We start from the raw sequence: 142,073 nt of genomic DNA, 5'->3' as shown, positions 1-142,073 counted from the left end.
CAAACCCGGGCGGGACATTAAGCACTAGGCGACAATGATGTCAAAGAATCGTAACCTCCTATCAGGGAATAACTGTCATACGTCAGGGAATATTCCAATGTTCTGTTATCATCTGCGAATAGAACTTTCTTTCAACCAATGAGGGGGCACCATGTGTCCTCCATCACCCAACAGGTTCTGACACGATATTCTCTAACAGCGATCAAACTCTAAAGGTACGCATTGTCATATAAAAAGGGAGGTCATCTCCCTTAAACAGGTATGTGCATATTCGCACTCATCTTCTACATTTCTTTTTCCTTCATATACTATTCTTCTGGGAAAAAAATACCTTTGATTCTGACTTGAGAATCAAAGGGCCTGCGCCGGGGACTTTTTCCCTAGTTTCTGATCTCTAACTTTCCGTGTACTTATCTAAGTGTGCGCAGAGCCTAAGTACCACCAGTTTCTTCATCGTCGTCCTTCAATTCCACATGGAGGTTCGTTTTCCTATGCATATACGCTAGGTGTGCCCAAGTCACCTCTCCATCAATACCGACATCTTAGCCGATCTTCGTCTGACTCAAATTCTGGACAAGATCAATGTATAAGATTGTAAATGAGTCCATCTTTGTGGTATTCAAGTTTATTTGATAAGATTATCGAATGAACCAAACCGCTAAAATAAATCGATACTCAAGCTTGGCGTTGTTTAATTTTTATGAAGTTGAGCTTATTTCAAACTTAGCTAAAGTTTGATTCATTTAGATATTATATCAAACTCTCAATTCATTATTATTTGAAATTTTTATATTTTAATCTTATTTAATTGGTTATTGAGCTTAATAATATAAATTTATTTTTTCATTTTAAAAATTTCTTTCTTTGTTTAGTATGTTATGTGTTGATAAAATTTTTATTGATAAATATTATTCACCATCCTTATCATTATCATGAATATTAATGACTTAAACATATATGTATTTAAATCTATTCATTTAGTTCAACAAATTTATTTAAATAATTAATTTTATATAAATTAAATGAATATAAATAATTCTTATCAAATTAAACATCAATTTATTTTTAACATTCGGTTCATTTAGAATCCAATGGAAAAAAAAATAAGGATGTAATGAATAAAGTGGAAGTCAATATCACAGGTCAAGAAGGTTAATAGGTTGAAAGTTAGAGTTGAATAGTTAAGTTTATCCGATGAAATCATGCCAGCGACATGTTAGCAAATAAGTCAAAATAAAACAAATATACAATCGGCATGAAGACGACACATTGATGGGGTTGAACGAGTAAATGTACTCAGCAAACTAGGCAAGACTGGGATGCAAAAGAAGTTAAATTATAGAGGGAGTTAGATAAATCATTATCCATTATTTCACATAAATGTAATTTTTATCATTTCACATAGTTCTGTATATTAAACATAAATATAAACATAAAAAATATAAATTATATTCATTTCGTATTTGACTCTATTAATTTCATTCCCTCCCAATGTCGCCAAGAGAACTATTTTTTAGTACCAGAAGAAAAAAAAAAAGCCATAATCGATTCATTGACCTACTCAACAGAAGTAAAGAATCAAACTTTTTCAAAAGCTGAGGCATCGCTTTTGAATGATTCGGCTGCTAAATACTATATATATAATTATATTATATTATATTATATTATATTATATTATATTATATATACACGGCTATTGAGATGGACCTCCTAAGTTGGATTAAAATCGAGGAAGTCAACTGATATAATAGTCAAAGAATATAATAGTCAAAGAAGCAGTTTCAGCATTATGGGTCAATGCATTGAGTCAACACTCTCCAGCGTAGAGTCCTTTTCATAACTTAGGCTACCATGATCAACTATTTTAACTGAGCCATTTAACAAAATGGACCTATAATCCGATCAGACAAAGGGAACACTTGGTCTGATCGAACTCAGTGGCTAAACAAATAGATCGAGTGATAGACAAGTCCCCAACAACACTATAAATCTGATCGACTTGTCCTTACAAGTGATTGCCGATCGGGTAACAGGAGGAACTCAATCGGCTTCACATGTAAGCATATGGTGGGCCCCTCAACCTAACGACCTCTAATTCCTTTTTGACGTCTTGTGCCACGGAGAACAAAGAATATTCTGCATGCAAGCTGTACATTAGAAGTTTTCTCTCTGCAAAACGTAGAGATTGCGGATTCATTTTGAAAAAAAAAAAAAGTCAAAGCATCTTTATGATCTATCATTTTTTAGAAATACTTTGAGATTCATACATAGATAAATAGTAATACTATAAAAGGGGATCTCCATTTACAAGCGAATGTACACAATGCTACGCAGTTTTACACTCATAACTACGATTCATCTTACTGTTCATCTACTCGACATGATCACTGACTTGAATGTCGGAAGATCTACGTCGAGGACCCCTTCTCAAGCCCGGACACTAACACTTCTTTTGACACGCACAACGACTCAGAGTCACATGTTGCTAAATCAAAATCTTTAAGCAATCAAGATCAGAGTCGCCTTCCCAACCAACCATCTTCTTTACTTTCGGACAGGATCACATTTGACACTGTCTGTGGGAACTTCACATACATCCGAGATATGAAAATGGACGAAACTAGATGACTCACCATAATAACTTTGTTGCATGAAGATTTAGAACTATTAATAGTTGTCAGAGCGGCTAGATTAGCACAACAACAACAAGCAACGACTAAGTACCCGCTTCCTAATGACTCAGTTGTATCTATAATCGGCCTGCAGGCTAAGCACGAGACCCAAGTGGAAGGCTCGATCGGATTCCAATAGATTCATCCCACTGGCACCTGTGCAGCCGACAAGCCTTCCGCCCGTACCTCCATCGCCGATTGCATATCATCGATCATTATTTCGAATGCCGCTGGATGGCATGGGCCGAGCGAAAAGGCCTCAGGGATCATCTTCTGAAAATGCACCTGCCCATAACCTAAGGAAAGATAAAGCTTCGATGGCCAGCGACTCTCCCAAGAGGACAAGCATGTCGTTCTCCTAAGAAATCTTAGATGATAAATTGCCAAGTCATTTCCAACCCCTGTCGATCGAAGAATATAGAGGAATAACCGACTTGGAGGACGACATGCTTAAATTCGAAAATGCAACTATTCTCCATCAATACACGAATGAACACAAATACCGAGTGTTCCTCGCCACCCTATCTGGCTCAGCACAAAGATGGTTGAACCGGCTCCCGACCAAGTCCATCTTTTGCTTTAAGGATTTCTGCAAGGCATTCCTTCATCACTTCTCTAGTAGTCGCCGTTATCATAAGACGATGTTGAGCTTGTTTTCTTTCGAACAAGGGCCTAAGGAGACTATGAGGACATATATTAAAAAATTCAATTAAGTGACCATGAACATCCCCTCGGCCACCCCAGAGATTCTAGTGAGTGTCTTTTCTCAAAGGCTTACAAATGATAATTTCTTTCGATCCTTCATTAAGAAGCCTCCGAAGGACTTTGATCATTTGCTCGAACGAGCCACCAAGTACATCAACGTGGAAGAAACTCAGTCTATTCGAAAGAAATAGGTTGCTCATTCTGCTCTCGCCTCCGCTCCCAAGCGACGAGCACTCCCTCCTGCTTTGTCGCCTAAAGGGCCCCGATCGGGCCACCCATCACATCACCATGAGCCGAGGTTATATGCGATCCAACATGTAGAAGTCGAGCGAATACACTTCCCCGAGCCTTGACAATAGACTCCTGTGTTTTGCACCTACTACCCTTCGGGAACATAACACTGAAATTGCTATCATTATAATCAGGAAATGTGCTGAGTGGTCAAACAAGGGTTTAACTGACAATCCATTCCAGCCAATCATCAACGTCATCAACGACTGACTAAACCCCAGTGCAGAGTTCGACAAAAGCTGATTGAAATCAGCAAAGGCCCCAATTAAGAAATAACCAAGCCCCGACTCAAGCCTCTGCAAAACAACCCCGCCAGTTGACTTGGGAAAAAGAAAATCGTAGCAATGTAACCCGAGTGGCATTCGTATGATTACAAGAGGCCCGACCGATGATGATTCCAATCGAGCACGGAAGTCACACACTCACCAACTAGAGATTCGCGCGGTCAGATGAAGAGAAGGCACAGTGGATCATAAATCAATTTTAGCCCCAAAAATTTAGAAGGATGGAAATACCCCATGATGATGCCCTAATTATTAATGCTGTGATAGTTAACTATAATATTCATCACACTATTGTTAATATAGATAACTCGATCAACATCATTTTTTTAGAAGATGCTCGAGCAACATCAGATAGACATAGGGATGGCAATTTTCCCCGCGGGTTTGGGGCCCCGCGGGGAAAACCCGAAATGGGGATGGGGATCCCCGATTTTTCGAGGATGGGGCGGGTTTGGGGCGGGTATGGGAATACTATCCCCATCCCGAACCCGCCCCGAATATTATTATTATTAATATTAATAAATAATAATATGATTTTTTTAAAAATATTAATAATAGTGTTAATATTAATATTAAAAATTTTGAAAATATTATTAATAATAATATTATTGATATTGATATTAATATTAATATTATCATTAATAATTATTATTAAATAATAATAATAATAATATAAATTAATTTAGAAATGGGGCGGGGATGGGGAATCCTTGAACCCGAAAAAATGAAAACGGGGCGGGGATGGGAATGGCAAACCCGCCTCCGCCCCGCCCCGCCCCGTTGCCATCCCTAGATAGACAAAAGCTAACTTCAGCCAATGACAACGCTTTTGTACGAGTTCATTGATAACGAGGTACAGTTGATCGGACAAGTCCAATTGGTCATCTCCTTTGGAAAGGAGCCCCTCATGAGGACCCGTCGCTCAAACCTCATCGCAGTGGACGCACCTTCGGCTTATAATGTAACTTTGGGCCGACCGGCGCTAAACGAATTTCGACCTGTCGTCTCCACCTTCTGGCAAAAGATAAAATTCCTAGTCGATGACTAATCGGCAAGGTAAAAGGAGATCAACCAGTGGCACACAAATGCTATGTGGAAGTGGTAAAGACTAAAGCTCGTGCTGCTTGAAAAACTCAACGAGTAGAGGTTAACGCCATTCAAGAAGCTCCCCTGACCCTAGTTTATGAAAAAAAAAAGAAAAAAAAAAAGAGGAAGTACATATTCACCCCGACCGACCGAAGGCCATCATATAAATTGCAGCCGATTTGAGCCCTGACAACAAAACAGAGTTGATTGCCTGTTTGACGCACAATAATGACATCTAAGCTTGGGCGCCCCATGATCTCACACGTATCTCACTGACAGTAATGGAGCATGCATTTCATGTCTGCCAGAACGCTCGAGCGATTAAATAGAGAAAGAGAGATTTTGAAGCCTTATAGAACCAAATTATCCCAGCGAAGGTACACAAGCTACTTGAAGTTGGGCATATCTGTGAAGTACAATTCCCGAACTGGTTAGCAAATATGATGTCGATGTCCTAGCCCAAAAACAAGTAGCGAGTATGCATTGATTTTAGAGATATAAACAAGGCATATCCAAAGGATTACTACTCTATGTCACACATCGATCAGGTGGTCAACTCAACAGCTAGCTGCGTGGTGATATACATACTGGATGCATATCAGGGCTACATCAAGTCCCTTTGGCTAAAGAGGACCAAGAAAAAGTCAGTCGTAAGGGTGACAATGCAGCAAGGACAAGGGCTGAAGGAAGCGACTTCGACGCATACGTGAAGAATGACATTGGGACGTGCCGCAGGCTTGGGTGCATTCGAAAGACGAGAACCAAAGGAAATAGGTTTCAAGCCAAGAGGTCAAGATTGCAACGAAGAGTTAAGTGAGTCGTAAGGGTGAGGGTCCGAGTGCTGAGAGACTGTACTCGAGGTACCAGTCGACTGATGGAAATGGAAGTCGACTGGTACAGTCGATTAGGAGCGAACAGAATGCTTCTATTCGCTCGACCAGTGTGGAGCAGTCGATTGGTACTTTCACCAGTCGACTGGTAGGCGGGATTTTCCAACCCGTGGCCTATATAACCAAGGCTTCGAAGCTTGGTTAAGGTTGACGAAATTAGTGGTAGTTAACCCTAATTAGTAGTCACCAAGTGCTCAAGAGTTCGTTGTAATCCAAGAGGTCTTGGTGAGTTGTGGTGAAATTTCTCCACTCATAAGGAGGCTTGAGCTAGCTGGAGTTTGCCGAGAACTAATCCACCGACGGATTGAGGGATTGTCCACCTTACGGACAGCCGTCGAGTAGAAGTCATAATCTTCGAACCAAGTTACATCGACGTATATTGATTTGCTTTGTCTTTCTTTGTCTTTAGCTTTTGTATTCGTATTTAGTATTGTATTTACACTTGCGCACTAACGAATACGTAGGAAGCAATCGATTTGGGGGCGCAGTCTATCCAACCCCCTTTCTAAACGACCATATACAAGATTCCCAACAGGAGCTTCCCGAGTCCTGATCTGCTCGGATTCTTAGTTAACAGCTCAACAACTATCGTTTTATTTCGAAATAAATAATTATCGGTTGAGACTACATCTAGAGGTATTTAAAAAGTTAAAAGCTGGATTCCAAGGGGTAGAGTTACAGAAATTTCCCTGATCCAAAAATCAGTATATGGACTGTAAGTATTCCGTGATAGTTTTGATGTAATGAACCAAGTCAAATTAGCTGATGTTGTATTTTGATGTATTGAATCTAAGTGTGCAGGAACTTAGGAGCACAAGAAGACAAGCGAAAGACACAACTAGCGAGAAGAATGAACGACTGACAAATCTACTTCGGAACCAACTAACAAGTGAAAGTTTCACAAAGAAGCATTTGAAGCCAAGCTCGCAATGAGAGATCTACTTCGGAACCAACTGACAAATCTACAACTAAAGGAAGGTGAAACAGTTCCTCAACTGCACACCAAGCTAAAGGAGCTATCCACCAAACACACAAATTTCAAAGAAAAGATAACTAATTGAGATTTGCTAAGATATACGCTTAACGCTTCCCCTAGAACACCTGAATGGTCAACCCTAAAAGATGCATATTATATCTCTTGGGACTTGTAAATAAATAATTTAGAGAAATAATTTTCTACATTTAAAATACATGAAACTAAATGTGCATATCAAAAGAAATCCAAACAGAATATAGTCTTAAAGGAAAAAATGGATGAACCAGAGTCCGAAACATTTCACGACAATAACGAAACAACATTTATGGTAAAAAAGTTTAAAAAATTCTTTAAAGCTAATAAATTCAATCAAGTGCAGACCAAAAGAAGAAAAAGGAGAATGAGATGTCATTACTGCAATGAAGACTGGCACAATAAAGACAACTACCCAAAACTGAAAAACAAAGATAAGGATAAGGACAAAAGACTAACTCTAAAGAAGCACAAGAACCTAAAAGTGATATGGGACAAAATGTCAGAGTCAGAAATTAAAGCCTACGTCGAACTTGCGTTGATAGCAACTCACAAAGAAGATGAAGCAAGCTCAACCAAAATTAGCATCAATGAAGAGAGAGTAATGTTAGAAGAAAGCATCACTACATGGAAAACATCAAATAACGAGATCGACAAGATAAGTCAAGTATGATCTCTACCTCCTGATAAATTATTTAAATTTTAAAAAATACTATCGAAAAATTCTAGTAAATTAGAAATTGAAAATGAAAAATTTTAAAAGGAAAATAAGGAATTAAAAATAACCTTAACAATATCTTGACGATTAGAAGATTTCGATAAGATAAAAAAATAAAAAAAAAATCGAAGAATTATGCATATTCAACAAATTAAAAATTATCAAGGACTTGACATTTCTAATTATAAAATTGTCACTAAAATATATTTCAAAAAAAATTCTAATTAATCTAATAGGTAAGAATATATTGAATTCGAAAATCATGCTTAAATTAAAAATTATTTTACATGCTTTATTTTTATTTGAATTCAAAAATTTTATTTAAAATTGCCTAAAATTTTTTTCGTATGATTTCTCTTCGAAATTAATTTGATATTAATTTTTCCAAGAAAGAGAATTTCATTACTTAAAAATTTTAAAAATTTTTAACCATTGAATTAGTTTTTAAGAATTTTTTAACAAAAATTACATTTTTTAATTTAAAAGTATTTTACAATATTATTTTTATAAACTTTATTTTTCTGTAAAAATTTATCATGTTTTCTGTCTAAAAAATGTTTTCAAGTTTTTTTAATCATTATTGAAATTTCTATGAATTATTTATCCAAATGTTAATTTTTAATATTAAAAATTTTGAAGAATAAATTTTTAAAAATTATTCTTTCGGTAAAAATACTTGCTTTATTACATTTTCAGAAAGATTTTTACGATTTTTTAAGCTTAGAATCTATTTTTCAGAAAATATAACCTTATGTAGAAAATAATTTATTATTACTTAAGTCAATTTCATTTTTTCTGAAAATTTTATCTTAACTTTAGATATGTCAACTTAACTACTATAAGAATTTTCAAAATTTTTAAAGACTTAACAATAAATTTAAAATTATTTTTTCTAAAACTACTTTATAAATAGTAAAAGTTCAGATTTTTTAATTTTAAAGTCCATTTTTAATATTCATCATTTTTTACCCTTAGAGTATAATTCAAATTTATTTTTAAATTATTTTCCGACATTTCCTCTATTTTTAATGTAATTAAAAAGGAAGAGTTAGAAATTAAGTCAAGAAAAGGGCAATTGTTTTTATTTTTTAAATGTTATTAATTGAATATTAAGTATAGTTATTTCACTATTATTTTTTTTTGGTTACACTAACTTAATTTGAATTGATTACATCAAAAATAAGGAGATTGTAAGTACCTTATGATAGTTTTGATGTAATCAACCAAGTCAAGGAAGATCATGTTATCTTTTAATGTCTTATGTCTAAATGTGCAAGAACTTAAGAGCTCAAGAAAACAAGCGAAAAAGACAACTAACGAGAAAAACTACATGATAGAGAGTCGACGAGCTCGGTGCGTCCGAGGGAAGAGGCGCTGCGAAAGGGTACCCTGACAGACGAAAAGGAAGCGAGCGACATTTTTGAGGGACAAGAAGCCGAAACAGAAGGTTACTCAAGAAAGTCAGAAAATGAGTTCGGATGAGCCATATTCTAGATGGTCAAAATCACCCAAGCGAACAGAGCGAGAGCAGAAGACCTGGACAGAAAGTCAACATAGAGTTAACTCTAGTCCGAACGCACGAAGCTATTCCGAGCGCTCGGACCAATTTAGTCCGGCCAGGGCGCCTCGACTTCGCAACATTGTGGATCAACATCAGCAAAGGTCCGGGCGCCCGGAGTGGATCCAGGCACCCGGGGTAGGATAAAGTTTTATACCAACTCCATCGCGTGCGAGACAATAAGAGTTACCACGCTAGGGGCGCCCGGAGAGGGTTCGAGCGCCCGGATCGTGCCACATCAGCAAACAATCATTTTCAACCAATGGGCTATAAATAGAACCCTGATATTCTCCTTTTCGAACAATACACTTTGTACTTCAATTCTCTTTCTATTTTTCATTTATCAGCTTGATTTCCGTGTACGAGACTTCTCTGCCTCCAACGTTTAGTTCGAGAAGGAGATCTTCATAGTGAGCTCATTTTTTTTGAAATAGCAATCCTTTGATTGCCAACCAAGTAAATTGATTGTCTCGTACTTCTCTTTTATTCTGCAATATCTCTAAAGTATAATTATTTTAAAGCCCGATCAAATTGAGAATGGTGTTTTATTTTCTTTTTTTACATAGCAATTTATCCCCTCTTACCATCCGCAAGGGACCAACATGGACAAGTTAACCAAGTTAGCTTGTTCCCTGAGCCCCTGGTATCTAGATAAGTCGGTCGAGCAAACGTTATTGGTAGCTTATATTGAGCGACAAGCTGAAAAAGAAATACAAAGTAATTAGCGGGTGCCTTTGATTTCTCTCCTGTAACAAGGAATTTTATTGGCCAATCGGGAGCAAGCGCAGATGATAAGAAAAAGATTCAGTCGGTTCACATTGGTGGAAGATCATTTATACAAGAGAGCCTTCTATCGTCCGCGGCTAAAGTGCGTCGGATCAGACGATGTACAATATATTCTACAAGAAGTACATTAAGATTTATCTGAAAGTCATTCAGACGATCAATCATTTGCTCGGAAGATTTTACTAGCCGAATATTTTTGGCCTACTTTACAAGCAAGCTCGGCTCAGCTTGTGACAACTTATTTATCATGTAAGAAACACTAAAAGATTCTGCACTTGCCCACAGAACTATTGAAGACCTTTATTGTCTCCTACCCGTTCGACTAGTCGGTATGGATATTATAAGGGTTTTTCCAATGGCGTCCAGTCAACAAAAGTTACTCCTAGTAGCGGTGGATTATTTTTTTCAAATGGGTGGAAGTCGAGACACTAGCTAAGACAACCGTGTGTTAATTCGGCATTCCTTATAAGTTGGTCTAGAACAATGGAAGGCAATTCCAAGTGCGGAAAATCCAAGGATTGTGCTCAAGTTATAACATCCTGCAATCTTTTGCTTACGTGGCTTATTCCCAAAGCAACGGCCAAGCAGAGGTCACTAACAACGAAATCATCAAGAGGCTCAAAACCAAACTCGATCATATTGGGGGAAGTTGGATTGATAAGTTGCCTAGTGGGTGGAATAGCGTTCGATCGGAGGCAACTATACGACGAGGATAATTCTAGTCAACACCTTATAAAGCTTGATCTTGTGGACGAAATCAAAGACAAAGTAGCCGCTAGGTTAATGACATATCGACAGTAAATGAAGCAAAGTTATAATCGAAGGATCATCTCTAAATGTTTTTAGGTCGACGATTTACTCTGGAAGCAAATAAAGTCAGTCGACGATTTTCAACAAATTGGAGCCACAATGGGAAAGGTCATACAAGGTAGTATGAAAGCCCAACTCAGGTTCTTATTATCTACAAAACTCGGAAGAAAAAACTTGGATCGATCCTGAAGTGCAAATTATCTACAGTCCTTTCGAACCTGATAGTACGCCTGTATTAAATTAATGTAGATTGTAGAAATTTATACTCAATGAATGCAGGCAAGTTCAAGTCAAAAAGATCAAGTCCCAAACTTTTGCGTCGTTCGGTCAAGTTATTAGTGAACTTGCTCTCACAACCAAATCTCATACTCTCGTACCGTTCGGATGAGTCATAAGTGAGCTTGCTCTCACGACGAATTCCAAACTCTCGCATCACGCGGCTGAATTATAAGTGAGCTTGCTCTCACAACTAAGCCTCAAACTCTTGTACTAATCGACCGAATTATAAATGAGATCGATTGGTCGAGTTATTAATAAACTTGCTCTCACGATTAAGCACCAAAAACTCGCGTCGTTCGGCCAAATTATAAATGAGCTTGCTCTCATGACCAAGTCCTAGACTCTCGATCCGTTCGATCGAGTTATAAGTGAAATTGCTTAACGATTAAATCCCATACTCTCACATTGTTCAATCAAGCTATAGGTGAGTTTACTCTCAAGATCAAATCCCAAACTCTTGTGTCGATCGGCCGAGTTATAAGTGAATCTTCTTTTACTACCAAATCCCAGACTCTCGTGTCATTCAGTTGAGTTATAAGTGAGCTTACTCTCATAACCAAATCCTAGACTCTCGTGTCGATCGACCGAGTTATAAGTGAGCTTGCTCTCACGACCAACTCTAGACTCTCGAGACATATGGTCGAGTTATAAGTGAACTTACTCTCACGACTAAATACTAGACTCTCGCAACATTCGACCAAGTTATAAGTAAGATTGCTCTCACAACCAAATGTCATAATCTCATGACATTTGACCACGTTGCAAAGACACTCGTCCATGTGCCTAAATGTTGCACACTTACAACTCTAAAGTAGCAGTAGTTATTTAGGGGCTCTTTAAGCCTTTTAATCGTGGAGTTACCCGAGTGGATGTTCACTTAAATATCGCTCTAATAAACTAGAAGATGTAAGTCTAAGGAAAGCAAGAGACATGACAAAATACTAAGGCATAAAAGCATTGAAAGTCTAAAAGCAAAGGGAAGTATTTACAACCACATAGTTGTTAAGTTCTTACAAAGTCACAGAAAATTTTTACAGAATAAATTATGCAAAGTCTAGAAAGGCGTCCTCTGGAATACTTTCCATGATCTTTTGAAACTGAATGGAATTCTTAAGAATATTGGTTGTCAAGTAGCCCCCCTCTCATAGTTGTCCTCTGGAATACTTTCCATGATCTTTTGAAACTGAATGGAATTCTTAAGAATATTGGTTGTCAAGTAGCCCCCCTCTCATAGTTGTTAAGCCTCCTCTGCTCCGTGCCAAACATTTTGATGGTCTGATCGATGAGCATTTGATTGAAGTCCTTTGAGCGTAGATACTCCACTCTAAAGGCCTCTAGCCGATCGGGGTCCCCCTCCTTACAACTAGCCAGCTCGGCCTTTGACGCCTCCAGCTCGGCCTTAAGCGTCCCCGGCTCGACATCTTTTGTATTAAGAGCATGTTGTTTCTCCTCGAGTTGAAGGTCCTTGACTGGCCTGTTCGGAAAGGAGTGTGGCCTCTGCATCTTCTAGCTTCTTGGTAAAGGCCCGAGCCTCTTTGTTCTTGATGTCTAAATCATCTATGACCCTAAACTTCTGAGAATTACCAGACGAGAGGTATGACTCAAAGGTTTACGCTTGTTTTTGAAGCCTCTCAAGTTGGATAGTCTAGTCATGATTTCTTTTTGTCCACGGTGAGGGTCCGCTCGACCCCCAACAGTATCTCGGATTGACTTTCCAAATCTTTCTTTAATTGTGCCACTTCTATTGATAGGCATTCAATTGAACCTTGGGATGTGTTCGCTCCCCTTACTGAGTTGTGCAGAGTTTAGTGTTCATAGCGCAACTTGGCTAATTTTTGGCATATAGTCGGGTCATCCACCCAAAACTATCAAAGTAAACAAAAGAGTTAATTGAAATATACGAGAAAGGAGAATGTGCAAGTGTAAAGTTTACCCCAGTGATGTCTTGGCTAAATAGATCGATTAACTCCTCGGGTGAGCTTGCCGTCGCTCGGGCTCAGAAATCTACCCAAGTTTAAGCCAGGAGGCCTTGGATATTTATTATGTGCTCTGAAGCAAGCAACTCAATCGAATGGATGCAAAGCCATTCATGAGAGGGTAACCTAAGGGTAGCCTTGACCAGTGGAGGTTTACCCTATTCGTCTGGTTATGAGCTGAATTAGGATATGGTCTTTGACTTGGACAGAGCAAATGACTCTATCATCGAAAGAAGTGGGGCTGGTTCAGTCGGAGACGACAGTAGAAAATAGACAGGTTGTGCTGGTATAGCTCCGATTAGCAGTTCAGAAAGTGAGGGTGTCCGCTTGGACAAGCTGAAGTATATCGACCGGCTACAACTTCAGGAGCAACCGAGGTTGAGCTCTCCCCTCGCTCAAAAGGTGCTCGTGTGCTCCCCTCGCTTAGAAGGTGCACCTGCGACCGAGGCTTCGACAGAGGCCGGTGGTAAAGAGGTGGTCAATCGGATAAGTTGTTAACACACTTCGGGAGCTAGAGAGGGGGTGAATAGCTCGTCTTGCTTCGTCAATGATGATTTGTAGTGGAAAACATGAAGCGAAGCTCCACCAATGTTAACATAAGAATTTACTTGGTATTCACCTGAAGAAGAGGTAACTAATTCAAGTATCCACACCCAAGCACACTCTCCACTATGTAAACACTCCTTCTCAGAACAATTCAAAGGTGGAAAACCTCGTACAACTCAAGAACAAGAAATACAACTGAAAACAAGGAAATAAACGTAAATACAAAATCAAAAACGACTTAACACTTTGAACCTTGAATCCCTTGAGCTTTTCTTGCTTTGAATGTCTTTTGAAGGTGGAAAATGAATCAACACTTTGTCTCTCAAACCTTCCAAGAACTGGTGATCAAAGCGAAGAGGAGAGATCGTCGTTACTATGGGCGTCAACCCTTATTCTAGGGCTCTCGAGTGCCTTAATCGCTTAAAATTCTCTTAAGCGATTACCACGTAAGTAACCTGCTCAAAACGACTATATTTTCAAACTTTAAGAGATTACCATAATAGCTTAAGTAGGGCATAATCAATTACGCTCCTTTCTGTTTGATCGCTAAACGATCGTAAGCGATTATCCCAATCTCTTAAGCCATCCTAAATCGATTAGTCTGATCGATTCAGCTCTCTGTGCTTTAACACAAAACCACTTATAATCAATCAACTGATCGATTACGAAGCACTATGCATAACGAAGAAATCACGCCTAATCGATTAGCTGATCAATTGATAACACACATCATCGCGAAGGCACTTAATCAATTAGCATAGTTCAATCGATCAACTGATCAATTAAGTTTCAGCTGAATTGATCAATTGATCGATTCACCGTGCCTTTTCGTGATGACACACAATCGATCCACTGATTGATTAGTCTAAACCCTAAATCAAATCAAGGATTACCTTGTCCAATATCCGGTTAACTGTGACCTGTTGAGACTTCTCATTACCTATCATCCAGTCAAACGTGACCTGCTTGGACTTCTCCACCACGTGTTCAATCAATTTTTTGACACACTTGAACTTTTCTCCTCGTGCCAAGTGTCTGATCAACCTTTACACACTTGGACTTACATTCTCGTGCCAAGTGTCTGATCTTTCATGACCCACTTAGACTTCCGCTCACTAAATGTCCGGTCAATCCTTTGACTCACCTAGATTTCTATTGTCTAACTTCACTCACTAGGACTTTCCTCAACTAGCTTCAATCACTAAGACATTCCAACCTGTCTTCATTCATTAAGATTTTCATCTGTCTAGCTTTACTCACAAAGATTTTTCAACTGCTTGGCTTCACTCACCAAGGCTTTCCCATCCAACTTCACTAATTAGAATTTCCATCTGCATAACTTCACTCACTATGACTTTCCAACTACCTGACTTCACTCACCAGGACTTTTCACTACTTAACTTCACTCACCAGAACTTTCCAACACCAAGTGTCTGATCAAACACTAATCCACTTGGATTTTCTTCTTCTGTTAGCCCTCATGTTAATCTTGTGTTGTCTAACCTCCAGTTAGAACTTCGTAGTTAAGTATCCAATCAACCTTGACCTACTTGACTCTTCTACATATCAAACTGGTCAACTCTTGATCAGAGGAAAATTACACCAACAATCTCCCCAAACAGACAATTGCACCAACAATCTCCGAAACACATATTGTGAATATCCCGTCAGTCGTGATCTATTTGACTACTTCCTCACATATTGTCAAATATTGAAACTCAAGCTTAGGACAACTCGAACTTAGTCAACCTGGTTAACCTTGACCTAAGGAAATTGTACCAACACAAGCGTGGTCGATCAGCATCTTTTACGATGTTGACGACGGAGCAAGGATTCGACGAAGGTTGTGGACTCGGAGGGAACAACTACTGACAACAAGGAACGTCGTGGAGGTGGCAACTCCTCGGTGTTAGTGGTTGCATCGCTCCCGACAGCTCGGCTCATTTCCTCTTCATCAATCGGATCCTCGGATGGGCCGATCAGCAACAACCCATGGCTTTCTAACTCAGCCTCCCTCGAGCGTCCATCTCTTCGTCCGCTAACTTTGTGGAGTCAATCAGCAAGGCATTCTACATGATTTTAGTTGCACAACAAAAAAAAGAAATCAGTTAGATACAACAACAATAGAAGGATAACTTCTCACCAAAGCTGTTGGGCAGTCTGGTCTCGAAGGAACTTGATCCAAATATATACAACACTCCCTCAGTCAGCAACTTAAAAATATGGTACTTCAGACTGGCTAGCTGAGCGGGAGTCATGAGGTAGACCGGCTCCCATTGTACTTGCTTAACTTGGGAGGGTTGAGCAATTTCAATTGTCGCCCGATCGAGAAGGTTACTGGATGGGCTGGTGAAAGGAAGTACTGAGACTTTCATCCTTTATTAGATAAGGGCATTTTATCAAAAAATACTGCACCCACTTAAGCTTGAAAGGTGAAGATGTCCAGCTTGAATTTCTTCATATAGTATAACTAGTAGAAGATTCGGGGGTGCAAGGGGACTTGGTATAGACAGAGAAGTACGATGAATCTGCATGGCAACCTAATAGACTTAGGCACTAATTGTTGTAAAAGAATAAAAAAACAAGAGCAAATTTCGAAGAAAAATAGTGTAAGGGAAAATGAAGGTCGACTAGGAACTGATCCGTGAAAAAGACCAAAAAGTCTACCAGAAAAAGATGAGGATTGTCGTAACTAGAAGGGATGATGATTCAATAAGTAGGAGGAATGTGGTAGAAGAGACGCATCTTGTTCATCTCCTCGCTGCTAAAATCAGAGACGATGGAGGTGTCCCAGAGCCCATGGACAGCGACAGAAAGGGAGGACGCCATGAAAAGAGGACAAAGAAGATCGAAAGTGTGGGAGAAATGGAACTTACAAAGAGAACAAGGAGTTTGAATAATAGTCGACAATAGCAAGCAGAAACCAGAGAAAATGAGTGGAATGCAAAAACGATGAAGTGGCATTGAAACATAAACCTTAAAAACCCTACTAAAGATCCTTGAGAGCCATTCGATCAAGGCATAGAAAGGAGATTTAATCTGGACTATAAAAATTTGAACCAACAACAGTCACATCAAATCTCAACAAACGTCTATCATATCAAATATTCTTTCCATCGGCGTTTGGCATGTGGCAGCCAAATACCGACAGCATTTATGAGGGATGAGAGGCAATAAACAGATTTATGATGAAAATGTATGCTCATCATGTTCAACATCAATGAAGGTGTGCCCTGTTTTCAAGGTATTAGAGTGACATCAGCACAAGCTGAGTGGAAATATAATGAATGAGCATCCTATCAGGAAACAGGAAATTTGAGAAACATTAACAACTAAGTATAACATTAGTATTGAGTCGAGTGACATTAAACAGAATGAACGCTTAATCGAAGGACAAAGAACACAAACAACATAATTGTCCAATCAATCAACCTTATAGCCTCTTTCGACTAAATTTGAAGAGGAGACTTGTGAAACGGCGATTGAGGTAAGACCCCTCGTGTCGGATCAAAGCCAAGAAGGCTGACTAACATGGCAGTGAAAGTCAAAAAGTATCAGCATTCTAGGCTAGCGCATACGATTATCTGAAACCCTTTGGCCGATCAGATCATGGTTAAAGTTCTGAACCGATTTGGTACTCTCCAGAGTAAAGTCCTCTACATCATTCAGCCTACCATTATCAATTATTCCGATCAAGCCATCTAGTCGAACGGACCTATAATTTAATCAGACAAATATAACACTTGGTCTGATCAACCTCAATGGCTAAACAGATAAGTCGGGTGAGGGACGAGCCCCCGATAGCACTATAAATCCAATCAGCTTGCCCTTACAAGTGATTGTCAATCAGGTCACAGGAGAAATTCAATCAGCTTGACATGTAAGCATATGTTGGACCCCTCAACCCAACGGTCTCATATTTCTTTTTGTTGTCTTGTGTCATAGAGGACAGAAAATATTCTGCATGCAAGCTATATATTAGAAACTTCATCTCTGCCAATGCAAAAATTATGAGTCCATTTTAAGAAAGTTATCAGAGCATCTTTATAGGCTCTTTTTTTAGAAACACTTTGAGATTAGTGCACAGACAAATAATAACATAATAAAAGGGGTCTCCATCTACAGACGAAGGTACAAAATGTTGGTGCAATCGACCTCCAAGGTTTTAATGTCAGACAAATATGTTTAAGTATAAAGTTTGATCTAGGAAAGTCCTAGTTGTAGACTAGGCAAGGGAAATCTCGATATATCGTGAAAACCAAGTGAATAGGTCTGGAGGACCTGATCCCTAGATAGCCGAATACTAAAGCAAGGAAAATTTCGGTATATCGTGGAAGCCAAATGGATATGTTTGGAAGACCTGATTCCTGGGTAGTCGAATACTGAGTCTTGGTGAGTGAAACCAGGTGGAGAAAATCTTAGAGGGTGGCAATCATAGGTAATGAGAAATCTTGGAGGAGTGAACTACAAGCAAGGTTGATCGGATGGTTTCCGGTGGACCGCGCACGATCGACCGGACCAACAGATCTCGGTAAATCTAGGTTTAAGTTTACCATTATATTCTGCATTAGTATTGCAGTTGACTAATATAATATTACAGGAAAGATCTTAGTGGATCAGGCGATCAGACACTGAGCAGGCAAAGTCCAAACATGTCTGGAGGACCATGTTTGGCAGGTAAGTTGAGGTAAACAACTGGAGGAGCGACAATGAGGTCGAATTCCTGAAGGGAACAACCTAAGGTCGCTGATCCGATTGAAGAAAATGGAAAGGTTTCCAAGTTAAAATCAAGACAGTTCTACTGTCTAATATTACTCATGCATTATATATTACTATGCTAACCTTTGTATTGCAGAGATACTTTGTTTAACTCTGTGTTGCAAGTTTGGCTGGATCGATCGACCGAATGTAGGGATCGATCGACCGAACCAGGATGACTCGACACAGGTCAGCAACAATCAAAAGCAAAAGGAAGCTACTCTGATCGATCGACCAAACCAGAGGATCGATCGAACGAACGATCAATATTAAAGGCTCAATAAATGCAAATCACAGCAAATCTCAACGAACATGGAAAGAGTCTGTTCGGTCGACCAAACAAAAAGATCAGTCGACCGAACCCTTAATGATTAATTAATACCGAAGATCAAATCAGCATTGGATCTCAGCCAGGAAGGAAGCTAGTTCGGTCAACCGAACCCAAGAATCGGCCGACCAAACATCGACAATCTTATAAAAAGAAGCTCAAGGTCTAAGGCTGAACAATACTTACTGATTATCTCAAAGCTCTCCTCTGTGCAAGCTGATCGTGCTACAAGTCATCTAAGACTCTTGAAGCTACTCCATTAGAAAGTACCGACCGAGCTTCAAATTATATATTTTGTAGATATATCATTTCTTAGCTTACATTGTATTATTTCATTTGTAAGATAGTAGGTTATTACTATCTTACTCATTTGTACGATCTGCTTCTTTCCGAGGATTTCGGAAAGAAGGATTATAATGAATTGCCTATCGATGCGGTCAAAGATCGCGATCCTTGGAGTAAGAGTCAACCTAGACTCCGAACCAAGTAACCGAATCGAGTCATTTACTTTTCGCTGCTTACTCTACTTGTTTTTAAATACAAAAAGAAAAGTTTTTAAAAGCGCGATATTCAGCCCCCCCCCCCTCTATCGCACTCATCTGATCCAACACAGAATGCTACACAGTTTTACACATTCATAACTATTGTTCATCTTATTATTTTTCTACTCGACTCAATCACTGACTTGAACGTCGAAGGACCTACGCCGAGACCCCTTCCCTAGCTCGATCACTAATGCTCTTTTTGACACACAAGATAGTTCGAAGTCACTTTTTGCTGAATCAGAATCTTCAAGCAATCAACATCAGAGCCACCTTCCTAGCCAACTGTCTTCTCCGCTTTCAAACAAGATCAATATATATTCTCCTTTGCTACTTTAGATGATGTTGTTATAAACTTACAGATAATTTGACTCATCACAATTACAATTTTATGTTATTATCATAGTAATCCCATCTAAAAGCGATGAGTCACCATATAACCGGAAGGGGAAGAGGGCAATGAGCTATCTTCTAGGTGTTGGTGCAACATCCCTCAGGTCAAGGTTGACCTGGGTAACCAAGCTGAGTCTTGGTTTGAGTTTAGATGTTTGACAATAAGAAATTGATTGAAGAAGAGTCAAGTAGGTCAAGGTTGACCGGATACTTGACAGGGAAGTCCTGGTGAGTGAAGCCAGGCAGAAGGAAAACCCTAGTGAGTGAAGCTAGGTGAAAGTCCTGGTGAGTGAAGCTAGGTGAAAGTCCTGGTGAGTGAAACCAGGTGAAAACCCTAGTGAGTAAGCTAGGTGAAAGTCCTGGTGAGTGAAGCTAGGTGAAAGTCCTGGTGAGTGAAACCAGGTGAAAACCCTAGTGAGTAAAGCTAGGTGAAAGTCCTGGTGAGTGAAACCAGGTGAAAACCCTAGTGAGTGAAGCTAAGTGAAAGTCCTGGTGAGTGAAGCCAGGCAGAAGGAAAACTCTAGTGAGTGAAGCTAGGTGAAAGTCCCGTGAGTGAAGCCGGTGAAAGCCCTAGTGAGTGAAGCTAGTGAAAGTCCCGGTGAGGAAGCCGTGAAAGCCCTAGTGAGTGAAGCTAGCGGATGAAAACCCCTAGTGAGTGAAGCTAGGTGAAAGTCCCGTGAGTGAAGCCGGGCAGGGAAAATCCAGATGGATCAAGGATGATCGGACATCCGGTGTTGGGAAGTCCAAGTAGGTCAAGGGAGTGACCGATACTTGGCATGGATAGAAAAGTCTAAGTGGGTCAAAGGGATTGACCGACACTTGGTGAAGTCCTAGCAGGTCAAAGGAGTGACCGGATGCTAGGCGATGATGTACCAACAGTCAAGGTTGACCGGATGTTGGTTTGAGAGGCTTGGAACTTGGTTTGGGCAAAACCAAGTGTTGGATCGATCGCTGGGATCGCCGGATCGATCGGTGGATCGATCCAGCTCTTCTGAAGCAGAGAGCTTCTAGATCGATCCGTGGATCGATCCAGATGTTCCAATCGATCGGTGGATCGATTGAGACGCGGCTGCGATAAGCGCCGGATCGATCCGTGGATCGATCCAGCGCTTTCGAGCATAAGCGCTGGATCGATCCGTGATCGATCCAAAGCCTCCCGATCGATTGAAACATTCGAATCGATCGGGATCCGAGGGTTGATAGCCGCAGGCGCTCATTTTCTTCGCATCTCTTCTCCGATTCACTCCAGATTTCTCGCCAGCTCCTCCACAGCACTCACAAAGCTCAGATCGCCAGTTCTTGAAGGATCTTGGAAGTTTTCCAAGTCAAGAGGCGGATCAAAGCCAAGAAGAGAAGCTAGGGTTAGGGTTTATACTCATTTTAAGCTTGTAAGCTTGTATTTCTTGTATCCTTTCCCTCTCTTCTTGTATTGAGTCTTGTAGGGCTTCTCCGCCCTTGGTAGTTACCATAAAGGAGAGTTTTATTTAGTGGAGGGTGTGTGTGTTGGTGTTGATCCTTGAATTAGTCACCTCTTGTGAGGTGGATACCAAGTAAACCAACCGTGTTAGCGATGTGTGATTGTTTCTTTGTATTTCCGCTGCACATCTTTGAAGGAACAAGCAACGAGCGAACGCGGCGAGCTATTCCCCCCCCCCCCCCCCCCTCTAGCTACTTTTGGTCCTAACACTAGGTTGACTGAATCACCATACTTCCAAAAGAAAGCCAAGAACTAGGAGTCGAAGGTACCAGAAAGTCTCCTGTCAATGGTGCCTGCAAGACTGCTAAAAGACAAGATAAGATAGACGGACAATTATAGGGAATTGGGATTGCCCCAACCTTCCACTCCGAAGCTCAAGTCAGATCTTCGGCAAAGTATGTAAAGCAGATAAACAATACCAAGCCCCCAAGAACAAACCAAAGGTGCTGTCATGAAACCAGAGGCTGCATAAAGCAGGAGGATCGAAACATAACAATAGCTCATAAGCCAAAACACAACAGTGGCTCAAAGGCTGAAACACAACAACAACTAGTGCTCCAAAAAAATCACAACGGCTTGCAGACTAAAATACAACAACAACTCAAAGACAAGACGACTAGAAGGTCAAGACACAACAACAGTTAGGGCTCTAGAAACAGGATCGACCACAAAGGCTGAGGAACCGAATGAACTGCAAAGGTGGAGTACAACGAAAGGGCACAACAAAAAAGACTCAGTGCCCCAAGGGCCCAATTGGCAACAAAAGTTCAAGTATTATTGATGGCTTTTGGCATATTTATTTCCTTTTTATTATTTTAATAATCCAAATATCCAACTCTTTCATCCAACAAATCTTAGAGGTAGCAACCCAATCCTATGAAAATTTTCTACCGAATATTTAAAAAAAACTAAGAAGGGCAAATGAATCCTAAAGAACAACCCAACATGATAAGTTTTTTAAACACCTTCAATATAATATGCTCAAGATGAGATTTGAATCCTTATTACCTAAAAAATCCATTCCACCTCTCACCATAATGGCAAAAGGCGAATACGCTCGCCCCCAGCGCCACCATCAAACCGTCCCAGACCCAACACGAAGGAGATAAATCACGAACGACTACTAACCTTTGGATTAGTGACTAGCACATATGGAAAGTATTTACCTCAACTTTGCCGAGATTCGACCCCAAATCTCATGATGACAACCATAGCATCATAGCTACGAGGCATTAATTTTCTTATTCTATAAGGTACTAAAGTTGTACCTAATTACTTCAACATAACAGTTCAATTTTAATGCAACCTACAACCGTCTCCAAGCTAGAGCCCACGAGTGAGTTTTGGATAAAAGGACAGGAAATAAAACAATCATGGATAATTTCTGGTAAAGCAATTAAGCAAAATCATTACTAATGAATCTCAACATTTAAAAAAAAATGGCTTTTGTATGTGAAATAGAGGTACAAAATATCAATTTATTCATCTAAAGAGCATATTCCACTAAATTTTCGTCAAGAATATTTGCAGAAATGCAGATAGATGAACTGCAAACACACCTTATCATTCCAGTGCATGATGAAACTAGAGTTTGGATAGACACTCAATGGACAATGTTAGAGATGACTCGGAGGCTAATTGAAGTTCGCAATGCCAGCACAATTTCTCCCTAAAATGAGATAAAGAATACTTGTGCTCCAATTAGCATGATCTGTAATTCTAGTTTTAGCTCAGACTGATTGGTTCATTGTGCAGGGAAAACATTTTCTTTTCCTGTGATAGTAGGTAAATCACTGTGATGACTCTTCTGAGTATCTGCTTCCTGTGCATCTAGATAAGATGGCACATCTGCGTTCTTTGTACCAAGACTGGAACTTCGATCAATAGAAACTGAGAGTTCTTTGAGGTGGTCTGGATGCTGATCAGAATCTAGGTCTTTTCTTGTTGGTTTTGGCAGTGCAGAATCCAGATTATTGTCTTGGACTACTTCAAGGCCGCCCTTGCATGGCGTATGACCTTTTGGGGAACAAAAATCCTTGTCAATGGAGCTCATTTCCAAGTGTGCTTTTGATGTGACAATTGAGTTGTTGGATCCCAGATGCATAGGTAGCTGTTCAGGAGATGAAGTTTCTCTTGATGGATTTTGAAATGGAGCAGAGGTTTGAAATTTGGAACAATCCTGAGGGATAGCCTTATTTATTAGCTGAATCTTGCCTGGTTTTAATTTGTTCGCTACTTCAACCTTACGTACTCCAGTAGTGGATTTGAAAGTACTGGGTTGTTGGCGAGTCTGAGATGTTTTAGCATTGAAGGTTATGGATTTATTCTGAGAATTCAAAACAAAGTAAAATAAGGTCCTATAGAAGTAGTTGAAAGAACCATATGCAGTTGGGGGTTTTATAGGCTTACCGCATCAAAATAACCAATTTTTGGAGTTGGCACTTTCAGACCTGATGGCTTGAAGCATTTGGCACCAATGTTTGTGTTAGTGCAGCTCTCTTGATGATTCACTTTTGATAGCTCAGACTGTTTGCATCTTTCTTGAGAACGTCCAAGATCTTCAGAAATGGCACCTGACTTGAGACCAGACAAATAAACTTCATCATTTTCAGCACCTTCTAAAGAAGGGGGTGAACTGCCTTCAATAGAATTGGCAACTGATTTAAAGCCGAAAATAGTTGAAGTAGAAGATCCAGAAGCAACACTGTCAAATGAGGAACTTGGAGAAGCAGTTAAAGATAGATTGACTTTGGACTTCGAAGAAATCGCAGCACTCTTTTTTTCCCTGCAAACAATTTTAGCTCCACTTGGCCTTATAGATGTTTTACTAGAGATAGGTCCAGCGGAACGATTGATGGTTCTAGAACTTTTCATCCTTGTTAAATCTTGGGAAGATTTCTTTGCTTTATCTCCTGAATTATTGACCAAATTCAATGAAGGTTTTAGAGATTGGGAGGATCTTAAGTTAACATTGGAAGGTCCTGCATTTATTTTTTTCAATGACGTCAAAGATTCCTGATTAATTGTGTTCCCTGCAAAAGTCAAAACACAGATGAAATGAGCTTGCAATCAGAATTTACGAGTTTACACACTGAATGCCATTTGACTCGATTGGTTGAGAATGCCTGAAGATCCAGAAAGGATACCTGCAATATCTCTTGTGGTACCGTTTCTTTTCTGACTATTTCCTGGAACACAAGTTGTCTTAGTTGGTGGAGTTGCTTTAGGCAGAACTCTTGGAGGCTTCAATAACATCTTTGAATTAGATTTACCACTGGATGCCTTGGGTAAAGCAAGAAATGCAAGATTTACTCAGAATATGCTTGAACTATAGTCAAATATCAAAGTGACTGGACTATTAAAAAACATTTGTGAAATGAACTAGAATGCACGTACGTACCAAAACAACAGTTGCCTCTTTAGATTTATTCTCGTAATCATGTTCAGTGAGGCCTGGAGACTTCTTCTGAGATGACTCAAGTTATGGGTAAATTTATCTACATCGATGATTCAAGGGAGATACCTATTTAAAGGCAGAAACGTACCTTGCTATTAGATATGGATTCAACTTTCGCCAATGCTGCAAAAGAATATGGTTGTGCATTACTTAGGAACAGTGACAACACAAACATTGACACTGTACTATGATTGACCTTGTGCATACAAAGCTGACGTTTCTATAGCAATTACCGACAATTACAGAAAAAATAAACCAAGCATCTGAGTAACAATTACCTGGATTTATTTTCTTGCTCGGTTTTATCGATCTGGAAGCTTTGTCGTCGCTACCAAAAGATTTTTGGATGGAGGCTCTTACATTGTCGAATAAATCTACCTCAAGGTTTTCTAAAGTCCAGCAATCATTATCTAAAGTTGAAGTTGACTCTGATGACTTTCTTACATCTTCCAAAATCATAGGTAGTGAACGAGATTCAGTTTTCTTGAATGTGCTATTCACAATGGCCAGCTCTTCGTGATTCAGAACTCCTGTGAACAACAAATAAAATAAAATTAGCTTACAGAATTTATTCAAAGATCAAGAAGGTTTGAAGCAAGATGACTGTACCTTCACTGGTAAAAAAAGCACTATCCCAAGCTAAACTTTTGCGCAAATTATATTTGCCAGGTTTTGTTTGATTTTGCTCAGGAGACTCTGAAAGTTTGAGCACTTCGTCTACTTGTTTGATGAATTTTTCTTGGCAAACATCTTTATCAGAATTTTTAATTACTGATTCAAGATAATTGTTCCCTGAATTGTTTTGAGAAAAGCCTGGAAAATTATAACAGGTACTACAACATGATTGATAAATACATCATTAAATCACAAGTTAGCTATAGTGATCAGCTATAGATTGTTCAAACTATTAAACTAGCACAACGAGTTACATGAGAACTGAAGAAACAATCAAAATAGATGTGGATGCAGTGTAATTATAAAGAACAAGTTTAACATAGCCATAGAGGAAAATGGTGTAAAAATTACAAAATGTTTATGGGAGTTAATGTTAATCTCAAAGGCGAGTAAGTTAGAGATTTAAGGTAAAATAAAACATTGAACTCCAAAGCACAGGTTGTACTTTATAAAAGCACATTCAGGTTAATTATATTTTTTGAAAAAAAAAAACTTAAGTACGTATTTTCACAGTTGTTATTTGTGCAAAGACAGACACAAATATGGAGCAATGAGCTACTCTGAACTGTTAAATGACTTTTGGTTTTGATATAAGGAAATCAAGATTCTATCCTTTTCACGGACCAGCTCTATGACAATCTATAAGCTAATGAAAAATTTACGCTGTTTTTGATATTTAAAGGGATCTATGGCTTGTTGATAGTAACTAAGAATGATCTTCCATCCAGAGAATTACCTAGGCAAAATATTTAATTCATAGAGAGAGTAAGAAAATATCCCCACCCAATCCGCACCCAATCCGTCCCAAGAACCACCCAGGAAACGATGAGTCATAACAACAAACACAAGATCGGCAAGACGAATGGAATGACTGGGAAACATACAACAATCCGATCAAAATTCACATCATGGCCAGCTTAAAAGGAAAAAAAAAAATCGCATCTTCAATAAGTAAAATCATAAATAGATGCAGGATCAATAAAACTAGCCCGTACTAATCAAGATCTCAACTCTCAACTGCAAAAACATAGCAAAATTCTCCAGCCCCGACAGATACTTTGGCTCACCATTTAAGAGAGCGAATGGAGGCATGAATAAGAAAATTAAATTACTGTCGACTAATAGCTGCTTTGAAAGCGAAGAAGATCTTAAAGCGCTATCACAATCCAGCACATCGATGTATAAACTATTGGGTGCGACCTAAACCTGGCGAGATTGGATCGATCAAGGCGCCGCAAGGTGAGGGAGCCAGGAAATCGTCCTCCTGCGTGACGTCGATCAGCGAGAGCTTCTCCATGCTCGATAATCGGCGAGATCGAACGAAGAGGAAGAGGAAAGGCTGCAAAGAGAGAGAGAGGGAGAGAGAGGGGAAATCGGATGAGATCAAATTTGAAATAATTGTTAAAATGTAAATGTTTATTTGGGCATCTGCGCACCGCTTAACGTTACCACGAGTCAAGAAATCGAAGCGGGCGATTTGAATTTGGAGTGCATAAAGATACCTCCTGTGAGCTTACCTCCCTTTTTGTAAGTATAACGCCTCGCCGGCTCGCCCATAAATAAAGTGGAAATTTATTTTACTTTGTAATTTATTTTTTTTATTTCATCTTCTATATTTGAAAACATTATATTTTTAACCTCAAAAAAATTTATAGAATAAAAATAGTAATTTCTCGTCGTATATGTAATTGCCCTAACCTGGTGGCTGGTGCGGGGTAATAGGTCGGATGTATTTCTCATAATTAGGGTTCAATTCATACATAGTTACACTTATATAGTTACGCTAATAAAAAAGAATTAGTGAAATATTATAATACACCTAAGGTGATTAAAATATTAGTAAAACTGGTAAGTCGCATCACCCTATTTATTGAATTTAATTGATGGAGTTGAAATATTTATATATCTAGTATATATAAAATAAAAAAGATACATTAGATAGTTTGATTAATCAAATAGAATGAAGTTAGAAATTTATTGTTTATTTAAATAAAATTTATATAAAGTTGCCCGAGTTAAGGGTATGGTGTTGATATTATTTAAATATTTGTTTAATTTGTTTAGTTAGTTTTTTAAAAAATTATTTTTAATATCCATATTCGAATAAAAGATTTAATAGGTTATTATTTTTATTATTATGTGATCCTGTCCGAAAGTCGGGGAGGTGGATGTTAGGATCGTGGCGCTCCTGCTGACGTCCGAGGGACTCCGCACATGTCTGTAACACAAGCAGCATCAGTGTCGATCCAGGGAAGGGATCCCGGCGATGGCTCTCCGACGTTCAAGTCAGCCTCCGGCGAATCAAGAAGCAACAAAAACTGTAGCGCAACTATAAAGATCACGATAAAAGCATACCTTCGCCAATGTCTGGTCCCCTTTATATAGAGTTCCTGTAGCATGTGTGCACGCTTCTTAAAGCGGCCACGTAATTCCAAACTTTTTCTGAAGAGACATATCAGTAAAGTGTCCCTGACATAGTACCTTAATGGGTCGAGCATATCTCTAAAGTGACAGTGGAAGCTTCCGTCGTACGATCCTCTGTTTGACCACGCCGTCCGTCGACGGCACTCACTCCCAAAAAGATGTTGAAGGATATCCCGTTGTCTGTTCCTCATCCGAACGGAATAGCCGCTCGACTAAGAGTTTCCTATCCAAGTGTCGCCCATTCCTGGGCTGAGTGGGATAGCCGCTCGGCTAGAGTCTCCGTTGTCTGGCTAACGAAACTACTTCTTGCCCGAACGAGGTAATTGCTCGGTCGATACTTCCACTATCTGGTTGCTGCATGTGTATCTTGACTAAGCGGGATAGCCGCTCGGCTATAGTAGTGTTGTCCACGTGTAGTCTGCTCTATGACTTTACTCCGCTGATCTGATCATTGGTGTAAGGCCGAGCGGGATAGCCGCTCGGCCTGCTTTTGCATACAATTGGCGTTTATTCCTGTCTTGAGCGTCTTAGCTCAGCTGGTGGCCGAGCTAGTGATGATGTCGGATCGGGCCTTTCATATCTTGGTTGGGCGAACCACTCTCTCGCCCAGCCTGTGATAGGAGGTGTTGACCGCCTTGACTTTGACCTCTATTGTGGCAAAGACCTTTCCTAAGGTGGGCCACTCTTTATCACCGCATCACATGTCTCCCTTTCAAGTCTAGTCAAAAGAGGTCGTGGTCCGACTGACTGGACTATTGTGTGAGCAGATTCCATCCCGATCGGTCTTCCTTTCCGTACGGCCTGATCAGGCTAGGCCTGATGCATGCCGATCGACCTTTTGAAGGTGGTCGCTCGGTCATAAGCATGCTCCTTTGATGTGATCGGACAAGCAAAGGCCTACACTTGTAGACTTTTTCCTCCGTCTGTCTTGGGCGAACGGAGGTTGGCCTGACGTCACCCCCAATTCCTCGAGAAGTGTGCATATCCCTTTCCATTAAGGCGAAGTAGGTTCTTATGCCGACCTTAATTGTTGGCCCGTGGTAGCATGCCACGTGTCACGCACGCAGCCGCGCGCACGCCTGACGTGATAGGTATTGATGCCGACGTTTGGTGGTTTAAATTCAACGATCGGATCTTCGCCTAGGTTTTCACAACCTAGATTGGACGGCTCTGCTCGACCGAGCCCGGGGTATATGAGCTCAATACCTCACCGCCTTCTCTATACTTTTGCTGTCGCATTCCCAACCTTCGTGCTCCTGCGCCTTGTGCTCTCCGGCAATCCTGTGCATGTTGTCCATCGATAATCCTTTGTTCTCTTCCTTCGACGGCCTTCTGCGTGTCTTCCTCGACCATTTCTCCTTTCCCGCTCTGACGATCCTCATCCCATAAGCTTCCTTCCCTCCTTATTCCTGGTGACCTTCCAGTGGTCTTTTCGCTCTTTCGGTCGCATTTCTTCGGCTGTTTTTGCTTTCTATTGCAATAGCGAGCTCTTCGCAATCGTCGGTCGCCGTTCTCGAACTCTAGTACATCACTATGGAGTCTCGGTTTGATGCGGGCGACGCCGAGACTCTAAGAAATACTTTTGAACTCCCTCCCGAGTACGAGATCGTTCTATCCTCTCTGTTCGATCGACCCAATAATCCCTCGACCGAGACCATCTGTCTGTTCAGAGACCATTTTATCACCGGTCTGTGATTCCCACCCATCCTTTCATTATCGCCGTTTGTAAATACTTCCTCATCTCCCTCCCGTAACTTGTACCGAACTCTTTCCGTCCGTTGTGCGGCGTCACGGTCTTGTTTCGGCTGCACGGCATCCCTCTCACTCCTCGGGTATTCCATTACTTCTATTATCCTAAGCAATCTGAGTCGGGGACCTTCCTTTTCCAGTCTCGGGTCGACCTGGTTTTCTTTGACAAAATGTTGATTTCTAACAAGTACTGGAAAGAATACTTCTTTTTCATGCATCTCCCCGAGCGGCCAGAATTCGCGACCTGTTGGCAACTTAAAGTGGCGCCTCAGCCCGACCTGAAGTGATATAAGAGCCGATCGGATTATCTCCATGCGGTTTCTATGTTGATTGATCAGAAGTACTACATCCACAAGCTACTACTTAAGGGTGTTCTCTATATCTTCGAACTCAGCTCGATCCGCACCTGGTTGCCGACCAGCCTAGGTATGCCACCTCTTTATCCTTTCTCTTTGATGCTAACTGATTTTTCTTTTTCTTCTGCAATTGGAATCATGATGCGAGCACGGGTGTCCGATAAAGCGAAGCTTTCGGACGCCACGATCGAGACAGTGGTCGCCGAAGAGTTGGCAAGCCGAGGTCGACAACCAGTCGACTCTCATGAAGACCCACTCGGGCTGAGCGAGGAGGCGCTCGCAGAAGTAGGCAAAGGTGCGGCCAGCCATGCGCTGAGCGGAGGGGACAGCCCTAGCTCCCAGCCTCAGTCGGAGCAGCGCCAAATCATTCCTGGCGAGGAGCCCTCTGGATTGGCTTCCTCCGACGTGTCGCTGACCCGGCGCAAGAGGCGCTGAGCGGAGTCATCTCCACTCTCTGCTACCTCGGGGGCGCAATTGATCGAGAGGGTCGAAACCTTGACTCTGGTCATACTCCCTGAACTGTGGAGGCTTCCTCGTCCGACTGGACACCTTCCTTGGCTAAGCTACCGCCAGGTGTCATGGCTGCATCGCCTGTCGCCTTCATACCATCACCACCAAAGCCCGTAGCAGTCCATCAGTCCGAGATCCTGCCGGCTTCTGGCACAGCGGCCTCATTCTACTTGGCTTCAAGCGGCCGACGCTTTGTCACAGCGATTCTCCACTTGCCAACGGAGGACTACAGCGAGCCGAACACCCAATCCCAGACCCCTGAGCACCAGATCTTCATTTCGGGGGCAGCTCGCCGAAGTCTGGCAGGACACCCGGGCCCGTGCGCTGATGCTTCCTCCAGGCGCCTTGGCCAACAACCATACCCAAATGCCCACCGAGGTAAGTTCCTTACTGTAAATTCATGGCTTACCTCCATTCGACCCTAACCTTCTTTTGTTTACCTGTAGTACTAGGTGTAGAGCTTGGTCATATGTCATAGGCTGGCCTATTTGGAGGATGAGTTCAGGAAACTCAAGATCTCGAGCGGCGCCTCTTCCTCCCAAAGGCCATCCCTCTCCGAGGTCGAGAAGCTGAAGGCCGATCTGGAGAAAAGTAACAAGCTCTTGGAAACTGAGCGGAAAAAGTCTGCCGACCAGGAGGTGATGCTAGCTCAATACAAAAAACAAGTCGCCACCTTCAATAAAAAGATAGAGTCGACCATCGCTCGGAAGCAACGGACCATCAATGACCTCGAGCTAAAGAATTAGGAGGCCAGGAAGCTTGCCCAGAAGCTCAAGGAAGACGAAGATTTCATGATGACCGAGCGGAGCAGCCGCTTGCTCGAAGAAAAATCCCTCCGGGACCAAATAACCGCCGCTAAGGACAAGCTGGAGGGCTCTCGGGCGGCCCTACGCATCTACCAGGATGTCGAAGGGAGCAAATTTGAAACCATGAAGCAAGCCTACCTCCATTCAAACGCGTTCTGCGACAGGTTCACTGATCGAGCCCTTCGCCTCTTTGATTTGGCTATCAAAGGGACGATCAACCAGCTTCACGAGGGGGGCATTTGCCGACCGCTGTGATGGGTAAAGTCATAAGTCGGGATAAGCTTACAGTTGCTCTGCCCGACGACATGTTAGACTACTTAGAGTGAGGCTGAGAGCTTGATCTTTGTAATCCTTCTTTTGTAAGCTTTTCCAAGTCTTAATGCATGCTCCGCCGTTCGGTGTGACTTTTCTTATTGTTTTCTCATTCCGTTCTTCCTCTAACCGTATTGTAGCCTCATAATTCTTTCGTTCGGCCGTGATTTTTATGCGCATCCACTCGATTCGCCTTTCTTTTCAAGTTGCTGGGCCTGAAGTATTCTGGGGCATTCCCTTAAACGGGCCCTTTATTTGCCCTTTTGGGAACTTTTGGGCAACCCTTATCTGCAGTCAGCCGTTCGACCGCCTACGTAGTCTTGGGCCTGTCGTTGCCACTTGTCTAGTTGATGAAGCTTCGGATACGATGTCGACGCTCGGCGGTTGGAAGCAGGCTCGCGTTTAACGTTCTCGCTCAATGATTTAGCGAAAACCTACGTTTAACATCGCCGCTCGACGATTTGAAACTGACCCGCGTTTAACGTCGCCGCTCGGCAATTGGTGGAGACAAGGGTTTAGGCTCGTCGCTCGACCGTTGGTGGAGACGAGGGTTTAAGATCATCGTTCGACCGTTGGTAAAGACGAAGGTTTAAGGTTGCCTCTCGACCGTTGGTGGAGACGAGGGTAGGGGTGTCAAAAATGAACCCAACCCGACGACCCGACGACCCAACCCAAGTCGACCCGAAAAAATCAAGTTCGGGTTGAGCGTTTTCAGGTTCAGGTCGGGTTGGAGGGTTGGAGAGTAAAAAAGTTTCGGGTTGGGTCGGGTCGGGTTCGGGTTGACCCGAGTTGACTTAAATATAGGGTTTTGTGATTTTTTTAGGTTAAATCAAATTTTATTTTAAAAATTTAGATGTTTTTATATATATTAATATCATGTTTGTATGATAATGATGGAGTATTGAGATAAAAGTGAAGAATTATAGGGAAAATAGCCCAAAAAAATCATTTTGAATCGAATTTTCGGGTTATATGGGTCGGGTTCGGGTTGATCGGGTTGGTCGGGTTCGGGTTCGGGTTGAGGTTTTTTGGGTTGAACTCGGGTTCGGGTTCGGGTTCGGGTTGGGTTAAAAAAAAAAAAAACTCAACCCGATCCAACCCACCCGAATTGACACCCCTAGACGAGGGTTTAAGGTCGTCGTTCGACCGTTGTGGGAGACAAGGGTTTAAAGTTGTCGCTCGACCGTTGGTGGAGACGAGGGTTTAAGGTTGCCGCTCGACCGTTGTGGGAGACGAGGGTTTAAGGTCGTCGCTCGACCGTTGTGGGAGACAAGCGTTTAACGTCGTCACTTGATGATTTGTTTATATTTGCACCCGGGTTTAAGATCGTCGTTCGACCGTTGATGAAGACGCACTTAAAAGAGGTCTTTGCTCTTTTTATTCAAATTTTTTCCTTGCACTCGGCAAACACACAATAGCCACAAAATACATGATTCACTTGCGCACCTCTCATCCAACCCTGTAGGGTTACAGATGGTTCGCGGTCCAGGGCCTCTTGAGCTGTCTCCCCTCTTCGTCCTCCAAATAATAGGCGCTCGAACGGAGATTCTGCACGACCTTGAATGGTGCTGCCCATGGTGCCTCAAGCTTGGCGACATCGCCGATCGACTTCACTTTCTTCTAGATGAGGTCCCCGACCTGAAAGGATCTAGGGATCACCCGCCGATTATAATTATGCTTCATGCATTGTCGGTAGGCTGTTAGCTAAACAGCAGCTTTTGCCCTTGTTTCGTCCACCAAGTCAAGCTCCATCATCTTTCGCTCGACGCTCCTATCGTCGTCTGCACTCGATCGAATTCTACCCCGACCTCCACCGGGACGACTACTTCGCCGTTGTACACTAATTGAAATGGAGTTACGTCGGTCACCTTTTTAGGAGTCATGCAAAGCACCCACAGCACGCTAAGGAGCTCATCAACCTAGCTGCCTCCCATGTGGTCGAGCTGAGCATGCAAGACTATGAGGATTTCCCGATTGGTGACTTCCGCTTGCTCGTTGCCCTGGGGGTAAGCTACTGAGGTGAAGGACAGCTGGATGTCATAGCCTTTGCACCATTCTTTGAGCTCCCGACCAGCGAACTGCCTCCCATTGTCAGACATGAGTCGGCGTGGGATCCTGAACCGACAGACGATGTTCTGCCAAATAAATTTGGTGACCATCCACTCGGTGATTCTTGCAAGTGGCTCAACCTCTACCCATTTTGAGAATTAGTCCAACAACACCAGCAGAAACTTCCGCTGACTAATTGTTATAGGGAAAGGCCCCACGATATCTATGCCCCATTGGTCGAATGAGCACGATACCATGGACCTTTTTATTTCCTCAGTCGGTCGGTGCGGCATGTTGTGATACTTCTGGCAAGATAGGCAAGTCGCCACCATCTGAGCGGTGTCCTCCTAGAGGGTCGGCCATAAGTATCCAGCTAGAAGTATTTTCTGAGCCAACGCGCGACCGCCCGAGTGACCCCCGCAGTACCTTGGTGTACCTCCTTCAGGATGTAATTGACGCCTTCTGGTCCGACGCACTTGAGTAGAGGTCGAGCGAAGACCTTCTTATAGAGCTGGTCGTCGATCAGCGTGAAGCCGTGAACCAATCGGCTCTCTTCTTTATCAAGCGAGCGTCCTCCGGATCGATAGGTACCATCCCTGAACGCAAGAACTCTGTTAGGCCCGTACTCCAGTCGTTTAGAAAGGTGATTCTCTCTGTAACGACCCGACCCCTCGGCCCCTTGACGGTCCCTTGGGCGGCCCAACTGGCGACCCGTTATGCCGTCGACCGATGACCCTCGGCCGTGTCGTTACTCACTAGGTCTTCCCACCTCTGTCAGTGGATTTTTACCTTCCCCAGGATTCGAACTCTAGACCTCCAGACTAAGTACTAGAGTTTATGAATTCTGATCGTAATTGTGATTCGATCGTAATTAATTATGATATTTTTATGGGTTCACGGTCCTTATCAAGTTATAATTTAGGTTAGAACGAACGATCAGAAGTCACCGGAAGTGAGCAAATGTCCAGGTTGTCGGATGCTGAGCAGGGGACCTTCGGCCGCCCGCTCCAACTCAAGCTATAACATGTTGGAGATGATAAACATATGAAGGAATCATAACTAATTACAGTCGGATCGTAATTCTGATATGACAGTAATTAAAAATGAATTCTGATACGACTGTAATTAAAAATGAATTATCCGTGGTTTTTTTTTATATATAAGAAGATCTGGACTCCGGGAAGATTAGTGGCGGCGGCAGCGGCGGCCAGCTATTTAACCAAGAAGCTCTCGGATTTTCGTTTGGTAACTGCAGCAAGGTGGAAGAACAACCGCATGCATTAAACTAAAAGCCAGCAAGAACTCACAGGCCTAAAGCAAAACAAGCTGGAAACCTTCGTCTTAATTACTCTACGTCCGTTTCTTCTTCTTCTTCTTGGTTGCATCTCCATCTCTGTGTTCTCTTCTATCAAGGCTCGCTCTGTTTTCTTACGAATCATTTCATCTGAATCGAATACCAGAGCAATATGACTGCTCCAGGTAATATAAATGGCACGATATATTCTCCCTACACAGCATAATGCCTTGGTGGTGATCGATCACAGTTTCTTGTTTTTACAGAGAAAGCAGAGGACGATGATTTGAGGACGATAGAACTCTTGAGAGGGAGGCTGCAAGCAGAAAGAAGGGCCACAAGGACCGCAAAGGAGGAAGCTAATAAACTGGCCGAAATTGTCTGCTTCTTTTCCTTTCAACATCGATCATTTTCTAATTTAGATTCATTTCTATTGTGTTCTCTCTTTTTTTTTTTGGAAAACAAATCAATGTTGGGTTTTAACTTAGTAGAAGAAAGAGTTGGAAAGCAAGCTGACTGAGGAAACACGTTGCTGGATGAGAGCTGAAAAGAGTCTGAAATATGCTTTAAAGAAGCTTGAAGAATCACTCGAGAATACATCATAAGAATAAATACATTCGGAAACAATCTTAATATTTTTCTAGGACAAGAAGAATAAATAAATTTATGTACTTTTCATTAAAACTAGAGTGCAATCCAAGCCAAAGCACCAAATCTTTCCCTGCAAGTGCAACAAATCACCAACTTGCTTGCTTCTCCTTTAGTTTGGTGCGTTCTCAATCTCATGTGAGTCCGGGGAACTGCTGAAAGAAACATAAAGTGGCATTGATTGTATTGACAGTTTCTTGATACAAAGTAAATAGGCAGAAGCCACCAAAGTTTGGCATTTGGCGTATGAATATTGCACTCGATCGCTGGCCTGATAGAAACAATTCATCCAATGCGAACACAAAAGAGACAAAAACATTATTATAAGGAAAATCAAAAGGCACCGAGCCTGTGACTGTGAGCCAAGGATCGCAAGTGACACAAGCTCAGAAATGAGAATAGATAGCGAGCACGCATAGATTGCATGTGATGATGAGGTCCCATTTCATTTCTCCATTCACGTGAACTCGCTTTACAAAAGATAACAAGCTCGATCACAGCCCTGATTTCCTCTGTAGAATGTTCTGCTGCCTGCCATATATGATAATTGGATTTGGCTCCCCTTGGGCCGGTTAATCTTTCATGCTTCAGGTCTGTGCAGTTTCGCAAACATGCATGTGCAGACTGAAGTTTTTCTCCCCCTTTTTCTTAGTAATTGCCACAATCCGATACTGTAAAATGAATGACTCAGTGATTGCTAGCAGTATTGAATGGCTCCCAAAGTACTGGTGCAGTGCAGGGTGGGCACCAAGTAAAGTAAGTTGCATCTGCTCATGGACGCAATCATTAAAGACAACCAACCAACTGTAAAGATATTACTTACAGCAGTTGTTCTCTCATTGACTGTCAGTGCTCGGTTTCATGATGCTTCGACCACAATTTCCCCCCAAAAAAGATCTGCAGTGCAGTGCAGATATGCAGAGGTTTAATGAGGAACTAGAGCCATTCCAATGGCCAAAGTTGCCTTTGGATTCCTTTCTTAACAATATTGTAACCGAGTCCTACGAGGGAAAGAAGACCTTAATTACTCGCAGTGGTAAGTATATCTTGAGGTTCTCCATGCACCCAGATTCAAAATCTAGAGAGCGCGAGAAATTCACCTAACGTATTTGAACCACTAGGATCGTTAGATCATTGTGTTAGAATCGTTGGACCATTATGTGGACTGTCATTTGTACTTCTTAGAATTGAAACAAGATGACTAGTAAAAAACTCATCTGGAATTGAAACAGTCACTTGAAAGATGAGTCGGATAGTAAAATTTAGAAGGTAGGACTTGCAGATGTCTCACGTGCCTTTTCTACTTGAATTATTGAAGGGATTTAAGTGTATTGTTTTCTGTTGTTAGGGTTTGTTTATTAATGGAACCGGTTTAATTTGGAAAATTTTGAAAAGGGAAGAAGTAAACAAACCTTACTTGAACCGGTTTGCTTAAGCGGTTCGATCACGCCGTAAATTAAAACCTCCATCTTAATTCAAATTAAAAAGACACTCGATCGCACGCACAGTACAAGTAACAGCACGCTTCTTTCCTTTTCTTGCTACATTTCCTTCGTCAGATCTCCAATTTTTTTCCTTGCTTTCGATCGCCATGCCCAATTAGATCCGTTTCTGCGTGATCTTTGTTTGGCATTCTGCAAATCCTGCCGAATCAGAACGGAATCGAAGGAGACGAAGCGACGACGAGAAGTACAATCTCATCTCCATCTCTTCAGTCTTCACTTTGGTGAGTGCAGCGGCCTGCTTCGCCGTTCCTTGATCGATCGCGCCTTTCCACTCATTTCCTTCTTCTGCTTCGATGTTGTTCTGCGACGATTCGTATCAAAAAAAAAAAAAAAAAAGTTGAGCTTTTGATGTGTTGTTTTGTGCGTGCGAAATGGAAGTCTTTTGTGGAGCTTCTTGATTGCCCATCTCTCGGCCGCTGGGTGGTCTCTTTCATCACCTTATTCGATCTTCTTGGTACCAATTCTCCTGACCTTGAGATTTCTTCAATCTTACCGCCTCCTCGCGCTTGTGTGACCGCAATCTGTATTGATCAATGCTGTATCGTGTTTGGTGCTTCTTCTCATTGAAGTAAACAACCGATTTTCTTTTTTTGTTTTTTTCTAAGGGGAAGAATTTAATCTATCGTCTTTAAGCTTCTGGTGGGACTTGCTGATCTGTGGATCTTAGGCTTGTGTTCGAAGTAATTGTTAACTTCAGTTGTTTCTCGGAATCAGGGTTTTGTTTATGAAGCGATGTTGAGAATGTGGTTGAGCAAAATGCATAGTATTGTTTCCGAATGAATCTAAGAGTGTAAATGATTTGTTCTGTAGGTGGCATAGCTGGTTATTGAGTAATGGATAGCTCGCAAAAGAAGGGGATGATTCCCGTCTCACCCTCCCATACTCCAAGATCCACTGAGAAAATTGGGAGAGATCTCCGGTCGGCTGAGGGGAATGGGAATGCCAGTGGCAAGTTTGACAAGGAAAAGGGGGTAAATGTTCAAGTCATACTTAGATGCAGGTAGGGTCAAATATACTGTGCCCTTCTACTCATGTAAGTGTTATTAGTTTTGTCTTCTCCTCCATTGATTCAGATCGTTTTGCAGACCTTTAAGTGAGGAGGAGATGAGGATGAACACTCCCATAGTCATATCCTGCAATGAGTACCGAAGAGAAGTTGCAGCTGTTCAGAATATTGCTAACAAACAAATAGACAGGACATTTGTGTTTGATAAGGTTCTCTTTTCAAGCTATGTATGCAATACAATTTCTGATTCTTCCTTCTCTAGGTATATTATTTATCATTAGAGTGCATTCTATAATCAAATGTAGGTCTTCGGCCCGGCATCCAAGCAAAAGGATTTGTTTGACCAAGCTATTTCCCCAATAGTTAATGAAGTGCTTGAGGGCTACAATTGTACAATTTTTGCTTACGGGCAAACTGGTACAGGTAAAACGTACACCATGGAAGGAGGAAGCAAGGCAAAGGTGGGTTTTTTTTCCTCTCCAGATGTAGCTTGAGCTAGCAGATCCATTTGTTTATGACTAGTTGACTGTTGTAGAATGGCGAGTTCCCAAGTGATGCCGGAGTTATCCCTAGAGCAGTTCGGCAGATATTCAACATACTTGAAGCTCAGTGTGCTGAATACAGCATGAAAGTGACATTTCTTGAACTATACAATGAGGAGATAACTGATCTTTTGACGTTAGATGACTCTAAATTTTCTGATGACAAATCCAAGAAGCCTATTGCTCTCATGGAAGATGGGAAGGGAGGTGTCTTTGTTAGAGGGCTAGAAGAAGAGGTGGTGTATACCGCTAGTGAAATCTACAAAATTTTAGATAAAGGATCAACAAAAAGGCGTACTGCAGAAACTCTACTCAACAAGCAAAGCAGTAGATCTCACTCAATATTTTCCATCACAATTCACATTAAGGAATACACTCATGAAGGAGAAGAGATGATTAAATGTGGAAAGCTTAATCTTGTGGATCTTGCTGGTTCAGAGAATATTTCCAGATCTGGTGCCAGAGACGTGAGTAATACACTTCGTTTTTTTTTAGTTCTCCGTAAGTAATAGACATATTGACTAACTGCCTTTCAGTATATGTTAAATTATTGACAAATCCTCTCTTCATTTCCATATCATAATTTTGTTTCATTCATATTGATGGTGGGTGGATTAGCAAATTCACTTCCTCTTCTGAAGTTTTCTTTTTGAATCTTTTGTTATGCATAATTAACTGAATTTTTGGCTAGTGTTGACCATAAAAAAACGTACTATTACAGGGTAGAGCAAGGGAGGCAGGAGAGATAAATAAAAGTTTGCTCACCCTTGGTCGTGTTATTAATGCTCTTGTTGAACACTCTGGTCATATTCCTTACAGGTGAAATCAAATTAGTTTCAACTAAATTTACTTTCTCCGTACATATCCCATAACGATCAAATGAATCACCCTTACTGTATTTCTTGGTTTCAGAGACAGCAAATTAACAAGATTGCTAAGAGACTCTCTGGGAGGCAAGACAAAAACCTGCATCATTGCCACCATATCGCCTTCCATCCATTGTTTGGAAGAGACACTCAGTACCTTAGACTATGCACACAGGGCAAAAAATATAAAGAACAGACCTGAGGTATTTTAGTTTATTTGTGAATATTAGGCCAATCGATCTTCATAAGTAATAACTTAGCGCCTGTTATTTTTTTTATTACAGGTTAACCAAAAAATGTTGAAATCTGCTGTGATCAAGGACTTGTACACAGAAATTGACCGTCTTAAACAAGGTTTCATTTATTCTCTAGTAATCCTAGCATCTTGGAGTCACTGCTCTTTCAGTTTTGCTATTTATATATAACACTCCCCTGAATCGTGATATGTAAGATTCAATTAAAAATAATAAAGTAAGCTAAAAGGAATATGTAGTTTACTTGAAACAAATTTCTCATCCCAAGACTCGTCACTAACTCTCAAGTCATTTGGCCTTTTAATATATGTCAATTTTTATCAGATTTCTAACTCTTATTTATTTACTTATCTAAGTGCAGAAATTTAATACTTGCATCAGCTAGGCTTAAAATATGCTGGTAGAGTGAGACCAAATTCTTTCCAAAAAAAAAAAATGATTTGTATGTGGATTAACAAGGATCTGTATGTGGATAAAAAGGGTTAAAATGTAAAGTCAACTAGTTGATAGTATGCGGATTATTAAATAAATTATTTAGTTGATGCAGCAACATGTAAATTTGTTGACCTTTTCTGTTGCATCATTATTGTCCAACAGAGGTATTTGCTGCAAGAGAGAAGAACGGCATTTACATCCCAAAGGATCGATTCTTGCTGGAAGAAGCTGAGAAGAAGGTTGTATTTTGACTATGGATATACAATCTATCTTCTTTTAAGCCTAAATTCTCCATTTTAGGCCTAATTTAAAAGACGACATAATTAAATATTTTTCAGAAATTTCTATGGATAAAAGCAAGGTTTATTTGTTTTGATTTTAGTTTTTTTATTTACCTATTTAAAGTTGTCGCATTAGATTAATAATGTGACTTAAATATATAATTTGGAGTTGGATGAGGTTTATGTGATCTCCCAAACTCAAAATGGTTACATCTAATTCATCTTAACATTTTTGTACGGATGCAAATCTGTTAACATTATGTGCTGAATTATTTGTCCTGCAGGCCATGGCCGAGAAAATAGAGCATTTGGAGCTTGATTTAGATTTAAAAGACAAGGTTAATAGTTATATCTTCGATAACATTACCTCTTCTCATAGTCTTCAATAGATTCTTTAATTTGGTCTGATATGTTTTAATCAGAAACTAGTTGGGCTTCAAGAACTTTATAATAGTCAGCAATTGCTCAATGCAGAATTAAGTGAGAACCTTAAGCAAACTCAGGTGAGGTACTTTCTAATCTTTGCAACAAATGGCTTCAATTTCTGGTTAGCTGTTAATTTTTAGCTTCTCGTTTTCTGCAGAAAAAACTGGAAGAAACTGAGCATTCACTGTTCGACATAGAAGAAAGATATAGACAGGCAACTTCAAAGATAAAAGAAAAGGAATTTTTTATCTCAAATCTTCTCCAATCAGGTGAGGATAGTATGCCTTCTGGATATCAATAACTGAAACAGGTGGACTCTTTTACTAAGAGTTTAGTTGTACTTTATGATGTTAGGCTAAAGTACCAGAAATCCTTGTCATATGAATTAATGTTTTTCATCTGAGTATGTGTTGTCAACAGCTTGACAAGGTAATGTGACATCAATGACAATCTGTAGTTATCGAGTGAATACCTTGGTCTGACAGCAACAATTTGCTTATGTTCATATAAGCAAAGCTAGAAGGTCTCATTTCCAACAGTAGTAAATAATTTAGATATATCTTCCTACAGAAAAATTACTCGTTGAGCGTGCACATGAACTTCGGTCAGAGCTAGAAAGTGCGACTGTGGATATCTCTGGATTATTTTCTAAAATAGGTTCGTTCTGTTTCTTTTTTATTTTTATTATTCATCTGGAGTGGAACTGAAATGCTATTCAGCGTTCATGGTCTGTGAAATTGGTTGTAGAGAGGAAAGATAAGATAGAAGATGGAAATAGGATACTCGTCCAGAAATTTCAGTCGCAATTGACCCAGCAGCTGGAGATTTTGCATAAAACTGTCTCAGTTTCCGTGATGCAGCAGGAGACCCAACTTAAAGGAGTGGGAGAAGACATGCAAATATTTGTCTCTATAAAGGCTGAGGTATCTACAATCTTGATGCTTTAGTTTTTTTTTCCACAAAAAAAAAAAAGAAGTAATATATGATAATTTGGTGTTGTTGGGTATGTTAATCTTATAGTTAAGACTTAAGAAAGCATGTAACAGGCCACCAAGGGAGTCCGAGGTCATGTTGAAAGGCTGAAGGCCCTGTACGGTTCTGGAATCAAAGCTTTGGATGAATTGTCTGGTGAACTTGACAAAAATTCGCTCTCAACATTTGGAATATTAAATTCTCAAGTGCAAATGCACTCTTCTACCCTTGAGGACGTAAGGCTTTTACTATGTGGTTATGATTGTTCAAGTGTGTTCCGCCTTATTATTCGGTTGTTTTGCAGTGCTTCAAAGGCATTTCTTTGGAGGCTGATCAGCTCCTTCATGAACTGCAAGTGAGCCTCTCCGAACAAGAGGATAAGTTAGTGGTATTTGCACAACAGCAGCGTGAGGTAGTTTGCTTTAACCAATAAGAGAGTTAGTGAAGCAATTCTTGGAATTCAATTTTTGATTGATCCCTTTTTCTTGTGAAACAAAAGGCCCATCTCAGAGCTGTGGAGGCAACAAGGGCTATTTCAAGAATTGCATCGAACTTTTTTGACACCCTTGATATTCATGCTTCATCACTGACTAAGATTTTTAATGAATCACAAACTATGCAAGACAAGCAACTCTTGGAGCTTGAGAAGAAATTTGAGGTCTGTGATCCCGTTCTTTCATTATTTGATCGATTGAAGTGAACAGATTTCTTTTTCCTGTACTTGCTTACTAGCTTTTCTTACAGGAATGCGCTGCTAATGAGGAAAAACAAATGCTTGAAAAAGTAGCAGAGATGCTTGCAAGCTCAAGTGCCCGAAAGACAATGCTGGTATGGAACACCATTTTCATTAAAGAAAAAAAAAATGTGTGCTGTCCTTGTTTGAAACTTTTGAACCTAATTGTAATACAATTAGCTCATGAAACCACTTGAACGAATTAACCATTCAATTCCTGTAAATTAGCATAAGACTCTCAACAGAGTCTAATATTAGTAGTGAGATCTCTATTAAAATTTAGTCTGGCGGCAATCTTCATTGATTTAACTTCTGACTATGTTGTTCAGGTTCAAGCAGCAGTTGATAATCTTCGTGGAAGTGCTGCGCAGAGAACAAGTTGTCTCGAAGAGGAAATGTCGACTGCTCATAATTCTTCTTCATCGGTGAAAGAACAATGGAAAACTCATATGGAAGACACTGAAGCTCATTATGTGGAGGACATTGCGGCTATTGAAACTGGAAAGCTTGAATTAGATGATGGTTTTAGGAACTGGTAATAAATTGAAATATATTTCTATTTTGGCATTAATTACTATCATCTAAATCAAATTAGCGACATGACATTCATGTTGGTTATCAAAGCATGGAGAAGGCAAAATTGAGTTCAAAGCAATGGAAATTGGCTCAAAGTTCTTTGCTAAACCTTGATAAAGGAAACATGACATCACTAGATTCTATACTCAGGTAATTTATTAACAGTTTATCTGTAGCTAATTACCACCACCATATCTGCTCATCATTTCATTTGGTTTTGGGTAATTTTATACAGGAATGGGCTTGAAGCCAACCAACGAATACACGGTCAATTGTCCATGGCTGCCTCAGCAACACTTGAAGATGTAGAGACTGCAAACAAGGATCTTCATTCCTCAATTGAATGTAACCATTACTTCTGCATAAAACCTTTAGTTTTGTTTTTTCTTTTTGTTGCATGATTTAAAAACTTCGGATAGCCAAAGTTTATTGAAGATTTTGTTTTCAGGTTCACTGAAACTCGATCATGAAGCATGTGAAGACGTTAATTCCATGCTTTTATCATGCCGCGAGGAGCTAAGGGAACTGAGGAGCGGGCATTGCCACAAGATTGTGGAGATCACAGAAAACACAGGAAAATGCTTTGAAGAAGAATACATGGTAGGATTTGTTTTCTGCCAGTCCAAGTCGGGTGCATTGGTTTTTTTTTCTTTTTTGCCCATGCCTGTCTCACTCAAGATTTTGGTCAGGTGGATATGCCATCATGTTCCACGCCAAGGAGGCGATCAATTAATCTGCCAGGTATCGCATTCATTGAGGAGCTCAGAACTCCCGCATTTGAAGAACTACTGCAATCATTTTGGGCAGAAAAATCTGCTCCCAAGGAGATAAATGAGGATTTAAGACAATGCACGCGGCTCAGTTAAGAGTTTAAAGCCCAAAAAATTGAAGCCAGTGACGGTATATAGGATGTAGTTGGCAATGCTGTACATAGTATAATTGATGAGGCGTTTAGTCATTCATATCCTCTCTGTTTCATTCTTTGCCTGATTTGTCAAGGTATTATAGAGATTTCTGAACAAACTATGGGGCAGTTTATTCTAGAGCATGATAGCATAAAGTACAAAAAATCCATACAGGTTCTAGTTTTTTTTTCCCTCGGTTCGTTCCTTGTTGAATTGTACGCTAAATACCAGTGTTGTCCGTCTTTGTATCATTTTATCTACCACTTGTCTGCACGTTGTGTTGGTCTGTTCATTCCTATCTTTACCAGGATTTCTTGCTTCACAGAGATGCTTATTGACAAAAAATACAATGTGCTTACGAAATGTACTTTGAAGCAATAAAATTCATATCATTTATCAACATTCAACAACCGAGCAATTCAAAGATATACGCAGTTTTGAAAGTAAGATTTCAAACAGTGAAAAAGAATGGAATGGGTCAGTAACGGATAAATACCTCATCTGTACACTCCATGTTTATTAACACAGGAAAAGTTGTTATGACTCCTAACTAAAGCGTTAGCCATTTTGGCTAACACGTCACAAATGAAGGAAAAAAGAAATATATGTACACCAACACACCTTGAGCTTGAACATGAGACTCAGTGTGAAATTCAATTGGCTCTTTTCATGCTGCAAACAAAACATGCCTCAATAACAGGGCCGTATGTGATGTGTCACATCTTGGACGGTCGGACCTGCCTGCACAGGAAACATGAATTATGAGCGTGTTAGTGACCTCTAAGATTTTTAGAGAATGCTTGAATAACATCTGAATTGAAAAATACTTTTTTTAAAAAAAACTTATCGAGTATGTTCTAGCAATTTAAGTGATGAACTATCTCGATGCTCATGTTTAGCACATTTGCCTACGTAAAACAACTCCCATTCTATCTTGCAAAACAAATACCTAGGCAACGGGTAAAAGAGACATGCAATAATCCGGACCAAACTGTACAAACTGCAAACTGTTACCACATTATCAATGAAAGCTTAGATATCTTCTTGACACGATACAGGTTTGCAGGCATAGACTAGAAACAATAAATCCTGCTCTTGACTAAGCCTATAAATAGTCATGGCTCCTAGCGCTTATGTATACCATTTGCCCCTACACATAAGTGTACCAATTTCGCTCGTCTTTATATTGGTTCTACAAATCTACACTATCCCTAGTTGATATGAGTTTTTGTTTGAACATCTTAGAGCTACAATACTGATTGTTAGACTCCAGCAATACCAGAGGGCCAGATAACCAACCTATTTGTGAAATACCAGCCTCTGGCAAAATTTCTACTTCAAGAATCCATGGCTCAGAGTTTAGCAAGACATACAACAGAGTACAATGATTCAATTGCGTTTGCATAGGCCAGTGAATATGAAAACTACTACTATCATCAAGAATGAATAACATACACTTTATCGATTTATTCTGCTGCCGTACCAGCAAGACTACCAAGTTCTTGCACAAAACAAAGGAAATTCCAACTATGAGCAAGCATAAACTACTTATCTTTCAGTAGGAACTAAACTCATAGCAAACTTCAACCATATCAATAAACTTTAAGACAACAAATATGTATTCAGTCAAATTAACTGACTTGTATGGCATACCGAATAGGATTCTCACTTCACTTCAATAAAGGGTGTTACAAAGTCATATCAAGTGACAATTTGGAAAGATAATACAATAATAGATCCAAATATACTTTAACTTGATTTTCAAAACACATTCAAATAAACAATATTCAGCAGGAAAAGAAACAAGAAAAAAAATGAAGTTAAATTAGGATAGCAGATCTTTTAGCATGAACAAATCAAAATACGGTAAAACAATGACAAGTCGCAGCTAAGTAGCATAATTTATGTGAGCAGAAACTAAAGGTATACTGCTTACTGCTGGATTAAAAAAATGACACTTAAAAAACCGAAGATGAACATGAGAATTACCTGAGTAACTCTGCAACATAAACAAGCTTGTATCTAGTATAATCTTTTATTCATAATGTGGTCATAATGCAACTGAACTGGCCTCTCTTGACAAAATGTCTCATCATTGTAATCCTCGTCAGTGGAGTTCTTTTGACATACCAACCTGTTTTCATTTAATAGATTCAATCCCAGAGAATTCCAATTACTATTGCCCTCACTAACAATGTTTGTGTCCATAAGAGAATGAAAGTTCTCTACATTTACTCCCATATCTTCATTAAGATGCTCAGCTATTTCTCCTGATCCAAAAGATGTTGTTCCAACATTTAGGTTGTGATCATGGTCCAGGCCAGTGGAAAAGTCACAAACAGCCAAGGAACCAGTGTCAACATCATTACCAATTTCAAGATCTTTCCTCTGCCTTTTCCACTTCTTAGTTGATGAGGTTCCATCATCCTCAAAATCTTCCTCTTCCCTCTCTCTATGAAGATAAACCCACAATTTTCTTTCGCTATCAAATTGTACACAAGGATCGCGCTCATAATGCAACCGATCTAGAGCCCCACTCACTATTTGAGTCACTTGTGTATCAGAAACATTTTCAACAACATATTGTGAGTCCCTTAGCAGAGTACAAACATCTGCCCTAGTTCCAATACTACCAGGCAACCTGGCAGCTGCATCTCGAACAAGACAAAGAATAGTAACATGAGGTGGTCGATCAGGTTTAAGCATGAAATGATCCCTTGCCTTTGATGTTGGCTTTCCACCCCCTCTCTTCAATGGAGCAACAATTGATTTTCTACCATCAGCAGCTGTGTAGGAAAAGGCCCGATCTGGAACTGAGTACCTTAAAAATTCCTCTCTGCGGAAGTATGCTCTTACCTCAGTTGAACTTGAACCAATAGTGTTTAGACTCTTTTGAGCTCTCAGATCTTTGAACCTCTCCTTCTCATCCAAGTTAGAAAGCAATGAAGTAGGAGGAGGAGGGAGGCTCCCAATCTGCTGGAGGGTCTCCTGGCTACTCTTGAGCCAATTAGCAAAAGCATCAACCAACTTTACAAGCATCTTGTATGGAATTCCCCATGCTTCTGAAGAAATTTCCTCTTCTGCATTTTCATTGTCCGGCAAACCAGAAGAAATGGGGCCTGTCCATAACCAACTTTTATTTAACTTGTCATGTAATATTAGGGGCTTCCAACCCTTGACTCCTAAAGGTGCTGTCTTAGATGAAAATATCTTTAAAGCTCCTCGGACTAAATCTTGAAGTGGTTCCCGTGTTTCAAGGATGCATGGATCTCCAGGGTTTGATCTTACTCGCTCAACAATCTCTTGAAAAGCAAGAGAAGGAAAACAGGCTTGGTTAACCATAGCCTCGACAGAATGAGCAAGGTGCTTGTTATTTTCTATTAGGCCCATCTCATTCAGCTCTTTTGTAATTTGTATTGTGCTGCAGTTTCTGTTCTGAAGATGAGCATCATTAAATGTGGAATCATCCATCTGATGAGTAATCATTGCCTTTCGAACAGCTGAAAGTAGATGGACTATGGAAAATGAGAAACCAGTGTGAATAGTTGGTGTGATAAGAGTGAATGGCTTCTTCTGTAATTTTGGCTTAGGTTCTACATCTTCTGCATCCTTTTTAGATGTACCCAGATCAGAACTTACTGCAGTCAAAGTGTCAGTTTCTGCGACTACTTTCCTTTTACCCTTCTGCTGCTTTGCACTGGGTTTTTTCAAATAAAGGGAATCATCTGGCTCATCTGGGTAATGACCATTATTAACCTTCCATTTAGGTTTCTTTGATGCAGAATTACAACCTTTTAGGGGAAGCCCTGATGTTTCAGAATTAGCATGCATGGACTGAGAATCAGAGAATTGGGCTGTATTCCCTAATCTATTAGCTTTGCTATTACTGCCTTGTAACTTTGAAATTTCATCCAAGTTATCCAAATGTTCATCCATCATCCCACCTCTGTAATCAACCGCATAAAATGATTGCTGTGAAGAATGATCCATGTTGACCATCCTTGTGTGCTTCTTCTCAGCATCTTTCAACTTCTCACTTGTGTCTTGCCTTATGCCCTTCTTCACCGATTTTGAACATTTTATTTTCACAGAATATGAATCAATATCTGGTGTATAAACATGCCTATCAACATCAGGAAAGGTGGAAGGACATTTTCTATCTTCATCAATGAGTTCATCATGCTTTTCATAGTCATAGGTTGATTTAACAATAGAAGAATGACCAGGTTCAGTGTCAGCACCTCGAAACCTCAAATTTCTGATCATAGGATTGGTACTCCCACCATTCCCGACCTGGTCAGATGTTTCAGATTCTGTCTCCTCACTCTGAGCAGCCATAGTAGTGATTCTCGAGTAGTTCATGCTCATATCCTCAACTTCATTCAAATTATTTTTCATCTTCCTATGTGAGTTTCTGATTCTATGATCATTGTGGAGATAAACATCATTGGTCTGTGTTGGAAAAGTTCTGAAAGATTTGGATTTCAAATTATAATCAACTCCATCGTCTCCAGTTCCATATTCATGCTTGATATTCCATTTAGTAGCTCTGTGGTTCAAACCATCCAGTTTCAGGAAATGATCTGGTAAAATTGAATCCTCATGGAACTTATTTTGCCTCATGAGACGACTCATCATAAGGTTTTGAGTTTCACCTGTGGTAGAAGGCGACAATTCTCTCTCAAAATTTCTAGCCTTGTTTGCCTTTTCAGGAGATTCATCACCATAAGAAGCAATAGTTACCATATGATGTGCATTTCCATTTTTCCTCCAAGAATGGCTGAAACTACTGTAGTCTGCAGGCTCTTCATCACTATATATGTTCGCATCATGTCTTTTCGCTGATTTCTCATTCTTTCCTATTCTAAATAAACTACTAGTTGCAATGCTTCTGTGTCCAGATTTCCAGTCTTTTGGTGGAATCACATACTCTTCCTCCATGTCATCTTGATCTTCACCAGTATAATGCATAGTTTTTGGAGGAGATTCCAAATGAAACCCTGTATATTTATCCTTCGCAGTGACAGGCAACTGTGGAATTTTCGCTTTATATTTTGAGGACATTCCATACTTCAAAGATGAAGAATGTGCAGAAGATGCACTTTCCTGTGCTGGAAACTTAGAAGTAGTAACCTTCAAAACTCCTTTTGTTTTCCCTTTACCAAATATCACAGGCTCCCTGCCCATGCCAATATCGCGAAGCTTAATGTCAGTTGAAGGCTTCAGAAATTGACGAGAGGCCTTAGAGCTGTAACTTGAGTAGAGGTGATCCATATTTACTTCCTCTGAATTTGTTTCAAAACTAACATCCTCATTCCTCTCAAGAGGCCTCTGTCTCTTCACTGTATTCAGAAACTGAATTCTTTCTTGAATAGAATAACCAGCACAACTTTGAAATGCATCCTTCAGGCTGACAAGACTCCTCACCATAGAATTTTGATAGCTGTGCAGGCAATGGTAGTGATCACGCCATTGCAAGGAAACCAATCCACGGCGATAAAGAATGATATTCGGGTCACATAACCCACCTTTCAACTGACTGAAAAGAGTAATGGGCGGGCTACCAAAGTGAAAATTTTCCCCAGAAAACAGCTCCTTGAGGGTAATCCCAAAGGTCTCCTGATCCATGTCTGGAAGGTACCCAGACAGGGCAAAGCGCTCCTCCTCCGTGAGATACTCATTCCACGTCTCCAATGACAAGATGGAACCCAGGTCGGGGAGATCAAAGAGCTCAAGCGGGACGAAAAAGCTCTGGTTCCCCACTTGGCACAATTGAGCTCCGGGATCGCCGAGTTCTAACCGATCACACTCGTCCGTCTCCATGCCGGAGTCCACATAAGAAGCCTCCGAAGCGTACGACTCCGACTTGCCGATCCCTGCACAAAGCTCTCCGTATTCCTCCTGGCTCGACGCACTCTGAGGCGGGGAACCACCGCCCGTCCTCAAAACCCTAGAGGCATTCTTCAAAATCGCCATTTATCTATCACCCTTTAGAAGAAACAACCTTTCACCTTCCCGCAAAAGCAAAATCGCCTGGAACAACCAAAACAAGCCGAAGTCGATCAAACAAAACACGAAACGAACGAAATCGAAACCTTAAAGACAGGGACAATAAAAATAAGGAGCACTCGAGGAGGCGACGGGGAATGGGAGGAGAGGACGAACGTACCGCGAAGAGAGGAGACGAGGCAAGCGCGAGGATTGGATTACGAGCCGATGCAGAAAATTCGGAGTTAGGGACGCGGAAGAGGAAACCCTAGCGAGGGAGAAAGCGAGAACGAGCCGAAGGGAGAGAGAGAGAGAGGTGGGGCGGTGAGAATAAGGAAGGGAGAGGCGACGGATTTGTGCGTGTTGTCTCGAGGAAGGAGAGGCAGTAGCGAGTGGTGGCCTGTGGGTGTGGGAAGAGGATCCTACACTGGGTCCGTTAATCTTCCAACCCGACCCGATTGGTTCGTTATCGCAAGGTAACGGTACGCTTCGAAACGGTTATGAACTGGGTAGATCCCGGCCGTGCGTTGGAGGGGAAGGTGGAGATTGATTATCAGATTAATCTTGACCGTCGGCTGATTCTAGTTGAAAAAATAATTAACAATTTACATGCCGCCTCTATTGATAAATAAAATTTTATATGCAGTTCTTATTAATAAAAAATTTTATTTCCATTCTCTAGTCAAACATATTTATTTAATTGTCTTGATATTTTTATATATAAAAAATCTAAAAATGAGTATAATTCTTTTTAAATTAAGTATATTAAATTAAAATATAATATATTTTCTATTAAATTAAATATGATTCTTTTTTCACCTCAATTGGATCAAAAATATACTACATCTTTTTTAAATGGTACTTAATTAGATAAAAAATATACTAGATTTTCTTTAAATGATATTAAATTTAGGAAAAATTATATTAAACAGAAAAAAAAATCATACTCAATTTAATAAAAAAATATACTCAATTCTAATTTAAAATACTGAATTTAATAGGAATTATACTCATTTTTTGATCTTTTATACCTAAAAAATCAAAGAACAATTAGATAACAATATTTGTATGAGAGAATTGAAGCAAATAAAATTTTTTATGATTAAAGATTACATGCAAAATTAAATTTGTGATTGGAGATTTTTCTATAATTTACTGTTGTTTTAACTCAAATAATATAATTAGTTGAGCGTATAAATTTGCATGAACAAGTAACTAAATTACTAAATACAATATTATAATTATATATTATTCAGTCATTAAGTATTCCAAAGCAACAAATACATATTGAAATATCTATGCCATAGAGCCACTACTGTGACTGAAGCCAGAAAGAAGAATATTGCGATATATGATCATCTCATCTTTAGTCTCAGTTAGTATCACTTCCATTTCTTAAACTTGCCTCCAAACATGCCGTGCTTGTGCTTTCCGAACTTGCCATGCTTAAACTTGCCGTAGTGGCCACCGGGCATATGCCCCGCGTATGCTCCATAGCCATGGCCACCATGGTGAGAACCATGAGCTATGCGGTGAACTCCATAAGCAGCGGCGGCGGTGGCTAACGCTGCCCCCACACGAGATCCATGTCCTGGCATTTGATATGTATTAGTTTAAGACTGAACCAGTACTGTCAAATAAAAATCATCTGTGACATCGGCCATGAAAATTCTAACAATGAGATCTTCTAGATTGTGGTAATTACAATCCAGAAGTTCTGTTTTTCGATTACCTTGGTGTGATGGTGGATAGGAAGGAGGAGGATAATGCGAGGGGGGGTATGCGGCAGGAGGGTATGATGGTGCTGGAGGGTAGTATCCATGACCGTTATGGTTATAACAATTTCCGGTCGCCGGAGGATATCCATAGCCTGAATAAGAACCCCAGCCATTCAAGCCTTTGCTGATGCTTTCCTTCCCCATCTCGTCTTTTCCTCAAATTTCTGTTCAGATAAGAGAAACATTAGAAGAGCAAGCATTTACTCGGTTTGAGATTGACAAAAAAAGAAAGAAAAGAATAAGAAGAGGAATTAACGATCGGTAGTGACAGCAGATAGAAAATTTTGTAGTGCTTGTGAAGGAATGTATACTCCTGCATGTATTTATAAGTACCAAGAGAGAAGCATCAACCATGGATTCTTGAGATAATCAGATAATCCTAAAAAATTGTAATTCGACATGCAATTCTACCCGTAAGCATAATTCTTTCTTATTCAAACAACTCAAAAAGTATTTCCCTTTGGCGTCCTATTCACGCGAGGAATAAGCACAATAAAAGCACTTTGATATATAAAATTATATTTTGGAATTACACTTTAAACATTTTCTCAGGCCGACAAGAAACTACATGATTTGAAGCAGAAGCCCTTGTATTTTTCACACAGTAGATGCACTAGGAGAAACCATTTTGTTGTTTAGTCCAAGATGAAAGAATCAAAAAATAAAAGTTCTAGTAGTTGTAAAGGACGTACCTGCGTTAGTGAAATTTCCTACTGGAATAATCAAAGTGATAATCAAGACTAATCAGCATCAGTTCCAATTACACTATGAAATAAACTACTAGAAGATTAAATATGGACGACAATATACAAGTTGTTGACTACTTTTCCACTCACAATTTGGGAGACAGGAATCTGGGGTTTGAAAAAAAAAAAAAGTAGATGAGGTTTTATTTCTCTGCAAAGAATCGGCATCACCTATTTTACATGCATGACCACAACTCAAACCTGAAACAATTTTAAAGCAAGAAACAATTTTCGCCAAGAAAATGCTCTTGGTTCCAAAGCTAGCCAACGGAATTCACTAACAAAAGCTCTTCCAGTGAGCCAGCAGAGGAAAAGGAATAAAGCAAACCAAAGGCATTCTCCAAACAAGAAAATAAATGTTTGACGAGCCTCTTCACATCGTAAGGGGAGTAGTTGTACTACTTTGCAACTAGTAACGAGTTACTCTTCTGATTGCTGAAGCTGTTTAAACCTGTCGAGATAATTCAACAAAAAGTTGATTCAGTATAAGACAGATGTGAGCAGTTTTTTATCTAAAAAGTAGTTTACACAACTTAAGCAACTTACCGGCGTCCAACTCTAAGCTTCATGTTTTGTTTCTGAAACACCGGTTGTATGCGTTCAAAGAATGATGGCTTTTTAGGCTTGGCACCAAAAAGGAAAACGCGCAAGGGTACTCTAGCCCTTGGAGGACTATCCAAGTCATCATGAGGGCTGCCTGGAGGAAAAGGTTCAAAATTTTCACACAATTTAGACAACTGATCCTCAATTTCAGCTTGAAGCTTCTTGACTTGGTCTTGCCCCAACTGCAGTTCACCAATCGCTTTAGTGTTCTCCTGTTTCATATTCATTACCTCACCATGAAACTTTGCAGCTTCATAAGAAGCGAACAAAACTTCCACAGATTCCATTTTGGTATTCATAGCAGTGGATATCTCCTCTTGCAATTCAGAAAGACTTGAGATCCTACTTTGCAGCTCACCTCTCAACAATGCACTCTCTTCCAACCATACGCCAAGTTCCATTTTCAATTCTCTCAGTCTTGTGGCTACTGGTGCTGACTCAGATTTCCTATCCTGATTGGCTGAAGGGCTATCCTCAGCCAATGCCTTTTTATTCAGCTTACTGAAATCATTTTGTAGGTCTTCATATTTGGATTTCAACTCCTGCATGTGATGAAATGATGTACTGAATCTTAGCCAAAATTCAAAATTTCTCTCAATCAGAGTATCAATATCCCTTCTGAACTTTTCTGCGATAGGTGAAATACTATCCTGCTCATTTATGTGATCATCATCGATGTTCTCAGCAAGGCCCTTTTCGGTAGACACAGCAATTGAGTCACTTTTATTTGATGATGGGTTTAGCACATCAGCTGTGTCAGAATCTTGAGATTTATAGTTCTGTAGGCACATCGAAGAGTCAGATGTGTTTTCAACCTTTTGTTGGCCATGCCACGAGTTTAATGTAAGAACAGAACTTGTCTTTGGAGAGGCCAACTTTTGACGCAGCATCTGTATCTCCTCATCTTTCACTACAATGACGTTCTTCAGTTCTGCTATCAAAGAAGTCATTGTATCTTGAATATGTTGGTCATTTTTTTCCTCCATTTCAGAGAGTCTTTTCTTCATCTCTTCGTTATTTGTTAATACTGGTGTGTACTCCACCTGCAAAATCCCTTCATTACTGTCTAAACCACTAGGACTGTTATGACAAAAGGTAGGAGTGTGATCTTTTCCATCAAGCAAACTTTCTGAACTGATAATTAGATGCACGCTAGAATTGATTTGTGATGACCCCAATCCGTTAATTTCCAGTGCTTCAGTTGCTACGTCAGTCTTTTCTAAAGCACCCTTCAGTTGAGAACCTGCTTCAGTTTGGGAAGCATCTTCCTGACAATTTCCATGTTCTTGAGTTGCATGAATTTCCTCTTTCAAATCGTCATTAATGACATCAATTTCAGTTATTTCATTACCTTGAAATAGTTGCTCTGGTTCAGTGTTAAGTGTTGAAGATTCATCCTCTATGAATGCATCTTGAGTCCAACCATCTTCTGTAGCTTTAAAAGACTGCAGCTTCTCTGAAATATTGCTGAGATTGTGACAGGTTTCTACAAAGTTTTCTCTGAAACTGAATTCTTCATCATGGATAATTTTCTCAATCGCTTGAACTTTGGTTAACTCTTCTTCAGCTTCCTTCAGCCTTTTAGACAATGCATCTGAGTCATTGATGAGAGTCATTTTCTCCTCTTCCAATTTCTGAAGGGATCTATCAAGATCATTGTTTTCCAAAGTCAATTGATTAATTTGCGCGGACTGTGATGAAACAGTCATTTCCAATGTGAAAACTTTATTAGCAAGCTCATTAATCTTTTCAGCAATTTCAATCACAGAACTTTCAGGAATCGTCTCAAAATGCATCTTAGTTTTCTCACAGATGGACTGTAAGTCAAGCCTTGCCTTGTTTAAAGCATCATCCTCAATTTTCTCAGAAGAAAAGTTCATCTGTGTGGCTTTGCCGGACATCTCTGCATTTTCCACCTCCAGTTGGCCATTCTCACTTTTGAGAATCTTCAGCTTTTCATTAGCAACCTTAATTCTTTCGGACTCTACTTTCACTTGCTCCAGGGATTTCCTTCTCTGTTCCTGCAAGTTAACCATGGCATCCTCACAAGATTTAAGAGCCGTAGCTGTCATTAAAGAACGTGCCTCATTGTCCTCAATGATTGCACTGGTACTGAACTCATCTTGCAACTGGGAAACTTTTTCTTGCGCATCCATGATTTTCTTTTCAATGTCCCAATATTTGGCTATCCCACTTTCATATGAACTCTTGATGAATTCTTTCTCAGTTTGTAGAACCAATATTTCTTTCTGGAGCTTACCTATTTCCTCTCGGGCCTTTTCTTCACTTATCTGAAGCACATCAGTCTTTTTCTGTTGCTTCTTTATGGATGATTCACTTTCTCTTCTTTTGTTCATTAGTCCTTCTACTAGAGGTTTGTTAATTTTACTTGGATCAATAGGTATAATTGCTTTTGGAAGATTATCCTCCTCCTCAAGCATGGCATACTGGACTTGATCGGGGCAAGCAGTTGCTATAGTGTGGTTGGCCTTGTGCAATTCTCCAGATATGTGATCATACCTTTCGGCCAAAGCTCTGTAAGCCCTGTATGCATCTTGGACAAAACCTATCAACTCCGGTCTCCTTTTAAAGTACAATTCTGCTCTCTTAGCAAAGGAATCGGCATCTGCTTCAATGAGCTTGAGCATTTTTTTCACCATGTCCTCCATTTCTGCATTAGTTTATTTGTAAGAAAAATGAAGAAGTAGGATGACAGATTGGTCACATATTTATTAACATATAAAGTAGGCACGAAAACAGACTGTTCAGAACAAAAATGTTTGCGAGCACTAATTTAGTTTCAGAGACATGAATTGTGGAGATCCCCATGAATAAATTAAACACTAAGACTCTCATACTGATAGTTCATCATACTGATCGTTCCAATGAAATAATTATCTGAACTGAATTGTTACTTCTTGTAAAAATACTTTCACGAAGCAGTAGCAAAATGATGTTCTATGTATTGCTAATCTCCCAAATCAATTGAAAAAAAAAACATGTTTATTGATCTTTTATTTGGGTAATGTTTTAAGTAAAGATTAAGTAAACTTGTCGATTGTTCATTGAAGATTGAATCGTTGACTGAAAAAAAGAAATTGAAAGCCCTACTAAAAATCTTCGGACGCATCCCATAATTTGTCCGATTCAGTAAAAAAAAAAACAAGTATAAATATCATAAAATCTGAACTTTCCGGGGGAAAAAAAGGAGCAATAAAGCATAGCGCGTCGGTCCACGGAAAGAACACGACGAAAAGCAAACAATCAGAGAAAACGGAGCGAGAATCAAAAACTGACCGTGGAGGTTGCTGTCGAGCCATTTCGACTGCTTTGTCCGGATATGACTCGCCCACCACCATGAGTACGCGTTGCTAGCCGCTCTCTGCAGCATCTCTATGTATCTCTTCCTGTCGCTGTATCCCTCTCTGGAAGAGAAAGATACCTAACAGATCAGGGAGAGAGAGAGAGAGAGAGAGAGAGGAGCGAACAAGGAAGAAGGAAGTGGAAGAAAGGTGGAAGCGTACAGGAGAAGGAAAGGAAGTATTTTCTTTGTGGCAGGAAGAAACGGGGGAGAAAGGAGGAGGGAAGACGGCATCGCGACCTTCGCCATCCTCGCTGTCGCGGGTTAAATAAGGAAAAGAAAGGAGGATGGTCGGCGCAAACGAAGCGCAGTCGGGCCGTCACCGGGTGGCCTGCACGTTGAATCCAGTCACCATTAAACGACCTCATTTTTTATATCCGATTACATCTAAATAAAAAAATAAATAATAATTTAATGAGGTATAATTATCAATTTAATTTAATTTAATTTAATAATTTAATGAGGTATAATTATCAATTTAATTTAATTTAATTTCGTCTTTAAGCTAAATTATTTTAAAATACCCAAATTTATAATAAGTATATATGTTTTTCTAGAGAAATTAATATTTAGAATGAAATCTTTCCTGTAATATATCTCCACTCGCGTTGCATGATTTTTTTCTTGAATAAAAATTGAAGAACATAAAAAAGGTAACAGTTAGACAAATCCTTTAATATGGTCCACGAAGAGTAACAACAATCCATTCTCGTTGGCGCCTAATTTATCTGTCTAATGAATCATTTGATATCAGCGATATCATCTTTGTTTTTTTTCCAATGAATAATAGCAACAATGCCAAAAGTCATAAAACAATATAGTTTGTAGAATCATGATCTTATATAATAAATTAGTTTTCTCAGAACGGTCTAGTGATTAGTATATGAGGTATTATCATCATGAGATTTGAGGTTCGAATCTCGACAAAATCAAGATAAATACCTCCCTTATGTACTAGTCATTATTCTAAAGACTAGTAACCGTTCGTGATTTACTTTATTCGTGTTGGTCTTGGGACGATTAATCCTATATGATCACTCTGATTATGCTATGATTTCAGAGAAAAATGATTCCAAACGATCCCAGATTGATTTGGTATTTCCAAATCTTAAGATCAACTAATCTGACTATGATTCTATAAACTATAGGTGGTGTAGATTCCTTAAATAACCAAAATTTAAATCTCACCTAAGATACATAAAAACTTGTAATACTAGACCATCCGCTAAAACTCATCTGCATAATTTATTTTGATAATTTATAAAAAAAAATTTATGAAACTGGGACAATCACCTCCCAGATTAGCCACCGCGTTATATCAGAATAAAACATTTTTCAAAGAAAGAAAAAAAAAAAGACAAAGGCTTATAAGTAAGTAAACAATAGTTCTATCAAAAGAAACATTGTGTTTTTCAAACTCATTTTCCCTACTAACCAAATATATTGCAAGAGAAATGAAACTGCATCAGCTAACTGTAAATTTTACTGCTTTCAGTTTCGCTACTTCGAAACTTCTGAACATATTCAATCAAAGAGAAACTTGATTTTTAATTAAGGTTTGCATGGTTCTTAAAGATTTTACATGAATAGCTGATCTGCTTTTTCATATTCATATTGAAGATGGCTGACATGTAAAGGTTGATCTTGCCAGACCCATTCTGAAGATGACACAGTTGGCATTTGATCAGCCATCAGTGTATTGATCAGTGCGGCAAATATTCCCTTGCAAGTGTTATTGCAGGCAATAGCAAACAGCTCGATGCCTATCCAGTGATAAATTCCAAAATAACTTCGTCCAGGATTTCATCGCCTAGAATTTGCTCCAAGTCTTTCGCAGTAACTTCAGTATCATCTTCAACCCGTAACCAACCTGGGTCCAGAATCATCTCATCCAAGTTGTAGTTCAGTTCCTTCCTTTGAATATCTACCATTTGCCACAGACCTTCAGCAAGGCTCTTGTCCTTCCAAGCCGATATAGACTTACTTGATGGCCTGTGGGGGTGCACATTGGTGGAAGGGGCCATCATCCACATTAAACTGGAACTAACGAGATCAAACAACAACTTCCTTTCTGCTCTTGACCACGATTCCATAGCACCATATTTTTTTTCAAGTTGTTCATAGACATCTGGACTCGCAAGATGATCATGAGAGTAGGACGCAGCAGAGAATCCATCTTGGTTACCACCATGAATACCGGACTCGATGAGGATATCAAGCAAGTATGAAAAGTCTCGATCGTCATCATCTGTAAAGTCTTCAAGTTTCTCCTCTACTGGTAGAGCCAACTGATTATCTCCTGCGGGTTCACCGTCTCTCTCTGTGGTGATGTCAAGTTCTGCATCATACCTTTCTGCTGACTCCAGTTTAAGAAGTCTGAGTTGCATTCTCAGCTCTGCAAGAAAGGAAAATTTAGTGTCATATTTCTATGCTAAGAGCTTGAAACAGAACACGAAGAATTTCTTCTCATACCTTGAAGATCAGCACTGATTCTCTCAAAGCATCCAGAAGATAAACTTTCTTCTTCAGATCGAAGCTCCAGGACAGAAATTGGGCTTGGCTGTTCACCTTCTTTGGTGCTCAGAACAAGTACTTGGCCACATGTCCCTAGTTGGGGATGCTGAATCAAATCATCCTGAATCCACAAAAAATGCCCAAGAAAATGATTTTAGTACAGAAAAAAATGCAGAATTTTACAAAAAAAAAAAAAAGGAACCTAGATAAAGAACAAAAGAAAGAATAACTTTAAGATCCTAACATTGTAAATGGAATGGATTTGACCAGACTGGTATGGTATCAACAGCTCCGGTCCTTCTACAGAGGAGGCCCGGGGCGGAAAAAAAAAAGTCCAAAATAAATTTGGTCCCCAACTACTCAAGGCCCTAATTACATACCTAAAAAGATAAAAGTAAAAGACAATATCAAAAATTCTGAAATATGAATTTGGGCCCAACTATTCAAGGCCCGAATTACATGCCTATAATACATAATACTAAAAAAAAAAATTTTGGACCCACGGCCATCGCCCAGTGCCGCCCTCCTCCAGGGCTGGCCCTGGGTATCAAGTCTCTAAATAGTAGGGAACCATAGCAGATTGTTAATGATAGAAAAATGTTGAGTTGCAAGTAGAATAATTGTCAAATTATTTCAGTATAAACTGCTTGCTATCATGATGATCATGCCAAAAGAAATAGACAAAATGCTGCAAGATCATATTAAAAGAAGAATCATAGCTCCTTTGATATTACTATCTATAGTAAATGGTTAGATGAAAAGATTATGATATCATGAAACTATAGGATCAGAGCAAAGCTCAAACTTATCTCAGAGCAATAGGAAAGCACCTTATCTGTACTATCATTGTTGCAAACAGAAAACCCATCCGGCTCGGGCAGTGACTGTATAAACAACTGCTTCACATTCTCTTGTGTTGTTGCTGAAATGCTTCCATTTTCACAAACAGGAAACAGCAAGGTCTCTGTGGGGTACATAGTTTCAGTGTCAGACTGTAAAGGATGTAAAATATCTTCTTCTGAGAGAATTCTGACATGTATGTTGCTCCTCAGTTCTTCCGATTGAACATGAATCTCAAGCTCAGGTAGTTTGTTATCTTCTCCAATAGGCTGTGACTGGTGAGGCTTACTGCTGGAATACCCAGAATTTCCGACAAAAGGCTTCTGCCACATCCCAACATTTGCATCTGAAAAAACATCAGGGCTCATATTTAGTACATCCTTGAGCATGTAACAGGTATTGCCGCCACCTTGTTTTCTGTAGCTTAATTTTGGCCCTTCATAGGCAGTAGAAGAAGCAGGAAGAGACTTGGACCTTAGTAATTTTGAAGATTTCTCATCTACCCATTCATCCTTGCTGCGATTAATTAATGGAGAGTCCCAATACCCAACTACCTCATTTCCAGCAAAATAGTCGGTTGAAACCTTCCTCATATCCAATGGAATCACATTGGCATCTGATGTCGCTCTATCAGATAATGCAAGCATTTCACCAAGTGTGTTCACACCCCTGGCAGCAATGCCATCTTTACACTGATGAGTCATCTTCCATCTCTCAGACATGCGTTTCCTAGCCTCTCTGCTCACTGATGTTTCAGTTGAGTATGAAGATGAAGGGCTGAAGTCGTTACACCTCTCATCAGAGTGGGGTGGACACGAGTAATATGATTCAGAATTGTTGAGCATAAAATTATTTAACTTAGTACATGACCTTTCCTTCCGAGCACATGTTTTCAGTTCTGAGTTGATTGCTCTCTTGGAATGACTACCTTCAGTATGCTTCATCTGTCCTGCAATCTCCCGAGCAATTTCTCTGGAGCCCTTAACCTTGTTAGACAAATGTCCGATATTTTGAGTACTATCTCTTCCTTCCTCATACAACTCCTTAATTGCTGAAACTACAGATTTTGTGGGCTTTCTTGAACCAAAGCGTAAGTTTTCACGTGAAAAAGGAACAGGCTCAAACATCTTCTGAGTCTTCTCAAGGCTTGGTTTTAGAACTACAATACGAGTAGGATGTACAAGAGATTCAGTCTTACCCAAGTATGGTGAAGTCGAAGGATATTGTGATGCAGAATTACAGTATCCTTTGATAGGTCTTGGTGGAGATTTCCTGAAAGAAGGAGGTTCTTTGTTTTTGAGAGAGTAACTATTGCATTTTCTCTCCGACTTTGCAGTTTTACTGTTTCTACACCTGCCATCTTTTGAAGACTTCAGCACTGTAATTTCACTAAGATGTCCAAGATCCACATCTTCTAAATGCTCAGCAAACAAGGAATGTCGATCATGCAGAATTTCCAAGAAAAGGTCTTTGTTGGAATGGAGAATTTCCAATGCATCATCAAATTTTTTAGTGTTGTGAAGTTCTTCATTGGTTGACAGTCGTTTGACATCCATAAACTTCTGCCTTAAGAATTTTTTTTCAGTCTCACTTCCTTTAAAACTTTGTCGTTCCTTTCGAGTTGATTGGTTCTTATGTCCTTTAAATTTTGTTGTCTCCATTACTTCAAAAATATCTTTGAATTCTTGATTATTACAGCTATGTAGGCATGAATGTTCCATCGATTGTATAAATTTTCCGTGAGACCCTGTAGAGGAAACTGACTGAAAACTAGTTTCAACATTCTTCCTTTGTTTATGGACTTGTTGAGGTAGTGGAGGTGCAACTGTATCAAGACCCATCAATTTTGCAACTACACTAGGAGAGTGATGCCTACTCTCTTTTTCTATCAACATCTCTTCATCTATTAGTTCTTGAATTGAAGACTTCAGCACTGTAATTTCACTAAGATGCCCAAGATCCACATCTTCTAAATGCTCGGCAAACAAGGAATGTCGATCATGCAGAATTTCCAAGAAAAGGTCTTTGTTGGAATGGAGAATTTCCAATGCATCATCAAATTTTTTAGTGTTGTGAAGTTCTTCATTGGTTGACAGTCGTTTGACATCCATAAACTTCTGCCTTAAGAATTTTTTTTCAGTCTCACTTCCTTTAAAACTTTGTCGTTCCTTTCGAGTTGATTGGTTCTTATGTCCTTTAAATTTTGTTGTCTCCATTACTTCAAAAATATCTTTGAATTCTTGATTATTACAGCTATGTAGGCATGAATGTTCCATCGATTGTATAAATTTTCCGTGAGACCCTGTAGAGGAAACTGACTGAAAACTAGTTTCAACATTCTTCCTTTGTTTATGGACTTGTTGAGGTAGTGGAGGTGCAACTGTATCAAGACCCATCAATTTTGCAACTACACTAGGAGAGTGATGCCTACTCTCTTTTTCTATCAACATCTCTTCATCTATTAGTTCTTGAATTGGCTTAGCGATCACTCTCTTAGATGAGCTTTGCTTAAGTTTGAGGGTAAACTATCAAAATAAAACCAATAGAATGTCAGTTAACAAAGGATTTGTACCAAACTCACAGATGAAAATAACAAAAAAAAAGTTTAAACCAATAAGTCAAACAGAAAATATTGGTTGCTTGTAAAAAATAATACTCAAGTAGCATTTTTTTTACTAAAAGAATTGGCAAGAAGCTAACTACAAAACACATTACTTACACATTTTGAATTTTTTTGGTGAAACGTCACAGCTAGCAGAAAAGAAATTTTTAGGTATCCATAGAATTAGTAGAGCAAACCACTTACAGAATTCTCTTCAAGAGAAGAGAAATTATTGCAATCATAATCTTGCGCCATTCTTGCCACATTTGTTTGTCGCTTAAATTGGTCATGCCCTGCAATAAAAGAACCAATCTAATATAAGACCCACAAGGTATAATATATGCATAATCTGAAATTCATCTACAAGCTACTATAGAAATTATGGATAAAACAGTACAAATAGACAACTGAAAAGCAAGACAGACTTTTAGAAACTTGGTTAAACTATTTCACAAATTACATGGGTATACGTTAGTCACATCTCCATAATTTGGTGAAAAAGACTTGCAAAATATAGAACAAGATATTTTACCAAAATATCTTATTTACTTGCACATAGTTGCATATGCTACTAAATAAGTTTGAGGTGCTTGGCATAGTTTTAAGTTGGCTCTCATGAACTAAGATAACTCTCCACCTCTTCCATTTGAGCTCTACGGCAACATGTTAAAATCCTTATTACCAATTGACAGAATCATGATACAACTTGGATATTAATTGCTAGAGATGTGATATTTCACCAATTGTTAGACACACAAGCATCTATAAATGTCATGGAAACAAGATAGAGAGCTTCAAGGAAGAAAGATAAAAACAAGAGAAGTGAGATCAGATAGAACAAGAGAGATCTCATACGGTCCAACCAGTTAGTCTACATCCATCACACCATAGAGTGCTTTCTCTTATGACAACACCAGCATATATCATATCTTTTGAACAATCATTGAATAATATAGCAAATGATTTACTCCTTTTGTTATAGACCAAGAAATCAAAGGCATATAAGCAAATCTCATATTTAGTGGATCTCTATATGACCATTTAGCAACTTCCAGAAGTGAATGACATGCACACAAGATAAAGGATTATCAAATCATGAAGGTATATCTACTTATATTACAAGAACAAACGAACAGATGGCCAACTTGGGAAAGCTAGCAACACCCCTAGTAGCCTAATATGTATATCCACTCATGGCCTGGAAGGTAGCCTCCAGTATAACTGTGCCTTTCAGAAATTAATGACAAGCTTGCTTAACTATACTTCAAATAAACTGTATGACACAATTGGTGTTACCCATATGAAAATTTAAAAAATACTTCTATAAACCAAAGCAAATATTGACTAAAAATTAGATGCCATAACCCCGGAGAAGATAAGATGCTTTTAGCCATGGGATGACGTTAAAGTAATTCAACAAGAAGCAAAACAAAGAAGCATCTAGGGTCCAAATTTCAGAAGACAAACTTCGTATTGAAATAAAATCCAAGTTTGAAAAGAAAAAATCAAATAAGATTTTTCTTGTCACTTGTTAAAAAAACAATCAAAATAGCGTGAATGTAGAATCAAAAGTTGAAACTATAAGACGGCAAGAAGCATCTCATAGCAGGTGCATATGGAACGATTTAGAAGCGGCATGTATCGAGTATTTCTGGTGCTTGTTGCGACAAAGGATCAGTTCTGCTCACACCAAATCTTATGCAATATTGGAGTTATCAATTGTAGAACAAAAGAAATCAACAAACATTTGCAAGTAAAAGCATCTTGATGATGGTATTGAATCTCTTAGTTAAGCGTCCTAGACACGAAAACCAAATCGCCTAGAGAATCTGGATCCTAATGTAGAAACATTTGGTACTCCCAAAGAAGTAATTTTAAATGATTGTTTTCGAAGTAAACCTGCAGGCACAAAGAAAGGGAGCGGATGCTATGTAAAAACTTTGAAAAGCAGTTGGGAAGAGAAGACGCCAAGGATTCCGAGACCATTCGAAAAAACACGCAACAAAAAGTATATATACGGAAAAGACTCATTTTTTTCGTACACTCGCGTCAGATCATGAAATCCCAACGTCGAGAGCACCCAGAAAACACAAGAACCCAAGGGAAGAAAAGAAACAAACTCGAACTAAGATTAGGTGCAGAACATTGACCTTCTCCATGGGAAGACGCCGCTGCCGCGGCCCTTTCCAAACCAAACTCCGCCCTCCGCGCCTTCTCGGCGCGGTGGTACCCGAAGACTCCTTTGTACATTTCCGACCTCCAGAGTCCCCCAAAGATCTGACGACCAAAACTGAGCAACCGACGTATATAAGCAGCTCAAAAGCAGAACGCACCACTCCGCTCCAAGGAAGAAGGGACCCCGAACCCTAGATGCTAACAGCTTCTGCGACGCCCCGAGGGGGCAGTGCAACTACAGATCTAGAAACGTCGAAGAAGAAGAGGAAGAGGATGCATACGGCTGAGGAATCGTAAATCGTAAGGGAAGGAGAAGAGGGAGGGAGAGTGGGGGCTTCTAGCACAGCCTTCTCGTACTCAGGGCCAAAAATGGATTTTTTAATACGTGAGAAAGGAGAAAAGGAAGCGTTTTTGAACGTTCAAAATGGAAGTAGCCTTCTGTTCCGTCTCACGCTTGGGCGCCAAGCGATGGTCCCTGCGACGATGGCAGACCCGCTGAACAGGAAACAGGACTTTTGATGCCACTCGGGCCTCCGATTCCGGTAGGACCCGGACATCTGACCGATAGAGAAATTTTGTCCGCTGTCTCGGACAGGACACTGCGTGTATATTCTTGGGCCATGTGCGCTGATCAGCTCGTGATGAGCCCTGTGTCGCTTCAGACAGGACCCACGATACTCTCGTCAAATGATCGAGAGACGGTGGGTACATACTAAACATTAACTATTTATCCCAAAAAAAAAAAAAACACTTACTTTAAATTTTAAATATGGTAGTTTAAATTTTTTAAAGTCATTTATCATACTTATTTCTTAAATTTAGATTTGATAAATAATTTAAAATGAAATTTTTATTATAAAAATAAAATAATATTTATTTTTAATTTCTCCTTTCATAAAAAGAAAAGAAAAAAAAAATAAAAATTAAAGAATGATGAAAATTTTAGGATTATTGATATAATGTGTAGTGAAAAATGATTGTCTAAATTTAATAAAGTAAATTATTTACCTTTAATTTTAGATATAATAATAAAAAAATTGATGTGAATGTTGTAATATATTTAGTGTTCATTCAATGGATGAGATGAATTTGAATCAAATTAAAATAAAAATATTATAAAAAATTTCGATCCGAACTTAAACTCATTTTAAAAATTTTAAATCTGAATTTAAATCATCAGAATAACCTATCCGATCCCTTTTTTTAAATTACCCTTCCATAATTCTTCACTTTTATATTATATTTTATCATTATTATACTAACCTAACATTTTACATAAATCTTAATTTTAAAAATAAAATTTAATTTAATATAAAAAATCTTTTAAATATTAAATTTAAATCCAAGTCTGAATCTATACCAACACAAACAATCTTCAATTTGAATTCAATCCAAAAACCCCATCCTAGTCCATTTTATACCCCCTACATCTCCTAGTGTTATAAAATTTTAGTTTTTTTATAATATATATAATTTAAAAAATCGAAAGAAATTTTTATATATTGCATTGTATCATGTAATATTAATTTAATCACTTTACGACAAACAATGTCACTCCAACTACATTACACTCTTAGAAATATAAATTTAGGCCTATATATATATATATGTTTATTTATTTTTTTTGAAGACATTAATATATGACATAACTCTTTAATCGGCGTTGATGGTGGCTGTAGGCTCATGAAATGAATAAAGACTTTCCCTCGATCACGGGTTAGAATTTTTTGATATTATCAATGTTCTTTTTTTATTTATTTATTTACGTGTGACAGTCTCTGCGGAATTTAAGATGACACGATAACTGGTTCATATTAAAATAAATAAATATAAATACAACATGTTAAGAATATTTAAAATACCAATAAATGACACTTTATGCTTATTTAAAAAGTCAAGACAGCATTCATAATTAAACTGAATCGCCATTAAAATCAATATCTAAAGGCACAAGTGTAAGTTTTTCAAATCTATAACGTTCTGCCGTAATCGTTTGGTCCTATGAAAATTTCTATTAATTATCAGGATAAATCAAGAATCACTCGTAATAGACAGTCTAAAAATTTAACATTTTTTAATTTTCAAATCTATAATTCTATATTAATGTTGGTTCTTAGTTATGATACAATGATAGAGTATTTATATATTTTAAAAATTACGGTGCACTATTGAAGAACTAGATAACTAATGCTTGTAAAAAAAATAACACTTTTTCCTTAGGATGGAATTAAGATTGATGCATTGATTGAGATAGAAACCGCGATCCGTGCGGAGATTGATTGACGTCCATTTTGCAAGTCTTCTTGGATCACATGGAGATGCTTATGATTTTATTTAAATCTTGAGGTGAGGAGAAAAGAGACAAGAAAAAAGCCGACAAATTCTAATTGCAAGCCTAACTTGAGATTGCCAATTGTAGGCGGTCATTTAATTCTTTTTAATTTCCTTTAACCACTACGCTACCTAAAATCCTCTAGCACGGCTACCAAATTGTTGGACAAAGTGATGACAAAAAATTAAAATTTTGTGTCAATTTGATTGATCGATTGATGGGACTTAAAGCTCCAATTAGTAACGAGATACTTGGAAAACAATTTCATAGGTTAATATTTATTTCTAAGTTATAATACACGGTAATTGTCCAAGTAAATTTTTTTAAAATATATTTATTTTTTATTTTACCTCCTCTATCTAAGCTACATTCAAAAACAATATCACTATGATATTAATTTTAAATGATGATAAAAGATGAATACGTTCATCCCAATATCCCCATTAATTCATCTTGAGATCAACACGAAGGAGATAATCATGGACGACTATTATGATAGTAACATCTCACGGACTAACCACTAGATCATCCCGAGAGGACCGCCACTATGATATTTGATCCTCTCCGAGAGCTGAGTCGATGGATGCCGAGGATGTGACGTTTTCTACTGCCTCCGTATGATCTCCGTGATGATGTGGACATCCGATGAACCTGCAACAAAGTCGGGCCGGGAAAGGGATCCCGACGACGACCCTCCGACGCTCAAGTAAGGCAGTGAGGAAGCAGAGTAACGAGACTGTGGCTACAGTATATGAGAATCCATACCTTTGTCGAAGTTGAAGGTCCTTATATAGGATCCCTGGGGGCGCGTGCACGTTTCTTGACGCGTGCACGTTCCCCAAAGCATACCTCGAAACAGATGTGTCAGAAAAGCCTGTCTAATGCATACCGCAACCATCCGAGCATATCCCTGATATGACAGTAGAAACTTCCACCATATGATTTTCTATACGCCCTGGCTGTCGACCATGCTGTCGATCGGCGGCAGCTGCCTCGAGGCTAATATCACCAATTGCCCTTTTTATCATCTTCTGAGTCTTTTGTTTGTTACTAAATCGGACGGGATGGTCGTTCGACCCCATGGCGCCCGGGAATGCAAGCATACCGGACCGAGCGAGAAAGCCACTTGGTCACATACTCGAACAGGAATGTGTCGTAGTTGCTTGCAGCTCAGCCGAGCAGACCACTCGGCTCTCTTCGTGCCAATCTGGAAGCTATCCCGGTCGGTCGGCTAGGTGGCCTTCTCGATCGGTAAGGCCCTAAGACTGATCTTCTTGACTTTGACCTCCACGTGTCGTTGATCTCTACCTGAGTGGGTCCGCCTATCCTTATCACTGGATGAATATTAATTTTAAAGAACATATGGTAATTGGTGGAAGAGATAAAATGAAAAATAAATGAATCTTTACCAAATCTACGTGCTTTAAAATTTTCATAATTTTAAATGTGTTTTTTAATGAATTCTTAATAACCTAAAAAGAAAACTTCCGTCTTTGTATTAATGTTTAATGTCGAAGATAAAAAATAATGCAAATAATTAAAAATGTTTCACCTATTTAAATTGCCAGCTTATCTACTACTTGAAATGAACATTCACTAAAATTACAATTAGTCTAATATGTATTTATGATCTCTTTATGTGGATGACTCTCTTTCTCTCTCTCAGTATGTATATTAGTATTTCTCTATATATAGAGATACTAGTTCATAAATGTTACCTTTTAATTCTAACAAATATTTTTAGTTCAATCAACTAATTTCATTTAATTCAAAGAGATGTTAATTCAATTGACTTCTTTTTTACTATGAATTTCTTACAGCACATGAAATAAGATCAAATTAAGTTTTTTCTTGAAATTCAATCAGGTGAGATCCATTCCAAACATCTTGAACCAGTGATGAATATTGTAAATCTACAATTGCTTCAAATGTCAGGAGAATCTTTACACAAACTCAATAAACCTGCACAAAATAATAAAGATATCAGCACAATCTAAAAAAGAAGGTACCTGGGATTGCGAATGGACAAAACAGATTCAATGTTTGAAAGTTTGGTTGAGATTATGTGCATTTAAAAGAAAGTATACCTCAAGATAGAATAACAAGAGCAAGATAAATGGATGCACAGAGAAATATAAATGATATTAAACCCCTGAAAAGAAAACAAAATCTTAAATAAGGAGAATGAGCATAATAGAAGGTGAAATATGTTATCTGATGAATTCGTCCATCAGTAATGAATCTCACCAAATAACCCCCCACCCAACACCATTGCAGGGGCATGGACAAATTTCAGCAAACTTCTCGGCATCGCTAGAGTGAACTCTTCGAGATATTAGATCATCATAGATATCTACGGTATATAATGCCTCAGATGGTTTTTCAAGAGGAGAATTTAATGACAGAATGTGTCGAGTTAATCTTACCATAGACAGAAAACAAGCTGTTCATGACACCTACATTGAGAAGAAACAAAGGAGATTATAGTCTGGATAAGTTCATAAAAGAAGAAATTGAAAGACAAACAGATTTGTACCTATAAACAGAATAACAAACCGGAGAATGCGAACTGTTGTAGTTTCTTGCAGAAGCCAAACAATGGCAAGAAATATGATAAAGCCTAGAGAACAGGAGCGAATCAATTTAAATTCAGAATCCCCATCCAAGTTTTCATTAGTAAAGTAACTGGGTTTTCAGTACACACCTATGCAAAGTCCTCGGAGCAACCACTGGATATCGTTAGTACAGAAACATAGCATATAAGGATATGAATAGGAAAAAAACAATGTTTTGGTTAAGATTGAAATGACGACGACACAAGGTAAAGACTTGAAAAAGTAGAATCATTAAGAAAGTATAATTCCTTACATTTTGTGCAACAAATAATACAACAACTAGAGCAAGAAGAAAGCAACCAGCTGCAATTCTTGTTGTGAGAAGATTAGTCGATGCAAGAATGAAAACCATTCCCCAAAATGAAGAGCCAAGATCTGGATTGACATTGATGATAATTTATAATAAAGCACCATGATGATATGGAAAGAGTCTGTCTAAGCAATTATTTAATCAAAAGAGCTGGTACAAATGATCAGTTTAAGTTGAAAGTTCAAAGTAGAATTATTACATCCAGCAGGTAAAATGAGCCAATAGATGCCACCACGAGTGTGTGTGACCCCACCCTCATTGGCATGCACCTGTATACCTTCAACCTGTTTGAATCGTATGATTTGTTAATAGTCCAATGGCATACCGGACTGTGACACTCTATAAGATAGCATCACTTTCTACCATAATAAATCAACAAAATGACAGAACTATAAAGATTGGACAAAAAAAATTGATTGGTCTAATTAAGAAACTAAAGCTTGACGGTCAGGGGATAAACACTTGAAGAATAATTAATAAATCCTTGCAAGAGATCAAACTGCGTGAATATCACTGGATTTTAGTAGCAGATCCTGAGACTTTTTTCAGTGAAAAATGAGAGAGGCCAATTGTCCTTTCATGCATAGGTGATACACAAAAAGGGCTCCATGGAATACATCTCAGGTAGAACAAGACAGTGGAAAAATTAGCTGAAATCAAAGTCCCAAAAGCCTCCAAGAATATTGTAAAAGGAGACAATGGAGAAAAATTAGATGATGGTCTAATTTCTCCTGCCAATATGTTAAGTATGCTAGCTATGTATCTCATGCATTCTGTGTTCACATGCAAAACTTGTTTTGCCTCTCTATAATCATAATGTGATATGTGTCCTCATCTAGTTCCCACAGTAAATACATGTAGCTGGGTTTGAAACACTTCTCCTCAATGGGTTGGATTGCTGACAATTTAACAAATCAATCCAACCAATATAAGATCCTTATTTTCAGGGACTCAGAGATAGCTTGCAGCTCCATAGTGGTCCCTTCCAAGAGAAACATTACACCTCTACTATGAGAATTAAGTAGGCCAATGTGACCATCTAGCAGCTAGAGTTAATCCAACAGCATTTAGTTTTATCATGATGATTTGTGGATTCCATTGCATTGATCATTGTTACTAAAGATACTAGGCTTGGTAACTGTGCGATTGAAGAAAAAGATCAATGCAGTTCAAAATTGTCACCTGATGCAGAGTCCTTGCATTAGAGTATTTATTCTGACTCAGTTGGAGATTTAAAATCTATTGGTTCCACCATTTAAAGTTCGATTTCTGTTTATTGCATATCAATTGACACCTAGATCATTACTGACAACAGACATTCATTAGATTTCCCTGTTTTTTGTTGTTAAACTGAGTAAAAGAGAGCACAACTCAATTAGCAGATTGATGGTGCTTGCTGTCAAGAATATAGTGAGATTAAATTGGGAGCTAAGTTGTGTGTATTTGGCCATCTAAAAGAATCCTGAAAAAGGCACCGCCAGGGAGGATCAACTGACCTATGTTTCTTTTAGAAAAAAAAAGGGTTCTTCAAATGCAAATCCTATAGGAAAAACTGACGAAGAAGAAAGCGGAAGATTGAATTACTATTCTCTAGAAATAAGAAAATATTATTAAAGATGACAAATGACGCTAAATAAAAAATTTATTTTAAAAGTCTAGGAACCCTAAGCCCCAATTGGTTTGTGAGAGAGTGACTTTGTTCCAACTACTGAGTCATTTGATTCATTAGACTTCCTATTGTCACACCAAAATGAGGGGAAAAAAGCTATGAACTGGTAATCAGACATCATTAATCATCCATAGGCACAGTGGAGAAATGTTGCCAATAGAGCATTTAAGACTAAAACCCGAATTCATATAAGACAAGACCAATAATAGTTACGATCCAAGGGAAAAAGGTTATGCTTAAGATGTATGTATTGTGCAAATTTTTCATGAGTTTCCTTTGTTGGCCCAAAAAGTTGATGTATAAAAGTGATGCTGATTTTCATGTAAAGCATCAGCCATTTGTATGTTGGAGTATGTGCGAGTAGTACCAGAATTTGATAGGCTTGCCTGGAAAATTTCATGCTTATCACCTAAACAAGATGTTGGTGATTATTTTTTTCTTTCTTATGATCATCAGTCATATAGAAATTGTTATTAGTAGGTACATCAGATCAACCAATTTTTATGAAAAAGTTGAACCAAAAGAACATCAAGGTAGGGATCAAATTGTCCAATTCATTGACCAGCTGTATACGCAACTGTATTCTGAAAAATTAAAACACAAATTATCAGATTCGTGTGAAAGATGTAAGCATACTGTCCTTATCCTTGAATGTTCTAGTGTTAATGGAATCCTTCGGAAGAGGAAAGACAAATCTTTTCCAAGTCAAACATGGCCACGTTAGTAGAAGCAATGTATATTAAGTCTTTTCCAGGTGAAAAGTTTCACGGCTATATTAGTAGAAGTAATGTATATGAGTGTCCCAATATAGTTCAATCTGTTCAGAGCCTATTTGAACATGAACAATACCACAGTTGGTCGGCAAACTTTGGTAGGCTGGCAGCCAAGTCAAGGCACATAATTTGTCCCAGTTTTCTCAATCTGTTTACAGACTGATCCTGTCCGAATATCGAATAAATGGAAAGTCGGGGATGTGGTGCTCCCGCTGACCATCTGTAGACTCTGCTCGGACCTGCAACACAGATGATGTCAGTGCCGAGCCAGGGAAGGGGTCCCCGGCGTTAGCCCTCCGACGCTCAAGTCAGTCACCAGCGATGAAGTAGAAGGCGGAGCAAAAATGAACAGTAGAGAGTACAGTGTCTCGCGTATTGCGTATCTCCGCCGATGCTTGGACCTCCCTTTATATAGGGCTCCTGTAGTGTGCGTGCATGCTTCCCAAGACGAGCACGCTTCTCAAAGTTCCCCTGAAAAGACACGGTAAAGTGTCTCTGACACAGTACCTTAACGACCGAGCATATCTCTGAAGTGACAGTAGAAGCCTCCGTCGTACGATCTTCTGGCTATCCATGCCCCGTGTCGGCGATACTAACTCCCAAAAGGATGTCAATGGATATCAGAGGGAGTGTACTGTTAGGCCGAGTGGGTTGGTCGCTCGGCCGGGATCTCGCCGCTCTGGTGTTCCATCCGGTGGGCCAGAATCTCGCTACTCTTGTGCGTGTGTCCGCTCAACCGAAGTTCCACTCTGTCACTGCCGAGACATGCTGCCAGGCCGAGTGGGGTAGCCGCTCGGTCGAAGTTGACCTCTGTCAATATCGAGCTCTGCTGTCTCGCTGAGCAGGTAGCCGCTCGGCTCGGCTTCTGCATCTCGTCGCCTCCTCCGTTCGGCGTCCAATAATCCATTGAGTGTCGGTCGTGTGACTCCTCCCCGTGTTGAAGGCAGCGGCGGATCAGGGTCTTCTCCCTCGATCGAGGCATGCTTCGCCCGACCGGCCGATGTTATCCGCGCGTTGACCGCCTTGACTTTGACCTCCACCATGGCTGCGAGGTGGGGCCCCTCATCATCACCACATCACATGCTTCCCCCTCAAGTCTAGTCGAAGGAGGTTGTAAGTCCGACTGACTGGACAATTGTCTGAGCAGTTTTCCACCCGATCGGCCTTCGGCATTACTTGGTTTCTGATCGGGATGTGACCGCTCTCTGCCGGTCGGCCTGTTGAAGCTTGTCGTTCGGCCGTAGGTATGCTCCCTCAATCCGGTCGACGCAACAAAGCTTTATACTTGTGAAAACTTTTCTTTGGCTGTCTTGGGCGAGCGCGAGTTAAGCTTACGTCACCCATATTTCTGGGAAATCGTGCAAATCTCTTCGCATTAAGGCTAAGCGTGCCCCCATGCCCTCATTAAATGTTGACCCGTGGCGATGTGCCACTTGTCCTGCCCACTGTCGCCGCACGCCTGACGTGACAGACAGATATCCGCTGGTGATGTGACGTTTGACAGTTCAAATTCAACGGTCATATCTCGCCCTGGGTTTCTGCGACGTAGATCGGACGGCTACGGTCGACCGGCCCTGAGGCTTATAAGCCCGTGCACGTAACCACCTTTGCGCACTTCTTTGAGTTCTTCGGCGACGCTCCTTCTGTGCTCCGGCGACGTTCCTCTTTCCTTGCTCCTCTAGCGACCTTTTTTCAGTAAGCTTCCTTCTCATCGCCCCTTATTTTCTCGTCTTTCGGTGTCTGTACTTCCTTGTCTTCAAGTTTTTTGACGTCTCATAGTGTTCCGACAATAATTTTGCCAGTAGGCTTTCTTTGCTTCACATTTCTTCACCTTCCCTTGTTTTTGCGATGGTGAGTTCCTCACAGCCTCCCGTCGGCATCCCTGGGCTTTGGTACACCTCTACCGAGTCCCGGTTTGACGCCGGCGACTCTGAGAGTTTGACAGCTGCATTCGAGTTTCCTCATGATTATCAAGTCTTTCTTCCCTCTCCATCTGATCGGCCAAATTCTCCGCCGCCCGACTGTCTCACATTCTTTAGAGATCAATTTACCTTCGGTCTGCGGTTTCCCATTCATCCCCTTTTCCCAGCCATTTGTAAATATTTTTGCATCTCCCTTCACCAATTAGTGTCGAACTCCTTTCGGCTACTGTGCAGGGTAGTTGTTCTATTCCGCCTGCACGGCATTCCTCTCACCCCTAGATCTTCCACTATTTTTATTATCCAAAATTGTCCGAGCCGGGGACTTTCCTTTTCCAAGCCCGAGTGGGCTTGGTTTTCTTCGACAAAATACCGACCTCCAACAAGCATTGGAGGGAATATTTCTTTTTTGTACGCCTTCCCGAGCGACCAGACTTCCCGACTCGCAGCTCGAAGTGGCGTCTCTGCTTCCAATACAAGAGTCGATTGGACTATCTCAACGCCGCTTCCATGTTGGCCGGTCAGAAGTATGACATTCACAAATTGCTGTTGGAGGGTGTCCTCTGCATCTTCGGCCTGAGTCCGACCGCACCTAGCTTCTGTCTTCTTGGCTCGGATGCAAGTTACGTTCCCACAGACGGCGCCAAATATGATCATGTCCGAATGTCGAAAAGATGGAAAGCCAGGGATGTAGCACTTCCGTTGACCGTCTGTAGACTCCGCTCGGACCTACAACACAGATGATGTCAGTGCCGAGACAGGGAAGGGGTCCCCGGTGTTGGCCCTCCGACGCTCAAGTCAGTCACCGACGATGAAGTATAAGGCGGAGCAAAAATGAAAACTAGAGAGCACAGTGTCTCGTGTATTGCGTATCTCCGCCGATGCTTTATATAGGGCTCCAGTAGCCCTGAAAAGACTTGTTAGTAAAGTGTCTTGACGCAATACCTTAACAGGCCGAGCATATCTCTAAAGTGACATTGGAAGCCTCCGTCATACGATCTTCTGGCTGTCCATGCCCGGTATCGGCAGCACCAACTCCCTAAAGGATGTCAATGGATATCAGAGGGAGTGTATTGTTAGGCCGAGCGAGTTGGTCGCTCGGTCGGGATCTCGCCGCTCTAGTGTTCCGTCCGGTCGGCCAGAACCTCGCTACTTCTGTGGGTGTGTCCGCTCGACCGAAGTTCCACTCTGCCACTGCCGAGACGTGCTGTCAGGCTAAGCGAGATAACTGCTCGGCCGAAGTTGACCTGTGTCAATGTCGAGCTCTGTTGTCTGCCGAGCGGGGTAGCCGCTCGGCTCGGCTTCTGCACCTCGTCGCCTCCTCCGTTTGATGTCCAATAATCCATTGAGCGTCGGTCGTTTGACTCCTCCCCGTGTCGAAGGCAACGGCTGATCGGGGCGTTCTCCCCCGGTCGGGCATGCTTCGCCCGACAGGCCGATGTTATCCACGCGTTGACCGTCTTGACTTTGACCTTCACCGTGGCCGCGGGATGGGGCCCCTCATCATCACCGCATCATAGACAATTTCAACAAGATCAAAACTCCCGTTGATTCTGCTATTCGAGCAGGCTGCTTGGTAATGATATGTATGTACGGACTACTGAGTGAGCAATGTACAACACAAACAAGAAGAAATCTCCAGGCAGAAGTTAAGGCAGATGGAGCCCAATATAAAACAGCAGGTAAAGCATGAATCACGAATTCACTGGAAAAGAAGCAACTGAGCAACAGAAGTGGCTTCCTTACATCACCGCAGGTTAATTTACAGGCTAGGGCATGACTCGTTTCATGAAGGAACACCGTGATGAGTTTGAAAGGTGTCAGCAGCACTGTCCTCCACAACTACAAGCGATCAAAACACCACCAGATCAGCAAGTAGAAAAGTCCAAGATCCGCGAAACTACCAATGTCAATAGAACCAAGCAACGGTAGTCAAATAAAAAAAGAAACATTTTGGCAGGAGCACTACTCCAATACCACATCATTCGCCACTAAAGTCACACACTTTATCAGATCAATCGGATAAAAAGGCACTTTTTTTATTTGCGGTCGGTCGGGTAGGTACTAGAAAACCATAGAGATCAGTATTACAGAAGGGGGAGAACTAGAACTGACGGCGAGGATGACGACGGTGAACACGGCGACGGAGATGATGAAAACTCCCTGGTTGTGATCACAGCAGCGCTGGAGCTCCCAATCGGGCATCTCTCTAGCCGGCTCCCTATCGTCTTTCTCCTGGAAACCAATGAACCGACGTAGAATCCGTCTAGATCTGGAGAAGAGAAGAGAGAATCGCCCAATCTGAGAGAGAAGGAGAAGGAAGCGAACGCTAAAGTGGTAATGACAAGGGACACGGAAGCGGTCAATTTGGTGAACTAATCTCTAACTTTTCAAACGCAACAGAATCAGCAGAGAGAGAGACAATTGCTCCAGTTTTTCGGTAAATTTTTTAAAAAACTATTTAATAAATATCATAAAGGGAAATATTTATTTATTTTTGACAGATATAGGGCGCCGTTAACGTCGACCGGGACGAGAAGCGGAGCCGTCCCTCTCCGCGCGATCAATCGCTGCCTGATCGGCAAGCAGTTGGTGCCTGTCGCGATGAAAACACTGGATCTGCGTGAACGTTCGATTCACCGATGTGAGATAATTAGTTATAATTAATTTCGCCCCAATAATTCAGTCGAACTATGAGACAGCTAAGAGATTAATCGACACCGTCCGTATACAATAATGGTGTTCTCGAGTTGCCCCCACGCGTTGGTCTGTCATGTTTATTTGTAGAGATCATGCGATCGATAAAAAAATATTTTATTAGATGTTTGTTTTTTATTTATTGTTATATATATCTAAAGTTTTTATAATATTTTTTAAATTTTAAAATAAATTATTTACTTTATTAAATATTGAAAATATTTTTTTTACTATATCTTTTATCTATTCTAAAATTTTTATTATCTTTATTTTTTTTATTATTTTCTTCTCTCTCCTACTTTTATTTATTATTTTCTCTCGTTCAATTCATTCCTTTATTTTTTTTTCTCTCCTATTATTTATAAAATCTAAATTTAAAAAATGAATAAGATAATTAATAAAAAAATTACATAAAATATAAAAGGTAAATTATATATTTAAGGAAACTGATGTTGATGCTCTAAATGTCACTATATTAAAATAAATTTTCTCATAATTTACACCCCCCCTTCTAGAGAATGTAGAGTCACCCTAAGTGATCGTTAAAATAACAGCTTCATCTTTTGCACCAATGGTCTTCTATGGTGTTCTCGAGTAGTCCATTAATAACCGGTTCCACCGAATAGGATGACTTGGAGATGTGATTGATAAGTTTCAACAATCAATCTCTTAAATTAGAAGTTATAATAACTTTCACCCCAAAGTCTCTCCTCCATATATGATTTTGAAATGAGATAAATAATAAGAGTTTCGCCCAACACAGTAGCTCTTTGCATAGGGGTTAGGCAACCTACGATGCATTTTGCATATGTTGAAAATTGACTACATGACATATTGAAGCAACATCACATGTAGGCACCAACCGTGTCAGTTCGTGGGAGCTAGAAGTTCTTGAGCAAAGAATAATATCAAGATTTGTAGCCCTGAGTTATCGCCCATGGCAACGACATTTTAGTGGTTTCAAACACCTATGGTTCAATTCTTAGTTATGACGCGCCGTAAGGTATTTTCCTCCGTGCAAATGTCTCGTCACCCAATAGCTAATATCTAGGTTTGGAACAAACCAGTCACCTTTGGGATTAATTTGTTTGAAGAGTTAGAAATTTGAATTATTAACATAGGACACACCTACTATGATTAAACTACAGATGAAATTGGGGTGCCACGTTAGGAGCCAATGTGCTTCTTGAATTTATTTGGTGAGCAAAATATGAAGTTGGATTGTTATTATAACAAAATTGGTTATGCTTACCCTAGGTTATGTGAAAGGAGGTAATTTAACTTATCGCTGATTGCTAAATTGACTAAGGGGTAAGAAGAATTTTTTTTAAGGACATACGTCCGTCAAAAATTGCTCCCTTGTTTTATTATAATAAATTTATCACCTTCTAATTAATTGGGTATCTCATATAGACTTGAATTGTCTATTTAGATTAGTCGAATGATAAAATCAAGATACACAATTAAAAGTAATGATATGCACACAAAAAAAATCTTAAAGAAATGATTAGAGATAAATACATAAATTCATAGTCCAACATTTCACTTTTTGTAAGTTTCATCAATTTATGTATCTATCATTGAGTATTTCTTTGAGATTCTTTCCATATGCATATCATTTTTCCACTGTTAAAATAAAAAAATTATTAATCTTTATACTTCCAAAATTTAAAAGTATCATATAAATACATAACATACAAACTTCTTAAGAGTTCCCTTAATATCACATAAAAAAAAGTAAAAATAATTATATATCTCTCCACTATTATAAAAAATACTTTTAAACAATTCCTTTTAGGACCTCATACTTTTCATTATATTTTATCTTATATATAAACAAAATTTAAATTCATAAATTATCATTAAATAATATTAATAATTTAAAATAAAATACGTTATTTAAAATAAAGGACCTAATTTTTAAATTAAAAAAAAAAAAAAAAAAAAAAAGAGAAGAAGAAACAACGGCTCCCAAAACCGAGAGCTCCTTCTACCCAAACATGGGGGGCTCCCTCCCACAATGGGAGCTCCCAAAATCTATTGTCGATGCTTTCATATCCCTGGATAAAAACAAAATAATTATTTCATAAAATGGAATTGGTAGAATCTTAATGTGGAATGCTGCGTCAACCCATATTTTATTGTTTGGGAATATATTCCGCTTTTTATTTGAATCGGACTAATTGAGTTTATGGCAAATTTCAGTTTACCCCAAAGAGTTTATTTGAATTTCTTTTTCTTTTCAGTTTGCCAGTCCCTATTGGCTATTCGACATGTTCCGTTTTGATAATGTGATAAAATTTGGAGCAAAGTTTATTTTTTCTTAGAAGTTTTATCCTTTTTTTTTTTTTTTATCATCTCTTCCTCGCTTGCTTGCCACTGCCCGTCTATAAAACGACGCCTAAACTTCCCCTTTGGATAGTCTCAAAGTTCTCGTTTATACCCGCAGAGAGATGGATATCGACTTGACGCCGAGGCTCTCGAAGAAATCGTACGGCGGGGACGGCGGCGCCTACTACGCCTGGTGCAGCGAGGAGCTCCCGATGCTCCGGGCCGCCAGCATTGGGGCGGCGAAGCTCGCGCTGGAGGAGCGGGGATTGTCGCTCCCGAGCTACTCCGACTCCGCTAAGGTTGCCTACGTCCTCCAAGGTGAAGCTTCTTAATTCCGTTGTTTTCTCCCCTAATTTTTCCACTCTTGGTCGGTTTCTCCATCATTTTTCGTGAGTAGCGATTAGATGGATCTGTTTGATGTCGGATGAAAAGAATCGATGATTCATTTGTTCTTTGGCGTTCCTGTAAATACGAGTTCTGTGATCCTTTCCCCGCTTTTATTTTCACTATCCAGTTATTGGCAGAGCGACTATGTGAGTTTCCATGGAAATTTTAAGTTATGGAGCACAAAACTATAGACTCAAGACCAATTAGGGTTCGTGATAGTTTTGTATTAGGGATGGCCTACTATTGATGGATGCAAGCATATCATATGGATTTAGTGTTATTATTAGATCTGATTGGTTCTGTATTCTTGTTCAGAATCTGCTTGCCTAAAAGTGTTTGATCCTTTATATTGATTTGATCCACTATTACTTCTTATTCAGAGTGCTTATGCATTCCTGTGGGTTCAATTTGCATTCCTCTGACGATTTTAGCCTTTAGATTGTATTTATCAAACGTTGTTTGTTCTGGTTGTTGTTATAATATATCTCACTTTCATTTGATTGTGAAAGAGGTGCTAATTTGACTTAAAGTTGAGTAAACAATTTGTTTATCATCACACTAATCTGATAACTAGCAGTAGTTTCCTCTTGATTTTGGATTTAAACAATTAGCTGCTAGTTTGTTTTCTCATGTGTATACAAGAGACAAACAAACATATTTGAAGAGGAGATGATCTTTTCTATTTCATCCCTCTATCACTTCAATTGTTGTTTTGTTTTTGAAAAATTAATAGCACATAGTGAACCTCAGTTCACTAATGCAATATATTGTTACATTAGTAGCAGTTTAATAGTAGCGTAGTGAAGGTGATACAAAACCTCAGAAAGCATCATGACACAATTGCCTTTCCCTAACTACAGAAAAAAAAAATACCACCGATCACTATGGCATGACAAAATAAAAGAACAATTTCAGTTCCGTATCATAGCTAACAATTTAACTGCTAGGAAGAATCAAATGCAGCTATGCATCTAGAAAGCATTTGAAAGAAACAACAATAATGGGTACCATTGAAATTTGCAGTGAAAGCTAGCAACTGTCATCATATAACTGAACTAGCCCAGCACATCGCAGTCAATCATGCCTAATATGTTTTTGATGCAAGGAAGTACTTGAATGATCCTAGAAGTTTTTTGGCCTAATATGTTTTTGATTAACAGGTATTGGAACTTTTGGCATTGTGCTTCCAGAGGCTACAAAAGAGAAGGTAATTGCGATAAAGAAGGGCGATGCTATTGCCCTTCCTTTTGGAGTTGTGACCTGGTGGTTCAATCCCAATGACACTGAACTTGTGGTACTCTTCCTCGGGGACACTTCGAAGGGCCACAAGGCTGGGCAATTCACCAATTTCCCCATCACTGGCACCAATGGCATCTTCACAGGCTTCAGTACTGAATTTGTTAGTCGTGCTTGGGACCTAACTGAAGATGAGGCAATCAACCTTGTCAGCAGCCAAACCAATTCTGGTATTGTCAAGGTTAAGGTTGGCCAAGCAATGCCTGAACCTTCACCGAAGGATAGAGAGGGCATAGTCCTCAACTGCGAGGAAGCGCCTCTAGACGTGGACATCAAGAACGGTGGGTGTGTTGTAGTCCTGAACACTAAGAATCTTCCACTGGTCGGACAGGTTGGCCTTGGTGCTGATCTCGTGAGGATCAATGGCCATGCCATGTGTTCTCCTGGATTCTCTTGTGATTCAGCTTACCAGGTGACTTATATCGTGCGAGGCAGCGGTCGTGTTCAGGTGGTCGGGATAGACGGCAAGTGTGTTCTCAAGACACATGTGAAGGCTGGTTATCTCTTCATCGTGCCAAGGTTCTTTGTTGTATCAAAGATTGCCGATGCTGATGGAATGGAGTGGTTCTCTATCATATCCACGCCTAAGTATATTTCTCTCTCAACACTCCCATCTTCTTAAAAGAAACAAATTCGATATCATCTAACATCCACCTGTTTTTATGCAACTTTGCAGCCCTGTGTTCACTCATTTAGCCGGAAAGACTTCTGTGTGGAAGTCGATGTCCTCGGAGGTGTTGCAAGCTGCGTTCGACACCACCCCTGAGCTAGAGAAGCTGTTCAGATCTAAAAGGACTTCCGATGAAATCTTCTTCCCTCCCAATTAAGCTAGTAGTTAGTTAGTTAGTTTCTTGCGTCCAAATAAAGCTCAGTACAATTTGTGTTAAGCATTATGATAGACATCATTTGGTGTCTTAATCTACCATGAAATCTAATGTCGGTCTGTTTTAGTGCAATAACGACCTTCTGATACTGTCTTTTTATTCATCTTCACAATGTTGGTTAAAGCATTAGCTTTTAAAAATCTTTGTGCTCTCAGTCTCTCGTAATTTCAGATAGTGTTCAACAAGAATCATCAAAGTAAAATTCTTGATTAATTTTCTGTGAAAAGGTTTTCTTCAGAGACAAAGAAACAATTTGTACCTAATTACCCTCAAAATCATAGCAAATAAATCGCATCGAAGTGATTAATTTCCTAAATCGATTTTAAAATATTGGTCTAATTATGAACCGCGAACTAGACTCTACATCGGAAGCGAACCACGAACCAGACCGTCGGTCCAATTCCTACCGGGAACTTGAACCTGAAGCAATGGCGGTGCCGGAGGAGTAATCCTCGAGTGCGGCAGCGGCGGAAGAAGGCGGCCACTGTGCTCCGCCGCGATCAAATTTTTCAGCGTCGGCCCCGCTTGCATCACGGCCTCCAAAAACCGGCCTCGCTTCGGCAGAGGCTTCCTCGCCGTGAGGCTGGCTACGACCACGGCGGCACCGTGGTCGTAGCCAGCATCGACGACGACGCCAGAAAAAAGATGTTGCATTGGCAGCGGAAGAAGGCGGCCGCCTGCCTCTTCCGCCGTTGGCTTAGTCGCCCCCGTTAGTTGGCGTCGCTTTGGAAGACGCTTCCTCACGGCGAGGCTATGAACGCCCGGCATTGGCGGAGGAGGATTGGTCCACCGGGGTGGTGGAAGAGGAGGAAGAAGGCGGCCATTGCGCTCCGCCGCCCTCAAATTTTTCATCGTCGGCCCTGCTTGCAATACCGCCTCCAAGAACCGGCCTTTCTCCGGTAGAGGCTTCTTCTCAGCGAGGCTATCGACCACGGCGGTGGCGTAGTCGTAGCTGACACCGACGGCGCCGCCAGAGAAAATCTGCGGCATTGTCGGAGGAAGAAGTCGTCCGCCCTGCTCCGCCGCCATCAAATCTTTGATCAATGGTCCCGCTTGCACCACAGCCACCAAGAACCGCCCTTTCTCTGGCAGAGGTTTGTTCGCTGCGAGGCTGTCGACCAAGAAGTCAACATGATCATATCCGCCGACATCGACTGCGCCGCCAGAGAAAAGCTGGGGCATTGCCCGAGGAGGATTCCTCCTCTGGTATGGGGAAGGCGGAAGGAATCTACCGCCGTGCTCCTTGACCGTCAAATCCTTCATTGATGTTCCCGTTTGCTTCTTTCCAGAGAGCCCGTCTACCACGGCTGCGGCGACGACAGAAGACAAAAGCTGCGGAGAATTCCACCGTGGGAAAGATGGCTGGAGAAGGCGACCGCCGCGCTCTGCCGCCACCGAATCCGTCATCGTCGCCTCTCCAAGAACAGAGCAGCTTGCGGTTTCTTGATTTCTGTCATTGTTCTATAAAATTATGTATACGAATTTATATACAATTGTTCTGAAATTAAACGTGTTCATCATGAGTAAACCATATAACGCCGTGATATTTAATTTGGTTGTTCTAATTGTATTCTAATTGAAATACATTTTCGGAAAAAAATATAATTAGATTTAAAATTCGAGATCTTTAACACGGAATCTAATTTATCTCTAATGTGTATTCATCTTTTACCATCATATCTACTCCTGCCATTAATTTATATTGAATTGTTGTACGCTTTATTTTCACAGAAATTATATAAAGATTTAAGGAAAAATACTAAAATTGTGATTTATAGATATATTTATTTTAAAATATTTTTTAGATGGTATATTCTCTTATAGCTATCTATATATAAAAATTCACAATAAAATTAGATAATATCAATAAGAAGAAGAGTAAGGTATGCTTATGCGACACTAAGAGTTCAAAACTTTCGGAGTGTTCAACAACATAATTTTAAACTTATTTACTTATCATAAACCCAGGGGTATTCCGGCTGGACTTGCCACCGGAGTTGTAATAACCAACAAAAAAGTGTTCTTATCATTCTTTAGAGCAAATTAAAACCAGCGTTCAACATTGTTCCAAGCTCCACTGGCCACCGCTAGTCACCACAGATCTTGTTTCCCACGGAACAAAAACATCATCCAGAAATAAACTAAAACTTTTCAAAACAGTCTTTTTTTTAAGAAATTATTTCAGAAGAGATCTCGCCAAGTGCTCCCGAGCGGTTGCCAGAGCTTGAGAAATGGTCTACAAAAAGAGGGATAGACCTATCAATCAAAAACCTAACATAAAACCGGCACATTATATACTAGTATGATATTCACCTGCTCAGATAGGGATGTGGCACCGTCAAGACTATTCACTGCTACTTTAGAAGCGATAATGCTTGCTTCAGTTTCGAGTATGATCCTACAAAACACCAGGATGAAATAAGAGTGCTAGATCTGAACTGAAAATTTTTCAAAAATAATTTTACTAGTTTAAGTTCTTAAAACAGGTTCCTTAAAATGTTCTCCAAAGGACAAAATCATATCATTTTAAGTTGCATGAAAACCAAACAAAGAAACAATCTGTTATCGGAAGATTATGCAAAAATCAAGACGAGTATAAGAATCTTACCCTCCATCAACAATTTCATCGAGGCAAAGAAGGATCAAATCCAAGTTTTCAAGTGCCGACCTCTTATCTACATTGTTCCTGTAATGATATAATGCAATTAGAGCTGCATATAGTATATCAAAATAAACAGAGCGTTCTTGCATGTTTTACTAGTAATAAAGAAAAATATTAAGTTGAAGGTCAAGAGACCTAAGAAGAATGCCAACTGCATCAAAGAATCCCTGAAGAACCGTTGCTATTATGAGCTCATTCTCATCATCTCCCCCAGTAACAAAAAAATGCAAGTCTTGAATGAATTTGTATACAACAATGTAACCGTCAAGCATTGCTATCTCAGCTGCAAGAGGTAACAATGTTAAATTGACATCAAATAGAAGAAATAAGTAAAATATGTTGACAACAATAAAAATATTCCTATTGCTTGACTTTTAAGGTACCATAAGTTTCTTTATTTCCATACATCTAACAACTTTGAGAGGAAGAGCCCCCTCTCAATTATGTTCATCAGTGAGAAAGTTAAAAGACTTCTGTTTAATTATAAAAAAAGAAAAACCTTGCAGATGCTTAACAACATTAATTCTTTCCTATTTCAGATGTAAATCACACCTATTTCATGGTTACAAAATGACTCAGAAAATAATGGCAAGATTACATGTTCACCATTATTCTAGTCAAGTTCCTTTTCCAACTATTGGAAATGCAATATTAATCTCGTTAACAATGCATCTCAATCATACATTTAACCACGAGTAGCAAGTTATCAAAGAAGAAACTGCAGAACTAGCACATGGAAGAAAGCATGTCTTTTGTTAACCATTATTAACAAACTAGAAAGACAGCTTACAAAATTTATAATGAACATTTCACTAATTCAGCAATGACATAACTATAATGCTCAATATTTGGAAGGAAAAAGGATATAACAACAAAAGGTATGTCCAATAACTCACCAAAAAAAAAAACTAGGAAAATGAAACTACCCTGCATCTAGTTAACATTGTTAGCATTTAAAGTAGTTACAAAGTATTAACATAAAAATATTAAATCTTGTGATTTACATGCATTTAAAAGGTTAAAGCATCAATTACTTAAACCGATAGTACAATTTACCTTCCGTTCTTGCATTTGTTTTAAGTGTCTTGGTAAACACAGATTTCTCAAATGCCAATTTAGCAGCATGTGTAGGCCAATCATCTGTATAGTACTTAACTGCTACTCGTTTCCCATCGGAATCAAGCAGAAGAACATTCTTAATGGACGGACAAGAATCCTGAAAATAAGAAAGGCAGTGGCAGAAAATTGATAAGCAGCCGTTTGAATTGTGTACCAACCATGAGGAACCTCGACAACAATTTAAATTCATCAAGATAAATATTGGATTAGTTAAACAGTTAATTCAGGTCACTGATGGATGGAGGTAAAGAGGGAAGCACATGAAGTGTGTATGTTAACTATTTTGACAATTCAATCATAAAACAACATGAATCAGGGTAGACATGTTAAAGCATCGATGAGAAATGAAACATAGCTCCTCCACAAATGCTAGTGCATCCCACCTCTATGGTCAATTTTGTAATGAACCTTCACATCCAACACAATCTGTATTCATTTTCTATAACACACTTGTTGATCATTGGAAAAGCAGAAAAGGGAAAAATCACCTATTAAAACAGGTGCGAGGTAAACCTCCCTGAAGATAATCTACTATGGAGGAACCCACAGGAATCATTCAAACTGATCATTCAATCACTACATCACCATCAAGATGCTGATGCATTTTGTTTTTGTGTATTGCAGGATACAAACACCAATGTCCTTGTATAGTTTGTATTATAAGATATTGGAGTAAGTCATGTGTCTATAAATAAATTTTCTTTTTTTCTGCAATAGATACAAATCTAACTATCAACTGATGATGGATAATTATTTGCTGAAGCAGAAAAGGTGAATCCAATCCCAACCCATGAAAGTCAAGTCTCTTCCTGTTTCAATACTGTTCCAGTCTAGATTCAATCAATTTTCCAGTTCTCCTACATAAAACTCCATTGCACGAAAGCAAGTTCCTTTTTTTTAAAAAAAAATTGATCTTCAAAATGCACACTTGATCATCAATTGCATTACAGCAACAATAACAGATAATACAAATAGGATAATCCCTGAAATCAAAATACCAAAAAAGATGTAAAACACTATCATCCGTACAGATATATAACTCTTAGTCCGCTACTAAAATATCCATAATTTTTTTTCTTCTTTCCAATTCTGCCTAAACTTGAATCTCATTCCTTTTCTTTCCCAGCATCTAGTTTTCTCCCTGATTCCACTATTACTCCGCTTGAACCAGAGACGTTATTCGATAATGAAACCGGCCACAAAAGTGACAAGGATCTACCACAACTCGAAAGACAACGGGCGTTTGTAGATCAGCACGACCACAAGACCACACAACTCGATTCGAGTGACAAACCGAAATAAGATCGAGGAACGCACCATGTTCGAGAGATTCAAGGATCGAAGAGGACGAAGACGATGAGATCCGATCACCAACAAGCAGCGCTCATCAGCGTCGAGCGATCACCTGTCCTTTGCCCTCGAACGGTTCTCCCAAGGTCTTACAAACCAGGGTGCGTCGCCGAATCGGATTCGGGCTCCGTCCAATGAGATCATAAAACCATTACCAGATCCGTCAAGTAACCGAAATATCAGCCGTCAAGTAACTCCTCCCCCCATCACCCATCCAACGCGATAAAATAGTTCCACGTCACCGATCCGTGGCCAAACCCATCAACCAATCAAAACCACCTTCTCCTTATATATATAGATTTGCGTGGCCGACGTTTTGGCATTTCATTGCTGCCGCCCTCTGCTTCGCAAATCCTGCTCTCCACTTCAACGACGCTGTCCGCCATGGCGCCCAAGGCCAACAAGAAGCCAGCGGAGAAGGTGGCCGCGGCCGAGAAGCCGGCGGAGGACAAGGAGAAGAAGGCCGAGAAGGCCCCCGCGGAAAAGAAACCCAAGGCCGAGAAGCGCCTCCCCTCCAAGGACGGTTCTTCCGCCGGCAAGAAGAGTAAGAAAGCAAAGAGAGCGACAGAGACCTACAAAATCTACATCTTCAAGGTACTCAAGCAGGTGCACCCGGACATCGGCATCTCCAGTAAGGCCATGTCGATTATGAACTCCTTCATCAACGACATCTTCGAGAAGCTCGCCCAGGAAGCCTCCCGCCTCGCTCGCTACAACAAGAAGCCCACGATCACCTCCCGCGAGATCCAGACGTCGGTCCGGTTAGTGCTTCCAGGAGAGCTCGCGAAGCACGCCGTCTCCGAGGGGACTAAGGCGGTGACCAAGTTCACGAGTTCTTAAGTGCCGGTGCCTGATGTGACGCCGTTATATTAGGGTTAGAGTGATATGCTCTGTTCATGTACCACTGCCTTTCTGAGTTTTTTAGTTTATAATAATAATATATATTTATTATTATATTTACGATGCTTTAAGGAGTTCGTTCATGTTTTATTTTTTTAAAAATTACATAATCACTTTGTGTTTAATTAAAATAGCAATGTAAAAAATCATTGCGTTTCAAACATTTTTTTAATATTAATGAACTTTTGATGGTTAGTCCCACCTTTACAGGTTTTCATCAATTAAAATTTTTCTAATTTGTGGTAATGTTGATTGAGGTGTTGAGTTTGAATTCTCTTATCAATTAGTATTGAGGTTTTTTAAAATATTTTTTCGATTGAGATATAGGATCATGAAGTGGTGGGTTTAGTTATATTAAAAAGTTTATTCTATATTAATTTTGCTCTTGGGGTTATGGTATAATGATAAGACATTTAAGTTGTTACTTATGAATTTACGATTTGAATATTAGTTATGATGAATTTATAAGATTTATTTTTTCAAATAGGACATATAATTAAAAGATGTTGGTCTTTTGAATTGTTTGTTGTGAATATTTTTTGATTTATTTTAATGATTGATGGGAAATTTTTATGGATTGGACTGGTCATTCTAGGTTTAACGTTATTCAATTTGATTAATTATTTGCAAATAATGTATTAGAGTATTTTTAATGGGATGTTAAATGGATATTATAATGTTGATTGAATACTTTTTTTTTATTGTGAGTGGTCATTAATATTTGGGATTTGAATTTTAATAAAGTTGGAGTAAATACTTTTTTATGTGCTAGTCATTATTTCAAAGATGTTTATGATTTATCTCTTCTGTATGTTGATCTTGGGATGAATTGAAAATATTGGGGATAAACATATTCATTTTTTATTATCATAAATATTATAATGTTTACTCACATCAAAGAAAAGAGAGTGTTCAAAACTTTTGGAACACTTTTGAATATTCTCAATTTTTTTTATTTTCTTTTTTTTAAAAAAAATGAAAATTTTTAATATTATTTTTAAAAATAATAAAAAAATGAATGAATAAGAGTGAGATTCATAAATAATGAGGTTTATGTTAAAAAGGATATAAATAAAAAATATATATGGATCCTATATGTTTTAAGATGATGAATATTACAACAAATTAACATGGTTACGGATGCTCTTAAAATGATCTTTAGTTCCGTCAACTAATATTTCTTTTAATTAATTAGTCAACTAGTTGTTGATTTGAGTGTTAAATAACAAAACGCCATTTTAAAAAACAAATTTTAATAAAGTATCAGAATATTCTAGATGCTCCCAGATGCAACGGCGAAGAAACGTTGGTCATTCGTTCCAGATTTATTGTACACGTTGCGCCTCAATCTATCGCCAATAGACTGGCAGGGCCCACGTCCACTCTAATACCAACCAGAATTACTCGTTTAATAATAATAATATTAATATTAATATTAATATTAATATAACGTAGACACGGAAACATTGTGACTCCGTAATCGACCAGCTCCGATGACGAGCTATCTCGAATAATTACACACATCCAGTTTGAAAACAACCGTCCTTTGCCAGGCCACGGTTCATTTCTACGGATACCATCTAAGGATATATTCTTGTTTACAAGATCGTTTGGAGGGGATCCTCTGAGTGGATGACACGTCATTGGAACATTCTCGAACCTGAAATATGCTATATAAGCAGTCTCTGGTTGCGACCCTCAACCTCACAAATTCTATCGGCATAGTTTCATAGCTTTTCGTTTTCCCCAGCGTCTGTTGACTTTGATCTGTAGAGATAATGGCCGGAAAGGGTGAAGGCCCGGCGATCGGAATAGATCTCGGCACCACCTACTCGTGTGTTGGCGTGTGGCAGCACGATCGGGTCGAGATCATCGCCAACGACCAGGGTAATCGCACGACGCCGTCTTATGTTGCCTTTACCGACACCGAGCGCCTGATCGGCGACGCCGCTAAGAACCAGGTTGCTATGAACCCTATCAACACCGTGTTCGGTAAGTAAGCTCCACTAGATCTGGATGTTTTGCTGCAGTTGTGTACCTTGTGGTGTCCGTTCAAGTATTTTAGCTGTTAACAATCTGTTTGTTTGGTGCTATAGATGGTAATCTAGGTCATGAGTTGTTAGTACTTCGAACATACAGGTGTTTCGTGGATCTGCGTTATTATTATGGTATAGTGTATAAATTTTGGATTAGGATCATATGATTTACTAGATATGGTCGCTCTCTTTCTGTTCCGTTGGATCTGGTTTCATCTGTTTATATCACCACCGTTTATATTTTTCTATCCAGGTGTGGAATTTTTTAAAACTTCAATTGAAATTTGTTTGAAGAATTTGAACTCATAGGCAACAACACTAAAGCGAGATTGAAATAATTATTTTAAAACGTTAAAAGAAATCCGATTGTTTGGTGCTTACGATTTAGTTTGTACAAATTTGTCCAAGAGGTTTGTTTTCTCTTTCATAATGACGTGTGTTTGTTTCTACTTTTAGATTTGTTCATATACAATAACCATCCATTAAGGCCAGTATTTTGTTATAAATTTATAATCTGGTTGAGTTTCTTTATGCTAAATGTTTTATTACAGATTTTGCTGGGATGCAATTGTACTTGATTGCTGGTTGATGCTATATGCGATGCTATTTTTATTATTATTCTATATAAGACTAACTTGCTAACATTTTGTTCCATGATATTAAAGTTAGTAACCTTAATTCTACGATTTTATAATCCTAAAGGGAACTTTCTATATTACTTTTTTTTCCCCCTTTGAGATGTGGACTTTATTAACATCACGGAAGCGTTTTTTAAGAATTTGAACTCATATGCAGTAAATTGAGTACTTGAAAGATATTAAAGTAGATTGTATATGGGCTTGGAATGAACAACTGTGTATTATTTATTGAAACAACTCATTAAACTTCGTCATGCTCTTGATGGACTGCTTGTTGCAAATTTTTTTAAATGTCTTGTGCTTAGGTTAAACTTATGTTCTGTCTTTTTCCTACATTCTGTAGTAGTTGAGTAACTCAATATTTGTCTGTTCTTACCCTTCAGATGCAAAGCGTTTGATTGGAAGGCGCTTCAGCGATGCTTCTGTCCAGAGCGATGTCAAGCTTTGGCCTTTCAAGGTCATTGCTGGCCCCGGTGATAAGCCCATGATTGTTGTTAACTACAAAGGGGAGGAGAAGCAGTTTTCAGCTGAAGAGATCTCTTCTATGGTATTAATAAAGATGAAAGAAATTGCTGAAGCCTACTTGGGATCTGTTGTGAAAAATGCTGTTGTCACTGTCCCTGCTTATTTCAATGACTCCCAGCGCCAGGCCACAAAGGATGCCGGTGTCATCTCTGGTCTGAATGTGATGAGGATCATCAATGAGCCCACCGCAGCGGCTATTGCCTATGGACTCGACAAGAAGGCATCCAATGTGGGTGAGAAGAATGTTCTAATCTTTGATCTTGGTGGCGGTACTTTTGATGTCTCTCTTCTTACAATTGAGGAGGGCATCTTCGAGGTCAAGGCCACTGCTGGTGACACCCATCTTGGAGGTGAGGATTTTGATAACCGCATGGTTAACCATTTCGTGCAAGAGTTCAAGAGGAAGCACAAGAAAGATATCAGCGGAAATCCTAGGTCACTGAGGAGGCTAAGGACCGCGTGTGAGAGGGCAAAGAGGACACTTTCCTCCACTGCACAAACCACCATCGAGATTGATTCCTTGTACGAAGGCATTGATTTCTACTCTACCATCACAAGGGCCAGATTCGAGGAGCTCAACATGGATCTATTTAGGAAGTGTATGGAGCCGGTTGAGAAGTGTTTGAGAGATGCTAAGATGGACAAGAGCACTGTCCATGATGTGGTTCTTGTCGGTGGATCCACTAGAATCCCAAAGGTGCAGCAGTTGTTGCAGGACTTCTTCAATGGTAAGGAACTCTGCAAGAGTATCAATCCTGACGAAGCTGTTGCATATGGTGCTGCTGTTCAGGCTGCTATTCTTAGCGGCGAGGGCAATGAGAAGGTGCAGGACCTTCTTCTGCTGGATGTCACTCCTCTTTCCACTGGGTTGGAGACAGCCGGAGGTGTCATGACCGTGTTAATCCCCAGGAACACCACCATTCCAACAAAGAAAGAGCAAGTTTTCTCTACCTATTCAGACAACCAGCCTGGCGTCTTGATTCAGGTGTACGAGGGCGAGAGAACAAGGACTAGAGACAACAATCTGCTCGGAAAATTTGAACTCTCAGGAATCCCACCTGCTCCTCGTGGTGTCCCTCAGATCACAGTTTGCTTCGACATCGATGCCAATGGTATCTTGAACGTATCCGCCGAGGACAAGACAACCGGGCAAAAGAACAAGATCACCATCACCAATGACAAGGGCAGGCTCAGCAAGGAGGAGATTGAGAAGATGGTGCAGGAAGCGGAGAAATACAAGTCTGAGGACGAGGAGCACAAGAAGAAAGTGGAGGCTAAGAACTCCCTGGAGAACTACGCGTACAACATGAGAAACACCATTAAGGACGATAAGATCGCATCCAAGCTGCCTGCGGCAGACAAGAAAAAAATCGAGGACGCTATAGAGCAGGCGATCCAATGGCTCGATACCAATCAATTGGCTGAGGCCGATGAGTTCGAAGACAAGATGAAGGAGCTCGAGAGCATTTGCAACCCCATCATTGCTAAGATGTACCAGGGTGGCGAAGTGCCCGGTGGAATGGATGAGGACGGACCCTCGGCTGGTGCGAGCGGTGCGGGTCCGAAGATTGAGGAGGTCGATTAAGTTTAGTAGCTCATCATCAACCTCTGCGTGTGTCGTCTCTTATTTTGCTGCCAGTGATTGCTTTACCGAATCTACTTTCATGTCGCCATTGTATTCGAAACTATTTTGGATTGTTCATGGCCTAGCGGTAAAACTATGAATGCTGAACTATTTTTGCCTTTAAAGTACTATGATTATCTCACTTACAAGTTTTGGTTCATTGATGTTCTCTTCCTCTTTCTAGCTGTTTGTTATTCGTTTTTTGTTTTCAGAGATCCTTTTTCCGTCATAGGAATAGTTTTATGTTCCCAATAAAATCTCGGAATATATATTTCCTACAATTATAAAAAATACTCTACTCTTTTAAATATAAATTTTCTTCATTATAGTAAGTTTATAACAAACATATGCATTAGATGGCATCAAAGGATGTAGTGGTCTGAACAGATTTAGCAGATATATTGGAATTTTAGAGGTGTACTTGCGGAACAATTGTCATGATCTCTCATCCCTACTTTGGTAGAAAATTGATATGCTCTGTGTCAGCCCTTTCGCAATGCGCATTCTAAAAGGCGCACATATTTCAAAGGATGGGTGTAGCCTCTTCGTTTTTTCTATCCCTTATGTATGTAAGCTCTTTTTAGTATTCTCTTTTGTTTTTCTTATCTGTTACATGTAATAACTATTGTGATATCAATTTTTAAACATTACCATCGCTGATGGTGTTAGTTTGTACTGTCACAAGTTTAGTTTGATTTAGATCAGGCTTAATATTATAGTACCTTTAAAGATATCAAAATAAGAAATGAAGTGTATCATTAAATTTTTTATAATTTTAGAAATTCATCGAATCTAAAATTAATTTAGATCTATTAATGAATCTAGACCTGAATCTAGACTTATCTGATTGGATAATTTTAAGTTCTATGAATTTCTGAGACATCTCTAAAAATATTTTAATATTATGCTAACTTTCATGGAGAATCTTTCTGGCCCAGATTACCCTTGGTCTGATTCCGTGGTAATGCAAATTAGCACTATCAAATGTAATTAAATTGGGTGATATCATGTGCGTTGACTGTGAAGACAGAAGTGGGAATAGAGAAAAGACCCTTGAAAAATTCGCGTTTAATTTCCTTACCCAGTATTTCTAATTTATTTAGTATTATTTTTGGAATTTATTTATCACCGCGTTCATTATTTTAAGCTGTAGGACCGTTGGGCCAGCTAGAAGGATTGGTAAATAACCTGTCAATTAAAAACAGACAATCCTTCCTCGAACGATTAAGCTAACACTTGTAAAATGAATTAAGCAGATAAGTAAAAGCATACAAGAAAAGACGAGGCACAAAAGGTTTACTTGGTTACAACCGATGTGGTTGTTAATCAAAGGAAAATTAAGCTCAAAAACTCCTTCAGGCGGAGAAGCCTCTTACAACGTTTAGGCACAGAAAACAGAAGCTTAACTACAACTAAAGCAAACAAGTATTTGGAAATATAATTATCGTGATTGTTGAAAAGCTTCTGGACCAAGGCTATATTTATAACCTTGGTCGGGGCGCCTGGAAGGGTTCCGGGCGCCCTGGGGGATAAAATTTATCCCCCAACGGTTGGATCGAGTCAAAGCTCGATCCTGTGAAAAAGTCACTTCCGGGCGCCCCGGACAGTTCCGGGCGCCCCGGAGCCAAAAGTCAACCCAGTTGACTTTTGGTCCGTGCTCTCTTCTCCGGTTCAGCTCGCCTCTGGTCCGGGTCTTTCTGCTCCGGCTCCGCTTGCTTGGGTGATCTCTGACATCCGGAATAGGGCTCACCCGAACCCATCTTCCGGTCTTCTCGAGCAGCCTTCCGCTCCGGCTTCTCGTCCCTCGGAATCGCTGCGTGTTTCCTTCTCGTCCATCGACGTACTCATCCGCAGTCTTCGTCCCTCGGTCGCACCCTGTGCCGACCTTCTCGCTACCTGCGTCTCTTGCTCCCCGAGCAATCTTCCGCTCCGGCTTTCGTCCCTCGGAACCACCACACGCTTCCTTCTCGTCCACCGGGGTACTCTTCCGCAGCACCTCGTCTCTCGAACTGCCGTCCTTCTCGCTAGCTGCGTCTTCCCCTCGAGTACCTGTGCTCCTAAGTTCCTGCACACTTAGACACAAGGTTAAATACAACGCAGGACCTAACTTAACTTATTGTTCACACCAAAACAACCTTGGGGTTCCAACAATCTCCCCCTTTTTGGTGTGATCAACCCAAGTTAAGCTAAGGTCAAAAATAGATATGAAAAATTAAACAATGTTCAATTTTCAATTTTCAATAACGTGCAACATGATAGAAAAAATGAATTCTACCTCCCCTAGACTTATACTTTCCCTCTTCTCCCCCTTTGATCACAATAAAAATGGGGTTTGAGAGAAAAAAAAAACAATCTAAGGGTTTGACACTTAGAAAGATTATAGAAATCTATTTCAATGATTTTCTGAGAAAGCATATTTCCAAGATTTCTAAGTCAAAGAATAACTTTTAAAGAATTTCTAAGTTTTCAAAAAAAAACTTTCTAAGCTCAAAAATTTATGCAAGAAAATTTAGGAAGATTGATAACATTAAAAGAATTTTCTATGCATTTATTTATTTTAATACTTATATCAAAAAGTTTTAAATTTCCATTTCAATTTATTAGAACTTCTTAAATCACACTTTTTCAAATTTAAAGCCACAAATATTAAACGTGCAAAAAATTGTATCATGTTAATTTCTATAATTTTTTGAATTTCTACTTCACAAAAATATTTCAATGATATAAACTTGATAAAATTTTTCGACAATCTAATTTGTAAGAATTCTTTCGGCAATGTGCAAAATTCGTTTGAAAGAATATTTTGTGATAAAAATTTTAATTTGCAGGAATTTATTAATAAAAGATTTCTTAATCCGAAACACTTTTTCGATGACTCAATTTCTAAATCGCAAAACTCTTTCGAGAAAGTAATTTGTAATTCGAAAAAATATTCGAAGAAAGTTTTTGACAACACTTCTAATTTGTATAATTCTTTCGAATAAATGTTTTGCAATTTACAAAAAAATTTCGATAAAATTTCTAACTTGCAAAATTCTTTAAATAATATTTTTGATTTGCAAAACAGGTTTGACAATTGATTTTCTAATTCGAAAAATTCTTTAGATGATTCAATTTCTGATTCGAAAGACTCCTTAGGCAATTTTTCGATTGAATCATTTAATTGATCAGAGGTTCGAGTCCATACCTTACTTACCTTGTCGGTCATTGGTTCTCCCCCTGTTGAATTGCTTTCTTCCGAAGTTTCTCCCCCTTCAACGATGCTCAGTGAATAAGGGTTTTCTGTGTCCTCGAGATGTACTTCGGTTGTTGGGGCTATTGCGGACTCTTCAGATGACGGATCGGTGTTGGAGTTAGCCTCGACTTGTTCTTCGTAGAGTTTTAAGAACTTTTCCCAAAGTTTTTTGCTGTTGTATTCACCAACTCTATCGAAATCTTCATTTGGTATTGCGGTTAGAATGTAAAACTCTGCCCGACCGTTTGCCATTGACTCGTCACGCTGCTTCTCGTTCCAGAGGCGTAGATCGAGTTCTTCTCCATTCGCTGTCTTTGGTGCTTCATAACCTGTTTTCATTATTAGAGAAATACCAATATCAGAGTTAAGAAATACCGTCATTTGTTGCTTCCAAGAAGCAAGCTCCCCCTCGAATGCTGGTGGGTAGTCGCTAGCTCCGACCATTGTTTTGTTGCTTCAGACGGCGGTTAGTCCTTCTGAGGCGTACTCGGCTCTGATACCACTTGTAGGACCGTTGGGCCGGCTAGAAGGGTTGGTAAATAATCTGTCAATTAAAAACAGACAACCCTTCCTCGAACGATTAAGCTAACACTTGTAAAATGAATTAAGCAGATAAGTAAAAGCATAAAAGAAAAGACGAGGCACAAAAGGTTTACTTGGTTACAACCGATGTGGTTGTTAATCCAAGGAAGATTAAGCTCAAAAACTCCTTCAGGCGGAGAAGCCTCTTACAACGTTTAGGTACAGAAAATAGAAGCTTAACTACAACTAAAGCACACGAGTGTTTGGAAATAGAATGATCGTGATTGTTCAAAAGCTTCTGGACCAAGGCTATATTTATAGCCTTGGTCGGGGCGCCTGAAAGGGTTCCGGGCGCCCTGGGGGGGATAAAATTTATCCCCCAACGGTTGGATTGAGTCCAAACTCGATCCTGTGAAAAAGTCACTTCCGAGCGCCCCGGACAGTTCCGGGCACCCCGGAGCCAAAAGTCAACCCAGTTGACTTTTGGTCCGTGCTCTCTTCTCCGGTTCAGCTCGCCTCTGGTCCGAGTCTTTCTGCTCCGGCTCCGCTTGCTTGGGTGATCTCTGACATCCGGAATAGGGCTCACCCGAACCCATCTTCCGATCTTCTCGAGCAGCCTTCCGCTCCGGCTTCTCGTCCCTTGGAATCGCTGCGTGTTTCCTTCTCGTCCACCAGCGTACTCATCCGCAATCTTTGTCCCTCGGTCGCACCCTGTGCCGACCTTCTCGCTAGCTGCGTCTCTTGCTCCCCGAGCAATCTTCCGCTCCGGCTTTCGTCCCTCGAAACCACCACACGCTTCCTTCTCGTCCACCGGGGTACTTTTCCGCAGCACCTCGTCCCTCGGACTGCCGTCCTTCTCGCTAGCTACGTCTTCCGCTCGAGTACCTGTGCTCCTAAGTTCCTGCACAATTAGACACAAGGTTAAATACAACGCAGGACCTAACTTAACTTGTTGTTCACACCAAAACAACCTTGGGGTTCCAACATAAGCAACCATGGAAATTGGGTCGTTTCAAGCATCTGAAGAGAAGAGAAGAGAGAGAATCACTGAATCTTGCTCCCGCTCTTCCCTTTCGCCGGCGCTCCATCGATTGATTAGACGCACTGTGGGCTCGGAGAGGCAGGGCGGCGATGGGTCAAGGAGTGAGCTGCGCCAGCTCGAGCTACGAGCACAAGTTCTTCTCCGCAGTCCAAGTCGGTGACTTGGCAGCGATCGACTGCTTCCTGACGGACGACCCTTTTCTGCTACTGCGGACCACCATCTACGACCGCATCTCCGCGCTCCACATCGCGGTCACCAATGGCCGCGTCCAGGTCAGGCTTTTCCTCCTCCTCCGCACTTCTTTTCTGTGCTAGGGTTTTCAGATTTTGATTCGCTTTGGGATTGCAGGTTTTATCTATGCTTCTGAATCAATCTTCGAATCCTGATGTCGTTTATCGAGATAAATAGGTGAAGAATCGTATAAATGAGTGTTCTTTCTTTTGTATGCTTTGATCGGTTGGCAAAATCTCATTCTCCGTGGATCTATTCCTAAAACTAGACTCTGTTGATGATGGCTGGGGGAGATAGAGTGTGTACAAAAGTTTCTTGATTCGGGGGCAAATGTGAGTCGAGTTTCTTCTATAGAAATTGATGTCAAAGAAAAGTAGTCGTCTTTATTGATAAATCAAAAAAAAAAAAGATTGTAAGTAAATAAAGAGTACAAAGTCTTATATAGTTAATTATCAGAAAACCTAAACCCTAAATTGAAAAAAAAAACTAAATTGTCCTCAAGGCTATAAACAAATAATTCTAATTATATAATCTAACATCCCCCCTCAAACTCACGATGTTATAGCCAGAAGCATTAAGAGTTTGTCAGATAAAAATCGGAAGCGCGAAGCGGAATAAATCTTGGTAAACATATCAGCTAACTGTAGTGAGGAAGGAACAAAAGACAATATGATAGTGTCAATCTATAGATGATGATGAGTGAAATGACAATCTATCTCAATATGCTTCATTCTTTCGTGAAAAACTGTATTGTGCGCAATCTGAATGACACTCTGATTATCATAATGAAGAGCAGTAGGTTTTTGAAGAAAAATTTCCATATCTGCAAGCAACCAACGTAGCCAAACAATCTCACAAGTAGTGGTAGCCATGACACAATACTCAACTTCTGTGGAGGATCTCGAAATAACATCTTGCTTCTTACTTTTCCAAGAGATAAGAGAATCTCTAAGAAAAATACAGAAGCTAGTGGTCGACTTACAATCCATAAGGTCAACCGCCAAATCAGCATCAGAGTATGCACAGAGCTCTAATGAGGAAGTAGAAGGGAATAAGAGACTCTGAAACTGAGTCCCCCGAAGATATCGAAGAATGCGAAGAACAGCGACCCAATGCACTGTAGTCAGTGCAGTGACAAACTAACTAGCCACATGTACAGCATACACAATATCAGGACGAGTCACAGTAAGATAAACCAAGCTTCCCACAACTATATGGTAGAGGCAGTGGCAGATCTAGGGGAGAGCGGGGGTGTGCTTGAGCACCCCCTTACTCTCGGAAAATTCCACCAGTATGTTGGGATCGATGGTCCTCGGCTAGAGAGGGGGGTGTGAATAGCCGCCCCAAATCGTTCGCGTTTCTTTTTACAAACTAGGGTTAGCGCAGCGGAAATAAGAACAAGAAACGAAAACAAGAAGATCAAACCTCAACGCGTCGATGTAACGAGGTTCGGAGATAAACTCCTACTCCTCGGCGTGTCCGTAAGGTGGACGAGCCCTATCAATCCGTCGGTGGATGAGTCCCCGGAGAACCGGCTAATAATCACTCCTTCTGGGTGGAGAAACCTCGCCACAAAGTTTTGCAAAAGCAATACAAGAAGGAGTATACAGCAAGAAGCAAAATACAATACAACTGTAAAACCTTCGCTTACTTGCCTTCTCTTCGACTGGATGAAGCAGCAGCTTCAAGCGACGCCTACAACAGCAGGAAACCAGTCGTAGAAGCTCACACGAAGCTTCGGAACTCAACAAAGCTCAAGAGCACAACAGCAGCTCAGTAGAAAGAAGAGGAAGAAGAAACAGCACAGAAGATGCCCTCGTCTCCTTTATACTTGCGAAGAAGAAACAGCGAAGAAACTAGCCGTTGCGTTGCAACGGCTAGAACCCTGATCGGTCTGTAGACCGATCAGGCAACATCCTGATCGGTCTACAGACCGATCAGGGAAGAAGCCTTCGCTTCTGTTCCATCCATGATCGGTCCATGGACCGATCAGGAAACATCCTGATCGGTCCACAGACCGATCAGGGAACCTTCTGATCGGTCCGTAGACCGATCAGGCTTCTCTTCTCTGCTAGTTTTCCGCTGATCTCCTTCTGATCGGTCTCCAGACCGATCAGATAACCATCAGTAGCATACTGATCGGTCACTGATCGGTCACCAGACCGATCAGATGACTCATGTATCATTGGATCGGTCTGCAGCCCGATCCAAACTTCTCAGCCCTAAACCTAAGGCTTCCACACCAACATCCGGTCAACTTTGACCTGTTGGTACATCATGCCTAGCATCCGGTCACTCCCTTGACCTGCTAGCACTCCCTGCTAAGTGTCCGGTCAATCCCTTTGACCCACTTAGACTTTTCCACACCAGATGTCCGATCATCCCTGATCCATCTGGATTTTCCTCTTCGTGCCAAGTATCCGATCACTCCCTTGACCTACTTGGACTTTCCAACACCAGAAGTCCGATCATCCCTGATCCATCTGGATTTTCCCTTGCCTGGGTTCACTCACCAGGACTTTCACCTAGCTTCACTCACTAGGGTTTTCACACTGCCTAACATCCCAGTTAGGACTTTCTCACTGCCTGGCTTCACTCACCAGGACTTTCCAACTGCCTAACATCCCAGTTAGGACTTTCCCACTGCCTGGCTTCACTCACCAGGACTTTCCAACTGCCTTAAATCCCAGTTAGGACTTTCTCACTGCCTGGCTTCACTCACCAGGACTTTCCACACTGCCTAACATCCCAGTTAGGACTTTCCCCGTGCCAAGTCTCCATACTTGGACTTCCCGCGTGCCAAGCTACCTTCTTGGACTTTTCCCCGTGCCAAGTCTCCGTACTTGGACTTTTCCAGTGCCAAGTCTCCATACTTGGACTTTTCATGAATCAGGTCAACCATGTCAACCTTGACCTAAGGTTGCACCTACAATCTCCCAAACACCTATTCTTGTCAAACATCAAGAATACAACTCTCTTCTCGTCAAACATCGACATGCAACTCAAGTAGGTCAACCTTGACCTAAGGTTGCACCGACAATCTTCCCAAGTCAAACATCAAAATACAACTCGAGTCAAGTCACCTCGAGTCGGGTCAACCAGGTCAACCTTGACCTAAGGTTGCACCAACAATCTCCCCCTTTTTGATGTTTGACAAAACCCATAATCAAGTTAGGTTAACCTGATAACCTAACTTAGGTTTTCCAACCATCTTCCAATGTCCAATGTTCTTTCCTTGAACATTCTCTGGACATTCTCCCTTTAGGTTAACCCGATAACCTAACTTGGGTTCTCCAATAATTCTCCCCCTTTTTGACACACATCAAAAAGAATTCCAATGTTCTTCCTCGAACATTCCTTGACATTCTTCCCCTAGCTTAGGTTAACCCGATAACCTAACTTGGGTTCTCCAATAATTCTCCAATGAACACTCTCCCCTTTTTGACACACATCAAAAAGAAAAAGGAGAGTATCAAGGTCAAGAGTTTCTTCCTAATGAAAGTCTCATACCTTTCATTGAAACTCTTAATTCCCCCCTTGATACTAAACTCAACAATCAACTTAGTGATAATCCCATATCACTAATCCTCAAAAGTCTTAAGGAGTAAAAACTCCCCCTAAGAGTCAACTCCCCTTGACAATTAGGTAAAACTCCCCCTAAAGGTCAACTCCCCCTTGACCATTGCACCAACAATGTCTTGGAGAGTTTCAAACCTTTAGAAGCCCGAAACTCAACTCCCACAGCTGAAATTTCAGACCACAGTCGAAATTCAGCAAATTCAGCATTTGGCACGCCCTGATCGGTCACCGGACCGATCAGGCCTTCCCTGGATCGGTCACAGTGACCGATCCACACAGACCTGGACCGATCAGACTCCCTTCTGATCGGTCCACAACTCTGATATCAGAAGTTTCTGATTTTTCTCCTTCCGAAATTCAGAAACCTCTAGAAAATCACAGAAAATTCGAAAAATTATGAAAATTTGAGGATACATTCCTCATACCACATACTATCATGGAAAAATAGTTTTATCTGAAAATAACTTCCATTTTCAAATCTTGATACAAAGTTCAAAAACTTTGAAATAGTTCAAGTTTACCTCAACTTTGTATCAATTCGCTCAATGATGAATGCTATCACTAGAAAAGTTTCATCAAGGTTTTTCAAATCAATTTTGAAATGATTTTAAAACCCTTTAATTTGGGACCACAATCTTTGGGCTATATGTACATGACTTGTACATAAGCTTTCCCTATGATCCCTAATTTCTTGAATTATGCTCATCTAGGTACAAGAACTATGCACCTTGATCCTAACTCATGATCCTAATATCTCACACACATCTAAAGTGTATCAAACACATCCAAGTCAATTTTGATGTGAGATATGGGTTTAGGTCATCTTAGGCTAAGTTCTCATGCATTTTCTAAACACCAATTTGATCTCAATATCAAATTGTGTTTGTCCTCAAATCAATTTCATTGATTATAATGCAAGAGATGATGACATGGCATAAAATGATATCATAAGTAAAAACATGTGCCAATGTCATGATGTCATGGCATAAAGTTTGAAAACTTAAATACAGCATGACATATAAATAACCTAATCATTATCATGACATTTCAAATGATCATAAATTAAATATGATGTCATGACATGGCATATGGCAAACAATCATGGTAAGTTAGCACAAATGAAATACCTAGATTACCTATCTAAGTATCCTTAATCACTTAGCTAATTTAACATCTAATCCTAGATTGCCCTTATATCCCTAAGAGAAACCAAAATCCAAATTATGGTATTTCTCTAGGTTTTCCTCAAATTGTGCCGCTTAAGATTAAAAATGATATTTCCACCATTAGGCACATTTAGCTCTTCAAGGAGTAACTAGTAATTCTATTTCATTTTCAAAGGTTAACAAAACCTCGAAAATGCTCCTTGAGTGTCAATTTCCTCAAAGTTGGGCTAACTACCCTTCTAAGCGGAGTTGACACTCTCTAACCCATCTATGGGGTAGAGAAAATGCTCCTAGGAACCCAATACCTACTTGAGCTCATTGGGTTCACTAAATATTCACTAGGGATAACTTCCCTAGCAACCCTCCTAATGACCCTCTTAGGCTTTAAAGCCTTGGCCATTTGGGACTCATCAAGATCAACTCTAGGGGTGACTCCCCTTGTGACCTTGGTGTTGGTCTTCCTAGCCCTAGGTTTTGTTCCATAATCGAATGGAACATCATGATATGTGGGCTTGACCATTTGGGACTTAGGTTTGTGACTCAAACCTTTCTTGTCCTTGGACTTTTGACCCTTAGGCCCTAGAGTTGACTTCTCTAAACTTTTAAGGGCCTTTTCTAGGGTATCAAGCCTTGACCTCAAGACTTGATTCTCCTTTTCTAATACCTCAATTTTTGATTTATCACTCTTCCTTGAGGTATTCCTAGGCATATGTCTAGTTGATTTAGGGTTTCTACCTAGGTTTTTCTTAACCTTAGAAGTGTTAATCCTAGGGTTAGCATTCCTAGTAGTATCCCTATCTAGGCTAACATGTTTAGCTCCTAAGCACATGTATTGGTTCCTAAAGTTAACATGCTTATCATTATTAACAATTGCAACAAAACTACTAGCATGAGTTTTATTAGAATTGCAATAATGAACCTTAGAGGTTACCTTAGGGTTTGCCTTAGCTCCCCCTATCGATGTGCATCCCTTGTCCTTGTGAGGTTTCCTCCTCTTCGGACATTGGCTCCTATAGTGTCCCCGTTGCTTGCATTGAAAGCACACCATGTGCTTCTTGCCTTCGCGTGTTGGGACTTTGGCTTCCTTGACCTTTGGTGCTGGTGGAGTCTTCCTAACTCTCTTTGGACATTTGCTCTTGTAATGTCCACACTCCCTACACTCAAAGCATATTATATGTAACTTATTTGAAATTGAGATGCTTGAGTTACCTAGGTTTGGGGATGGGTGTGAGCTTTCTTCTTCAACCCTTCCGGAGGTGGAAACTTCTTCTTCTTGCTCCGAACTTGAACAAGAGGAACTCTCCTCCTCTTCTTCCTTGGATATTGAGTAGCCCTCAACTTCCAATTCGCTCCCTCCATGATGTGAGCTACTTGGCTCACTAGGCTCCTCTTCATGGCTTGAGGTGGAGCTCTCCTCATGGTACTTGGCCAAGTTGTTCCACAACTCCTTGGCATTGTTGTATCCTATCTTACACAAAATGTTAGTAGGCAATGAAAATTCAATTATTCTCGTTACCTCTTCGTTGATTTCGGATTTGTGAATTTGTTCTCTTGTCCACTCCTTCTTCTCAAGTGGTTTTCCTTCTTCATCCACCGGAGGAGTAAAACCTTCTTGTACACAAAACCAATTCATTATGTTAGTCATAAGAAAATACTTCATCCTTACCTTCCAATACGCGAAGTCGCCGCATTCGTAGAAAGGTGGAATGGTGACATCTTCTCCATAGAGATCCATTCTCTAGCTTTGCTCCCACGGGTGTTGATCCGTCGAAGAGCGGCCTCGCTCTGATACCACTTGTTGGGATCGATGGTCCTCGGCTAGAGAGGGGGGTGTGAATAGCCGCCCCAAATCGTTCGCGTTTCTTTCTACAAACTAGGGTTAGCGCAGCGGAAATAAGAACAAGAAACGAAAACAAGAAGATCAAACCTCAACGCGTCGATGTAACGAGGTTCGGAGATAAACTCCTACTCCTCGGCGTGTCCGTAAGGTGGACGAGCCCTATCAATCCGTCGGTGGATGAGTCCCCGGAGAACCGGCTAATAATCACTCCTTCTGGGTGGAGAAACCTCGCCACAAAGTTTTGCAAAAGCAATACAAGAAGGAGTATACAGCAAGAAGCAAAATACAATACAACTGTAAAACCTTCACTTACTCGCCGCTTCAAGCGACGCCTACAACAGCAGGAAACCAGTCGTAGAAGCTCACACGAAGCTTGAACTCAACAAAGCTCAAGAGCACAACAGCACAAGAGAAAGAAGAGGAAGAAGAAGAGCAGAAGATGCCTCGTCTCCTTTATACTTGCGAAGAAGAAGTGAAGAAACTAGCCGTTGCGTTGCAACGGCTAGAACCTTCTGCAGACCGATCAGGCAACATCCTGATCGGTCTACAGACCGATCAATCGCTTCTGTTCCATCCATGATCGGTCCATGGACCGATCGACCGATCGGGACGGACCAGCATCGAGTGAACCTCTGATCGGTCCGTAGGACCGATCAGCTCTCTTCTCGCTAGTTTTCCGCGATCTCCCCGATCGGTCTCGGATCGATCGATAACCATCGATAACATCTTGATCGGTCACTGATCGGTCACCAGACCGATCAGATGACTCATGTATCATTGGATCGGTCTGCAGCCCGATCCAAACTTCTCAGCCCTAAACCTAAGGCTTCCACACCAACATCCGGTCAACTTTGACCTGTTGGTACATCATGCCTAGCATCCGGTCACTCCCTTGACCTGCTAGCACTCCCCGCTAAGTGTCCGGTCAATCCCTTTGACCCACTTAGACTTTTCCACACCAGATGTCCGATCATCCCTGATCCATCTGGATTTTCCTCTTCGTGCCAAGTATCCGATCACTCCCTTGACCTACTTGGACTTTCCAACACCAGAAGTCCGATCATCCCTGATCCATCTGGATTTTCCCTTGCCTGGGTTCACTCACCAGGACTTTCACCTAGCTTCACTCACTAGGGTTTTCACACTGCCTAACATCCCAGTTAGGACTTTCTCACTGCCTGGCTTCACTCACCAGGACTTTCCAACTGCCTAACATCCCAGTTAGGACTTTCCCACTGCCTGGCTTCACTCACCAGGACTTTCCAACTGCCTAACATCCCAGTTAGGACTTTCTCACTGCCTGGCTTCACTCACCAGGACTTTCCACACTGCCTAACATCCCAGTTAGGACTTTCCCCGTGCCAAGTCTCCATACTTGGACTTCCCGCGTGCCAAGCTACCTTCTTGGACTTTTCCCCGTGCCAAGTCTCCGTACTTGGACTTTTCCAGTGCCAAGTCTCCATACTTGGACTTTTCATGAATCAGGTCAACCATGTCAACCTTGACCTAAGGTTGCACCTACAATCTCCCAAACACCTATTCTTGTCAAACATCAAGAATACAACTCTCTTCTCGTCAAACATCGACATGCAACTCAAGTAGGTCAACCTTGACCTAAGGTTGCACCGACAATCTTCCCAAGTCAAACATCAAAATACAACTCGAGTCAAGTCACCTCGAGTCGGGTCAACCAGGTCAACCTTGACCTAAGGTTGCACCAACACAGTATACTGCAGTCCGAGGGGTAGCGAGAAGGAAGATAAGCTCCAGCTCCCTTCTTTGAGCACCCTCTTCCTTTTTTGTTTGGATCCGCCACTAGGTAGAGGTTAGGATCTGGTAAAGGAGAACTATCTGATTGAGAGTACCTAACATTAGTTTCAAGGGGGGTATCAACTACCCTGTTGTCATGAGACATGCACGTTCAAATAGATCAGCTATGTACTCTGACTGAGACAAGAGATAACCTTTAGGTGAAGAGGCAATCTCAATCTCCAGAAAATAGCGCAGTAAGCCCAAGTCTTTTATAGCGAAACAACGAGCTAATTCAAATTTCAAAGACTCAATTCCATCAAAATCATCACCAGTAATTATCATGTCATCCACATATAAAGACAAAAGTATACGATCTGCACGTGTGCACTTGACAAATAAAGTTGAATCATGATTACTGGGATGAAAGCCAAGCGAGGCAACCACCATGGAGAACTTGGCAAACCAAGCACGTGGTGCTTGTTTGAGTCCATAGAGAGCTTTGCGAAGCCTGCAAACTTCACCAGATCTGTGAGCAACTCCAGGAGGGAGAACCATATACACTTCTTCTTGAAGATCACCATTCAAGAAATTATTTTTGACATCCATCTGAGATATCTGAGACAACAACAATTAATATATGAACAGTAGTCATTTTAGCAACAGGGGTAAAAGTTTCCTCATAATCCATGTCATACTCCTAAGAGTAACCTTTAGCAACAAGACGAGTTTTGTACCGTTCGACAGAACCATCAGATTTAGTTTTGATCTTATAGACCCAACGAGAACCAATGACACATTTCCCTGGTGGTAGACGTACCAAATTCTAAGTATGAGTATGACGCAGAGCAGTTAATTCCAAGTCCATAGCATTCTGCCAAAGAAGATACCAACAGCTTCTCTATAGGACAAATACTCAGAAAGATGATGAATAAAGGCATCAAAAGAGACAAAAGAAGTAGAATAAGCAAAATCAGGTAGTTTAGTAGACTTACGAGGATGTGTAGACTGACGAATAAGATTACCCGCAATCTCTGGAGGTGAAGGAACAGTCGTAGGTGTAAGACCGTTGGATTCGATAGAGGGGGGGGTGAATATCGATTCGATAAAGATGAGTAAAAACGCAGCGGAAAACTAAAATAGACACAGGTGTTTTTTACTTTGTTCGGAGCCTGTAACGACTCCTACTCGAAGGCCCGTACTCCGTGAGTACTTTCGTTGGGCAATCACTATCAATTCGAATGAAGATTACAAATAAGTACAAGAATTGACAGAAATAAAATACCGACAAGAGAAGAAGAGTTAGACTTTAAGAAAGCGCTTTGTCGGAATAGCCTCGTGGCGTCGCAGGAGCGTAGAGCAGCAGAGCAAGCAGTAAGTTTTCAGTGCAGACTTTTATATATTTGAAGCTCCTACCTGGGGCTTCTTTTATATGTTGTCCCGGGCGCCTGGATCCCTTCCGGGCGCCTGGAACGTGACGTAGCTGCACGAACCATGATGCTCCACGTGGCGACGACTCGGCTGGATGAAATTTGCCTTCCGGCGCCCGGATCCCTTCCGGTCAGAAAGCTCCTTTTTCCTGCAAAACAGGGTTAGTCCGAGGCAAATATGTATCCTGTAAAACAGATTGTTAGCACAGTTAAAGTTCAATAGATGGATAAGAAAGAGTATGACTTAGATTCCGTCTTTCCGAGACCGGAATCTAGTCACGATCTCGACTTAGACATCCGAAATGGATCTAAGCCGGATCGACGCCTAATGTCCCCTTCCCGGGAACGCGTCCTCACAGTCACTCCCTTCCAGTGACTTACCTCACTTACCTGCCAGACGTCCGGTCAGCCCGTCGACCCGTCTGGACTTCTCGCCAAGCGTCCGGTCAGCCCGTCGACCCGTCTGGACTTCTCGCCAAGCGTCCGGTCAGCCCGTCGACCCGCTTGGACTTCTCGCCAGCTATCCGGTCAGTCTGTCGACCTAACTGGACTTCTTGCCAAGCGTCCGGTCAGCCCGTCGACCCGCTTGGACTTCTCGCCAGCTATCCGGTCAGCCCGTCGACCTAGCTGGACTTTTCCTGCACACTTGATAAAAGTGTCAGACAACAACAAACCTAACTTAACCTGATTTGTCATTCATCAAAACCTGAGTTAGACCGTTAGTGCTAACCGCACCAACAATCTCCCCCTTTTTGATGGAATGACAACCTGGTTAAGTTAGTGAAAAAAATATGCAAGAATCAAGCATGATTATTGAGGTTTTTAAGGTTTAAGTTAGTTTTTCAAGTTTGCATTAAGTTGCTCTAACTTAACCAACCTAACCCTCCCCCTTTGGCATACATCAAAAAACGAGGGTAAACAAACATAGTGAGAATTACTGAAAACAATAAGACTTTGAAAAATAACTGAGTTTTTAAATCCAAGAAAAGATCAAATTGACTTGGGGGAGTCTAAAGTTTGAAAACTTGTTTAAAGCATTAGCTTTTAGTTTTTAGAAAAAATGCTAAGTGTAGATAGGTTAATTTTCAAACATAAGTGTATAAGGATTAAATTTCAAAACAAGTTTCAACATAAGTTTGAAATGCTATATAAACATAAGTTTTCAACACCAAAATTCCAAAACTAGGTTTGAAAAAATCTATTTTTTTTTTAATTTTTTTTAAAATCAAGAAAAATAATTTTGAGAAGCTTAGTTTGTAAACTAAATTTTGTAAGATTTATCCTTCAAATCAAATTGTCAAAATTGAGTAAAATCAAATTTTTAAGAACTAGACTCAGGACAATTTTCAAAGTGAAATTAAGTTTAAATCTTTACTTTTAGTTTTCAAAGGAGTTTGGTAAAAGTAAGACCATATTTTTAGAATGTGTTTATAAAATTTGTTCTCCAAAATCAAATTTTCAGAAAGGTATTAGATTCAAAAGCGGTTTAACATACTTGAAAAAGTCAGTTTTTAAACAAGTTGTTTTTAAACTTCGATTTTCAAAATTAAGTTTAAAATTCAATTTGGCAAACTAAATAGTTATATTTCTCCCCCTGAATTTGATACCTATCTCTAACCAGCTGTCTAACCAATTAGGTACTAACTAACTATCAGAAGATAGTAGCGTTCACTAGGTTAGTCAGATTAAGTTAATTATAATTAGTCAGTGTTTGACTTGACTGATGAACTTTAATCTGATTAATATCTGATTTGTATTTAACGTCCAGACTTATGCTGATGCACTGAAATAAGCATCTTAGGTCTAGACAGTTGGCCTATGCATCTCACCCCTTTCTATGTTTGTCAAACACAAGCAAGGTAACCCTAGGGTGTTGGTGAGATGCTCAAAAACTAGTCCTATGGGTACATGCTTTCTAAGGAGGTAAACTTAGTCTAAGGCAAAAACTGTTTTTGAAAGTCTAAGAATGGAAATTTTGAAAACAAACAAGTTTAGCCTATAAGTTGATAAAATCATTTTTGAAAGGATTTTTGGAATTTCCTAGGCTATTGAGCACATCCCTAATTGTCGTCGTAAGTTGCTAAATTCACTTTCAGGGAGTGGTTTTGTAAAAATGTCAGCTAAATTTGATTTAGACTCAATGTACTTGAGTTCAATATCACCTTTAGTAACATGATCCCTGATGAAGTGATGCCTAACTTCAATATGTTTGGTTCTTGAATGATGCACAGGATTCTTAGTTAAGTTAATCGAACTTATATTATCAATTAATACTTTTACATTTGTGATATTTAAGTTGAAATCTTTTAGAGTATGCATCATCCATAATATTTGTGCAACACACTCGCCTATAGCTATGTATTCTGACTCAGTTGTAGATAGTGCAACACAGTGTTGCTTTCTACTAAACCAGCTGACAAGGGATGGACCAAGTAGTTGGCATCCACCACTTGTGCTTTTGCGGTCTAATTTGCATCCGACATAATCTGAATCAGAATATCCTATTAATTCAAAGTTGTTGGTCCTAGGATACCAAATACCTACATTCGTGGTTCCTTTGAGGTATCTAAAGATTCTTTTAACTTGAGTCAAATGAGATTCTTTAGCACAGGTTTGGTATCGAGCACACATACTAACTGCAAATAAAATGTCAGGTCGGCTTGCAGTTAAGTAAAGTAGACTACCTATTGCGCTCCGATAATGTTTTAAGTCTACTGGTTTTCCATTAGGATCATCATCCAGGATTGTGTTTACGGCCATAGGTGTTTTTATTTCTTTAGTATTTTCCATTCCAAATTTTCTAAGTAACTCCTTAGTATATTTTTGTTGACAAATATAATTTCCTTCATTTGTTTGTTTGACTTGTAACCCTAGAAAATAAGTTAATTTTCCTACCAGACTCATTTCGAATTCGTGTTCCATTAGGTTTGTAAATTCATTTAAAAATTCTGAGTTGGTTGAACCAAAGATGATATCATCTACATAAATTTGAGCTATAAAAATATCTTCTTTTATTGATTTCACAAATAGTGTTGGGTCAATTTGACCTTGATTGAACCCTTAAGAGGTTAAGTAAGAGGTTAGTCTTTCATACCATGCCCTAGGTGCCTGTTTAAGTCCATATAATGCCTTTTTTAATTTGTAGACATAATCAGGGTGTTCTAGGCTTTCAAAACCTGGTGGCTGACCTACATAAACTTCTTCTTTTATCAATCCATTAAGAAAGGCAGACTTGACATCCATTTGGTATAGTTTGAATCCTTTATGGGCTGCATAGCTTAGTAACATTCTAATAGACTCTAGTCTAGCTACCGGGGCATAAGTTTTATCATAGTCAAGTCCTTCAACTTGACTGAACCCTTTGGCAACTAACCTGGCTTTGTTCCTAGTAATTTCTCCAGTTTCACTTAACTTGTTTCGAAATACCCATTTGGTTTCTATTATTTTCTTATCGTTAGGTGGAGGTACTAGGTCCCAAACTTCATTGCGCTCAAATTGAGCTAATTCTTCTTGCATAGCTATGACCCAGTCTGGGTCAAGTAGGGATTCAGCTACAGTTTTGGGTTCAATATTTGAGATTAATGAGATTTGACTTAGGTTTCTGAAAGATGACCTAGTTTGGACCCGAAGGTCTGGGTCACCAATTATTTGATCAGTAGGATGGTTTGGGTTGACTCTTATGGTTCTAGAAGGTTGACTTTCTTGTAGTTGTTCTTCTTCTTCATGATTTTGGGTTTTTGTTCCTTCAGAATTAATATGTTCATGAACAGGGTCAACTGGTTGAGGTTGGGCTTGTTCTAGGTTTTGATTGGATTCTTTGAATTTTACATTGGTGGTTTCCTCAATTCTTAAGGTAACTTTATTATAAATTCTGTAGCCTCTGCTATTCAGAGAGTAACCTAGAAAAATTCCATTTTCTATTTTGTTTGCAGAAATTCGTAAAAATTTCAAAGGTTTCATCTTTATTTTTTAAGAATTTGACCCAAGTGAACCTAGAATAGTCATCTATTATAACTAAACAGTATAGACTTCCATTTATTGATTTAACTCCATGGGAGTCAAATAGGTCTAAGTGTAAAAGTTCTAGGACTGAGTTGGTTTGGGATTCATTAATTGGTTTGTGGGTAGATTTTGTTTGTTTGCCCTGTTGACAAGCATTACATATCGTTAAATCTAAGTTAGGTAATTTTGGTAAGCCTCTAACTAGACCATTTAATTTAGTTATGTTTCTGAAATGTGTGTGTGACATTCTTCTATGCCATAACCAGGTTTCTTCTTTTTGTGTTAAATAACACTTGACTGAAGAAGTGGTTAAGTTAATGGCATAAATATTGTCTTTTCTAAAGCCTTTTAGGCTTATAGTTGGATTATCTAGATGTTTGATCAAACATTCTGTAGATAGAAATTTTACCTTATACCTAGTGTCACATAATTGACTTATGCTCAGGAGATTGTATTTAAAATTTTCAACAAGTAGAACATTTGTAATTATGAAATCTATTTTTAATTCAATATTACCTATACCAATTACCTTGAGTTTACCGTTGTTTCCAAAGGCAACTGTTCCTAGGCTTTTGTAGGTTAATTGAGTGAACTTGGTGTGATCTCCAGTCATATGTTTGGAGCAACCACTGTCCAAAATCCACTTGGTTTCCTACAACAAGTAGGATTTTTATGTTAGTCTTAGTTTATCAATTTTTAATCAATCATTAACAAAAAATCTTAATTTTGAAATTAATTTAAGTTTAAAATTTTGAAGTTAATTTTTAAGTTAAAATTAAAATTTTGAAATTAATTTTTAAGTTAAGATTAAAATTTTGAAATTAATTTTTAAGTTAAAATTAAAATTTTGAAAATAATTTTTAAGTTTAAAATTTTGAAAATAATTTTGAAAATAATTTTTAAGTTTAAAATTTTGAAAATAATTTTTAAGTTTAAAATTTTGAAAATAATTTTTAAGTTAAAATTTTGAAAATAATTTTTAAGTTTAAAGTTTTGAAAATAATTTTTAAGTTTAAAATTTTTGAAACTAATTTTTAAGTTTAAAAATTCTGAAAATAATTTTTAAGTTAAAAATTGAAATTTTTAAGTTAAAATTTTGAAAATGATTTTTAAGTTTAAAATTTTGAAAATAATTTTTAAGTTTAAAATTTTTGAAACTAATTTTTAGGTTTAAAAAATTTTGAAAATAATTTTTAAGTTAAAAATTGAAAATTTTAAGTTAAAATTTTGAAAATGATTTTTAAGTTTAAAATTTTGAAAATAATTTTTAAGTTTAAAATTTTTGAAACTAATTTTTAAGTTTAAAAATTTTGAAAATAATTTTTAAGTTAAAAATTGAAGTTTTTAAGTTAAAATTTTGAAAATGATTTTTAAGTTAAAATTAAAATTTTGAAAATAATTTTTAAGTTTAAAATTAAAGTTTTGAAATTAATTTTTAAGTTTAAAATTAAAATTTTGAAATTAATTTTTAAGTTTAAAATTAAAATTTTGAAATTAATTTTTTAAGTTTAAAATTGAAATTTTGAAATTAATTTTTAAGTTTAAAATTAAAGTTTTGAAATTAATTTTTAAGTTTAAAATTGAAATTTTTAAGTTAAAAATTGAAATTTTTAAGTTAAAATTTTGAAAATGATTTTTAAGTTTAAAGTTTTGAAAATAATTTTTAAGTTTAAAATTAAAGTTTTGAAATTAATTTTTAAGTTTAAAATTGAAATTTTTAAGTTAAAAATTGAAATTTTTAAGTTAAAATTTTGAAAATGATTTTTAAGTTTAAAGTTTTGAAAATAATTTTTAAGTTTAAAATTAAAGTTTTGAAATTAATTTTTTAAGTTTAAAATTAAAATTTTGAAATTAATTTTTAAGTTTAAAATTGAAATTTTTTAAGTTAAAATTTTGAAAATGATTTTTAAGTTTACAATTTTGAAAATAATTTTTAAGTTTAAAATTGAAATTTTTAAGTTAAAATTTTGAAAATGATTTTTAAGTTTAAAATTTTGAAAATAATTTTTAAGTTTAAAATTGAAATTTTTAAGTTAAAATTTTGAAAATGATTTTTAAGTTTAAAATTGAAATTTTTAAGTTAAAATTTTGAAAATGATTTTTAAGTTTAAAATTTTGAAAATAATTTTTAAGTTTAAAATTTTTGAAACTAATTTTTAAAGCCTTATTCATCTCACCCGAACTATATTATCAATCAGGGAAACCTATGGTTTTGTGAGATGAAATTGGTTTGATTATAGAGTTTTGGTTTAACTAGTGTTAGATTCAGACTTAGCTTTGGTTTCCACAAATAGGCATTCTTCGGATAAACTTCTAAGCTTGGTGAGTCTCATGGACATCATTAGAAGTAACCAACCTTTCGAAGTTTTCCGAATAGTCCTATCCACGGAACTTAGTACTAAATCTTGGTCTAACTGGTTAGGATTCGTTTAAGGGTAGCTTCGGTCAGTTCCACTTGGCCAAATGCACCAGATCGAAGCCATATCTTTCTAGACATGCGATGCCCAAGCTTCCCTAACGTACTATCATCCAAAAACTTCACCAGTACCATGAGTCAAGTTAAACTTGGTCTCTTTTTACTAATCCTAATTACCCTGTCGGGTTAGTTTGTTTTGGGTTACCCTGTCGGATATGTTAGTTTTGGAGGTGCCAGCTATTCTGGAGCCTCCCCCTGAATTATTGGCCCTTAATTTAGATTTTGGGTTTGTGTCGATTCTTTTTATAGTTATAATCAACTTGGTGATAATCTAAATTTTGTTGAGTTTTGAATTTTGATTTTAAGTTAAATTTATATTTTAGTTTTTGATCTGATTTATTCAAGTTTATATAATGTATTTTATCTTTAGGTATATAGAATTGATTAAGTCCTACTTGCGTGGTTAAGCACGCTTTCGGGACCCAAGCTTGTTTAGTTGCTTTGTGTTGGGTTAATAATGATTTAAAGGTTTTGTTTGAGTTTGACTTATATCCAAGTCCGGTTTTATTATAGCATGCCTTTTGGTTATTTAGAATTAAATCTAAATTTTTAGATCTTGTTGTGAATTTTTCCAACAATTCTTTTAACTTATTAATTTCATTTTTTAATGATAAATTCTCCTCCTCAAGTGTTTGATCTTGAGTTGGATTCGAATTTTTTAATTGTTCCTTGAGGTTTTGATTTTCCTCAAGAAGCGATTTATTTTCATTTTCCAACTTAACTACTTTTTTATTTAAACACGAGATAATTCTAAAGAATTTACGATTTAAGTTTAGGTATACCTCTTCGGAACCTTCGGAAACGAGTGCGGACTCGTGGCTTGATTCGGGTTCGGACCCGTCTTCCGATTCCTCTGATTCGTCTTCCGTTTCAGCTTCGCGAGCCATCAGCGCGAGGTGACTTTGGTGCTTTTGCCTTTCTCCTTCCGATTCGTCTGAGGAGGAATCGTCCCATGTTGCTTTGAGGGCTTTCTTCTTTGTTGACTTTGGTTTGTCAAGTTTCAATCTTGGGCATTCATTCTTGTAGTGCCCCTTTTTGTTACATCCGAAACATGTGACATTTCTTGAGTCGGCTGGTGAACTGATCTTCTGAAGATCCTGTTTGCTGAAGCTTCTCTTTTTCCTGGTGAACATTTTCCTTACCAGGTTCACCAGGTGTTCTTCGTCTTCAGAGTCTTGATCGGAATCTTCTTCAGATTCGGGTTTGTTCTTCTTTTCTTTAGAGGAACCTGCAAATAAAGCTACACCTTTCTCGACCCCGGCGTTAGTTTGCTCATGAAGTTCTAATTCACAGAAGAGTTCATCCAATTTTAATTTAGATAAATTTTTTGAAATTTTGTAGGCATCTACAATTGATGCCCACAAATTATTTCGCGGAAAAGCATTTAACGCGTACCTTATTAAGTCTCGGTTCTCCATTTGGTGGCCTATCGCGTGGAGACCGTTGAGGATATCTTTGACCCTCGCGTGGAGCTGACTTGCCGTTTCTCCTTCCTGCATTTTTATATTAAAAATTTTATTTAACAGCAAATCTCTTTTTGTTACCTTTGCATCGCTTGTTCCTTCGTGCAGCTCAATCAGTTTATCCCAAAGCTCCTTAGCGTTTTCATGCGGTCCGACCCGGTTCAGTTCTTCTCGTGTTAGTCCGCAGTGTAGAGTATTGATGGCTTTGTTTTCAATTGATGCCTTTTTCTTTAAATCATTTGTCCATTCTTCAGGGTCTACTATTTTCCCGGAGTTGTCTACTGGAATTTTGTAAGCCTTTGTAACGCTCATCCATTGGTCGTAGTCTGTCTTCATGTAGACCTCCATTCTCCTCTTCCAGTACGAAAAATCATCCCCGTTGAATAGGGGAGGACGTACTGTGCTGAAGCCTTCTTGTTGAGACATCTTATCCTGCACACACTAAATTAACTGGAAAAAGAAAATCCCAAGACTTCGTCTTGGATTAGCAGTGCGGGGAAAAATAGAAACTCTAAGTTGGTGTTGTACCAATTTAGATTTTAAGTGCAACGGGAAAAAAAAAAACCTTCCAAAAAAGATAATAATATTAGTTTGGAATTAAAAAAAAATTTTCCACCCCCTGTCTGATTGGTGGTTGCACCAAATCAGAGCGGTACCTGCTCTGATACCACTTGTAAGACCGTTGGATTCGATAGAGGGGGGGGTGAATATCGATTCGATAAAGATGAGTAAAAACGCAGCGGAAAACTAAAATATACACAGGTGTTTTTTACTTCGTTCGGAGCCTGTGACGACTCCTACTCGAAGGCCCGTACTCCGTGAGTACTTTCGTTGGGCAATCACTATCAATTCGAATGAAGATTACAAATAAGTACAAGAATTGACAGAAATAAAATACCGACAAGAGAAGAAGAGTTAGACTTTAAGAAAGCGCTTTGTCGGAATAGCCTCGTGGCGTCGCAGGAGCGTAGAGCAGCAGAGCAAGCAGTAAGTTTTCAGTGCAGACTTTTATATATTTGAAGCTCCTACCTGGGGCTTCTTTTATATGCTGTCCCGGGCGCCTGGATCCCTTCCGGGCGCCTGGAACGTGACGTAGCTGCACGAACCATGATGCTCCACGTGGCGACGACTCGGCTGGATGAAATTTGCCTTCCGGGCGCCCGGATCCCTTCCGGGCGCCCGGATCCCCTCCAGGTGCCCGGACCACCTTGTTTCAGAAAGCTCCTTTTTCCTGCAAAACAGGGTTAGTCCGAGGCAAATATGTATCCTGTAAAACAGATTGTTAGCACAGTTAAAGTTCAATAGATGGATAAGAAAGAGTATGACTTAGATTCCGTCTTTCCGAGACCGGAATCTAGTCACGATCTCGACTTAGACATCCGAAATGGATCTAAGCCGGATCGACGCCTAATGTCCCCTTCCCGGGAACGCGTCCTCACAGTCACTCCCTTCCAGTGACTTACCTCACTTACCTGCCAGACGTCCGGTCAGCCCGTCGACCCGTCTGGACTTCTCGCCAAGCGTCCGGTCAGCCCGTCGACCCGCTTGGACTTCTCGCCAGCTATCCGGTCAGTCTGTCGACCTAACTGGACTTCTTGCCAAGCGTCCGGTCAGCCCGTCGACCCGCTTGGACTTCTCGCCAGCTATCCGGTCAGCCCGTCGACCTAGCTGGACTTTTCCTGCACACTTGATAAAAGTGTCAGACAACAACAAACCTAACTTAACCTGATTTGTCATTCATCAAAACCTGAGTTAGACCGTTAGTGCTAACCGCACCAACAGTAGGAGGCGGAGGGAGATGTAGAGAAGATGTCTCGAGAATACCAGATTCAGTGAAGCCGTTATGTGGAAGAGTAGCCGTGGGGGAGGCTTCGTTGGTGTCGGTACTGAAGGGATAAATGCGAATAAGATCTGCATGAGTCATGTCATGTGATAAAAGAGGTATGGAGAAGAAAGAAATATGTTCAAAAAACACAACATCACGAGAGACATATAATTTTTTACTAACTGGATCAAAACAACGATATCCCTTTTGATCAACACCATAATCAAGGAAGACACACAAAGTAGATTTATAGGACAACTTATCACGCTCAACGTGTGGTCGGAGAACAAAACAGGTACAACCAAAAACACATAAAGAGGAATAATCAAGAGCATGACCATATAGTTTTGAAAAGGAGACAAACCTGAATTGTGAGAAGTTGGAATCCTATTAATTACATGAGTAGCAGTAAGAACTGCTTCTCCCCCAAAAATGCTAGGAACATCTGCAGACAATAAGAATGAACGGAATGTCTTAATAAGATGTCTATGTTTTTTCTCTGCAACCCCATTCTGTTCAGGTGTTTCTCGACACGAGGTTTGATGTATAGTACCTTCTAATGCAAGTAAATGAGAAAAATTATTGAAAGTGTATTCACCCCCTAAATCACAACGAAAACACTTGATAACTGTTAAATGTTGAGTTTTGACAAGAGCTTTAAAGTTATTGAAAATAGTAAGATAATCAGATCTGTATTTCATAAGATAAACTCAAGTATAGCGAGTGCAATAATCAATAAAAGAAACATAATATCTTGATTCCCTTTTTTAGTAACAGGAGAAAGTCCTCACACATCAGAATGAACAAGATCAAAAGGATTAAGAGAAAAAGATAAATTTTTATTAAAAGGTAATGCAGAAAATTTTATCAGTTTACAACCATTACAATCTAAAATATCATGACTTTTTAAAGTTCCTAATACTCCAGCCGAAGCTAAAAATTATAAATGAGAGGTTGAAACATGACTTAGACGAGTATGCTACAAATAAAAATCAGAAGAAGAACAACTCAATCGTAAAGATAACAAATCGACACTAGAAGCTGCAACATCTGGTACTTGAAGGTTATCTAAGATATAGAGTCCCGCTTACCTACGGCATATTCTAATCACCTTCTGAGATCGTGGGTCATACATATAACAATTGAACGAAGAAAAAGAGATTAAATATCCAGACTTAGATAATTGTCTAACAGAAACAAGATTAAGTGTAAGACTAGGAATATAATAGATATTAGTAAGAGACAAACAAGTTGTAACAGCAGAACCAACACCTAATAATGACATTGGAGTACCATCAGCCGTCATAACTGATAAAGATGAATTAGAAGATAAGGAGATAAAAGATGATAAGTTAGGTAACATATGATGAGAGGCTCCAGAATCTCAGATTCATAAAGAGGATGATATACCTGATGTACCGGAGGATGACAAATTTATATGAGAAGAAGCAGACATGGCAGAGGGCTGTGAAGCAAGGAATTGTTGAAACTGCTCAAGTATATAAGGATCTAAAGAGGGGACAACCACTGCATTACTAGACTGAGATAGTCCATTTGACAACTGTTGTGGTTAATTACCAGATTTCCATGAAGCATTCTGACATAGCAATGTTGGTTGTTGAGGTCGTTGTTGCTGATATTACTGTTGTGATGGTCGTTTTTGCTGTTGTGGTAGTTTACCTTTGTTCAACAATAATGGACATTGAGACTTTCAATGTCCTTTTTCTTTGCAATAAACACTCATCACTAGAAACCTTCGAAATTGACATACTTTGATTATGCGGCATTGACCGTTGTGATGCTGCAAAAACAGATGGTGTAGATGGTGCAACAGTCCTCTTATCAACCTAAGACTTAAGACGAATCTCCTCAGCTAGTAATTCATGTACTACTGAATCAACAGAAGGAAGAGGACTACGATGCAAAATTGTTCCACGCAATCCTTCAAAGTCACCAGGAAGAATCATCCAGAATTGGACCAGACGTTGCTCTTCTCTACAAGTGACATAAGTTGGGAATGCTCGTAATTTTGAGAATTCTGTGAGTGCTAACTGGTCCCATAATTTTGACATGACAGAATAAAAATCTTGGATCCTTATATCTTACTTTCGAAATGTATATATATCTACTTCTAATTGATATTGTTTAATAAAATTAAACTGCGTATATAATCTTACCAGATACTCTGCTTATTATTATTATGGTCACTCAGATTGTTTGCAAGCAATTCTGTCGGCAACAAAATCGGCACAAGTCACTGATTTTTGGTCCCCTAAGGATCCACCTGTCATTGTCTTTATTCTGTGAATCATTTGTCAAGGTATTAAACTCATTTATTTCCATGTGCTAATCGATTCGCAGGGGCTTTGCACGATTTGTAAACTTGAGAGATGGAACAGGGGCGATGCCCTTGCACCTCGCTTCCAGCCAAAGATGGTCCAACTGTGTTCATATTCTTTTAGACAGTGGAGCTCTCGTCTGTGCTTCAACTGGCCGGTATCGGTAGTTTAATAACTGTTTTCCTTAGCAACCACTGCTTGTTCTTCTTCTTGATCCCAAGTCTGTAGATTGTGACTTGGTGCTGTGCTCAAGAGATCCAAAATTTGCAGTTTTCCTGGAAGCAACCCGCTGCACTTGGCAGCTCATGGGGGAAGTTTGGAGTGTGCCCGAGAATTGCTTGCACGAGGTGCCGACCGGCTCCAAAGGGATGCATCTGGGTAAGGATTTCTTATTGTCTTTGATTCAGGATTATACTTACTTTCGTGATTTATCAATGTGCTTGCGGGCTGGTGAAATGAATCATGACTAACAATTAGCTAAATTTGTTCAAAATTCAAATGGCCTCCCAAATCCTGATGGTATTCTTGGCATTTCTCAATATGGCTTTAGTAAATACAATCCTCATATGCAGTGCTTATCGTTGATACTGGAGTGATGCTAAAGGATAATATGTGACTTTGAAGCTAAATTAGCTCTAATGATCTCTCCTCTTGATTACATCCTGATATATTTATGTCTTTATTTTATTTTATGGAATTCATAGATCCAGTGTCCACCTTTTGAGAATGGAGATATATTAAACAGTTTGGAGAAACTGTTAACAAGTGTTTAGTGGCTAAATAATCAACAGGCTTGAAGCAAAGGATCTATAGTTTTCTTGCTCATTAACTGCGTTAAAATTCTCTTTTACAAGATCACAAAGAGATAGTCATGGAAATTTTTTACACATCATCACATGCTTTCATACCTAATTATGACAAAGTATCAATTAAAATACAATCATCCAGTAATCACTCCCATTATAAGATTCCCTCTACATTTTACTTATAGGATTGCGAGAAATGTGCTAGACCAACATGCTCCGATACTACACTTAGTTCTCGTGTCCATGACCTGTAAACCTCAGTTTCAAACTGATGCATAAGATGACTGCTGAAACACCTCCAAACTGACACATTTAGATTATGCATTTGAGATTTTTTTTTAAACCAATTGACTTGATAAGTTGGAAGGATAGAATTGGATTGAACATTTGATGCAATATATTTCAGTCTCATGCCAAGAAGTTTTTTCAGGACCATGATGCTGAGCTATTGTATTTTTAATCACCTAAAGTTATTGGCAATCGTCGCATGTGTTGACTTATATTCAGTGGGGAGACAAAACTGACGGTGAAAAATCTCTAAAGATTACGTCTCTTATTTTGATAGAAGCCAGCCTGGTCTCTTTGGCAGTCTCTGCTCCTATCATTCACTTGGTAAAAGAGAACTCTGAATTTCCTTCCTATTTCTCTGAGTCTCTGCAATTGTAATTCAGTAAATATGCTAAAATTTCTCATAAATAGATTTGGTGTCTATTCTTTCCTTCATTTTTTTTTCCCTTTTAATATCATAAAAATCATAAAATTTAGTGGTCGACGTCCCCCCAGAAAAATAATAGAAAATCTATAGGTTTGATTGATAAAATCGACAAACGCAAGCAATATAAAACGATCCGATCTGATTGACAGAGACGTGTGGACGAATCACGCACGTTTCCTCACCGCCTTAGTTTCCTCTCTCCCAGGATCTCGCCAAGTGGACGGTGGATACCCTCCGAGTTCCTCTATAAAAGATGCCCAATCTCCAAGTCGAACCCCACCGCCGCCTGCAAAAACAAAGCCGATAGTTAGATTTTGCAGAGGAGGAAGGATGTCCTGCTGCGGAGGCATGTGCCCTGGCTTGGGAGAGGAGCAGACGAGCACCACCGCTCAAACCGTGATCATGGGGTCGGCTGGCGCTGATTCGAAGAGGTAAATTCTTTTTTTTTTCTTTTTAAAATTTTTTATTTGGAGAAAAGAAAAAGACGGAGCAAAATGAGTTCTGCTTTTAACGGATCCTTTGGAAATCGATGCAGGGAGTTTGAAGAGACGGGTACAGGATCCGAAAACGGATGCAAGTGCGGGTCCAACTGCACCTGCGACCCCTGCAACTGCAAGTGAAAGCCGCGCAGAGCTTTCGAGTTTGGAGAGGAGAGAGAGGTATCGTATTGCGTGTTCGAATGATGCTGAAGAAGAGCACTAGTTCTCCTTATTATACAAAAGAAAAATAAAGGGCAAACTCTCTCCATCTCTCCTTCTCCTTTGTGTGGTAGTAGTTGTTGTGGTTGATAGATGTTTGTCTGTTGCGTGTGGGAGTAGTAGTTGTGGTTGAAAGATATTTGTGTGCTTGAGTGATGTGTGTGTTTACTGGTTACATGTAATATCTGTGGAAATGAAGGGCCTTGATATCTATCTAACTTGATGTGATCATGTTTTGTCATTGTTTCCTGGTGCTATCTGACTTTTGCGTGGATGGGCTGGATATATGTCGACTTCAGTCGTTTTTTAAAATGAATAAGTTTAAACATTTTAAAGATATGGATCAAGCTGAACTTAAATTTGAACTAATTTTTACAAAAGATCACGTATGCTGACCTCGAGTTAAATTTGAACAAGTCATTGTAAAAAGTAAATCAAAAGGTAAATTTAAATATTCATTCTTGGATGTAAGTGCTGGAAGGTGGGAGAGGAATGAGATTTTATTCGGATTTGAACTTAATTATGTTGATTCGTGTACGGATATGATGTGCGTGCGTGCGTTGAATGTTGGATTAATTGAGATAAAATTTGTCATGTAAATTTTTTATTATTGTGTAATAATGTTAGATTGATTGAGATAAAATTTGTCATGTAAATTTTTTATTATTGTGTAATAGATGTATTAAATTTGAAATTAATACAGAATTAGTACGTTGAATGTTAGATTGATTGGGATAAAATTTGTCATGTAAATTTTTTGTTATTGTGTAATAGATGTATTAAATTTGGAATTAATACAGAAATAAAACGGTCAACTGATAATGAGTGAAACGGTTGGTGTTTCGATCTTCGGTGAGTAATGATCATTAATTAATCATTATCGTTGTCATTGATTTGAGTTTCTACATAAGAGGGTACCTTAGTTTCCTCCTCTTTTATCGTGCGACTCTTGTTCGACAGAGTACTCATGGTAGTAATTGGATGTCTCTCAGTTTGTCGTGACCACCAGTACTGGGTGGGATTCACGGTCAGTCGTTGTATCCTGAGAAACAGACGATCTTAGTAAGTCTCGAAGCATAGCCGGAGATTAGGCAAATCTGTTTCAAGAAAATTGCGTCAATTGTAGACCTTGGTCAGCTCGCCTGGTCTATATCTTTGATTTCTTGGTGTTGGTGCAACAGGACCGGCAAGAGGGGGATGAATTGTCTGTCAAATAAATGTATACCGTCCTCGATTCTTTCAACTCAAACATCGCAATAGTAATAAAATAAACTAATAGAAATAAAGAAAAAGACTTAACAATTTACTTGATTACAACCAAGAAGGTTGTTAATCCAAGGCAATAGAAAAAACTCTGAAAAATCTCCTTCTCTGAAGATAGAGCAACCTTTTACACACTAGAAACTCAGAACTATTGCTAGAAATGAATACAGAGTTGATTGCTTGATTAATTTTATTTCCTAGCTCAGGGGCCTTTATATAGTTTCTGGAAAGTCTATCTCGAGGGTCCAAGGCGCCTCCAACATAGATTCAAGGGGTCTCCAATAGTTTGATTGGATAAAACTTTATCCGAATCCAAATGACAACTTTGGTTGGGTCTGAGGCGCCTCAAACAACCTTGGAGGCGCCTCGGACTAGGTCTGAGGTGCCTCTAAGCTGTCTGAAGCGCCTCAGACAGTGCAGGCTGCGGAGGCGCCTTCAACACTTCATTGAACCCAGGTCCTTTTGACTTCCTTTTGGCTTTTGATGCTTCGATATCTTGGGTGATTGTGACCAATCGAAATAGGGCTTATCCGAATCTAATTTCCGGTCTTTTCCTCGAGTAGACTTCCGTCCTGGTTTTTCGTCCCTCGAACGACGTGCACGTTCTTCTCGTCCACCGGAGTACTCTTCCGCAGCTCTCTCGTCCTTCGGATGCACCGAGCCCGTCGGCTTCCTTCCCGTGCCGTCCTTCTCGCTAGTTGCGTCTTCCGCTCGACTTCCTGTAATCCTAAGTTTCTGCACACTTAGACACAGGGATCAAATAATAAAACAGGACCTAACTTAATTGATCACATCAAAATACCCACGGGGTCTAACACTCGGCCTGTCCATTATCTCGCCCAATCGGCTTGTCTCATCGTCTGGTTGGCCAGTCTGTTTGCCTGACCTGTCTCCTCGTCTGGTCGATCAGTCTGTTCGCCCCGACCTGTTTGGGTCGGTCAGTTTGTTCGCCTGACCTGTCTGCTCGCCCAGTTTGCCAGTCTGTCCTCCCGCCCTGTTTGTTCGCCCGGCCTACCTCTCATCAGGTTTGTCCGCCCGCTTGGTCGATCTTACTGTCGGATCAGCCTTTCTGCCCGATCGACCTTACTGCCCGTCTGACTGTACTGCTCGCTCTCTGGTTAGACGACTGTTCTGTCCGATTGGATCCTGTGCTCTCGACTGTTCAGCTCGATAACACAGATTTACTGTTCAACAGATTTGTCTACTCAATCACTAAGTCTGATCTATTATTTTTCGGTACATAATAGAAATCGATCCCTATTGATAGTTAAAAATTAAGTCAAAAATTATTAGTTCAGATCATTTTTATTTTCAGTTGAATTTAAATTTAATATAATTTAAAATTCAGTTGAGTTGTCAAAATTTCTGGCAACACACTGTTGATCCAACATTCATTGCAATGGATTATATGATCAAATATCGGGATGGCAATACCAATATGAATGGGGCACTGGGGCCAGTGGTGTCGTACTAGAGGCACATAGGATGCCTCCGAAAAGAGAGCTGCTTTTCCCACCCCGCTGACACCCTCTCCTCGCCGGGCCCATCATAAAACTCAATGATATTTACCATTTTATCCTTTTCCTTATTCATCTCATTCACGTTTCTTTTATTTAATTTTTTTAAGTTTTGTTTTTTTAACTAATTTTAATTTTTATCAGTTTTATTTTTTAATAATTTTTTTATTATTTATTGAGTGACAATGGTTTTCCCACCTCCACGTTTTATTTTGTTTTGTTTTATTTTATTATTTTTTATTTTTTTATCAGCTTTTTTATAATTTTAATTCTTTTTCATTTTTTTATTATATATTTATAATCTTTTATTTATTTTTTAATCGTAGATTTTCGCACCCACTCCCTTCCCAGTCCCATCATATTATTTACCTTTATACCATTTTTTTAAAGTATTTTCTCGACAAAAAAATCATACTTTTTTTATATTCATAATATGAAATTGGATCTTTTATCCCCAATTTTCTCTGTCCTCCTATCATATTCGTCGCCCCAAGCCCACTACCGGCAGCCTCTGGTCGTCGCCCCGACCAGAACTATACCCTAGGAGAAAGTGAACCCCTGGGGGTCGCTATCAGGGCGATCGACGTCGAAATTCGGCTAAATTTAAGCAGGGACTCATATCGCCGACAAAGGAAAGTTTACTCAAATCCGGCCGAATTTCGGGATTGATCGTGTCGATGGCGACCGTATTCACCTTCCCCTTAGGATATAGTTTTAATCGGGGTGGCGACCGAAGGCCGCCGGCGGTGCCACCGATGATGGGCTGGGGCAATGAGTGGGACACGGGGACAGGTGATATTGAGATAGAGGATTCGATATCTTATAATCTTTATTTTTTTAATAATAAATTTTAGGAGTTATTATTTATAAAAAATTTGAAAGTAAAATATGGATAAAAAATTAAAAAAAATGATGAAAAAAATAATAAATAAAATTTATTTTAAAAAAATAAAACAATGAAACAAATAAAATTGAAAAAAAATAAACGGTAAACTAAAGAAAGTAAATAAAATTGGAAAAAAATAAAATAGCTTGTTATTTTAAAAGAAGGGGTAAAAAAGTCATTTAACAAGGGAGAGAAGGGGGTGGGCTGTCAGAGGGGGTGGGAAAAGCAATTTACCTCCGAAAACTTTCACGTGGGCCCATCTTTCGTGAGGCAGGAGCGTGAAACGTATTCGACGAAATCATCAAACATTATTTATTTATTTTTGACTTATCTCAAAAGTTTTAGATAATTTCGGCACAATAATTTATTGCTGCGGACGTCCGCTGCCACCGGCGCATTTATTTTCTTTTCTTTTGGTTTTTTACTTGGATATGTCATTTATAATTTTATATTTAAAATTTAAGGATTGAATTATAGTATTAAATATTTTTTAAAAAAATTAAATTAAAAAAAAACTGGAAGCTGACTCCATTTCGGTATACTTTAGCAAATTTTAAAAGACACATTTGGTTTGGTTTAACTGAACAATGCACCTATTTATCAAAATGTTCTTTTATGCAATTTGTTTTATTTGATTTATCTGATTCAATCAGAAGTCGATTAGAATGACTGATAATTGAATATTTTTAAATGAAAATATTTATTAATCTAATACTTTTATATTACATAACATGTTTGTTAGATCATTTACTACTGCAACATTAAAAGAAAGATAAAAATTAAATACTTTCAAAAGAGTATAAAATAAAATAATTATAGTAAAAAAATACAAATTACATATATGGATAGCGAGAGCCCATATATGGACAGCTTATAAGCTGTTCGAAAAAATTTTTACCAAACAAATTTAAAGAGTTTATAAGCTCCAAAACAACTTATAAATTATTTTAGAGAGTTTATAAACTCAGTCAAACACCCTTTTAAACTTAATATATATAAGTTTGAAAATTACTAAATTGCTACGCTACCCAATGAAATCCACCCCTGGCTACACCATTGGTTGCTAAATAAATCAAATGTTTAGGAGCGAACTAGGCGTTCAACCATGTTTAAATTCATACCATACATATCAGATTAATTAAATAATAATTTATTAAACTATATATATATATATATATATATATATATATATATATATAACTCGCTAAATTTATAAATAATATTTATGAATACAATTTTTTAATAATATTTCTATAAATATATTTAAATAATCAAATAAATTAAACAATTTAATAATATTTAAAAAAAATCCCGTTCAAATTTATAATAAAGATATTCATAAAGATTGAAAAAAATCATTTGAACGATTTATTCATTTTACATAACTATCTGTTTAAAAGTTTGAATACTATAAAAGTGACTTGTTTATCGCCCTACTTGTAGGGTGGTACTCGTAATAAGAGCTAGCTCTGTATCGTGTGTCGAAGAGTGCTCGTACCGTCTTTAAGTGGTCCGTAGACGTGCCACTACAGGAGATCCGGACGCCGGACCATATTATCCCCCATGTCGTGCCCGTGTCGCCAACCGCCGCATCCTGTGATGGATCTTGCCACGTGATCTCTCCACTTTGCTCGTTGACTCCCAAACTAATTAAAGCATTAATAATAGAAATACTTAAAGGGAATATTTCTTATTCTAAATATCTCTCATTATAAACATAGATGATAAGAACATTAAAAAATCATCGGACATAATTCTATATCGGATGATTTATCTCTATCATAATTTTTAATTTAAAAAAAAAGAAGCTGCTGTATTTTTTTAATTAAGTAAATATATTAAGTAAAAAATAAAAATAAATATTAAGTAAACCATGTTTATGACATTAGTATAATTAAAATTTATTTAAATATAAAATTAAATCTAAATTAATAAAATTATAACGGGACTATAAATAATTAATTGATGAGATATTTGATGGTAGGAATTGAGATATTTAAAAGTGAGATATTTAATAGGTATAATTTATCTTAAAATTTAGAATATTTGAGAGGTGTAAGATATTTAATGAATGGTATGTCTATAAATATTTGGGAGAAATATTTAATTCTTAAACTACCACGTATGCTATCCACGTGCATAGATAGTGGTAAAAGATGATTACATTCGTCCCTAGCGTTCCCGTCAATCCGTTCTAGTGTCAATACAGAGGAGGTAACTTAAAGACAGTTACCATCCTTTGGAATAGTGACTAGTATATAAAGGAGATATTTACCTTGACTTTGTCAAGATTCGAAACTTAAACCTCATGATGACAATATCTCATGTGATAACCTCTATATCGTCCACGAATGATTCCACTTATGTTGATCATGCTGCATTATCTCATGATCTGGTTTTTCAGAACATTCAAGAGAGGAGTTGAAGAGGCAAAGACGTTTCTCCCTAGCAATGATAAGTTGGGAATTAGCTCAGAGTCTAATTGTGTTTCAGACGGTCGGTTGTTCGACCTCACAGCTGGGGCAGAGAAGAAGGATCCTTGATCAATACTTCTAGAGTTCGAAAGAGTACAAACAGAGAGAACCTGGATTTCATCGAGGGCAGGAGCAATAAACAGTCGGCTATGTTCTCTGAAGGGGAGGTCAGGTTGGAAATCTTCGATATGATATTGCTTGGCTACGGCCTACGCAGACAAACGCTCCAAGAAGATGTTTGATCTGCAGGAGGCAATGCACAATGAAGCAAACAACAATGCCCTGAATGGTTTGACAAAACCTTCGATCGGCGACAAGTCGCGAGGAAAGAAACACACAAAGAAAGAGGTAGTGGATCTCAGAACACTTCTGATTCTTTGCGCTCAGGCAGTGGCAACCGGAAGTCGGATTTATAAAGCTCTAGTACTAGCCAAAAGGGCCACATGTATTGAAGGCTTATCATTTGTACCTCGCAGCTTGTCCCTTCAAGAGAATTTCACATTTCTTCTCTAACTGAACAATCCTCAATCTAGCAGAGAAGGCCTCAACGATGCACATCATTGACTTCGGCATATATTTTGTGTTTCCGTGGCCTTGCCTTATCCAACGTCTCTCGACTTGGGAAGGCAGTTCACCGAAGCTGCGGATCATCGGAATTGATATTCCTCAGCCGGGTTTCCGTCGCATAGAGCGAATCGAAGAAACGGGCAGGTGGCGGGCAGATTATGCATAGAGTTTTAATGTTCCTTCCGAGTATAGGCCTGATACAGTGTATAAAGGTTGGGTTCGATAAGGTCAGGTAGTCAAAATTTAAGGGGATATGACAATTAGAAGTCAAGAGGATATGATAGTCAGAAGTTATGGAGACGTGACAGTCAGAAGTCAAAAGGACGTGACGATCATAAGTTAGGAATAAGGAGTTAGATGGTCTGACATCATCAACCGCATAACTCCCAGTCATGTATGTATTGACAGATCAGGATACCAGATTTGAGATAGGAGATGCGGCCTAGAATAAGACCTGATCTTCCCCGATTAGTTTGGTTTCCTCAACTCGATCTGCATAGACAGGTATAGTACTTTTAGTTTCAATAGGCGAACTCCCGATCGCTTTTTTAGCAATTCAAACAAGAAGAGGGGGCTCTCGTCACAACTCGTCTTTCTTATTAAGACTCGATCCAGGAGTTATACCCAAAATATCATCCTGAGCTGCTCCTAGTCAAATCGGGCGGGACAGAAGGCGCTGGACGACAATAAGGTCAAATAATCATAATCGTCTGTCAGAGAATAACTGTTGTATGTCAGGGAATATTCCAATGGTCTGTTGTCATTTACGAATGAAACCTTCTTCCACTCCACAGAAGGGTGCCACGCGTACTCCATCACCCGACAGGTTCTGACATCCGACATTTTCATATATCGATCAGGCTCCAGAGGTACGTATGATCATATAAAAAAGGAGTTCCTCTCTCTTGAGTAGGTATACTTTTTTGCACTTGTCTTCTATAGTTTTTTTTTCTTCGTACATCTTTCTTCTAGGAAAGTTTGTGTGGTAATAGTAGTTGTGGTTGATAGATGTTTGTGTGTTGAGTGTGGTTGTAGTAGTTGTGGTTGAAAGATATTTGTTTGTTGAGTGATGTGTATAAGGATGAGTATTCGGTTAAAATCGAATCGAATCGAATCGATTTTTTTCAAACAAATCGAATCGAACCGATTTTTGATAAAATCGAACCGAATTTTCAATAAAATCGAACAAACCGAATAAATCATTTTTTTCTAAAAATTTGATTTGACTTAATAAAAATTTGGGTCAGTCTAAAATTTATGGTGTAAAAAATTGATTTGATTAAAAAATTCGGTCAATTCGATTTAATCGAATAAAAATATTTAAAATCGAACCCGAACCAAATTAATTGAATTAATTATTTTTTTTTAAAAAAATAAATTTTTAAATAAATCAAATCGAATTTTTAAATTCGATAGATTTCATCGATTTATTCAATTTTACTCACCCTTAGGTGGTTGTGTTTTCTGGTTACATGTAATATCTGTGGAAATGAAAGGCCTTAATGTCTATCTAATTAACTTGATGTGATCCTGTTTTGTCAGTGTTTCCTGGTGCTATCTGACTTTTGCGTGGATGGGGTGGATATATGTCGACTTCAGTCCTTGTTAAATTTGAACCAAGCTCCTTGTAAAAAATAAATCAAGGCAAATTTAAATATTCATTGCAATAGTTTGAGTTCAATTCAAGCCCGATTAGATGATCAAATATCGGGACGACAATATAAACATAGTGGGGCCAGTGGTGCCGTACCATAGACACATAAGATGCCTCCCAAAACTTTCACGTGGGGCCAGTGAAACGTATTCGACGAAATCATCATACATTATTTATTTATTTTTGACTTTATCTCAAAAGTTTTATATAATTTCGGCACAATAATTTATTGCTGCGGACGTCCGCTGCCACCGGCGCTTTATTTTCTTTTCTCTTATTTTTTACTTGGATATGTCATTTATAATTTTATATTTAAAATTTAAGGATTAAATTATAATATTAAATATTTAAAAAAAATAAATTAGAAAAAATAGATGCTGACTCAATTTCTGTATACTTAACTTTAGCAAATTTTAAAAGACACATTTGGTTTTACAGAACAATGCACCTATTTATCAAAATGTTCTTTATGCAATTTCTTTTATTCGATTTATCTGATTCAATCAGAAGTCGATTAGAATGACTAATAATTAAATATTTTTAAACGAAAATATTTATTAATTTAATACTTTTATATTACATAAAATGTTTGTTAGAAATGAATACAAAGTTTATCAAAATGTAGCATTATTAATGCTTTTATATCTCCATTTTTCGCTTCCATATATCGAAGTCTCCGTCGAATTTCGGGGGATGAATGTTCGCTCCGGTCATCGTCTTGATCTTTGAGCTTCAGTTGGCGGTTAGTCCTTCTGAGGCGGTTTCGCTCTGATACCACTTGTTGGTGCAGTGGGGTCGACAAGAGGGGGGTGAATTGTCTGCCAAATAATAGTATACCGTTCTCGATTCTTTCAACTCAAACAGTGCAATAGTAATAAAGTAAACTAACAGAAATAAAGAAAAAGACTCAGCAATTTACTTAGTTACAACCAAGAAGGTTGTTAATCCAAGGCAGTAGAAAAAACTCCGAAAGATTTCCTTCTTTGAAGATGGTGCAGCCTTTTACACACTAGAAGCTCAAAACTATTACTAGAAATGAATACAAAGTTGATTGCTTGATTGATTTTATTTCCTAGCTCCATGGGCCTTTATATAACTCCTGAAAAGTCTATCTCGAGGGTCCAAGGTGCCTCCAACAGGGGTTCAAGGGGCCTCTAATAGTTTTATTGGATAAAACTTTATCCGAATCCAAATAACAACTTTGGCTGGGTTTGAGGCGTCTCAAACAGCCTTGGAGGTGCCTCGGACTAGGTCGGAGGAGCCTCCAAGCTGCCTGAGGCGCCTCAGACAGTGCAGGCTGCGGAGGCGCCTTCGGCACTTCATTGAAGGCACCTCCAACTCCTTTTAACTTCCTTTTGGCTTTCGATGCTCCGATAGCTTGAGTGATTGCGGCTAATCGGAATAGGGCTCACCCGAACCCAATTCCCGGCCTTTTCCTCGAGCAGGCTTTCATCCCGGTTTCTTGTCCCTAAAACGCCGTGCACATTCTTCTCGTCCACCGGAATACTCTTCCGCAGCTCTCTCGTCCTTCGGATGCACGGAGCCCGTCGGCTCCTTTCCCGTGCCGTCCTTCTCGCTAGCTGCGTCTTCCGCTCGACTTCCTGTGCTCCTAAGTTCCTGCACACTTAGACACAGAGATCAAATAACAAAGCAGGACTTAACCAACTTGATTGATCACATCAAAATATCTCACGGGGTCCAACACTCGGCCTGCCCGTTATCTCGCCTGATCGGCTTGTCTCGTCGTCTGGTTGGCCAGTCTGTTTGCCCGACTTGTCTTCTCGTCTGGTCGATCAGTCTGTTCACCCGGTCGACCAGTCTGTTCACTCGGTCTGCCAGTCTGTCCTCCCGACATGTCTGTTCGCCCGGCCTACCTCTCATCAGGTCTGTCTACCCGCTTGGTCGGTCTTACTGCCCCGACAACCTTACTGCCTGCCCGACCGTACTACTCGCTTTCTGGTTAGACGACTGCTCAGCTCAGCAACACTACTCAACTTGACAACACAGATCTATTGTTTAGCAGATCTGTCTGCTCAATGACTAAGTCCAATCTATTACTTTTTGGTACATAATAGAAATTGATCCCTATTGATATTGATAGTTAAAAATTATTCGTTCAGGTCATTTTTATTTTCAGTTGAATTTAAATTTAAAATAATTTTAAATTCAGTTGAGGTCAGGTCATTTTTATTTTCAGTTGATTTAAATTTAAAATAATTTTAAATTCAGTTGAGTTGTCAAAATTTCTGGCAACACACTGTTGATCCAACATTCATTGCAATGGATTATATGGTCAAATATCGGGATGACAATATGAATGGGGCACTGGGGCCAGTGGTGTCGTACTAGAGGCATATAGGATGCCTCCGAAAACTTTCACGTGGGCCCATCTTTCGTGAGGCAGGAGCGTGAAACGTATTCGACGAAATCATCAAACATTATTTATTTATTTTTGACTTTATTTCAAAAGTTTTATATAATTTCGGCACAATAATTTATTGCTGCGGATGTCCGCTGCCACCGGCGCATTTATTTTCTTTTCTTTTGTTTTTTACTTGGATATGTCATTTATAATTTTATATTTAAAATTTAAGGATTGAATTATAATATTAAATATTTTTTTAAAAAAATTAAATTAAAAAAAACCGGATGCTGACTCAATTTCGGTATACTTAACTTTAGCAAATTTTAAAAGACGCATTTGGTTTTACTGAACAAACAATGCGCCTATTTATCAAAATGTTCTTTTATGCAATTTGTTTTATTTGATTTATCTGATTCAATCAGAAGTCGATTAGAATGACTGATTATTGAATATTTTTAAACGAAATTATTTATTAATCTAATACTTTTATATTACATAACAGTTATGTCTGTTAGATCAATTACTACTGCAACACTAAAAGAAAGATAAAAATTAAATACTTTCAAAAGAGTATAAAATAAAATAATTATAGTAAAAAATATTACATAGTTCTAGACATCTCTCATAGTCTATCCGTAATGATCTAGTACATAATGAATTAAAGAAAAATACAAATTACATATATGGATAGCGAGAGCCCATATATGGCAGGCCCATATAATCAGATAAGGCAGAAAAAAAAATATAATTATTATTCATATGTTTTTATTAAAAAAATGCTAAATTGTTTTGATTTATATTCATGCAGGGGTCGGAGATGAGACGTGGCGGGTGTCCGTGGTGGTGTGCGAAATGACTTTAACGTGAGCGACATGTGTAGCAGCTGGGGGCCACCACCGACTCAACCGCTTGCGTTGAATATTTTGTACTAATTTTATTTATTTTTCTTAAATATAAAATAAGAATGTCGGTTTAAAGAAGTCTACCCCTCCAGACTCAATCGACTCGTCTATGGATAGTATGGTAAACAATCGGGTAGCCTGGAATTTCTCAACTGTGTTTTCTGTGATCTGCTGTTCCTGGTGTGTCGAACGACAGGTGAAAGGAAGATCCTTTTGAATTTGAACTTAATATTTAATACATACAACTGGCCGATTTGAGCTCAATATATAAATTTTAAAAATATTAAATTGCACTGGACTAGAAACATAAAAATCATTAGATTGTTAAATTTAAACTTAATATATAAGTTTGAAAATTACTAGATTGCTACGCTGCCCAATGAAATCCACCCCTGGCTGCACCATTGGTTGTTAAATAAATCAAATGTTTTCGAGCGAACTAGACGTTCAAGCATGTTTAAACTCATACCATACATATCAAATTAATTAAATCAAATATTTATTGATTGGATGAATTGGGTGAGATTTAATCCATCCAATTAATAAATAAACAGAGGATAAGTATCCTGGACAAAAGAATCCTTACCCGTTGCTATGCATAGTGTGTCGAAGAACGCTGGCACCATCTTTAGGTGGTCCGTAGACGTGCCACTGCAAGAGATCCGGACGTCGGACCATATCATCCCCACGCCGTGCCGATGTCGTCAACCGCTGCATCCTGTGATGGATCTTGCTACATGATCTCTCCACTTTGCTCGCTGACTCCCAAACTAGTTAAAGCATTAATAATAGAAATATTTAGGTGATTTTTATTTTAAATATCCTTCATTATAAGCATAGATAATAAAGATATTAAAAAATCATTGGACATAATTTTATATTGATGATTTATCTCCACAATAATTTGTAATTAAAAAAATAAAGAAACGGCTGCTGTGTTTTTTTTAATTAAGTAAATATATTTTTAATTAAGTAAATATAGTGATATGGTGCATGATAGAGAGGTCGGATAATCAGAGCGGTTAAAAGTCAAGTCCACAGGACGGTCAGAAGTCAAGCCCATGTAGAGGTCAGAAGTCAAGCCCATGGGACGGTCAGCAGTCAAACACACGTGGAGGTCAGAAGTCAAGCCTACGTGGAGGTCAGAAGTCAAGCTTACATGACAGTCAAAGGTCCAACCTACGTGGTGGTCAAAAGTCAAGATTACATGGCAGTCAGGGTCGAGCCTATGTGGCAGTCAGGGATTAGGCCTACATGACAAGTAGGAACTCAGAAGGTAAGACGTACAGTTTAGGATAGGCGGACTAAAGCTTACAGGTCAGAACTTACAGGATAAGACATGCAGAACAGGATATGCAGACCAGGACGTACAGTTCAGGATAGGCGGACTAAAACTTACCGGTCAAGACTTATAGGATAAGACATGCAGAACAGGACATGCAGACCAGGACGTACAGTTCAGGATAGGCAGACCAAGATTTACAGTCAGGACTTATAGGATAAGACATGCAGAACAGGATATGCGGACTAGGATGTACAGTTTAGGACTTACAAGATAAAATACGGAGCAGGGCCATACATACTATTGGTGCGGGAAGCATCCGACGATCGAACCTTAGTTTTGATAATGACAAAGGGATTCAAAGTTAAGCTTAATTGTTATCTAATGTGTATGATTGAGTGTCTTAGGAAAGTCCTAGCTGCGGTAAGGTAAGTGGAAAACATTAGGAGGTGGTAACCCTAGGTCATAGGGGGTGGTAACCTTATGCGGGAAGTCTTGGCGGGTCAGAGCTTTGGGCAAAACTCCTAGGGGCGGTAACCCTAGGTTAAAATCCTGGTGTCACGAACTGGGTAGAAGTCTGGATGGGTTGAGGACCCGACATCCAGCATGAAGACCGGAAGCTTAGGACGCTGAGCAAAAGTCCTGTCGGTCTAGAGGACCGAACTGCAAAAGGTAAATCTCCTGAGAGGAGTAGGTGAGGACGCGTTCCCCATAGAGGGAACGGTAGGCGTCGGGTCGACCTAGGGTTTTCGGTCGGAAATCCGAAGTCAGACCCGGACAGTCGGGAGACTGTCAATATCTTATTTACCTTGACTATTATGTACTAACTTTGTTTTGCAGGATATGTGTTTGGGACTAACACATTTTACAGGAGCAAAGGAGCATGTTATATCTCGGATGAATAGTGTCTAAGGCGCCTCCATGGAGCTTGGAGGCGCTTCGGGTGCAAAGCTGGAGCTGGCTGCGAAGCAGTGCTGGAGGCGTCTTGGATGAAGATGGAGGCGGCTTGGACCTGAGGTTGGAGGCGCCTTCAACTAGATAAATTGCGACTAGTTCTATGCTGATCCACGCGGGCGACTCGGGAGGCTTGGAGGAGCTTTGGATAGGCTTGGAGGCACCTCCAGCAGTGTATAAAAGAAACTCTCAAGGCAACACTCAAGGCATTCAATTCCAAGCGACCTTTCTACATCCTGCTGCATAAGAGATGCCCTGAAGTGCTGTTGCAAGTCCCCGACGACCCGAAGCTCCGAGATTCTGATTATTGTCGTCGGTATAAATTTTTATTATTGTACTTATTGTAATACATATTTGTAAACATTTTGCGCAATATAGTTGTTGCCCACAGTAAGCGATCAACGATCACGGACCTTGGAGTAGGAGTCGCCCTAGGCTCTGAACCAAGTAACTCCTAGTATCTTCTGTGTTTGTGCTTATTTCTTTTAATCTTTCCGCTGCTTTATTCTGAACAAGTTCTACGAATACGAAACGAGTGAAAGTCATGAGCGCTATTCACCCCCCTCTAGCACTTCTCGATCCAACATATACAGCACGAGACTTAAGGAACGACAAGCGAGGGTCTCGATTCGCAGGGCGGTAAGCGCAGGTCTAGATTTACCGAGATTTACCGGATGACAAATGCAGGGCTGAACATACAGATATGGATTTACCAGGATTTACTGGATGGCAAATGCAGGGCTGAACATACAGATTTAGATTTACGGGGCGACAAACACAGGCCAGGGAATGCAGGTCTGGGCCCACAAGTCAAGATTTGCAGGTACGGGGACCTAGTCGAGGGTAACAGACCTGGGTGGGCATGCACTATGCGATAATTAAGCTAGGGAATCGTAACCACCTGTCAGAGAATAATCACCGTATGTCAGGGAATATGTTAACAGTCTAGGGCTCATTGCCCACCGATCCCTCCTCCGGCCTATAGGAAGATGCCATGTGTCATTCACCGCCAGAAAAATCCTGACACCTGACATTCCCTGACACTTGTTAGACTCCAGAAGTACCCGTTGCCATATAAAAAGGGAGGCTTTCTCCCTTGCGCAGGTACTCTCACTCATCCTCTCACATTCGTCCTTTACTTTTTCGTCTTTTCGTTTCACTGTACTTCTGGGGAAAAAGTACCTGACTTGAGCGTTGGAGGGCCTGTCCCAGGGACTTTTCCCCTGGTTTTTGGCCTCTAACGTGGAGGGTGCTTGTCTGAGTGTGCACAGGAGACCCTCGCCTCGTCGTCCCAGTCATCATCTTCCGTCATCCTTTGCGGTAGCCCTTGTAGGAAGTATAGTGCCAGCAACGCATCTCGGCAACCCCCGTTAACGCAGACGATAGCACAGTCGACCTCCGTCTGACTCAGCTTCCAGACGGGATCAATTTGGCGTCGTCTATGGGAACACATCTACCTGTTCTGGAACGTGAAGATGGAGGACTCTGGTCAAATCAACGTAACCATGACAGTTGAAGAGTACGAACTATTCAAGGAAGCCAAGAAACGGGCGGCCTCCGAGAAGCAAACTACCGCCTCTCGACTGCGAAAGTTGCCTGAAGTTTCCAAAGAGCCGACCCACGTCTTGAATCGAGGTTCCAAGAGAAAGCAGCCCATAGAATTTCCCCCTGCCTTTTATAAAGAGCCCGGTCTGACTTATTATCAGTCATATCCTAGATGCTACAGCCACAAGGAGCAACCACAAGTTTTTGTAGTGGAAAGTTCTTTGCCTAAGGACTCAAGAAGGGGAAAAGCTACAGTCCTCCGAGAATAACGTCGGGTGGAGCTAGATGAGAAAGTGCCCTTCTCCTCGAAGATATTGGAAGAAAAGCTGCCCAAAGAATATAAACCCCTTACTATTGGGGAATATGATGGTAGCAAAGATCCTGAAAATCATCTTCATAAGTTTAGAAACGCGACCCTGCTACACCAGTATAGCGATGTCGTTAAATGCTAGGTATTCTTGAATACTCTATCGGGCTTCGCACATAAGTGGTTCGATGGACTGTCGTACGGGTCCATCACTTGCTTCTTAGATTTCAAGACCGCATTCCTACGCCACTTTGCCAGCAGCAGGAAATACCAAAAGATTGACCACTGCCTTTTTGCTCTCAAGCAGGGGTCCTCTGAACCGTTGAGGAGTTATATCAAACGCTTCAACCAAGTGGCATAGGATGTCCCCGTAGTCACTTCAGAACTACTCATGAGCGTCTTCTCTCATGGATTGACAGAGGAAAAATTCTTTAGGGACCTCATCAGAAATCCCGTAAGGAATTTTGATGAGATGTTAGAGAAAGCTGCCAGCTATTGTTGGTCCCCGTAGGTGTTTTAATGTGATCAACCAAGTTAGTTAGGTCCTGCTTTGTTTGATCCCTGTGTCTGAGTGTGCAGGAGCTTAGGAGCGCAGGAAGTCGAGCGGAAGACGCAGCTAGCGGGAAGGACGACACGGGAAGGGAGTCGACGGGCTTGGTGCGTCCGAAGGACAAGAGAGCTACAGAAGAGTACTCCGGTGGACGAGAAGAACGTGTGTGACGTTCGAGGGACGAGAAGCCGGACGGAAGCCTGCTCGAGGAGAATGCCAGAAATTGGGTTCGGGTAAGCCCTATTTCAGTTGGCCGGAATCACCCAAAAGAACGAGACTTCGAAAGATGAAGCGAAGAAGCATTCAAGCTAGAAAATGCTGCCAGCCAGCTTGGAGGCGCCTCCAGCTTGAGGGCGCCTTCAACCCCTGTTGAAGGCGCCTCGGACCCGGCAGAAATGAACGTTGAGCTGTTTGGATAAAGTTTTATCCCCTCTCTCGTTGGAGGCGCTTTGGACCTTGTTGGAGGCACCTTGGACCCTCGGGATAGACTTTCCAGGAGCTATATAAAGGCCCTGGAGTTAGAAAAGAAACAACAACTCAAGTAATCAATTCTGTAGTTATTTCTTAGCAACTAGTGAGCATTTTAAGTGTGTAAAAGGCTTCTCCGCCTTCAGCAAAGGAGATCTTCTACTGCGCTTTTCTTACTGCCCTGGATTAACAATCCTCTTGGTTGTAACCAAGTTAAATTTCGGTCTCATTTTATTTCTGCTCTTAATTTTATTATAGTTTCTTTATTTTTGAGTTGAAAGATCCGAGGAGGGTATCGTTTTAATTTTTCAGAAGTAATTTACCCCCCTCTTGCTGGCCTCCGCTGCATCTACAATTGATATCAGAGCCAGACCGCCTCAGAAGGACTAACCGCCGACTGAAGCACAAACGATCAAGACGATGGCCGGAGTGAATATTCATCCCCCGAAGTTTGACGGAGACTTCGCGACGTGGAAACGCCGGATGGAGGTATTCTTTAAAACCGACTTCGATATTTTACTAACTATGAAATATAGTTTTGAAGTTCCGAAAGACAAAGAAGAGCATCAGTGGAGCAAGAAGGAGTAGGCTGAGTTTGTTGCCAACGGAAAGGCAGAATTCCACCTGCTGAGCGTGCTGCCACCACAAGAGGTAAGTCGAATCGGAAGCTACTCCTCCGCGAAAGACCTCTGGGAAAAATTCCTGGAGCTTCATGAAGGTACCTCGGAAGCCAAGCTAGCGAGGCGCGACATCCTCCGACCCAATTGACGAACCTCCGGATGAACCAAGGTGAGAAGGTAGTGCAACTCCAAGCAAGGATCAAAGAGTTGATCACACAACTAACCAATCTTGGAGAAGAAGTAACGAACCGGGACTCGATCCGATACGCGCTCAACGCCTTCCCGAGAACTCAAGAATGGGCGTCCTTAGTAGATGCGTACTACATCTCTAAGGGCTTCGAGGTAAGTACTCTAGAAAATCTATTTTTTACTTTTTAACTTCATGAATCTCGAATTACAGAGCCCATTGGAGTAGAAAAGACAAGTCAGAACATTGCTTTGAAGGCAAGAGCAAACGGTTCTGACTCCGAAGCCTCGATCGACAAAAACGAGGCTGCTTTAATGGTAAGACGATTTAATAAGTTTTTTAAATCTAACAAATTTAGATCGCAGAAGCATGAGCGAAAAAGGAGAACGATTCGTTGCTACAACTGCAACGAAGAAGGGCACATCAAGGATGATTGCCCGAAATTAAAGAGCAAGCAGAAAGAAAAGGTCAAGTAAAAGAAGTCAAAATCCTCCAAGCACAAGAACCTGAAGGCCACTTGGTCAGATTCGTCGTCTTCTGAATCAGACATCGAAGCCTTCTCGGGGTTAGTGCTAATGACTAACCATCAGATAGAAGAAGAGTCAAGCTCAGAGATGAGCATAGATGAAGGGGGAGGAACATCATCAGCAGAAAGCGACGATGAAGGGGGAGCGTCACTGAGTCAGGTAAGTCAGGTACGCAATCTAACCCTGACTCAGTCTTTTCACTTTATTAAGTCTATTTCTAAAGACCTATTCAAATTAGAAAAAGAAAATGCTGAATTGAAATTGAAATTAGCAAAAGCATGTCCACTTGAGATGTATGATAATCTAAAATCAGAAAATGATAATCTAAAATTAGAAATTAAGAATTTTAAAACTGATGCATGCTTAAATAGATTTCCAAAATCAAAAGTTAGAATTTATGGAAAATTGAATTGGTACATTAGAAATCATCAGGGTCAACTTAGAAGAGTGCCTAAGAACTATGTACCCTGAAATTTTTGAATAACCCTGTAGGAAGGAACCTCTATTGGGTTCCGAAATCTGTGCTAAATTAATTTATTTAATTAAAAGCATACAGTAAGAAAATTAAACTTTGAATTTCTTTATGGAAGCTTTGTCTAAGGAAGTGGTTGTTGCTCCAATAACCAAGAAGGCCTAGTGCCTCGCCACGACCTGGAAGCCGAAATATTGAAATAAAAATGTTTAATTAACTTTCTGATAAAAACATTAAAATTAGAATTAAATAATGCATTGAAAAGTTTTTAAACATTTCCTTAGAAATTCATTTTAATTATCTAGAAAAATGTCTCTTGAATGTTTTGCTTAGAATTCTAAAAATCAATTTCTTGACTTAGAAATTATTTTGCAAAATTCAAACAAATCATAGTAGTTAGAATTCTCTTGTCACTTAGAAATTTTACTTAGAATTTTTTAATTCCAAAAAATTTTATTTTACTTAGAAATTCTTTTTTAAATTTCTAATTTTAAAAATTCTATAAATACAGTTTACTTAGGCAATTTTCCATCTTAAATTAGAAATTCTTTTTAACTTAAAATTTTTTTCTCTGCTACTCCGTTTTTGCTGTGATCAAAGGGGGAGAGAAAGGTACAAGTTTAAAGAAGTACATGTTTAGGGGGAGAGAGTTTTTAAAAACAAAAAAATTTAAAAATATTTTTTCTGATTAACTCTTACTTTAGTAGTTGCAATTTGATTTATTGCAAACTGATACTTAGTATGTTAGTTTAGTAATTTTCTTTTAAAATTACTTTTCTGTCTATTTTAACCCTAACTTAAACTTGGGTTGATGCACATCAAAAAGGGGGAGATTGTTGGTTCCCGTAGGTGTTTTGATGTGATTAACCAAGTTAGTTAGGTCCTGCTTTGTTTGATCCCTGTGTCTGAGTGTGCAGGAGCTTAGGAGCGCAGGAAGTCGAGCGGAAGACGCAGCTAGAGAGAAGAACGACACGGGAAGGGAGCCGACGGGCTCGGTGCGCCCGAAGGACGAGAGAGCTGCGGAAGAGTACTCCGGTGGACGAGAAGAACATGCATGGCATTTGAGGGACGAGAAGCCGGACGGAAGCCTGCTCGAGGAGAAGGCCGGAAATTGAGTTCGGGTGAGCCCTATTTCGGTTGGTCGGAATCACCCAAAAGAACGAGACTTCGGAAGACGAAGCGAAGAAGCATTCAAGCTGGAAAATGCTGCCAGCCAGCTTGGAGGCGCCTCCATCAGGCTTGGAGGCGTCTCCAGTTTGAGGGTGCCTTCAACCCCTGTTGAAGGTGCCTTAGACCCGATATAAATGAACGTTGAGCTGTTTTGATAAAGTTTTATCCCCTCTCTCGTTGGAGGCACCTTGGACCTTGTTGGAGGCACCTTGGACCCTCGGGATAGACTTTCCAGGAGCTATATAAAGGCCCCTGGAGCTAGGAAAGAAACAACAACTCAAGCAATCAATTCTGTAGTTTTTTCTTAGCAACTAGTGAGCATTTTAAGTGTGTAAAAGGCTTTTCCTCCTTCAGCAAAGGAGATCTTCTACTGCGCTTTTCTTACTGCCCTGGATTAACAATGCTCTTGGTTGTAACCAGGTTAAATTTCTGTCTCCTTTTATTTCTGCTCTTAATTTTATTATAGTTGCTTTATTTTTGAGTTGAAAGATCCGAGGAGGGTATCATTTTAATTTTTCAGAAGAAATTCACTCCCCTCTTGCCGGCCTCCGCTGCACCTACAACTATGTCACGCTCCGAGGGAGTCCCTGTCTGAAGAAATTTCGGCAGCATCTCCCTTATACGACTGACAATTTAAAACTTTATACATTGCCTCCAGGGCCACATATACATCGGCAACACG

The 142,073-nt window shown here is 39.5% G+C and overlaps 11 protein-coding genes and 1 pseudogene across 15 annotated transcripts; 5 read left to right on the top strand and 7 right to left on the bottom strand.

Moving 5' to 3' along the window:
- Window positions 1–22,552: 22,552 nt before the first annotated feature.
- On the bottom strand, window positions 22,553–26,684 carry LOC122043242. Of its 2 annotated transcripts, none has more exons than XM_042603773.1 (8): window positions 26,447–26,684; window positions 25,175–25,378; window positions 24,844–25,095; window positions 24,654–24,688; window positions 24,509–24,574; window positions 24,255–24,390; window positions 23,518–24,140; window positions 22,553–23,434 (listed from the first exon to the last, which is right to left on the bottom strand). In XM_042603773.1, exons 1-8 carry the CDS (start codon window positions 26,535–26,537, stop codon window positions 22,853–22,855), a joined length of 1,989 nt encoding a protein of 662 aa, XP_042459707.1. In that variant the 5' UTR covers window positions 26,538–26,684; the 3' UTR covers window positions 22,553–22,852. The 2 variants fall into 2 exon arrangements, with proteins under 2 accessions (XP_042459707.1, XP_042459708.1); XM_042603774.1 differs by having other exon boundaries at window positions 25,175–25,357.
- A 10,197-nt stretch (window positions 26,685–36,881) lies between these two features.
- On the top strand, window positions 36,882–44,162 carry LOC122043241 (kinesin-like protein KIN-5A). The gene is made up of 23 exons (XM_042603772.1): window positions 36,882–37,114; window positions 37,704–37,893; window positions 37,979–38,108; window positions 38,205–38,360; window positions 38,435–38,908; window positions 39,163–39,260; window positions 39,354–39,510; window positions 39,592–39,661; window positions 40,159–40,235; window positions 40,562–40,615; window positions 40,700–40,780; window positions 40,861–40,972; window positions 41,274–41,360; window positions 41,451–41,626; window positions 41,750–41,911; window positions 41,980–42,087; window positions 42,175–42,333; window positions 42,420–42,503; window positions 42,738–42,943; window positions 43,033–43,134; window positions 43,220–43,329; window positions 43,433–43,584; window positions 43,674–44,162. Exons 2-23 carry the CDS (start codon window positions 37,727–37,729, stop codon window positions 43,848–43,850), a joined length of 3,099 nt encoding a protein of 1,032 aa, XP_042459706.1. The 5' UTR covers window positions 36,882–37,114; window positions 37,704–37,726; the 3' UTR covers window positions 43,851–44,162.
- Window positions 44,163–44,348: 186 nt separating this feature from the next.
- On the bottom strand, window positions 44,349–50,231 carry LOC122043240. Its single transcript, XM_042603771.1, has 3 exons — window positions 50,059–50,231; window positions 45,879–49,922; window positions 44,349–44,630 (listed from the first exon to the last, which is right to left on the bottom strand). Exon 2 carries the CDS (start codon window positions 49,863–49,865, stop codon window positions 45,912–45,914), a length of 3,954 nt encoding a protein of 1,317 aa, XP_042459705.1. The 5' UTR covers window positions 49,866–49,922; window positions 50,059–50,231; the 3' UTR covers window positions 44,349–44,630; window positions 45,879–45,911.
- An 866-nt stretch (window positions 50,232–51,097) lies between these two features.
- On the bottom strand, window positions 51,098–56,710 carry LOC122043239 (protein NETWORKED 2D-like). Of its 2 annotated transcripts, none has more exons than XM_042603769.1 (5): window positions 56,302–56,710; window positions 52,948–55,675; window positions 51,912–52,852; window positions 51,610–51,819; window positions 51,098–51,468 (listed from the first exon to the last, which is right to left on the bottom strand). In XM_042603769.1, the coding sequence occupies exons 1-3, from the start codon at window positions 56,393–56,395 to the stop codon at window positions 52,822–52,824; spliced, it is 2,853 nt and encodes a 950-aa protein (XP_042459703.1). In that variant the 5' UTR covers window positions 56,396–56,710; the 3' UTR covers window positions 51,098–51,468; window positions 51,610–51,819; window positions 51,912–52,821. The 2 variants fall into 2 exon arrangements, with proteins under 2 accessions (XP_042459703.1, XP_042459704.1); XM_042603770.1 differs by having other exon boundaries at window positions 52,771–52,852.
- LOC122044255 (glycine-rich protein A3-like) lies at window positions 51,260–51,799 on the bottom strand. The gene is made up of 2 exons (XM_042604772.1): window positions 51,610–51,799; window positions 51,260–51,468 (listed from the first exon to the last, which is right to left on the bottom strand). Exons 1-2 carry the CDS (start codon window positions 51,797–51,799, stop codon window positions 51,260–51,262), a joined length of 399 nt encoding a protein of 132 aa, XP_042460706.1.
- Window positions 56,711–57,886: 1,176 nt separating the features above from the next.
- On the bottom strand, window positions 57,887–64,879 carry LOC122043238. Its single transcript, XM_042603768.1, has 6 exons — window positions 64,472–64,879; window positions 62,526–62,614; window positions 62,178–62,244; window positions 59,710–61,622; window positions 58,838–59,000; window positions 57,887–58,760 (listed from the first exon to the last, which is right to left on the bottom strand). Exons 1-6 carry the CDS (start codon window positions 64,569–64,571, stop codon window positions 58,129–58,131), a joined length of 2,964 nt encoding a protein of 987 aa, XP_042459702.1. The 5' UTR covers window positions 64,572–64,879; the 3' UTR covers window positions 57,887–58,128.
- Window positions 64,880–68,565: 3,686 nt separating this feature from the next.
- LOC122043237 lies at window positions 68,566–76,559 on the bottom strand. Of its 2 annotated transcripts, none has more exons than XR_006129464.1 (10): window positions 76,230–76,464; window positions 75,861–75,956; window positions 69,953–70,037; window positions 69,697–69,818; window positions 69,533–69,557; window positions 69,365–69,448; window positions 69,255–69,284; window positions 69,076–69,153; window positions 68,916–68,980; window positions 68,566–68,790 (listed from the first exon to the last, which is right to left on the bottom strand). XR_006129464.1 is itself a non-coding variant. In XM_042603766.1 (10 exons), exons 1-9 carry the CDS (start codon window positions 76,317–76,319, stop codon window positions 68,917–68,919), a joined length of 702 nt encoding a protein of 233 aa, XP_042459700.1. In that variant the 5' UTR covers window positions 76,320–76,559; the 3' UTR covers window positions 68,566–68,790; window position 68,916. The 2 variants fall into 2 exon arrangements, 1 of the variants encoding a protein (XP_042459700.1); XM_042603766.1 differs by having other exon boundaries at window positions 69,076–69,181; window positions 76,230–76,559.
- A 2,649-nt stretch (window positions 76,560–79,208) lies between these two features.
- Window positions 79,209–81,849, top strand: LOC122043236 (glutelin type-D 1-like). Its single transcript, XM_042603765.1, has 3 exons — window positions 79,209–79,460; window positions 80,690–81,413; window positions 81,502–81,849. The coding sequence occupies exons 1-3, from the start codon at window positions 79,265–79,267 to the stop codon at window positions 81,650–81,652; spliced, it is 1,071 nt and encodes a 356-aa protein (XP_042459699.1). The 5' UTR covers window positions 79,209–79,264; the 3' UTR covers window positions 81,653–81,849.
- A 1,863-nt stretch (window positions 81,850–83,712) lies between these two features.
- Window positions 83,713–87,039, bottom strand: LOC122043233 (coatomer subunit zeta-2-like). Its single transcript, XM_042603763.1, has 6 exons — window positions 86,808–87,039; window positions 85,428–85,587; window positions 84,507–84,654; window positions 84,318–84,395; window positions 84,023–84,107; window positions 83,713–83,945 (listed from the first exon to the last, which is right to left on the bottom strand). Exons 1-6 carry the CDS (start codon window positions 86,808–86,810, stop codon window positions 83,886–83,888), a joined length of 534 nt encoding a protein of 177 aa, XP_042459697.1. The 5' UTR covers window positions 86,811–87,039; the 3' UTR covers window positions 83,713–83,885.
- A 124-nt stretch (window positions 87,040–87,163) lies between these two features.
- Window positions 87,164–87,811, top strand: LOC122043235 (histone H2B-like). Its single transcript, XM_042603764.1, has one exon. The coding sequence runs from the start codon at window positions 87,225–87,227 to the stop codon at window positions 87,678–87,680; it is 456 nt and encodes a 151-aa protein (XP_042459698.1). The 5' UTR covers window positions 87,164–87,224; the 3' UTR covers window positions 87,681–87,811.
- A 1,635-nt stretch (window positions 87,812–89,446) lies between these two features.
- Window positions 89,447–92,705, top strand: LOC122043232 (heat shock cognate 70 kDa protein 2-like). Its single transcript, XM_042603762.1, has 2 exons — window positions 89,447–89,732; window positions 90,798–92,705. Exons 1-2 carry the CDS (start codon window positions 89,519–89,521, stop codon window positions 92,522–92,524), a joined length of 1,941 nt encoding a protein of 646 aa, XP_042459696.1. The 5' UTR covers window positions 89,447–89,518; the 3' UTR covers window positions 92,525–92,705.
- Window positions 92,706–97,451: 4,746 nt separating this feature from the next.
- LOC122043231 lies at window positions 97,452–121,922 on the top strand (annotated as a pseudogene). The gene is made up of 10 exons (XR_006129463.1): window positions 97,452–97,634; window positions 97,711–97,770; window positions 97,862–97,934; window positions 108,374–108,384; window positions 115,686–115,706; window positions 119,304–119,390; window positions 119,485–119,625; window positions 119,733–119,840; window positions 121,189–121,414; window positions 121,519–121,922. The product of XR_006129463.1 is annotated as an E3 ubiquitin-protein ligase XB3-like (transcript).
- Window positions 121,923–142,073: the final 20,151 nt, after the last annotated feature.

Source organism: Zingiber officinale, chromosome 2A, assembly GCF_018446385.1.
Source record: "Zingiber officinale cultivar Zhangliang chromosome 2A, Zo_v1.1, whole genome shotgun sequence".
NCBI lineage: Eukaryota > Viridiplantae > Streptophyta > Magnoliopsida > Zingiberales > Zingiberaceae > Zingiber > Zingiber officinale.
Note: the sequence above shows the minus strand (reverse complement) of the source record. Positions and strands in the feature narration are given on the sequence as shown.

Coding starts and splice junctions, on each gene's coding strand:
- LOC122043237 (XM_042603766.1), bottom strand. CDS start 76,319: ATGCCCGATTGGGAGCTCCAGCGCTGCTGTGATCACAACCAGGGAGTT. Junction 70,038..75,860: donor GTAAATTAACCTGCGGTGAT/GTAAGGAAGCCA, acceptor CGATTCAAACAG/GTTGAAGGTATACAGGTGCA. Junction 69,182..69,254: donor CAGCTTGTTTTCTGTCTATG/GTAAGATTAACT, acceptor TATATACCGTAG/ATATCTATGATGATCTAATA.
- LOC122043236 (XM_042603765.1), top strand. CDS start 79,265: ATGGATATCGACTTGACGCCGAGGCTCTCGAAGAAATCGTACGGCGGG. Junction 79,461..80,689: donor GGTTGCCTACGTCCTCCAAG/GTGAAGCTTCTT, acceptor TTTGATTAACAG/GTATTGGAACTTTTGGCATT. Junction 81,414..81,501: donor TCTATCATATCCACGCCTAA/GTATATTTCTCT, acceptor GCAACTTTGCAG/CCCTGTGTTCACTCATTTAG.
- LOC122043241 (XM_042603772.1), top strand. CDS start 37,727: ATGGATAGCTCGCAAAAGAAGGGGATGATTCCCGTCTCACCCTCCCAT. Junction 41,627..41,749: donor TTGTCTCTATAAAGGCTGAG/GTATCTACAATC, acceptor AGCATGTAACAG/GCCACCAAGGGAGTCCGAGG. Junction 42,504..42,737: donor GTGCCCGAAAGACAATGCTG/GTATGGAACACC, acceptor TATGTTGTTCAG/GTTCAAGCAGCAGTTGATAA.
- LOC122043233 (XM_042603763.1), bottom strand. Junction 84,396..84,506: donor GCAGTTGGCATTCTTCTTAG/GTCTCTTGACCT, acceptor ATATCATTACAG/GAACAATGTAGATAAGAGGT. Junction 83,946..84,022: donor CCACATCCCTATCTGAGCAG/GTGAATATCATA, acceptor CTCTTTTTGTAG/ACCATTTCTCAAGCTCTGGC.
- LOC122043235 (XM_042603764.1), top strand. CDS start 87,225: ATGGCGCCCAAGGCCAACAAGAAGCCAGCGGAGAAGGTGGCCGCGGCC.
- LOC122043238 (XM_042603768.1), bottom strand. CDS start 64,571: ATGTACAAAGGAGTCTTCGGGTACCACCGCGCCGAGAAGGCGCGGAGG. Junction 62,615..64,471: donor GGCGTCTTCCCATGGAGAAG/GTCAATGTTCTG, acceptor CTTTTATTGCAG/GGCATGACCAATTTAAGCGA. Junction 58,761..58,837: donor AATCAGTGCTGATCTTCAAG/GTATGAGAAGAA, acceptor CCTTTCTTGCAG/AGCTGAGAATGCAACTCAGA.
- LOC122043239 (XM_042603769.1), bottom strand. CDS start 56,395: ATGCTGCAGAGAGCGGCTAGCAACGCGTACTCATGGTGGTGGGCGAGT. Junction 55,676..56,301: donor GCTCGACAGCAACCTCCACG/GTCAGTTTTTGA, acceptor AAACTAATGCAG/AAATGGAGGACATGGTGAAA. Junction 52,853..52,947: donor AAGCTTAGAGTTGGACGCCG/GTAAGTTGCTTA, acceptor TTATCTCGACAG/GTTTAAACAGCTTCAGCAAT.
- LOC122044255 (XM_042604772.1), bottom strand. CDS start 51,799: ATGGGGAAGGAAAGCATCAGCAAAGGCTTGAATGGCTGGGGTTCTTAT. Junction 51,469..51,609: donor CTATCCACCATCACACCAAG/GTAATCGAAAAA, acceptor ATCAAATGCCAG/GACATGGATCTCGTGTGGGG.
- LOC122043240 (XM_042603771.1), bottom strand. CDS start 49,865: ATGGCGATTTTGAAGAATGCCTCTAGGGTTTTGAGGACGGGCGGTGGT.
- LOC122043232 (XM_042603762.1), top strand. CDS start 89,519: ATGGCCGGAAAGGGTGAAGGCCCGGCGATCGGAATAGATCTCGGCACC. Junction 89,733..90,797: donor CCCTATCAACACCGTGTTCG/GTAAGTAAGCTC, acceptor CTTACCCTTCAG/ATGCAAAGCGTTTGATTGGA.
- LOC122043242 (XM_042603773.1), bottom strand. CDS start 26,537: ATGGAGAAGCTCTCGCTGATCGACGTCACGCAGGAGGACGATTTCCTG. Junction 25,379..26,446: donor GATCGATCCAATCTCGCCAG/GTTTAGGTCGCA, acceptor ATAATTTTCCAG/GCTTTTCTCAAAACAATTCA. Junction 24,689..24,843: donor GAGCAAGAAAATAAATCCAG/GTAATTGTTACT, acceptor ATTCTTTTGCAG/CATTGGCGAAAGTTGAATCC.